Consider the following 144,179-nt stretch of genomic DNA (forward strand, 5'->3'; position numbering starts at 1 on the left):
GGCGCGCGACAGCCTTGCATCGTTCGCCGCTGCTTGTCCAAACCTTGGATATAGCAATACTCCCTAAATAAACGTTATCCCCGTAACATCTTTTGTGGAAGTGCTGAGTAAACCTGTCAACGTGCCGGCTCCGCCAACCAAGCACGGAACTTCGAAGCAGTCGCCATCTTGGTTGCTCCGCGATGACCAGTGAAGTGCCGATGGTGCAGCAGCCACCGGCTCCTGTGATTCTTTTGCACCCACAAGACCCGGGAACACCCGGGAACCTTGTCTGGCACAGATGGCTTGGATGTCGAAGACTGGATCGACATGTATGAACGCGTCAGCAACTGCAACAGGTGGGAACCCACAGTTATGTTAGCCAACGAGATATTCTATCTGAAAGGAACGGCACGCGTGTGGTACCGGGCGCATGAAGAAGATCTCACAAGTTGGGACGCTTGCAAGGCGAAGCTGCGTGAGTTGTTCGGCCGATCATTTGGCCGACAGCATGCCGCTAAAAAGGAGTTGGGATCTCGTATCCAGACGACCACTGAATCGTACATTTCCTACATACAGGACGTACTGGGCCTTTGTCGAAAAGTTGACGCACAAATGGCCGAAGATGACAAGATATCGCATATTTTGAAAGAAATAGCCGATGACGCGTCTAATCTACTGGTGTGTAAGGACTGTACGATGGTCGACGCCATATTTAAGGAATGCCAGCGCTTTGAACAAGCGAATAGTCGCTGCATCACCCGCCAGTTCCTTCGGCTACCTAGCACCGCCGCCACATCATCATACGAAGACCCACCGACGCCGGTACCGGCTACAGCGTCAGAAGATGCAACGCGTATTGTCCGCCGCGAACTCGAAGCTCTAGCTCCTACGGCCGTTCTTCCAGACGTTCAGTCAGCCAACCTGCCCACCGTGTCACTCATACAAGCCGTCGTCCGCCAGGAGTTCGCGAACATGGGTTTATCATCGGCCGTCTGTTCCATCCGTACATCGGAACGTACCCCTGCAAATGTCACCCAGAACCAGGTCTACCCTTCGCGCTACAGAAACCCGGCTGACTGGAGGACGGCAGACTACCGACCCATATGTTTCAACTGCTCTCACGTTGGACACATTGCCCGTCACTGCCGCAGTAGCTGGTCGTCGCCTTCAAACTGGAGCACTGGATCTTGGCGTCGTTCTGGAGGCAACATTCGGCGGTTTTCCCCTCGGTCTGATCCACATGCTTCCGATGCCGCTGTTCCACATTCCAGGTTTAGCCGCTTACCGTCCCCACAAGGCTGTCGATCTCGATCGCCGCGACCATACCGGTCATCGTCCCCTGCACGGCCTGGCACCTACGCTCCGGAAAACTAAGCCGTGTAGCTCCCGGAGGTGACGCTGCATCAGTGACCCGATATACAAATCCTCTGTTGACTGTACCTACGCGCCGAAACCTTCTGGACATTCAAGTGGACGACGTCACCGTTACGGCCCTCATAGACACCGGAACGCAGATTTCAATAATGAGCGCTGCTCTCCGTACTCAGCTACGCAAAGTGATTACGCCCGCAATTCAGAGCACAGTACGGGTCGCTGATGGCAGCTCGTCTGCCGTTCTTGGTATGTGACCGCCCGAGTGTGCATTGCTGGCCATCAGACCATTGGTTTGTTTGCCGTGCTTGCGCAGTGTCCCCACGACGTGATCCTCGGCCTAGACTTTCTCTCGACGCACTCAGCCCTTATCGACTGCTCCACAGGTGTCCTTCAACTGGAGCTCACTTTTGACGCCCACGTACTTTCGGACACTCCGAGCTGCTTATGTTCTGTCGAGTTCCTCCACCTGCCACCGCAAGCCTCCACGTACGTCCCATTAAGTACCTCTCCTCCTGTGTGCGATGGTGAATACGTTGTTTCCCCGATTCTCGACGTGGTCCTGATGCACTCTGTCGTTCTCCCACACACTGTGGTTACTGTACGCGACAACAAAACCTGCCTGCCGCTTTTGAACTTTGATCTTTCTACCCACGTGCTACCTGCCGGTATCGCGCTCGCCACCGTGTCGTCGTTGCAGGAATGCGCGATTTCTGCGTTAGCCGTCGACGGCCCTCGAACTCTTTGCGGCTCTCTCACAGCCACCTCGTCGCTATGTGCCAATTTCGAGAAAATGATCTCAGCCGACCTCCCGCATACGCAAGCAGAACATCTTCGCCGAGTCTTGCTGTCATATTCCTATATCTTTGATCTCGAAAATCGCCCTTTAGGCCAGACAACAGTTGTTCAGCACTCCATCCACACCAGTGATGCTCAACCGGTTCACCGGCGCCCTTATCGCGCTTCCGCTGCGGAACGCGCCATAATCCAAAAGGAAGTCGATAAAATGCTGGACAAGAACATCATCAAACCGTCCTCGAGTCGTTGGGCCGCTCCTGTTGTGCCGGCCAAGAACAAGGACAACACCTGGCGATTTTGTGTTGATTATCGACACCTCAACAAGATCACGAAAAGGGACGTCTATCCCTTGCCCCGTATCGACGACGCACTCGACTGTCTTCACGGCGCCCAATATTTCTCGTCTATTGACCTTTGCTCAGGTTATTGGCAGATTGCTGTTGACCAACTAGACCGCGAAAAAAACGAATTCGTAACTCCCGATGGCCTCTATCACTTTAAAGTGATGCCTTTCGGCCTTTGCAATTCGCCGGCCACATTCGAGCGCATGATGGATTCGCTTCTTCGTGGCTTGAAATGGTCAACCTGCTTGTGCTACCTTGACGATGTCATTGTTTTTTCGCCAACATTTGACAGCCAACTTCTGCGCCTCTCTGCCATTCTCGAGGTATTCCACAATGCCGGTCTCCAACTCAACGCCTCAAAATGCCGTTTAGGACGCCGTGAAATAACCGTACTTGGCCATCTCGTCAACGCGGCAGGTGTCCAGCCCGATCCTGAAAAAGTTCGCGCCGTCAAGCATTTTGCTGTACCTTGTTCGGCCAAAGACGTACGCAGGTTTATAGGATTGTGCTCCTATTTCCGACGTTTTATTCGTAATTTCGCCGACATTGCGCGTCCCCTTACTGCGCTCCTCAAAAAAGACATTGCTTTTACATGGGGCTCACCCCAAGCTGCTGCCTTTTCGGCGCTTATAGATTCCCTTACGACTTCCCCTATTTTAGCGCATTTTGATCCGACTGCACCGACGGAACTTTGCACAGATGCCAGCGGCCATGGAATCGGTGCTGTCCTCGCTAGCATCAGCGCGGCCACGAATGTGTTATCGCGTACGCTAGCCGCCTCCTGTCCGCACCGGAGAAGAATTACTCCATCACGGAACGAGAGTGTCTTGCTCTTGTCTGGGCTGTCGCCAAATTTCGTCCCTACCTGTTTGGCCGCACCTTTACCATCGTAACTGATCATCATGCCCTCTGTTGGCTTTCTTCGCTCAAAGACCCTACTGGCCGCCTTGGTCCTTGGGCTCTGCGCCTCCAAGAATACTCGTTTTCAGGGGTGCACAAGTCCGGTCAGCTTCATTAAGATGCCGACTGTCCCTCACGGCATTCCGTGGATTCCCCTGACGTCACCGAGCAAGACACCGACGCTTGCGTCTTGTCTATCTCGGACCTTGTTAATATATATACGGGACGAACAACGCCGCGACTCGGCTTTACGGTCTATCATCGGCAGTCTCAACTCCGCCACACCCGACCCTTCACTCCACTTGTTCTTCCTTCAGGACGGCACCTTATACCGCCATAATATGCATTCGGAGGGCCCTGAACGCCGCCTTGTCGTGCCTGCCCATCTGCAGTCAGATGTCCTTCGCCAGCTTCACGATGAGCCCACTGCTGGTCACCTTGGTGTCACCCGCACTTATGATCGCGTCAGGCGCCGTTTCTTCTGGCCTGGTCTCTATCGCTCCGTCCAACGATATGTCGCTAGCTGCGACAAATGCCAGCGCCGCAAGAGGCCAGCTATGTTACCTGCCGGTCTGCTTCATCCTATAGACATTCCCGCCGAACCGTTCTTTCGTGTTGGGCTCGACCTTCTTGGCCCCTTTCCAACCTCGACATCAGGCAACAAGTGGGTCGCCGTCGCGACCGACTACGCGACGCGATACGCCATTACACGTGCCCTCCCAACCAGCTGCGCTACGGATATCACCAACTTTCCCCTTCATGACATCATCCTGCATCATGGTGCTCCTCGACAGCTTCTGACCGATCAAGGCCGACACCTTTTTTCTCGCGTCATCGATGACAGCCTTCGTTCCTGCTCTACCCACCACAAGCTCACAACTGCTTATCACTCGCAAACGAATGGACTCACAGAGCGCCTGAACCGAACTCTGACCGATATGCTTTCAATGTACGTCTCCGCCGATCACCGCGATTGGAACGCTACTTTGCCGTACGTTACTTTCGCCTACAACTCGTCCCGACATGACACTACTGGCTACTCCCCGTTTTATCTCCTGTATGGACGCGAACCTTCTCTGCCTCACGATGCTCTACTTCCTGTCAGCTCAACCACCACGTACGTTCGCGACGCCATAGCGCGCGCCGACACAGCTCGCCAGATTGCTCGTGAACGGCTCACAGTGTCTCAGGCTTCCCAAAAAGCCCTGTATGATAGTCGCCACAGAGACGTTTCTTACTCCCCAGGCGCCCTCGTGCTACTGTGGTCTCCGTCCCGCCGCATCGGTCTCTCCGAAAAGCTATTGTCCCGCTACGATGGTCCTTACAGGGTGCTACGTCAAGTCACCGACGTTACGTATATATGACATCGAGCCAGTCACCGCGCCAGCGCCGTCTACGCCACCGCCCTCTGCTATCGTGCACGTTGCGAGACTTAAGCCGTACGTAACTGGACCCTCTAGTGCGTCGTAGCAAGCACCGGGTCGGTGCTCTCGCCCCCCCCCCCTGGGGGGGGGGGGGGTTGCGCCACAAGACAGTGAAGGGGCTGCTGCTGTTGGTCGGACGAAGACGCCTGCGACGAAGTGGCCAGAGGCGCACGACAGCCTTGCATCGGTCGCCGCTGCTTGTCCAAACCTTGGATATAGCAATACTCCCTAAATAAACGTTATCCCCGTAACAATATCATTTAGCGGTTGTTAATTGACTTGTTTTTACTTTCGCGGGGGTTTTCATTCCTTTGCCGGCGGCCGATGCGAGAACAAAGAAAGAACAAAGAAGGCTTCAAATACTTTCGGCTCAAACTGGTCGTTCATAAAATGGTGCTGAAACACGACAGTGATCTCTGAGTATACTCATGGTAAGAATTAAATTTCATCCATTTCAATTTGTTTGCACTCTTGGAAAGGGAAGACGGCACAAGAATGCGCATTTGTATTATACATGTAACTAAAAGGAAACACCACTTATCTACGTATATATTTCGGTTCATGCTTTCGCAACAAAAAAAAATGCTTGCCGTATTGAAACTTTGCAAAGATACAATAAGCATGCAATAAGAGTACAAAAGGTCCTTCGCTTCACAAGTATCAGGCGCAAGGATCACACACACACCCGCGCGCACACACATACATGCACATGCATACACGCACACACACTAACACGCACACACACACACACACGCATAACTACAAAATAGGAGTTATAGGCATTAACTCAGAAATTACATACATTTGAAAACTAACGCACGCGCGAAAACACAAAAAGCTTTGTCACGGCTCGAAGAGTCAGCGAAAATTTCATTGACTCACTTAAAAAACTATATGGACAGTTATCGGTGCTCTGTATTGAACTGAACGAAAAGTCCGGCTCTGCAAAGAGCATTAAAATCTCCATGCAACTTCACCCACAAATATGAGGTAAGCTGTAACACTCCCCTCGCAAAGAACGGCGTGCTTAGAAGAAGCGAAATCCCTTCTCCCGATGTTATGGAGTCGCTGCTTCCAGCGCACGACATTCCGTTCACCTCGGGGGATAGAAACTAAGGCTGGCCCTTTCTCTGACCTGCTGCTGCATTGAAACGCGCAGCAGCAAGGCATTTGCACGGAGAACGAAGCTCAGATTCCTACGGAAGGATGCAAAACTTGAAAAACACACGTTCGTAGCGGCAGGGCGACCACCACTTGGACAGCGCATGGCTGGCGGGAGAAACTGAAGGCGCGCGAAAGCAAGTTTCGCGCCGTATTCGGGACGTCAGGGTCACCTGACGGGGTACTATCGTGCGCCGCAGCCATTCAGCGTGGCGGAAGTGCTGCCTCCGCGAAAGAGGGGGAGAAAAAGAGGAGGTTGACCGCGCGGGCAAGGGTGTTGCGGCGTAGATCAAAGCGTGTCGCTACTTTCTAACATCAAGGGGTTTTAGGCGGAGGCTCGAGTTATCTCCTCCTGCGTGCTTGGCAGCGTTTTAAGGCATGTTTCCGCTGCCCACGCAGCGGGCGCGGGTTCGATCCCGACGGGATACGGGTACTTTTTTTCGCGTTTCCGGCGATAGCGGTTACGCGGCAGGAGGCGGCGGCATCATCCTGACCCTAAACGGTTATTAGAATGAGCCCATAACAGCTTACGCTGTAAAAATCATGGCGCAATACAGAAATGCTAGCAAAATCTAAGAGCGATGCAAATGCTGTGCGCACGCGTTATGAACAAAATATTTTCATAGCCCTCAACAACGGAGAACGACGGAGTACCTCTCGACCGCCATTGCACATGGCCGCTCATTAGCATAATTCATGGGTCTCTTCGGACCACAAAATATGGTAGAAAATCTCTGCAATCGTGGTCCTGGCGCAACGTCCCGCGACGTCAAATTGACGTTGATATAACGGCCCTTCCTCATGACCGTCATCATAGCATAATTTTTAGGGCAATCAGGAATCTGACATGGAGGCTACCTTGCACCGCCACCACATGCTGGCAAGATTGCAGGTGCATTGCATGCTACCGTTCTTTCTTTTAGGCACTAAAGTCGCAATATAGCTGCCAAGGACCAAAAATGTATTATTCGATAAAATTTGCAGCTCCATGTCAAGTTTCGTCATCTTGATTTAAACAAATAATTTCATTGTGCAAAAATTGCGCTTGCCGTCACAAATTCCAAAGCACGTGACCTTTCGGCGGCCAATCAGAGAGTCAGCATATCGGATAATGGCGGCTGCGCAGCCGCCAGTGTGTAGAGAATAGAACCCCATGGTCCGCACTACTGAAGCCACAGATGAAGACAGCTACAGTCGAAGTCACAGCCGAAGCCACAACCGATGCCATAACCGGAGCCGCAGCCACTTCAAGTGAGACAGCGCACCGCTAGCTGTGGCGTGCACAGCGTGGAATCCTGACAAATTGTGCGAAGACCGGCAAGTGGTTGGGATAATCCGGTGTCTGATGAATACCTTTCGAATGCACTTGAATAAGCAGCATATTCCGTCTGCGCGAAGTCCAGTGCAAGCTCTGGATGTTCTGAATTGAGTGCTTGCAAGTGTTGAGTGTGCACCATGGCTCACCCACAACATTCTATTCGCACTACAACGTACTGCTAACGACCAGTGGCCCCTTGGTTATCACAGGTGGCATTAACGCACATCAACAGCTATGAGAAAGCACCAAGAATAGTTACAGACAGTAGAATGACGGCAGCCCAATGTATTGGCGGGGCACTTGCCTTTACTTTGGTTTCAAGGTGCTTTGCTGCTCGCAGTAACTGGTGTAATCTCAAAAATTCAGTGTAATGTGAACACGCCTTGCGAACTCCCCACTTACAATTCAAAAATTGCAATGTGTGCCGTAAATAAATTAATTAGAAAACCTAACAGGTAAACATTTGGTAATGCCGATAATGCATTTTTTATTTCTCGTGAAAGTAATGTATGCCTGTTTGAGTAATCCTGCTGCAACACTGGAATTGTGCTATCTGAAACAGGCGATTTTTAAAACGTTCTGTATAGACCAATAAAAAAAGTAAACTGGTACTACCAGATCGACAGAAGCGCAGCTTAACATAACTCGCTTGAAGAGGTTACTCCATTGGTTCATCACTTATTAGGTACATAGGCGTTATCCAGGGTTGTCGGAGTTTCGCGTTCAATATTTTAGGGTACCGCGAGAAAAAAACTCAATACATACATCCGTAAATATATCCATAAGCAAGTTGAGTGTCCTTCAGTTGACAGCAATTTGAGTAAAAAAAAGGAGACAAATCGGTCGCAAGTAGATATTCTAGACAGCGACACAAAACGCCAACAGTAACACTCTCATGACGCGGCACTTTCCTTTACAAGGCCACTTTACTGACTGAGAACGGAGATATCACATGGAATGTTCCCAGTTCCGCCAAGTGTTGGCTCAGTATCAAAAACAAACAGGTCAGGGTTACTAGAAGAAGGTAAACTCTAGAAGGAGTCTTAAGTACATTGGTAAAACCACAGCTTGAAGCTCATAGCAAAGTGACAAAGTTTCAAAAGTGTTTATGTTGAACTCATTGCCGATAACAACGACACCGTTTTTTTAGTGTGGTATTACCGTCATAAGTAACGTGGACAAAAAAACTATTTTCCAATTTCCCATACACTAAACGTATAAAAAATCGCTTCTATATGAAAGTAATAGTTGTGATATTACCGTTTGTCAGCCTCGATGTTACGGATGTTTATTTGCCATCAATTGTTTTGTAGTATGGGCGCCTTGCCAACCATTGATATTAAAAAGAAAAATTAACCAACGGTTTCGTTTCATAGTATTTTTACGTCGAAAAAATGTAGAATAGGTTTAAAAACAAAAATATTATAACCAGGCAGTTTTCTGAAATAAAACTCATACGTCATGAATACTCCACTTAAAAACAGCACGTCAAATCTATATTGCAGGTTCTGAAGAAAAAAATCACTGCCGCCAAACTTTTTAAAGTTTGAACAACTGCATACACACACACAAAACAAAAAAGAGAAACCACTGTATTTCAAGGCAATAATTTACCTGGTGTGCAACAAGGAGACAATCAGGCTCGATCTTCGTTTGTCGCAATCATGCGAAGCAAGACAACAAAACCCAAGAAAGCGTAAGGAAAGTTCATTGCTACGTTAAACAAATTATATAGAAATAGTAAGGTAAAGGGAAATGAAAATGCTCGGAAGGATAACTGGACATGTTGCATAGTCTGGACATATTGTTAACTGAAATAACTTCTTGTCACAAATCTGATGTCCCGGTTTTAATTACTCGTGGAGCCATTGTAGGTTCGCACACCCCTTTCTTTGTTGCCGTTCTCAGTGGCTATGACGCTTTGCTGTTGAGCACTAGGTCACAGGTTAGATTCCCAGCCATAGTTGCCGGATTGCAGTTAGGGTAGAATAAAACAAAAAGGGTCGCAGCTTCGCCCGAAAAGTGAAACATCAATTGCGATAGCAAATTAGTAGAGAGCTATACGTAGTAACGATAGTAGTTTTATCGGCTGTATAAACTTGGACACATTCGCTTATAGCTCAATTAACAAGCATGGTGTCAGTGCGCACAAACATGAATAGATCACACTGGATGACTGCAGACAACCGCTGTCAAAACGCTGGCGTGAGTAAACGCAGCAGCGAGGAAGCTCGTGCGATCCATCGCTTCAACGGAAACTGAGCGGCGAAAGCACATCGCATACAGAGGTAGGAGCTGTGTGCTTATCACATTCAAGACACGGTGCGCACGACCGCTCGCAGCCGCGCAAAGTACAATTGCACAGTTTCAGGCGGAGTAGAAGCCAGACCCCTCCCTCCCACGCTGCCTTCCCACTTTCCTCCTTTCGCGCGCGAGATTGAGTTGCCAGATCCCTTTCGCCGGGTGGCTAAATGCGCAGTTGGTGACGCAGCACAACGGCGCCCCCCTCCCTCGCTTCTATCGCCCCACGGCCTTTCGAGCGACGGGTCGCGTTTGCTCTCCGCCGTGCGTTCCCTCTTCGTGAAAGCACGCGTCCCACGCGCACTGTATGTGCGTCCTTCGCACATACAGAATACGGCGCGCGGCGACGATTTTATCGCCCTGGGATTTTATGCGGAACCTCACGGCGACCGCAGAAATCCGCTTGGACTGTCCATATAATTGCTATAGCAAAAAAAAAGAACTCGTGTTCCTAGCAATGAATACGTGTAATGAGCCTCATATGATCAAAATGAAACCGGCGCCCAACACTATATTTTTTTCTTATGATCCCCAGTTACCTTGTGGATGTTAAATCCCTGAATCAACTAATTCAGCTTGTAATTAGTACTCCGTTCTTGTGGTCAGACGTGCTAGCCACTCCAGCAGCCACATGACCTGCGGTGGTGATGAAGCATGATCCTACAACGCCACACATTGTTTTAAAGGTATCCAAACATAAATAGGAACAAATTGGTATATAGGCAGCCGAAGGAAAGACATTCTTATTGAATGACTAGACATTTTTGGCATACTTTATCTACCCGCCGCGGTGGCTCAGCTAAGGCTGCTGAGCACGAGGTCGCGGGATCGAATCCAAGCCGCGACGGCCTCATTTCGATGGAGGCGAAATGCAAAAACGCCCGTGTGCTTGCGTTGTAGTGCAGCACGTTAAAGAACCCCAGGTGGTCAAAATTAATCCGGAGCCCTCCACTACAGCGTGCCTCATAATCAGAACTGGTTTTGGCACGTAAAACCACAGAAAGAAGAAAGCATGCTTTATCTGCCGCATGCGTTCGCTCAGGAAACGGTGACCCTGCGCAACAACCGAAGTTATCCCGCTCCAGGAACATTCGTAGCAGCTACTCCTTACATGCGTTCCTCTCCCGCCCTCGAAACTCTCCCTTTATATATATATATATATATATATATATATATATATATATACAGCTACTCCTTCGATGTGTTCCTCTCCCGCCCTCAAAACTCTCCCTTTATATATATATTTTGTAATGAACAGGGACACAGAGACAGCACCCGTTCCTGGGCCGGCTGTTCTATATTCTGCTTCGTCCTCCTCGTCTTCTCTCTGTGCGCGCCCGCAGTCCGAGCGCCCGAGCCTAGGTGCGTCTTTTTCTTCATTACACTCGGCCACGCTGCTGAAGACAGCTCTGGCGGTTGTGAGGGCGCGCTGATGCCGGAAAATCGCTGCATAGTCATTGTCGGCAGTAGTCGTCGTTAAGACCGTCCAGCGCGCAACCAGCTCCTCGGTGGGTCGGCACTGACTGTTGCGCTCTGGTCGCACGTCTCGTCGACGACCATCCTGTCGCAGTTGGGCACGTAGGGCTGGAGATCCTGCACGATGGGCAGCCGCTCTGCTCAGCCGTGGCGTGCGCCCTCGCAACGCTGCCGCAAACTGATCGGCGCCCGCCGTTGCGCTCGAATCAGCCGCGACCGAAGAAAAACCGCGACCAATGCGCGACTGGTCCTTCGTGCGTCTCGTCCGTGGTCCCGCGCGTCTTGTGCGTCTATCGCGTGCGGGCATGACTTTGATGATAATGCCCCCCAACTCAGCCAACGGCTGCGTAGACATGCAGAGATGTGGCTCCGACGAGTCAGGAAGCATCTCCCGGCCATGATCCGTGGACTGATCGGGCTCTCGTAGTGGTAGCGTCGGCACCTCCATGCGCCTCTGCGTTGAAGTGGGTGAGAGCCGTTGCACTGAATGCTTTGGACCGAAAGTGGTCTTGGTCTCTGAAAGCGATGGTACGGTGTCCGAAGCCGTCGCAGAGTCGAGGAGCCATGGTAGTACAAATAGCTCTCGTTCTGGGTCTACAGCGGGGCATGTGGTGAAGCAATCTGCCAAAACCTTCCCGGATGCAGCTACAGCGGCAAGATGCTGCGGATTCTGAGCTATGCACGGTTTTCGTCGCATCAGCTCAGCCGGCGTAGACTGCCGCGTGAAAGTAGCAGCGGTGACTTGCTGCGAGTTCAGAGGTTGTGGTGGAGCCAATAATGCTGGTTTGGGATATGCCGCTCGGTGGTGACTCGAAGCGGGAGCGGTAGTCGCCGTGCGCTTCCCACCGTCTGCGATGGGGCCCGCGACGACACTCGGGGAGCCGGCTTCTGCGGCGGGGCAGCCTGCGGGCCTCCCTGGCGAGGCGTTACTGGACACGACTGGTGCGTCAAAGTGGTGCTCCTGAGGAGCTCCGGCCGTAGAGCACTGCTGGCCGGGCTTGACGCAGGCATACGTGAGCGGGCCGAAAGCAGCGATCAGAGCTGCACTCCATTCAGGCCACGACCCAAGTTTAATGCCTGCGTAGTTGTCCCATGCCTTGGCGGCACCACAGAGTCATTTCGCGGCAACCAGCCATCTTGTGTGGTCTGGCCAGGCATGACGATCACCCAGGGCATTGATGTTTCGACCCAAAGGATGACGTCGTCTTGAAAGCCGAGAAACGTCGGTATGTCCACGAACGCCGGCTGCAGGGAAGCGTGGACGCCGTTCCCAGGCAGGACGCAACTGCTGACGGATGCGAAGGCGGTCGTCATACTCTGGAGCTGTTGTGTCAGCTCGGTGATGGCGTGGACGAGGGCATCGGTATATCCCTGTCCGAGAGCCGCCGAGGAGGCTTCGACGCCATCCCCGGACGGTGCAGTGGGTACTTGCGACGGTGGTAGGGTGGCGGGCTCCATACCGAAGGAAGCGTGGACGGCGTTCCTGGGAAGGAGGGACCCGGCACGCCGAGGAACCGTGCGAGGAACACTTAAGGTGGAAACGCCTTAAGGCAGCTTCATTGTAGACTGCGCCATTGTAATGAACAGAGGCACAGCGACAGTACCCGTTCCTGGGCCGGCTGTTCTATATTCTGCTTCGTCCTCCTCGTCTTCTCTTTGTGCGCGCCCGCCGTCCGAGCGCCCGAGCCTAGGTGCGTCTTTTTCTTCATTACAATGTATATATTGACACGTATACATGTTTATCTTTCACCGGTGGCCGCTTTCCACCGGCTAACAAATGTTAAACGTTATCGCTCGGCGCAGGACGCGCCTGTATCGGAAGTTTCTAGAACGTTATCGATGCTTCTTTCCATTGCCTGTTTTCACCGACGCTTCTGTTATCTGATTGCATGACTGACGCGAATTGTCTAGAACTTTCTGGAAGACACGCGGGCATCAGGGATTAATCTAGAACCTTCGATGACTCAGGTATAAAAGCCGACGCGTTTCGCCGCTGATCAGATTTTCGACGATCGCCGACTGTGTTCGCCGCTATCGTTGTGCTTTGAGTGTACCTTGCTTTTGTGGGCACAGGTTCGCCCAATAAACAACCCGTTTCGTCGTACACTGTTTTACGACTGTTTTCTTCAGCGTCACTACTACGTGACATCTGGTGGAGGTGCTTTTGTGTCCATGCAGCGGACGCCCCCGCAAAGCCGCGACCCAAGCCCGAAACCGGAGGACGAGACCAACGTCGCCAAGGACCAGCGAGCTAGCCGTAGGCAGCAAGGACTTTTGCCAGAATACGGACTTCTTCCCGAGAAGACCACAGCGATCAAGGCCAAGTCAACGACCACAATGGCAGCCCCAGCGTCCCCCATCCTGCTTCAGCAACCTCGGGAGCCACCTACCTTCCGTGGATCATCAGCTGAAGACCCTGAAACATGGCTGGAGACGTACGACAGGACCGCGACATTCAACAAATGGAGCGACGATGACAAGCTGCGCCATGTCTATTTTTCGTTGGATGACGCTGCTCGGACATGGTTTGAGAACAGAGAGACCACCCTGGTGACTTGGGACCTATTTCGCGAGAACTTCGTGAGGACCTTCACGAATGTCGTGCGAAAAGAAAGGGCCGAAGTTTTATTAGAAACCAGAGTGCAATTGCCCAACGAGAACATCGCAATCTTCACGGAGGAGATGACTCGCCTCTTCCGCCACGCCGACCCCGATATGTCCGAGGAAAAGAAAGTTCGGTTCTTGATGCGGGGTGTCAAAGAGCAACTATTCACCGGATTGATGCGCAACCCGCCCAAGACTGTCGCCGAATTTCTTTCCGAGACCACAACGATCGAGAAGACGCTTGAAATGCGCGCCAAGCAATACAACCGCCGTGCCCTGACCAATTACGCCGATGCTCAAGCGCTAGGCGCCGACGACCTGCGCGACACCATCAGAGCAGTCGTTCGCGAGGAGCTGCAGAAGCTCTTTCCCAGGTCGCAGCCTCAAGTGGCATCTATCGCCGACGTCGTCAAAGAAGAAGTTCAGCGCTCACTTGGAGTTCCTGATGTGCAGCCGCAATCGCCGCAACCCCAGCCGGAAGCGCTGACTTACGCCGCCGTTGCCCGTCGTCAAGGCCCTCCTTCACGCTCGCACCAGGGCCCCATAACGCCGCAGTTCCGTCGCTCACCGCCGCCGCCGCAGCCAGCACGCCCGCCCGTCACCCAGCGCAGCTACCCGAGAAAGACGGACATTTGGCGCGCCCCCGACCACCGCCCGCTCTGCTATCACTGCGGGGAAGCCGGCCATGTCTACCGCCGATGCCCATACCGCGAGATGGGCCTACGAGGGTTCGCCGTCAACGCGCCACGTCCACAGCTTGGCGAGCGACCACGTGACATCGCCGACTACCTTGCCGGAGCCCAGTGGCAACCACGACGACCCTCACGCTCGCCGTCACCAGGCCGCTACATCTCGCCGCATCGCCGCCTGTATGCCGGCCACACCCGGGGCCGATCTCCCAGCCCATACCCGGGAAACTAAAAGCAGCAACCGATGGAGGTGCGGTTGCTGTACGACGCAATGCCGAAGATCCGCCGCCGCCGACGACGACGACGATTCGCGAATCATCACGACGAGATATCAGCACGCCGCCTAGCAACAGCCTTGACAACACATCGCCGCCGAACGAAGACCTTCCGACGCGACGTAGCAGCAGCAGAGCAAGCCGACGCAGCCGTGATCCGACGCCACGAATCAACCGCAACGCCAGACGCCGGTCTACCGATCTAGACGTGCTCATCGATGGTCATAACGTCACCGCTCTCGTCGACACTGGCGCCGACTATTCAGTTTTCAGTGGCGCGTTCGCCGCCAAGTTAAAGAAGGTGAAGACGGCCTGGCAAGGACCCGATATACGGACAGCGGGAGGTCACCTAATAACGCCGGCTGGAATCTGCACAGCGCGAGTCACGGTAAACAACCGCACTTACCCGGCGAGCTTCGTAATCCTGCCGCACTGCTCCAGGGACGTCATCCTAGGCATGGATTTTCTAAACCAACATGGTGCAGTAATCGACTTAAGGTCCAAGTCGATAACGCTTTCAACACACAAAGCGATACCGCCGGATACAAGCATCAGTTACCATGCCTTGAATGTGCTTGAAGAACAAGTCACCGTTCCGCCTCGCTCAAGCGTAATGATTTCCGTCGGTACCGAAGTGTCTGCAGACATGGAGGGTGTCATCGAGGGCGATCATCACTTACTGCTCGACCGTGAAATTTGCGTCGCTAGAGGCATAGCTGAGCTACGCGAAGGGAAAGCAAGAGTGATGCTCACGAACTTCAGCCACGAATATAAGCACATTAACAAAGGCACCACGGTCGCCTACATCGACGAACTAGTACAAGCCAGCAGTGCTTTCGCCTTCACGGATTCCAGTGCACCTTCAACGACGACTGTAGTACCTGAACCAACTTTCGACGTCAATCAGAACCTTCCCAATCATAAGAAACAACAGCTAAAAGCTCTGCTCCTGCAATACAAGGACTGCTTCTCGTCGTCGTCAAAAGTTCGACAAACCCCTGTCGCCAAGCACCGCATTATAACCGACGAATGTGTCCGCCCACTCCGTCAGAGCCCGTACCGAGTTTCGGCGCGCGAACGCGAGGCCATAAGGCAACAAGTCGACGAAATGCTACGCGACGACATCATCCAGCCGTCCAAGAGTCCGTGGGCGTCCCCCGTGGTGTTAGTGAAGAAGAAGGATGGAACCCTACGTTTCTGCGTCGATTATCGTCGGCTCAACAAGATCACGAAGAAGGACGTATACCCCCTCCCACGGATAGACGACGCCTTGGATCGACTCTACAACGCAAAGTATTTTTCGTCGATGGACCTCAAAACCGGCTACTGGCAAATCGAAGTCGACGAGAGGGACCGGGAGAAGACTGCCTTTATAACACCAGACGGACTGTTCGAGTTCAAGGTCATGCCGTTTGGTCTTTGCTCGGCACCTGCAACTTTCCAGCGCGTGATGGATACAGTACTGGCAGGCTTGAAGTGGCAGACTTGCCTCGTCTATTTGGACGACGTCGTTGTGTTTGCCTCAAGCTTCGAAGAACACCTGCGGCGCCTTGAAACAGTTCTTCAAGCAATCAAAACCTCCGGACTCACGTTAAAGCCCGAAAAGTGCCGCTTCGCATATGAGGAGCTCTTGTTTTTGGGCCACGTCATCAACAAGTCTGGAGTGCGCCCCGACCCTCAGAAAACTGCGGCCATCTCCAACTTTCCTCCGCCCGCTGACAAGAAGGCAGTGCGTAGATTTCTTGGACTGTGCGCCTATTACAGGCGCTTCGTCAAGAATTTTTCACGGATCGCTGAGCCACTGACGTATCTCACGAAGGCCGACGTCGAGTTCAAGTGGGAGACGCCGCAAGTCGAAGCATTCGAAGAACTGAAGCGACGCCTGCAATCGCCGCCAATACTTGCCCATTTCGACGAAAACGCCGATACCGAAGTCCACACCGACGCAAGCAGCGTAGGACTCGGCGCCGTGCTTGTGCAGAGGACTGACGGACTAGAAAGGGTTGTAAGTTACGCTAGCCGGTCGCTATCGAAGGCGGAAGCAAATTATTCCACAACAGAAAAGGAGTGCCTCGCCATCATCTGGGCTACATCAAAGTTTCGCCCCTACCTCTATGGCAGGCCCTTTAAAGTTGTGAGCGACCACCACGCCTTGTGTTGGCTAGCTAACTTGAAGGATCCTTCAGGTCGCCTCGCACGCTGGAGCCTGAGACTTCAAGCATTCGACATCACCGTCGTTTACAAGTCCGGGCGAAAGCACTCTGACGCCGATTGTTTGTCTCGCGCCCCCGTCGAACCGCCGCCACAAGACGACCAGGATGACGACACTTTCTTGGGACCCATCAGTGCCGACGAATTCGCCGAACAACAACGAGCCGACCCGGAACTAAGGAGCCTTGTAGACTACCTGGAAGGCAAGACCGTCATTGTGCCGAAGGTGTTCAGGCGAGGATTGGCGTCGTTTTTCTTGCAAAACGACATTCTCCTAAAGAAGAACTTCTCGCCTCTCCGAGCCAACTACCTCCTCGTGGTACACTCAGCATTGCGTCCAGAGGTTCTGCAAGCTCTCCATGACGACCCAACGGCTGGACATCTCGGTTTTTCACGCACTCTCGCGAGGATACAAGAAAAATACTACTGGCCTCACCTCTCGGCCGACGTCGCCCATTACGTAAGGACATGCCGAGACTGTCAGCGACGCAAAACACCGCCGACAAGGCCAGCCGGACTTCTACAGCCAATCGAGCCACCTCGCCGGCCGTTCCAGCAGATCGGGATGGACTTACTGGGGCCTTTTCCGACGTCGACGTCCGGGAATAAATGGATCGTCGTCGCTACGGACTACCTCACCCGCTACGCTGAAACAAAAGCCTTGCCCAAAGGCAGTGCCGCCGAGGTAGCCCGATTCTTCGTTGAGAACATCCTCCTGCGTCACGGTGCCCCAGAAGTCCTCATCACCGACAGAGGCACGGCCTTTACGGCAGAACTAACTCAAGCCATTCTGCGGTACAGCCAGACAAGCCATCGCCGCACCACCGCCTACCACCCGCAGACGAATGGCCTTACCGAGCGCCTAAATAAGACCATCGCCGACATGCTGGCAATGTACGTCGACGTCGAACACAAGACGTGGGATGCCATCCTTCCGTACGTGACCTTCGCATACAACACGGCCGTGCAAGAAACGACGCACATGACGCCGTTCAACCTGGTCTACGGAAGGAACCCGGCAACGACGCTTGACGCTATGCTACCAGACGTCGCTGACGAAGAAAATCTCGACGTTGCCACTTATTTGCAGCGTGCCGAAGAAGGTCGACAGCTCGCCCGCCTGCGCATCAAGAACCAGCAGAGGACCGACAGCCGACATTACAATCTACGACGACGCTACGTCGAGTACCAGCCCGGCGACCGTGTTTGGGTCTGGACTCCGATTCGCCGACGAGGACTTAGCGAGAAACTGTTGCGTCGCTATTTCGGACCCTACAAGATTATCCGACGTATTGGCGCACTGGACTATGAGGTCGTGCCAGACGGCATTTCGCAATCACAGCGTCGCCGGGCACGACCTGAAGTCATCCATGTGGTGCGTCTTAAACCTTTCTACGCCCGCTGACGAACTTAGGTACTTTGTTACTTTATTTTTTTTCTTTATTACGCGTGGTTTTGTTTATATACGCTTTCACATTTGTTTGTAGCATCGGGACGATGCTTTTTAAGGGGAGGGTATTGACACGTATACATGTTTATCTTTCACCGGTGGCCGCTTTCCACCGGCTAACAAATGTTAAACGTTATCGCTCGGCGCAGGACGCGCCTGTATCGGAAGTTTCTAGAACGTTATCGATGCTTCTTTCCATTGCCTGTTTTCACCGACGCTTCTGTTATCTGATTGCATGACTGACGCGAATTGTTTAGAACTTTCTGGAAGACACGCGGGCATCAGGGATTAATCTAGAACCTTCGATGACTCAGGTATAAAAGCCGACGCGTTTCGCCGCTGATCAGATTTTCGACGATCGCCGACTGTGTTCGCCGCTATCGTTGTCCTTTGAGTGTACCTTGCTTTTGTGGGCACAGGTTCGCCCAATAAACAACCCGTTTCGTCGTACACTGTTTTACGACTGTTTTCTTCAGCGTCACTACTACGTGACAATATATATTGGAAATTGAGATGGGTATTCGTCAACTTCGAGTAGCGAATTCTTGAATCGCATACGTAGGAAATCACTGGGACTGTTAGATTCCTGTTCGAACTTTCGAACATTCCCACACCCCTAGTTTAATGGCGGTGGATGGTAGGGCGGCGCATCGGATTGAGCAGGCTCTAACCAGATTCTGCGATGCATGTGTTCGGCTAACTTGACGGTACAATTCCTCGGGATTGCTCTAACCTAACGCTTTCGGCATTTTCTAGCTGTGCTAACGGATCTGACGTTTTTGAAAAGATTGCACTACCCCCAGCTGTTCGAATGTTTTAATAAAATACTACAGTTCGAGAATGACTTTTACAAAGGAAACATGTTGTACAAGTGTCAATGCAATGTACAGACTTGCACAAAACAAACAAAACGAAGTAGTCGCTGCTATAAAGCGTGAATACCAATTTTTGTTTATTTCAAAGTGTGTGACCACTGCTACAACGCTGCATTAGGGAACGGTGCCCTGAAATGCAGTCGCGCAATAGCCGATGAGAAGCTCTCTCCACAGCCACAGTCGTGAGTCGATGACAGCGATGGAATCAGTGTAATCCAGCGTAGTCCTCTACAATCATGGCTGCTGCCTTGCTTCCGATCATCATGCTGGGTGCGTTGGTGTGGCCGCTCACAACGTCTGGCATCACGGAAGCGTCGGCCACTCGCAGACCAGTCACTTCGCCACGAACCCTGCACGATTTTAAAGCAACGATTTTAAAACATCGCTTAGAATAAAATGGCTGCGCCACACACCAACCAGTTTTCACACTCAGTATAATACTATACAAGAAACGCACGTTAGCAAACAAGGTACAGACAAAAAGCGATATAACAGAAATCACGGGGGTGATCCAAAGAACAGGCCCCCGTTTCACCAGTTTTCTTTTTTTTTACTGGGATAAGGAGTTATACGTTGCGTACTTAGCGTGCAATGGTGAAGAAACAATACAAGGAGTACGGTCATCAAAGCGTATCACTCCGTTTGGTTAGAGGTCAAGCACTTTAGACATCCAGCTCTGAATCAAAATACCATGGGTTCGACAGCGGACATTGATGTTCTTGTTTATGTTTATGACAAATTGACAATTAGCCTCACGTGAACATTGCGCGGCGTCGTTTAACGTCAAACCAGATTTGCCAGATTACATGCTACATCGCGAAGCAGATGTAGGCTTCGGCCAGTCAATGTGTGCATTGCTGTGTGCCAATAGCACACGCTCGCCCAAGTGTGCGCGTGAGGCTGCCGCGACGAACTGAAAATGAAAAATATTGAAACAACGAAACTCGAAACACTCCAAATACAACCTATTAGGAGACATGTAAACACACTGTGCTTTCATTTTTAAGGATTGTAACAATTTTATAGTGACGCTATATAGAAACAGTTACATACAATTGCTGGCAGAAACATCGGACTATTTCTTAGCGCGAAATGCAAAAAGACTTGCTTGTCTCCACTGGGTTGTATGTTATTGAGTATCCCGAAACATCAAGGCTCTTTAAAACTTCACGCTCTAAACCTCGGAAGGTAAAATGAATTTATTAGACTCAAGAATTTTTTACCGAGTCGCATTAAATGTTGCTTGAAAATATAAATTTATTTGATACTCCACGAGGACAGAGTAAATAATATACAGCGAATCTGGCCTTCTTCTATGCAATAATCCTTGGCCCATGATCGCGTCAGCGCCAGGTAAGCACAAAATAGAGGACCCTTCTCAGTATTGCTCAGTTTATTTGAAATCATTTTACATCTCTAAGCAATGCTGAAGATTCTTCTTCGCTTCTCACTTACTGTCGAGTTTCAAGCAATGAGCGCACGTTTCTGATACTGCACTACCACATTGAATTGTGATCTCGCACACCACACATACACACACCGTATGCATCCGTTCAATCCAAAGTCACAGCACAGAAATGCGGGGCCCTATGTTCCGTTGTTGAGAAGTACACCTCTGGAGAAGTTTGTTCCCGACTCATGCATCTGATAAACCAGGAACTACAGATTTCGCCACGTCACCAATAACTCGAAGCAGCACTTAATTAGGATAAATTTCACAACTTGCACAGGTATACGAAGTGACAACAGTCACTGAGCAGTGTATTGTCGCCTTCAAGTGGAAACCTATTTGTGAGCATTTTTTATGTAAACTTCCGGGAGGTTATATGACTGGGGTTGATAAGTCATGTAAAGGAATGTATTCCAATTGCATCAACCACTTATATACTTATCCGATTAGCGCTCAGCGCAATCATTGACACGTGGCTGCCGGTTCAAGAGGAAGCGCTTTGCGCTATGCCTGCCAACAACTTTTTTACCGACGATAAAGCTTCATCGTTCGTGCTTTCAGCAAACCTGAAGAAACTATTGAGGAAACCGCGTCACTATTTGCGCAGCTCCTCAAAGTAGCACTCTCGTCCATGCGTGTTCTCGCGAATGATAATGGGTAAATGTTAATTGGGTAAATTTGCATGAAACCGTTACAAAAACTAGCCCACGTCCCCAAGCGCTCATTTTCTGTACCATTCGCCGGTCGTCCGTTGAGGCACGGAGGTGTTTTCTTGGTTCCGCATGGCAATGTGCTAAGGACACAGTCAGAAAAGATTCGGAAACGAAGCTCGCGTCCTGTTTAGCTCAGCGATTATTTTGTGCGCGCACACTTCTAGCACTTCGGCAGTGCACTAAGCTTTGTATAGTATGGTTGGTCAGTAAACCCGACGAACAGATGTATAAAAAATCACGATTTCAATAGCGAATGAACGAAATGCCGAAGCACTGCACCTGAATAAGTGAGAGGAGACTCCGTCTCATGTGCTTACATAGAGATGTTCGAAGAACACAGCGCAGTGTACGTTCGGGACGCTTTTCTAGGGCAGCGAGACGTGCCTTCTTATCATCCTGCCCTCAACGCGCGGACCACGAGAGGCCGTATTTTGTAACGATGGATTTCATTTTATTCTTTTGGACCTTAGCCATTACCTCAAACGTCGCCGCAATCGCTGGGATCGGCCACGCGGAACAGTACGTAGGAAAAGGAGAATTGAACGTCCCGAAATACGCTCCAGAAGAGAAGACGGCGCTTGCCATCGGAGAAGAGGATATCATCTCATCGACGGAGAAAGGCAAGTCAGAAGTCATGCAAGAGGCAACGCGGGGCCTCGTATAGTCTGTGACGACTGGGAGATTTATGTTTCGAACTCAGGAAACCTAAGATACTTCAACCAAGCCTTCCACACTGATCGTCCACTCTCAACTCACGGTCAGCCGTGCGCAATTGAGGCAAAAAATGTCGCAGTTTCTCCCGAAAGGCGAAGCATCAATTGCGACAGCAAATTAGTAAAGAGCTACACGGAGTAGGGATAGTAGTTTTATCGGCTGCATAAACTTGGACACATTCGCTGGCTAACTGAAATAACTAGCGTGGTGTCAGCGCGCCCACAAGCAAACATGAATAGATCACACTCAATGACCGCAGACAATCACTGTCAAAATGCTAGCGTGAACAAGCGCGGCCACCACAGCAAGCCAAGGTGCATGCGGTCTATCGCGTCAACGGAAACTGAGCAGCGAAAGCACAGCGCATATAAAGGTGACAGCCGTCTGGAGATCACATTCAAGATACGATGCGCGCACTGGCGCTAAATACGCAGTTGTTAGAAGAGTAGAAGTTGCCCCCCCCTCCCTCCCGCGCTGCCTTCCCGCTTTCCTCGTATCGCGTGGGAGATTGCGTCGCCAGTTCCCCTCCCTCCCGCGCTGCCTTCCCGCTTTCCTCGTATCGCGTGGGAGATTGCGTTGCCAGTTCCCCTTGCGCCCGGTTGCAAGATATGCATTTGGTGCCGCTGCGCAGCGTCGGCAGAACGGACGGACGGACCTCCATCCGTCCATCCGTCCGTCGGCCTTTCGCGCGACGGAGGAAGTCGCGTTTGCTCTCCGCCGTGTGCTTTCACTCGCACATACGGCTCGTGGCGACAATTTTATCGCCCTTGGACTTTATGCGGAACCTCACGGAGGCGAAGGCAGCGGCGACGACGACGACGACAGAAATCTGCTTGAAGTGTCCATATAATTTCTATCGCAATAAAAAAAACGCAGTCCCGTAGTTCCTGAGAAACAAGCGGCGCTCTTGTCTGTAAGAATTCGCTTGTCTTCCACAGGTATTATTGAAGTGTCTTTTGCAGATTGTTGCTTTAGGCAACAGTGTTACTGTCTGTGCTATAAGTGAAAAGCGTTACTGCTTCAACACTCAAGTAATGGTGCCACCTTCGAGGACGTCCCTCCTTAGGGTAGTTGTACTGCGAAATAGGGGCATGAGTGCGAGTTCTGCGCCATGGCCATTTCCTATGGCTGATTTTGCAGACGCCAGGCTCGCAGTAACACGATCATATAAGCCACATTCAGCTACTGAGTAAAACAAAATTAAATAATACAGATTCAAATGGTTTGGTCACCCACCACCTTTTCTCAGTGTTTAAAGTGCTACATTCGCTGCTAATTCTCAGATGCTGCTCTGCACTCCAGGACAGGACTTATTCCATGCCTGCGCTGAGGACGCAGTGAAGGAAAAAAAGAGGACACACACTGAGCACGTACGTATTTCTTATACAGAATACTCTTGTTATAAGTGCGCTTCTGCAGTGCAAGGAACGAACCGGCACCAATGCTTAGTGCTTAATTAGTCCAATTCTTAGTCGGCTCTCACCCTTGAAATTCTTAGGAACCCCAACCAGCCCGCATAAATGCAGTACGGCAACACACATCATCTATACGCACCTCAGGCGCTCGTCTAGGACTGCCTCAGGGTGCGTGCCCATGGCAACGGTGCAACACAGGTGCCACACCGTCTGTCCGAGGTGTCGGAACACGCACTCGATGTATTCCTGACTCCACTGGGGTCCTGCCTCGGCACACGGAGGAAAGGAAACGTTCCAAGGCTTGGCGCCGATGCTCTTCATAGCCTCCGTGTTCAGCATGCGGTCGATGAACTTTCTTGTGCCTGGGAGAGAAGCGCGTGCCATCTAAAGTGCTCGCATTTGGTCTCTGCTGCACTTTGAATTCTTTAACCAGATCGTGGCGGTATAATACTTCATTGCTGTAAATACCGAACAGCTATGGTTGGCCATCGCCGTGCTTATTGTGCGAGTACATTACCGCACTCCTATTGGGAGCTTTGGAACGATTTTCTGTAATGGTGGTGACATTCATGCAGTAGGGTATTATATTGTTTTAGAAATGGGATCAGCAAATATATAGTTATGCATACAAGGGGACATTGACTAGGCGAAGGCAAATCGCGAATCGAACCTAGGGTAACTTGATTCAGGTACCAGATTCAACCCCCTGAATCCTCAGAAAGATTCTGTTGTTAGCTGCTTATGGGGATTATTCAGCCTTGACGCTGGTGACGCGTGCGCTATATGAGAAACTCGCAGCTTTCGTGATCAGCTTTGTGCACTGCGTGTGGAAGTGATCCATCAAGAAATGATATGCATATTTGAATAAGCGAACGCAGTGGCGAACTTCTGCAACGCAATAAAAATGGTAACATGAGCCTTGAAAAGCCATCTCGAGATTGGAACCCGAGAAAGGCTACCCGAACCAAGCATTCAAAAGCTCCCAGAGTAATAGCCGGAGCCAAGGGACCAGATACTACTTTGGCATCTCGGTTGTGCTCGAAAGTGAGCACGTGTCCGAGCGCACTGAACTGGAGCGCGGGGCCTATAATTACCCAGAAAATTGTTTTCCTAGTGCTTAAGGTATTTTTGGGCATGTTGGTAAGACATGAAAGAACTTTATGCGCACAAGACGAGGACAGAGAAGAGGCTAAGACACAGGAGTCCGGACTTACAACATTGTTTTCTTTCGAAAAAAAGCAGCCACATATAAAGGAAAATTTAACATATCACGTGTGCGCCGCCCGCAGAAAATTCCAATCTTTACGCAAGGAAGATAGCTCCTCTCTAGGAAGGGCGATCGATGGTTTCGACGCACAGGTATCACCAAACCTGTCAATTCCGCTTCGATGATTTCGTGGGTTAACTCATCACTTTTACTAACAATTGAAGAAGCACTATATACCAGACTACACTTGGCCTTATTTGTGGAATTTACCTAATTACGCATGCAATTACTACAATGCGCATCCAGAAACACCCCCGCCCCTCTCATTTTTAACACATTGTAACGATTCTCCCGAAGCTTGTTAAGACACCGACCGCTCTGACCAACATAGTTGGTATCACAGTTCAAAGGCAGATTGTACACGAACCCTCCCGATAAACTGCAATCTTTGTGCAGATTGACCAGGGCGTGCGCCCCCAATGAGATCGTCTGCAAAAAGAGACATCAGTCAATGATTGTTGACTGTGCGGATCACACATCGACCTTTTTCTTCGCTAATAATGAAGACATTTCCACCCAAAAAGGACAACAGGTCATTGAAACGTTACTTTCTCATTCTGTATTGAACAAATGCTTTGTTTCTCTCTTCAATAGAATGTAGCATGAGCTTTTCACGGGGACATAGCAAAAAGATGCTTGCAAGAGACCAACCGATTCATCAACATAATATTGAAGAATTTTCAGAAGAGTTATGTCTATCGACGCTGAACTATCTGTTATTAGTATTTTCTTTCTTCAGCTGGATGCAGGCGTTGTTTGTAATAAACGCTGTACTTAAAGTCAGGATCCCACGATCCATTTACTAACCTTGAGCGGCGGCCTTGACATCGTCGGGGTGCTCGAAGGTGCCTTCGTCAATGACAGGGTGATCGTTGGGGTCCATAGAGCGCAGGGAGATGGAACCGCGTGATTTGGGCCGGTTGAGGATTGTTACCACTCGAAAGCCAGGCTGGCCGTTCGTAGGCCCAATAAAGTTGTCAAAAGCCTGCCAAGAAAAATCGTTCCAGAGACAGGCCTTACGTCAAGGACATTTCAGAGGTTGGCCCCGATTCACAAACCTTTCGTCAGATACTGAGCATTGGGGCTAGGACGACTTGACTAATAACGGGGACAAAGAACGACCATCACTTGACTAAAAACCAGCTGACAGCTTAGCCGCAAGTAGAGTAATACTCGCTATTGTGATAAATTCCTCATGTACGCAACTATGTGGCTGCGCTTTAAGTGAGGTTCATAATAAAGTTGCGGGTTTGACAGGCACATTTGTTCAGGGGCAGCAGAAATTCGCTCGCTGACGTGCCAGTGTTGAATTGAGCGTTAACGAATGCGGGTGGTTGAGCTTTCTGCAGACACTCACTGTATATGGTTTTGCTCATACGTGTGCCTAGCTTTGGAATGTAGAACTCCTTCAGCCACCAGCTCAGAACATAAACTTTAGACCACCGTTAGGTTAAAATTACTGCTACAGTGCTGCGCAGGCTGCCGCACACATTCACTGTGATAACTACAAGTTTAATGGCCACAATGTGCGTCCTCTCGCTTAACTTGAATCGAATTGGCTCTTCTATGCTTAAGAAGTTTATTAATTCTGAAGGGCCAAAAATAACAAGCACGCGGTTGCTTGAGCAGAGACTTGAGTGACATCCGCTTGAGGTAATACGAACCGCCACATTATGTGCGTGAACTGTACAAGAAACGAAATTTGAGCGACCTTCTGTCAGCAGTCGGCGTATCACAGCGTTGCCTCGGGTAGCAACCGCAATTTTTTCTGCGGTTCCTCATCGACTAAAGAATGTGTAATGCGGTTTATTGACGACACAGAAACGCGACCGTCTCAGTCGAGCGTCGGACACCGAGAGCGCGAGCCCATCTTCGTCGGCGGGCAGATGATGATAGTGCGTCCATAGGGCGCGCCAGTCTTCTTCGCTACAACTGCCCCCTGGAGAAGAAGGAGCCATCCTGGCGACTCAAGGAGAGGAGAGGACAATGGGGTCGTAATAGGGTTTAAGTCTCTGGACGTGGACTGTCTCGCGTCCACGACGCCTCAATTCAGTAGATGGGATTAACGGCTCGACGACGTAGCTGGCCGGCGTCGTCTGTTGTACGACGCGGTAGGGACTGTGGTATTGAGCGAAGAGTTTAGAGGATAGACCAGAGGTGCTTGAAGGTATCCACAGCCATAATAGTGAGTCCGGCTGGTAGGTGCAGAGAGGTGGGTCATCATCGCGACGGAATTTTTGGAGTCTCTGGTCTTCCGCCGTGAACGAGCGGGCCAGCTGTCGGCATGCCTCGGCATACTTGGAGGCTTCAGACAGAGGGGTGCCCTCTGATGGGTCAGGCCGGTAAGGGAGAATGGTGTCGAGCGTACATGTAGGTTAACGGCCATATACGAGAAATATTGGCGAAAATCCCGTTGTGGCCTGTGAAGCGGTGTTATAGGCGTACGCAACATATGGCAAAACGAGGTCCCAGTTGGTATGATCCGATGCCATGTACATGGATAGCATGGTTCCCAAATTACGATTAAACCGTTCTGTTATGCCGTTCGTTTGCGGATGATAAGTTGTACTGGTGCGATGGACAGTATGGCACGCGGTCAGAAGGGCGTTAAGAACTTCGGGAAGAAACGCACGCCCTCTGTCACTCAGAAGTTCCCGCGGGGCCCCATGACGCAGTATGAAGTGATGCAGGAGGAAGGACGCAATGTCGCGGGCTGTCACTGTTTGCAGTGCCACAGTTTCTGCATAGCGGGTGAGGTGGTCGACAGCGACAATAATGCAGCGATCGCCAGCTGATGTGCAGGGAAAAGAGGGCCGTAGAGATCGATGCCGACGCGGTCGAATGATCGGGACGGACAAGGAATGGGCTGCAAAGAACCAGAAGGACGAGGAGCAGGAAGCTTGCGTCGTTGGCACGCTGTGCACGAGCGAATGTACTTTCGCACAAAATTATACATGCCACGCCAATAAAAGCGGGAGCGAAGCCTGGCGTAAGTCTTGAAGAGGCCGGCATAGGCGCATTGCGGGTCTGAATGGAGAGCGGAGCATACATCTGTGCGCAGATGGCAGGGAACGACGAACAACCATTTGCGACCCTCGGAAGCATAATTTCCGACGATAGAGAACACCATCCCGCAACTCGAAATGAGAAGCGTGGCGGCGGATAGCGCGTGAAGGGCGTGCTGTTGAAATGTCAGAAATGCAATCCATAAGTGTCGCAATCCAGGGATCTTTGCGTTGCTCAACAGCCATGTTGACGGGCACAGGCGACGAAAACGGCGATTCGATGGCTGAATTCAAGTCATGTTACTTGGTGTAGGCGACCGAGAGAGGGCATCCGCGTCGTTGTGTTTACGGCCAGATCGGTAAATGACGCGTATGTCGAAGTCTTGTAACCGTATAGCCCATCGCGCAAGGCGGCCAGACGGATCTTTTAAAGTCGATAACCAACATAGAGCATGGTGATCTGTAACAACGTCGAAGGGGCAGCCGTACAGGTAGGGTGGGAATTTTGCAAGGGCCCAGATGATAGCCAGGCACTCCTTTTCGGTGACGGAGTAGTTGGATTCCGCTTTCGTTAGTGTTCGGCTGGCGTAGGCTACTACGTATTCAGCATGCCCACTTTTTCGCTGTGCAAGCACGGCACCAATTCCTACGCCGCTGGCGTCGGTGTGGACTTCCGTGGGGTCAAAATGGCGCAGTACGGGAGGCGGAGTGAGCAAACGCCGCATAGGTTCAAAAGCATCGTCGCAAGCTGTGGTCCAAGTAGAAAGTCGTGTGTCGCCGCGAAGCAGCTGAGTCAACGGAGCAATGATGGAAGCGAAATTCCGGATAAAACGACGAAAGCAGAGGCTGATAAAGCTCCGAAGTTCTTTCAGGGACGTAAGTTTCGGGAACTCGGCGACGGCGCGAAGTTTCGAAGGATCAGGGAGTATGCCATCTTTCGATACGACGTGTCCCAGTATAGCAAGCTGCTTGGCTCCAAAGCGACATTTCTTCAAGTTGAGTTGGAGGCCTGCCGCAGTGATGCACTGCAGGACTTGTTCGAGACGGTACAGGTGTGTGGGAAAATCTGGAGAAAAGACGGCGACATCATCAAGCTAACATAGGCATGTCTTCCATTTGAGCCCACGAAGCAGATTGTCCATCATTCGTTAGAATGTAGCAGGGGCATTGCAAAGCCCAAACGGCATGATGGTAAATTCATATAGGCCATCTGGGGTCACGAAGGCTGTCTTCGGGCGATCGGCAGGATCCATAGGCACTTGACAATAGCCTGAGCGTAAATCTAGCGAAGAAAAATAGTGGTGCCTTGCAAACAATCCAGAGCATCGTCGATGCGCGGTAAAGGGTAGACGTCTTTGCGAGTTATCTTATTAATATGGCGGTAGTCAATGCAAAATCGAATTGTCATCTTTTTTCTTAACCAGGACTACAGGCGACGCCCAGGGACTATTAGAAGGTTGAACCACTCCACGCTCAAGCATTTCGCTTACTTGGTTTTCAATAACATGGTGCTCCGCGGGTGATACACGATAAGGCCTCTGGCGCAATGGTGCCGGTGTCGATCTCGTGACGTACAGTCGATGTGCGGCCTAGTGGGGCGCGTTGACAATCGAACGTAGATTGGTATTTCCGTAGAAGCTGCGAACGCTGCGTAGGGCTCACGAGGGCATCTACTGAACTATGGAAGACGTCGTGCGTAGGCTGGGAACAAGGCAAGCTATAAGTCAACGAGTTCACGCCTGAACAGGTGTCGTCAGGAGGCGCGTCAAAGATGGTTACTGAGTCGGCAGACTTTAGACGTCCAAGGTACTCGCCACGACGTAAGACGAGGGGCGTGGCCTTAGCGTTGGAAACGAGCAGTCTCGTGCAGCCACCACTGACAGTTAGGACAGCGAAGGGAAGGGAACATTGTCAGCGAACAAAAATGCGCGATGGAACAAACAGGGCAGCAGTGTCATTGGTGAAAGTAGAGCAGACATGCGCAATCACCGAAGAGTGCGGAGGGATCGTAGTGTCGTCTGTAACGACAAGTTTGTCGCCGAGATCGTCAAGGTCATGTGAGCGGGTATCGGGAAGCGGAGAAAATTCAATTTCGGCGCGAGAACAATCAATGACGGCCTGATGATCGGAAAAGTCCCACCCCAAGATGACGTCGTATGAACTCGACTGTATACGTGTATCCTTGAATGACGATGCGGGCGGTACATGCGGCAACAGGGGTAACCTGTCTCTTCCTATGTTTCGCCAGCTTCGTCCTTCTCACCGCCACGTGATTCGCACTTACCGTCTACGCGCAACGTCATTCCTTCTGCCCGTGATCATCGATTGCCATACCCTCGTCGCCGCTCACTTTCCCCCATGCGGCTGCGTCCGGCCCCACCGGAGTAGGAAAACTAGCTACCGCAGTTCAAGAGGCAAAAACTGCGTTCCAGTCGAACCACACAAGGCCTCGCTCTCTTCCGACGAACGTAATCTAAGTGTCTGTTGAAGGAGTCGTCACACTGGTATTAGTATAGACACAGGCGCCGCCGTTTCAGTAGTTACGGAAGAACTTTGCCGCAAGGTTCGAAAAGTAATGACGCCCTTATCTGCGCTGTAACTCCGGACTGCAAGTTCCCAGTGCATTACCCAGCACCTCCACCAAATATGTAATGCGGTTTATTGACGACTCAGAAACGCGACCGTCTCAGTCGAGCGTCGGACACCGAGAGCGCGAGCCCATCTTCGTCGGCGGGCCGATGATGGTAGTGCGTCCATAGGGCGCGCCAGTCTTCTTCGCTACAAATGCTTTTTTTTCGCTACAGATCATTTAGTCTGAACAGGCTTTTATCTAAGCCTTTCCAGTGGACAGAAAACGAAAGTAGGGCCCGACAAGAGACATGCTGTAGTCGACATAAGTGATTGCTGAAGGTGATATTGGATCATGTCAAAACTTCAGCGCATAAACCGAAGAAGACCTCGGGAAAAGAATACATCAGAAGTGCTACTATCGCTATTATCAAAGTTTTTTGGAAAGCCTGGATTTCGTAGTGAAATATTGCGCATGCGCTTAAATGCGAAGAAAAATTACACAAAAAAATGTGCAGAACGCATCTACAATAACTATGCGAATAGTCGAAACGCGTCACGCGTAAAGGTGCATTCACACGACCGGACGGAGGAGGAATTTTCGCAGCGGATGGCGTATCACGTGACGCGCGCGTCATCAAAAAGCGCCGCCCTCACCTAGTCCGGGCTCCTCCGCTCGCGGTCCGGATCGAAAATGCTCGCCGGTATTTCCATCCGTCCGTTTGGCGGTTGTCTGACCTCAATTTAGCGTAGTCAGCGTCAAATTAACATTGGACGGATTGGCGTGGCTACGATGGCGTGTTGTCGGCTTGAAGCCACGTGTGTTTTTGCTGTGCAGCAGTGACTGCATGTGCTTTTGTTGTGGTGCAGCGGCAAAGGCGAGTCGTGGCTGCGCGCGCATTTCTATTTACTCAGACCGCGCAGCCTGCGTGACCTCAGCATGAGTGAGGTGCACAAGAAAACGCTAAGTGACGAGGCAACCGTCACTTTTTTGGCCCTTGTTGAGGGATTCACAGCACTATGGAATATGAAACGCTTAACTGCTAAGCGTTGGAGTCAAGAGTAAGCACGCGGATTCCACAAACGGCGCTCCGGCTGTGGGAATGCGACCTGAATCGGCTGCGCCGGATTCAAGTGATCGCGTGACTGTTTCGCCCGCGGAGCAGGCGGGATTTTGCCCTCGCGTGTGTATCCACCTTAAGACGTGTACTACAGCCAAGTACTCTTGCATATGAGGCTATGAGGCCCCTGCACACGCGGCGCCATCTAGTGGTGCAGTCGTGAAGTCCGCGCATACGCAGGGAGCCAAGTTGGCGTCATATAGGTTCATCGAAGAGCGCTACATACCCAGTGGCACATGCCCGAGTTGCCCTAAAAGAGGTTCATTGAAGAACCGCACATACACAGCGACATATCTAGCGGCACATACCCGCGGGAAGGGCCCAATGTTTTAGACAGTGCTATCTTCGCGATCGGCCCATATTTGTGGTTAGGTTACATAACCAGAAATAAGCAGGTCTAACAATGCCACGAATGCTGTTCGCGTTGAACGAAGCATCCATCGTGAAAGAAGGTAAAGCGTGCAGACACGGACACAAGAGAAAATGGTTCTCTTTTCTTATGTCCGTGTCTGCACGCCTTTTCTTTCACGATGAAACCATACCAACTACCTCAACTTTCTGTTTTAGAAGAAGCATGTTCGTCAAAACAGGGCTAGATTGCAAACTAATAAATGATATAAAATGTGTCGCTATTCTCTCTCCAAAATATAAAAAGAAAGCTCTCTTTCACGAAGCGCTAGAGAGGAATGCCTGACCCATCTCGTCCCCTCTTTCAGTTCCTTGTATGCCTTGCTAATGTTCCTCGTCATCTGGTCCACGGGTCGGAAAACACCGCTCACTCCACACCCGCTATCTCGGCTCTGCGCCGCTAAGTTATAGGAAGGCACTGGCCTTTTCGTTGCATTGAGGGGGTCCATCAAGCACACATTTAGGCATTGGCCAGCCTGTCACAGTGCACGGGGTTACACTTGATGGGACTGGAGTATACAACCTTCTAGGCGCAGGACACAAACCTGGTGGCATGTTTTGTGAAGCATGCAACCTTTACCTGCGCCCCTTATTCAACGCGCTTCCGAACTACTGCTCACACCCTGTCAAATTTCTGAAAATACAACGTTAACGCCGTGTCGAGGTGCTAATTTCTTCAATCGTGGTAAGTTCATGTATGGGATTACTTATCTTATCCTGCTATTTCTCTCTCGGTGGCTGCGCGTCTACGCCTGCTATCTCTCGCTTTAATTCCCGGATCAGTTTTTCCGACGCCAGAAATAACAGACCGCGCTTTCTAAGGTCACTCAATGTGCACACACGATTTGGCCATGGCTGGCCACAATTTTCAAACCACGATTCCACAAGTGTGCCGACCGCTGACACACAAAGGCCTCAACGAAGCAAACGTAGCACCAAGGCAATGTAGTGTACAAAAAGCTAGCGCGTTGTTTTTGAGTTTGAAACTAATAACGTAAACCGTTGTTTACATTTGAACGCATTTTTATCCGAAGTAAGAATGCCGACTTGATTTCCCACAACTGTTGAGCAAATGAACCGAAGATAACAGCCAAGTCGTGTTTCTTAACCTGCTAAATACATTTGGCCCATGGAAAAATCTCATCACTACATATAAACTATAGACTAATGGAAACTGAGGGGCTCGATCTTTGTTAATCATGACCAGGAAAAGCATCGGGGAAATTTGCTATGGCTGAAATGTAGAAAATAAAAATGTAAAGCAGTTACACTCTAACGTGAAACCTGATGAAGTGCTAAGCATGCTGTGCCCTGTGCTTTGCTTGTACTCCGGGTTTTCTTGTCGGCGTGTCCGTGCCGCTGCAACTTCAGCTTTCACCACATCGGAATTTTGCTGCCTTCGTAGTCGCGCCGCTTCTGCTCGCTTCGCCTTCACCTCCGGATTACTCCATACGTCTTGCTTCTTCGGCGTCCATGGCGGGAAAGAGCTGGCTTGCTCTGGTTGGCTCCTGTTTTGGGGCGCGCCCTAGTGGTGACCTGAACGAAATCTTCCGCTTCTGGGTCAGTGGCCCCCTTCCTTGACTGATATCTGTACTAGCGCAAAGGAACAGCGTGAACACGTGAAACCTACAATGAGGCGGGGTCCTAAAGTGCTGCGCACTTAATAAAGAAAATGAAAGTGGACGAAAAGAAAACCCCGCCGGTGGGAGTCGAACCCACAACGTCGGCATTATGCTACCATATGTGCTTTATATATGTAATCAGACTTGTACATGCTAGAGAAAAGGTAACTAATGACAATTAATACATAAAAATATAATTGTTTATGATTACTAATTACTGCCCCACAAAAGTAATTGAGCAATCACTGAAACATCAGATTTTAACGTTACTTTCTTCCTTACTTTTATTAACATTGCACAAATACAGTAAATAGAACGAGCTGGCGCGGCTCTCAATGCGTCCTGCAACCCTTCACACGTTATCTTCATTAAGTATACCTTTTCGAAATTTTATTCGGTAATCTTATCTGGTTTTCTTGTGAACACACCTGGCAGGGATCCTCAAAACTTGCTCAATGTGCGCGCTGGAGAAAAGCGCTGTGTAGTGACATACGACCACCGTCCTCATATGATTGTGGCTACTCAATGTCTGAATGCTCGAGGCTAGGTTCTCTATGAAGCACAGCGCTTGATTGTTGCTGGGGCTAGGGGAAGGTGTGCGCGACAGGGCGTGTGAAAAACTGAAAAATCATAGGTGATTCGCTGGCATCAACGTGTGACGGGGCCATCGCTATCAAGCCATGGAAAACCTATTTCACTTTGTCGGCCAACATTTGGTGGACTTCTTCTGTGTTCCCTTCATTCGTTAACCATTTAAACATTGATTGTAACGGACGCCAGCAAATGGTCACGTTTCTTGAAAAGGGTCCAAATGGATAAGGTAATTTAATATAATGCTGCATAATATTCAGTCAAATACTTTTCGTGTTACAATCACAGCAATAGGTGTATATGAGTTACGTAATATCGAACGGATAGAAACTTGAGTTTACCTGCCAGAAACTTTACATCAGAGCAGTCAGACTGCACAAAGAATTATTCAGCAGCAGCTTTTATCTCCCACGAAACCCGCCTATAGATGGCTTGCACTGACGCCATCTCAGCCACCACGCTGGTGCACCGGCAGGCTGATAAGCTGTGTCCGCGATGCCCCTTGAAAGTTCAAGTTGATGTGCATTCACAAAATGGGTAGGCCCTTTTGTACTCGTTACGCATTATGACTCCGACACCACGCGGCCCGATTACATTCTCGCGCTGACGTAACTCCACCAGCATGCGTTTGCAGGTGTCCAGCATAGTAGTGTAGTGCAATGCAAGTTTTCCGTTTCGTAGGTGATCGCACACTTTTCTATTCAAAGAACGAGGCAGCGAGCATCGTCCGGTAATTTATTCAAGCAAAGTGCGAATATCCCAGCAAGTAATCGACTCTGCCTACCCACAGTAAAACGCTGATCGGCTTGCACGGAAAGGCGGTGTTTTTCATATAGAATATCCGAGTGGATCCTTCTGCTGTACAATATGCTTAACCAATCGCCGTCGCTTTTTTTTATTACGGACGCATGCATATAGCTGAGACACAGGAAATATAGCGGTGGTTAGTTAGGTCGAGAGTATTTTTCGTCTTGTGATTAGCACCTCACCTCTGGTCGTAGCCCTATGCCTACCATCCATGCCTTCAATAGCTCGCTGGCTGGCGTCGCAGACATTACTGCCACTTCGACATCCGGGATTTCTGGATCAGTCGCAAAGTCGGTGTGCAGAAACTGCAAGAATTCGCCGCCCGCTGGTATCGATATTGTTCCTGAAGCAGAGGGTTGAGCGGAGAGAAATAATGATGTCAACACCACTATGGGACATTGCTGCTCGCAAGAAAAGTACCGGGCAAGAGCCACTCGTAACGGCTGTCTGTAACAGTGTGCCATCGTCAGTACCTTCTGGTTATTTCCATGAAGCAATTTTTTTTATGATGACACTGCAAGATGTGTACAGAAGAGCGACTCATGTGTGTTTTATGCTTGAGAAAGCATGAATGAATGATAAAGCTTAAAACTTAGTCTATACACTGACGTAGCATGGCACGCTGAGTGAGCGTTACAAGATACTGATGACAGCATTTAAGCACTCCCCAAAGAGCACTAAATGCTAAACTGGAAATCGGGAACCAGAAAGCGCTCACCGATGCGTTAGATAGCTCTTAGACATTGCATCACATGACTCAACAACGAAGATAACGCAAACTACCCTAAGCCTGTTTTGGTGTCTGAAAGCACACACTGTTTCTCCTATATGACACGTGAATTTTGGATTGTTTCCTTACCACTCCTGTTGCTCGAATACTGCGCTATGTCATCCAAGCTAAAGGGAGGAATTCCGGCAACGACGTCCGTGCTTACGGGGAGGCCAACCATGAGAGCCACGTGGTCCTGCAGGTTACGTCCAACTGGAAGGTCGGCGACCACTGGAATCTGTGCAGTTACATGGAGGTGACCGCTGTTAAACAACCTGCAGCACGTGATTACCCGAAGACGCGTGTAATGTAAATGTTGCTCCAGTAGGATAGGGCACTAAATTTATCCACAGCTAAACGCATTTCTATTTCTGATTATTGTTGTGGCTTATTGGCGCAAGGGCCAGATGTGGCCAAAGAGCGCCAAGACGATGGTAATGGCTTGTTAGTGGTACATGACTAGTGAATTACATGAACATTAGATGTGGCGTGGCTGTAAAGGGGCCTAAAAACAGTCGCTGTAAAGTGCGTAAAATCTATACGTAATAAGATTATGGCAATGACTAATTATGTGTACTATGGGCATGAACAATGCATTGCGAAGGAATGAGACGACTTGCAAAATATTAAAGATGCCAGGATTGGCCAGAAGCACATGTGCCTAAATAGAGCCCTTAAGACACAAGGGCCTGGAGGCATGTGCTATAAAAAACTATCGCAGCAACATCCTCTGGAGAGAGAGGATGCGCTACGAACTTACTGGGCTATTAACATGTAGCACAACATCTTTCAAGAAAGCAAGGACTGCGTTGGTGCTAAAAAGTGGTTCTTTACCGAGAAACATAGCGGGATGGAGAGGGACAGAATAGTGATATGCTAGCGGGAAATGTTTCTTTCTTTCTCTTTCGGCTTCCCGATACTCCAGGAGGACGTGGAGGACGGTGAGCCTCTCGCCACATCTACCACAGGTTGGAGGATCATTTCCATTCAATAGAAAATTGTGAGTACCATATGTGTGTCCTATTCTGAGACGACAGAATAGGACATCAGTTCGTCGTGTTCTAGTTGTACAGGGCCAGAACCCTAACTGTGGCTTAATTAAGGGGAGCTTATTATTTGCTTCGGCGTCCCACAAGCGTTGCCAGTGGCTTCGCAGTTTGTTTCGTAGCAAAGCCTTCAGATCTGCAGCAGGGACAGCAGCGGGAAGACCAATACCTTGCGATGCTGTTGATTTGGCGATTTTTTCGGCAAGCGTATTACCCTCGATTCCTCTATGGCCGGGAACCCAGAATATTATTACATGTCTATGAGATAGGTAAATGTTACGCAAGAGTGAGTATAGCTCAATAAAAACAGGATTCTTATGCTTTTGTAAAGATTTTAGCGCTTTTACAAGACTTAACGAGTCTGTGAATGTTATTGCTTTTTCTAGTTTGAATTTCTTTATATGTTTCACCGCAGACAGTACTGCGTAGGCTTCTGCTGTGTAGATACTTGTTAGGGGTTTCAATACGTCAGATTTAGAAAAAGAGGGGCCAACAGCCGCGTAAGATACGCCAGCATGGGACTTGGATGCGTCGGTGTAGAATTCCGAACACGAGTACTTTGATTGAAGTTCGCAGAAATGCATTGCAATTTCGAGCTCGGGAGCGTGCTTTCTGACCTCTACAAAGGATAGATCACATTCTATCACCTGCCACTCCCAGGGCGGAGACAGCTTAGCTGGAGGCATTATGCGATGTTCTAGAGGTGGGACATCCATCTCTTCCCTAAGTTCTCTTACACGCAGTGAGAAAGGCCGCCTCATAGAAGGTCGATTATAGAAAAGCGTTGCACACTTCAAATCATTAAGGGTTGTAGAACAAGGATGTTCACGATCGGAGTGTACTTTGAGAAAATAAGGGAAGCTGATGCATGTTCTCTGGATATGGAGTCACCACTCATTTGATTCTACGTATAAACTTTCGACGGGGCTTGTTCTGAATGCGCCCGTGGCCAGGCGGATACCTAGATGGTGGACAGGGTCTAGCATTTTTAGCGCGCTCGGGGCGGCGGAGTGATATACTACGGCACCATAGTCCAAACGTGACCGAATGAGGCTCTTGTGAAGATTCAGTAAACACTTCCTGTCGCTGCCCCACGATGTGTGAGATAAAATTTTCAATAAGTACATTGTTTTTAGGCATTTCGCCTTGAGATGTTTTATTTGGTTAATGAAAGTAAGCTTCGAGTCAAGTATGATGCCTAAGAATTTGTGTTCTTTGTTTATAGGTATTTGTTGTCCATACATTTTGATAGTGGGATCTGCAACGAGACCTTTCTTCTGCTGAAAAGAACACAAGAACTTTTGTGGGGGTTTACTTTGAACCCGTTTTCGTCTGCCCACTTGGACACTTTGTTCAGCCCCTGCTGTACCTGCCTCTCGCACACGGCGAGGTTACAGGACTTGAAGCCTATCTGTACATCGTCCATGTAGGTGGAATAAAAAATAGCTGGTGGTAACGAAGCACGAAGCGTGTTCATTTTAACGATAAAGAGTGCACAACTGAGCACGCCTCCTTGGGGTACACCAGTTTCCTGCACAAAAGGTCGTGATAAAACAGTGCCAACTCGAACACGGAATGTGCGATTCAGCAGATAGCTCTCAATCAAATTTAACATATTACCACGTATACCAAAGTGGGAGAGGTCTCTCAGTATGCCAAACCGCCATGTAGTGTCATAGGCCTTTTCCATGTCTAAGAATACAGACAGGAAGAACTGTTTGTGAACAAAAGCTTCGCGTATCTGCGCCTCAATACGTATCAAATGGTCAGTGGTGGATCGACCCTCGCGAAAGCCGCACTGGTATGGGTCAAGCAGTTTGTTTGATTCTAGGAAATGTAATAGGCGACGGTTTATCATTTTTTCGATGACTTTGCAGAGACAGCTTGTTAGCGCTATCGGCCGATAGATCGATACAGACGATGGATTCTTGCCCTGCTTCTTATCTCGCCGGAAGTCCATATGGAGTTATACAGGCAGACAAGGGTTTTCTTCGTTTCAGAGGGCAGGTTGTTCAACATTTCATATAGTATGCGGTCAGAGCCTGGGGCAGATTGGTTGCAACAGGCGAGTGATGCATGAAGCTCTGCTAAAGAGAAAGGTAAGGTATAAGGCTCGTTCCCGGTGCTCTTTCGTTCTAGTTTTTGTTTTTCTATTGCTGCTTTGTATTTGGTAAATTCTGGAGAATGGTGTGATGAACTGGACACATGTTCAAAATGTGCACCCAGGTGGTTCCCTTGGTCTTCCAAGCTGTCGCCCTGTGTGTTTACCAAAGGGAGTGAATATGTTTGTCGTCCTCTCACTTTGTTAACCCTGTTCCATACTTTGGCCTCATCTGTATACGAGTGTACACCTGATAAAAACTTCTGCCAACTCTCTCTCCTGGCTTGTCGGCGCATTCTCCTGCCTTGTGACTTTATCTTCTTAAAATTCTTAAAATAGGAGAATCACGTAGCAACCCCCACGCTTTGTTCTGTTTCCTACCAACGTTCCTACATTCGTCGTTCCACCATGGGACACGTTGTTTGCATTCCGCACCACTTATTTCGGATATGCAATTAGAAGCGGCATCAATTATGAAGGAAGTAAAATATTCCACAGCAGCATCAATTCCTAACGAAGACATGTTGGCCCAGGAGATACTACCAGTAAGAGTTCGAAATTTCTCCCAATCGGCTGTATCAATCTTCCATCGAGGGGCTTGTGGTGAAGGCTCAGTTTTGGTTGTTCGCAGTAGTATTGGGAGGTGATCGCTCCCGTAAGGATTTTTGGTAACTTCCCATTTAAGTTCAGATAATATAAACGGGGAAGCTATGCAAAGATCAATAGAAGAAAAGGTTCTGTTTGCAAGACAGTAAAATGTAGGTTCCTTCTTGTTCAGGAGACGCGCGCCAGAGGAGAAAAGAAATTGTTCAACAAGACGACCTCGTGCATCGCTACGAGAGTCGCCCCACAGACTGCTGTGTGCATTGACATCGCCAAGAACAAGATAGGGTTCTGGCAATTCGTCTATAAAGGACTGAAATTCATATTTATGTAAGTGGTAATGTGGGGGTATGTAGAGTGAGCAGATGGTAATGAGTTTGCTTAGAAGAACAAGTCGAACTGCCACTGCTTCAAGGGGCGTTTGTAGCTGCAAACGTTGACATGCTATGCTTTTGTGGATTACAATGGCAACACCACCTGATGAATGAGTGCATCATCGCGATCTTTACGAAACGTAACATACTGTCGGAGAAAGTTTGTATGTTTCGATTTTAAGTGTGTTTCCTGTACACACAACACTTTTGAATTGTGTTGGTAAAGAAGTTCTTGGACACCGTCGAGGTTTTTAAGAAGGCCTCTGACGTTCCATTGTATGATTTGTGTATCCATAATGAAAGTAAATTGGTGCTGTGTGTACTAAAAAAAAGTTGTCGCAGTTTCACCTGAAAGGCGAAGCATCAATTGCGATAGCAAAATTGTAGAGAGCTATACGGAGTAATGATATTAGCTTTATCAGCTGTATAAACTTGGACATGCAGCAGCACCGGATGCACGCAGAACTGTTGTCGACGCCGTCGGCGTTTTGCCCGCGTTCGCTCAAAATGCGTGCGGCGTTGGTGACTGTTGCCGGAGCCTCTGATATAAATAGGCACTTGGTGCCGCAGCTAAACGTCGCCTCCTTCCCCCACGGCGTCTCGCGCGTGAGGGAGGGGGGGCGCGTTTGCTCTACATATATGGTGATTGTAAAGGAGGAAAGAGACGCCTACTTCTGCAGCCCTTAAGCGAGCACGGCGCAGAACGCACGTTTGTTCTCCGCCGTGCGTTCACTCCCCGTGAAAGCGCGCGCCCCTCGCGCCCTTTCACTCGCACATACAGCGTTCGGCGCGCGGCGACGATTTCATCTCCATTGACGTCATACGGAACCTCACGGCGACGGCGACGCCGACGGCAGAAATCTGCTTTTGAGTGTCCATATAATTGCTATCGCAATAAAAGGAAATGTTGCTTTAGATTACAGAGCCCTTTCCAGGCCCCGTAACTCCGGATTAGTCCTTTCTGAAGCGGTCGAGGGAGCCTCGCCACTCCTTAGGCGCTTGGTGCGCCGTCAGGATGGGTGTAGTGTCCATTGCCTCTTGTGAGGCGCCGGACACGCGCTCTTGCGAGCGAGAAGTTTCGCGAGAAAGTCTTGCCGCGAAGGACGAGACATTTGCGCCCACCATCCCGGAGGTCGATAGGGCTGCCTTTGGGCCTGAGCTGCGCCGGCTGTTGCCAGCGCTAGCAGGGGCCGGTGAGGGTGAGGCAGCCTTGACTGCACCCACCATGGGAGCTGCTGGCGGGCCTGCGGGTTCACTACGCGTAGCGCAGGCTTCCACCGAGGACTGTTGCGGTGCCGGAAATCTTGGGGTAGCCAGGCCAGTTTACTGGTTGGGTGGAGTGGACTTAGCTCCTTCCACCCTGGGGGCAGGAGCCACAAGCGACAGCTCGCTGCGCGCGGGCTGGGCAGGTGGCAATAGCCGCTGCGACGCTGCCCCTTGACGCGCCGCATCAGCATAAGTGGTCGTGTGGAATGGTGAGCACCTTTTGCGTGCTTCCCTGAATGATATGTTTTCACGGACTTTGAGTGCTAGAATTTCTTTTTTCTTTTTTTACAGCTTGGACAAGACCGCGAGTACGCTGGATGGCCACCATCGGAATTAACGCAGTCAGGTGTGGCCTCGCAATTGTCTGAGGCATGGCCTTGTACTCCACACTTGGCACAGGTGAGTCGACCACGGCAGCTCTGCGAGCCATGGCCGAATCTTTGGCATTTGTAGCATCGCCTAGGATTTGGGATATATGGTCTTACTGCTATCTTTGTGTTGCCTGTTTCAATGCTTTTTGGCAAGACGCTTAATTCAAAGGTAAGTATCAGGTGTTTCGTGGGAATTTCTTTGTTGTCCTGTCTCATAACGATGCGCTGCACATTCGTGACGTTTTGCTCCTTCCATCCTTCCAACAACTCGGTTTTAGATAGGTCGATGAAGTCTGCTGCAGATACTACCCCCGTACTATGCTCATGGACCGATGCGGTGAAACGGTAACTGGGACATCACCAAAAGTAACAAGCTTGCCGAGTCTGTTGTGTTGCTCCTTATCACGTAGCTCAAGCAGAAAGTACCCGCTTGGCATTTTGGTGACTTTGTAGCCAGGGCCTAGCGTGTTGGTCATGGTTTTCGCAACTACAAATGGGGATATGGTTCTCGCTTGTCTTTCAGTTCTTTCACTATGTACTACTTGATATCGTGGGAAGATGTCTTTAGGCCGGGTGAACAAATTCAAAATCTCATCGGTGCGTCCCCTCTTCTGAGGGAGACGATCAAGAAGCCGAGGAAAAGCGGGCGTTCCCATAACAATTTGGTGTGCTTCGGCAGCAATGGCAGCCACCCACCACGGAGTCCAACAAGGGGACGCTGCAGCACTTCACGTGTAAGGCTGCAGGCGCCAGCCGTACATTGCCGCTATAACCTTATATATAGACCATGGAGGAAGAATATTTAGGTGTTGACACTGCGTGCGAGCGAGCGTCCAGATTATGTTCGGCCGCGCGCGGGCGCACCGAGTAGCTCTGCGGCGAGCAGACAGATGGCGCCGTGGCCAGCGGTCCCAGCTTACCGGCGCCGGCGGCTTGGCATTCCTCTGCCTCCGCTAAATTTTCGTTTATAGTGGCGCCAGTAAAACTCAAAGCGCGAAGGAAATTCGTTATTTCAGATTAAGGTGATAAGTGTACCAGGCAGAATGCTTTGCTAACATGAACGTATATTGTGCAGTGCGTGAATGACGTGAACACGGATCGATCGGGCAGCACTCAACGCCCACTCACATTCCGCTCGCGCGCACATTTTGTTGCGGCCGATCTAGTCATGCATACAAGCATAAAAAAATGAAAGCGTAAGCCCGCGTGCTACCCCTCGATCGGAATAGTGACTGCGCCGGAAAATTCAAACTCAGAAAAGCGTTCAAGCATCGTCACGCGAATTCAGTGTGGGCGCGATATAATTTAAGAAATGAAACGGCGCAAGCTTGCGATATGCAACGCAGTAGAGCAAAGTGGGTGTTCATGGCTAGAACCTATGATGAGAAAGCACATAGCTATGTAAAGAAATCTTTCAAAAGATAATTTATCAGGCGGGACGAAGGCAGGCGTTTTATCTTGGATTACAATATCACTAATACAGTTTACCCCCCTTGTGAAAATCTTTTTTATTTCAATTCCACTTAACATAGACTGTGTATATTATACATTTGGCTTTCGTCGTTTGGGGAGCGAGTGACTCTTGCAGGATCTAAGAGGTGACTTTCTTTTTTCTTAAATTGCATATGAGAATGTGCCAATGTAAGCGTATTTGACAATGCATGCTACAGCCTGTCCACAAATACACTTACACCCACCACACAATAATCTCATAGACTTTATTTTTTATTTTGCAAAGACAGAATAATAAAAAATTGTGCATGAAGCAGCTCGATAATTTTAATAGAGGATAGCCTTCCCAGAAGCTTACGCTCTCATACACTCCCACAATGCAAAAATGATTAATAAAAACATGCAAGCGTGTAATATACACCGCACGCGCATTGTAATAAACAATCAGTATCCAGGATGGCACAAATTTGAAAATCAGGCACACATCTGCACAGAAAACAGTATTATACAGGGTGCACAAAGATTTAAAAACATGTAAATGTCACGTAGCTGAACAGAACCAAGGTAATGTTGTTTTCCGTCCCTTGGAGATACTGAGAATATTTTTTACATTCCGCCTAATTACATTATTAATCTTAATTAATTAATCAACTTCTAAAATATTATCATTATATTAAAAGTTTCAATGAGAAGATTGGAGAGCAACATGAAAGACTCCCGATACAGCTTTTTATTACTTAATACAGGCTACGTAGAAGTATTTTTCCGACCGTGAAAGAAGCCCACGAATACACGCAAAGTGCCTCGAGGCAATTTTGTGTCTATTCACGGGTTTCTTTCACGCTCGGAAAACACTTTTATGTATCACATATTGAGCAACTGAAAGCTGTATCGGGAATCTTTCATGTTGCTGTGCAATTCTCTCGTTTACACTTTTTTATCTAATTATAGCATTAGAAAAGTTGATTAATCAGTTATGAAAATAATTATGTAAAAGGCGGAATGCAAAAAATAATCTGAGTATCTCCAAGAGACGACAGACAACATTGCCTTGGTTCTGTCCAGCTATATGACATTTTCATATTTTTAAATCTTGGTGCATGATAATTAGGGCACCCAGTATATATCTTATACATGCAGCAAAATTTGCACATACTGCTGTGGCACACAGCAGTTTTTGTGGCACACAGGAGGTTCTCTCTTGCGCAGCAGCTTTCGAGGTTTATTTGACCGTGTGAGGTTCTTTGGACAGTTCGGAAATAAGGTGGCAACTGTATTGACAACAGAACAGGGCTCTTTGGCGCGTGAAGTAGCACCATTTTATCGAGCTCCGCGTAATATGCCGTCGATATCATATCCTCTGAAAAATGCTTGGCGCAACCATGGTCGGTAGGCATTAGAGTTCGGTCTGCCCTCAGATTTACACGGCGCCACTGCTCTAGACGACCGCTGTCGGACGGCACTTTGAATAGAGGCACACGCTCGGCACAAGTTCGGTATCCAGAATTGCAGTTCGTGACGAAGCACTTTCTACCCATTTAAAACTCTCAGAAGGCCGCTTCCACCTTGGTCGAGGGCCCGTGGCGACAATACACAAGCACAAGATGATGAAAGGCGCGTCAACAAAAAGTGTGCCTTCAAAACAGCACGGCCGCACATGCAAGTACAAAGCGCACAAAGACAGCGAAGCGCGCGCTTTCCCGCTGACGCTGGGACCGCATACCGCAGCGCCCTCTACGACGGCGCTGAATCAGCTGCAACCAAGCCGAACATAATCTGGACGCGAGCGAGCGGCGCTTTCGCGCGCGTTGGGGGGAGAGTGTCAGCACCTCTCCTTATTCTCACACCGTCATATAGACTCAAGAGAGGGCACCTACACAAGGTTAGCCCAAGCCGCCTATGAAAAGTGAGGAAGTAACAGAAGAGAAGAGGTTACAGGACAGTGAGGACAGAAAAATAGAGAAGAAAAAGATCGCAGAGGGGGATAGGAAAAGGCGACCAGCCGATTTCCCCTGGGTGGGTCAGCCCAGCAGTTTTTTCTGCACTTTGACAATAAACTCAAGCGATATTATAGCCCTATAGTGGACGCCCTACGAATAACGGACATCCGGAGGTCGAAACAATGTTCCGCTTCGTTACCTATAGTGTGACAGCACCGCCACCGACGGAATGGTGGCTGTTGTTTTAGTCTCAGTTATACGTCTTATGTGAACCCCTCGCCAAGACAAAAGCGCTCATTCCACTGCAGTACTCTTACTTTCTTTCGGTCAATCATTTCTATCACGGTCACGCCCAACCTCTCAGTAGTGGTCCAAATCCGGTCCAAGCGATGGCGCGTTTCATGGAGCAACCTCTCGCATCGGTTAAGAAGAAAGGTGGGCTAATTAGTGTTTTGCCATACCGATATATTTGCCGAAGAAAAAAGTAACGGACGCGGAAAAAAAAAGATGAGTTGGAGGCGACAGGGAACTACGCCTTCCACCTCTCCCTTCTCAGTATTAATGTTATGTCATAGGTCGACGTATTAGTTAATGCAGCCATCAGTTTTAACTCACTTATCAGGAGTCTTGCACAGGCGCGTGACGAGGTACTGAAGTTTTGGGGACTAGTAACTACGCTCGCTATGGCATTGGTGTATTGAGCTCCTTAATTATTTTACGGCACATCTTTCAATCTACGAATTATAGCCGCTGAGTTCGCAAGGCGTATCCACTTGGAACGAATTCTCAGGACTGAACGAGTTTCGAGATATTAATTTTCAAAGTGTCCGACGAAATGTACGGGAGTTCCAGTTAACTTTGTTCTTCAATGCAGAAAAGAGCGTTTTCCTGAAAAATTAACTGGAAGGCCCATGCATTTCGTCGGACGCTTTGAAAATAATATCTCGAAACTGGTTCAGTCCTCAGAATTCGTTCCAAGTGGATATGCCTTGCGAACTCAGCGGATATAAATCGCAGATTGAAAGATGTGCCGTAAAAATTATTAAAAGGTTAATTAGGGTAATAAGGTTATTATTCAATTAGGCGTTCTGATTTCTCATGGAAGTAATGGCTACCTGATCGAGCAGTTTAGCTCAATGATTATAATTGTGCTATCTGCCACAGGCAAATTTTTAAAATTTGGTGCAGCTAAAATGAAACACATGCCTGTATAAGTGGCACTAACAGAACAGGTGCTCTGCAACTCTACGAAAAATACTGAAGTCTGTTCAGCCGATATAAAGGCAACTGTCTGAGTATACCTATGTAGTGGTTTTTCTACGATACAATTTTGTCATATTGTCACGTTTTCGTGACAGTGAAGAACGAAACACTGCCTAGGCGTGACTTAAAAAAACAGCTAACTATTTATTGGGTGCACTTGTACCAAGAAAAACAAGTGTCACTCGGAGCACTACGAAGCGACGAGCACGATTGTCGATATCTGATTCACCGGGCAAACGTGTCAGCTCATTGTACTTTCGTGTGTTATCGGGTTGTGCTCGCGTAACTTAAGAGCGTACACCATTATTCGCGTTGCGCAGCCACTCTTATTTCAGACAAGGTTATTTTGCTACAACGGGTGTTTTTTTACAGCATGCAGAATTTTTAAAAATGACCTGTGACATACAACCTAATGGCAGTTGTTTAGCTGGATTACTGAACGAGCGGGACGTTACTTTATGAGAAATTCAATTGGATAATTGACTAATTAACAGAAATCAACTGAATAACGAATTGCAGCCGGTGAGTTTCGCAAAGCCTGTCCGTTGGAATGAACTTTAGGATCACGCCAATTTCTAGACATTCATCCCCGAAGTATGCATGGGTGTTCCCGTTGTTTTTCTGCTTGAATGCATCAGACGGGGGTTTGAGAAAAAATCAGGGGCAGCTTCACACTAAGTGGTGAGAAGACTGGGCAAACAGCGAAGCTGGTGGCCCTTCCCTATTGCTTTCTCTTTGGCTTTTTTTTTGCTTAACTTGGTTTGGCTTGTTCTCAGCCAAACTCAGCCAACCCCGAGTATCGGGACGATACTCGGGGTCGGCGCACAGTCTTCTAAAGGCCACTTTGTAGTCCGACGTGGCGTTAACGCGTGAGCGCGCTCGGCACGGGGGCGGTATGCCAGTGAAAGTGCAGCACTATGGGCACCGTTCACTGTTCAGATGGTGCTACGACATTTCATGTTTCGCCCCAGTATTGCCGACGCCCGCCGCTAGACAGGCGATGAAAATGATACGCCATTCCGAACGACAACGGCTTCCTGATCGTCGCTCGTTTGAGAGGTATGCCCTGCGCTTTGACGATATCAAGCTCACAATTGTTCCCGCTGCTCATATTGATTGCGAACGCGTGCTATCATATGCAGAGCATGCGCACTTTGATATTTTCACAACTCGGACAGTCTTCTTTCGTGATAAGCGATCGAAAGTATCACGGTGAATGTATACAGCGTCTCCCCAGTTTTGCTGGTTTTGACACTGGCCGTCCCAAAGCTTCACTTGTAGTGGCGCATAGATCGCGCGCAAACTGCAATGCACGGTGCCTATAGCAACTATAGTACAGCACGAGGCGTGGCCGACGTATCCGGCGTTCGTCAGCTTGCCCCGGCTGTCGCCGGCGTAGAAATACGACATGCTGCCTTTCACGCCGGTCTCGTCACCCAGAATGGACCGCATTCGCTTCTCGTTGAGAAAGATGGGCTAATAGATACTCATGACGGCACGTGCAGCGAGTTCACAGTTTCATATAAAATGCGCATGTGTCTAGGTGGCGCTGCGCGGCGCACACGTTGGACTTTAGAGGGGTCTGTTTTCGCGCCCTCCATAATAACGGTTATCCACCAGCCCATCTTGCTCGATGAGACGCGGATGTGGTCCATTTTAGGTGACGAGGCTGGCGCGAAATGCAGCATGACACATCTCGACGACTGCAGCCGGGGCACGCCGACGAAATCCGGATACATTAGCCGCGTCTCGCACTTTGGCGAAAGCAATGACGTCACATGCGTTGCCTAGCAACGCCTTGCACCACCTGTGCCAGACGTTGCTAGGCAACGCGCGGTGACGTCATCGTCAGGCGCATTTTTTGTTCGCACTAGGCGGCCTAACCATAAGTTTAAACAGCTCCGCTGTTAAAACGAATGTGTGGAGCAGTAGTGCATTTGTTCCGCAAGTGTCATGGCGCATATCTCGAAACCCTTGCGATTCATAGATGTCATTACACGTTGATAAGCCTTGTAAACTAGGCAGCTACATCTCGTGAATTCCAATATGGACCATTTATTGTGTAAGCTATGTCCGCCGCTTCAAATAATGTAGCTCGAGGAGTGCAAGTACGCAATCTGCCACAAGCGAGCTTTAAAAAATTCGTATGGTCTAAAGGAAGTACACCCCATTGAATCGGTGACAACAGTGCAGAAAGTTCGGATACATGAAGGCGCCTGTTGCGCCGAGTGAGAAATTTGTAAGAGCGCGAGCCGGTGAAAAGCGGTCACGCGAAAACAAGCAATGTACGTATGTACGTACGCTGCTTGCCCATGCAATGGCGTATGTACGTTGCTTGCCCACATGCTATGTACGTATGTTCTTGTATGTACGTATGTACGTACGTTCTTGGAACTCGTATACCGTCCTTGAAGGACATCGCCAATAAACCTCTTCTCAAATGGTTTGGGGAGTCGGAATATGACAAGCACCGCGCAGAACGCACGGCCAAAACATGTGTAGGGAGTCGGAATATGACAAACAGCGCGCAGAACGCACAGCCAAAACATGTGTAGGGAGTCGGAATATGACAAACAGCGCGCAGAACGCACAGCCAAAACATGTGTAGGGAGTCGGAATATGACAAACAGCGCGCAGAACGCACAGCCAAAACATGTGTAGGGAGTCGGAATATGACAAACAGCGCGCAGAACGCACAGCCAAAACATGTGTAGGGAGTCGGAATACGACAAACAGCGCGCAGAACGCACAGCCAAAACATGTGTAGGGAGTCAGAATATGACAAACACCGCGCAGAACACACGGACAAAACATGTGTAGGGAGTCGGAATATGACAACACCGCGCAGAACGCAGAGCAGAGTCAGCAATAGCATACGGTTTTACCACTATACACAGGTTCATTGTTCCGATCGAGCAGACAAATGTTTAAACGACAAATGCGACGACGTCGAAGCCGGTCGTAATAAATACTGCCCACTGACGTTTGGCCAAGGTATTGCGCGTGGGCCATGCGCAGTGCCTACCTGCAGGCGCTCCAATTCCTCTCTGGGCCCTACGCCGGAAAGCAGCAAGAGCTGAGTGGAACCCACGGTACCTGCCGAGAGTATCACCTCCCGACCTGCCGACACGTTCTGCTGCTGGCCGTACCTTGTGAACGTTACGCTCACGGCGCGCTTGCCATCGAAGTTCACCTGCGTTCCCATTGAGAAGAACAGCACGCTTTATTGGATAACGACACTTGACTCTAGTACTCTAGACACGCTCTATAACTACCACTACCCCGTCTGCACGAGCGAGAAAACCTAGGTTTACGCACAGAAATCCACCAGAGACCATGTTCAATGGAAGTACAACCAATAACTGCGCAACTGTTATACAGGAAATAAAGAAAGCGCCCAGTAAGGGGTAGGGTTGCAAACTCAATTCCACCTAATCAGAACAAGAGGGGGGCAGGCTGGCAACGACTCACCCTGTCATTGCCAGGGGCCACCAGTCTGTACGTGGAACAAAGTTACTCAATTTTAGGCTACCATTTCGCAATGTTCCACAAAGTGCAGTAGTTTCCTGGCTTCCACAGCAACTAATACAGATAACACTGGAAGGTTAGGACTCGCAACAGAAGTAGAACCACGACACAAAGGAAACCGCGCTTATGTGTATGACAATGCAACAGAAGACAAAAGAGCAATTTGCAATCAGGATGTCAGGCATTATAAGTGCAAAATCGTTTTTATAAAGGGGTTGAGACACCAAAGTTTCAAGCTATAGAAGGCCTGCTGTAGGCTTGTTCTGTATGTAACGACATTCAACACAAAGTGTTGGACACAGCAAACGTTTAAAATATATTTTAATTCGCTTCCAAAGACAGCCCAACTGCTCGTGAACGAGGCCCGTCACTAATGTGATTTACACCGACGTCACTCTGTTGGAAGCGTAAGGAATGGTTTAATGACGTCATGCCACATTAGAGTGACGTACAATGAGCGGTGACCCACAGAACAGGCAAGCGTAGAGAGCCTCGAGTCTAAAGTGCAGTGAGCCGCATCGGACGCAGACGTAGAGTCGGAATCAGAGCCGCCGCAGCTAGCCATGACAACTGTCGGCGTAGTTTTGTTTGCATGCGCTGGTACACAACATGTGTGCGAGAGCAGATGATGCAGCAGGGCGTGCGTCACTGCTTTGTGGGCCCACGTGACCAAGCTTCCTAGATGGTGAGGTCACTGTCCAACTTGGTGCCCAGAAAACGAAAATCGTTCACATAAATAATGCGATATTAAATTATTTACCGAGAATATATGAATCTTTGAGCCTGTATCATGGTTCCTGGAGCAATAAGAAACGTTTGAAACAAAGAACGCGCTGGCCACAAATTTGATGCCTTAACCCCTTTAATTGTTATTCAACTGAAAAAACTAAAGTAGGGACATTTGACTATGCCGATTGGGTCAACTTCAGACTTGGTGCATTTACTAAAAAGGCGGGACTGTACCGCTGAATTCGGAATTGTTGACAACCCTAGAACCCTAGTAAGCAGTAGAGCATACTTCCGCATTCCAAGTGGCTCCTACCTTCGTGACTTGACTGTACAGTGCGACGTGTAAGTTTTTCCGCGTACCAACGATGGGCTGGATAAAGGCCTTGCTGGCGCTGAAGCGCTCGCCGCCCGCCACGTTTGTCTGCACGCGTGAGCAGCCTGTGCTTGGAAGAAACGATGTAACATATCAGAACGCTTTACGTTTGAGACCGCAACTTTTAAATGGTACAGCAGAACGCATTGACCAGCTGGTTGGCGCGTATTAATAATAAACTTTAGCGCAAACGCGACGGTCTTCTTGTGTCGTCCTGTTTGTGCTAAGGTGATTTAAACAGAAATCAATGTTGCTGCTCGAAGTTCGACATGCCTTTAAACAGTGCAAAATCCCAACTCGTGTCTTTCACCCGTAAAAGCCTCCCTGTGAAATCAGTTTATAATTTGGATGGACTGCCTCTTTAACGGGTTGAACTTTTCAGTTCAACCCGATTTTAGTTCAGTTTAACGGGTTGAACTTTAACGAGTTGAACGGGTCTCCATTTCAGAAAATATGACCTGGAATAAACATGTTGAATATCTCACCTTAAAGTCATCAAGAATGCTAAACCTGATTAGACATAATTTTCATAAAGCTCCCAAAAGTGTAAAAAGAACAGCTTTGCAACACAAATGTTCGCACCATACTCGAGTACGCTTGCGCGGCTTGGGACCCTCAAACCAGATATCTTGTAGACAAACTTGAACGCATGCAAAACCGCCCTGCCAGGTTTGTGTCTTGAAAATGCTGCTTCCACAGCAGTATTAGATAAATTAAGAAAACATTGGCTGGCAAATACTAGCACAACCGCTGCGAAACTATTACTTTTTTTCCGAATTTGCTCTGGTCTCAGAGGATTAAACACGAACGTGTACATTTTCTGCACCATTTCAATTCTTTGCGATGGTACCATACCCATCGTGGTTGCTCAGTGGCTATGGTGCTGGGCTGCTGAGCACGAGGTCGTGGGATCGAATCCCGGCCACGGCGGCCGCATTTCTATGGGGGCGAAATGCGAAAACACCCGTGAACTTAGATTTAGGTGCCCGTTAAAGAACCCCAGGTGGTCCAAATTTCCGGAGTCCCCCACTACGGCGTGCCTCATAATCAGAACTGGTTTTGGCACGTAAAACCCCATAATTGAATTGCGATGGTATCACGAGTTTAAACTTCCTGAAACACGCGTTCGCACTGATGTTTTCCGCAAATTATTTTTCCCGCTTACTTTAACGCACTGCAGTCAGTTTCATGAGAGTCTTGTTTAATGTACGGCGTGCTCCGAGTTTCGGTTTTTATCATCTAACCTGTCGTAAGCGCATATCATTGCGCTTGATGCGATAAACCACCCTTTCATTTATATGATGTGAATGCGCCTGTCAGCCTGTTGGTACACTTTTTCTTCACTTTCTTACGTTTGTACCTTGCTGTCTGCTTTTTGAATCAGCACGTCTTTCGATTAAGTTTCTTCCGCAGCTAACAAAATTTTGCTGATGCTATTTGACAAGCAAGGCAATAAAATATATGTTATAATATTTTATGTATTTCTGTGCTTAGTACTATTACATATAGAACTGTCTTTTCTTTCTGGGGTTTTACGTGCCTAAACCACTTCTGATTATGCGCCATAGTAGAGGGCTCCGGATTACTTTTGACCACCTGGGGTTCTTTAACGTGCACTACAACGCAAGCACACGGGCGTTTTCGCATTTCGCCGTCATCGAAATGCGGCCGTCGTGGCCGGGATTCGATCCCGCGACCTTATACCTTTCTTAAATACACATCTTATAAACGTATTTGTTAAATAAGGTTCCCTATGTATGGGTACTGTGTTGATCGGGCATGTGCTCTGTCAACCGAGTGTTCGCGCAATGTTTCTTTTGGAGACTGTTGATCCTTTTCACAGCACACAGGCAGATATACTTATCACAAACCAAACTGCACCGAAACGTAAACAATGGTGCAGATCGAACACGCATCATGCAATTTACGTGAAGCGAAGCCTTCATGAAGCGGTTAATCAAATGCTATAAATATGACCATTTCATTCCTGTGTCCTTGGTGTAAAGGTAACTGGCGCGTGCGCATGTGGTCTCGCGCTCCCGTGCAACGTAACGTGACACACGTGGCGATCATGTTAAAAAAGCTAGTTGGCGGTGGCACAACAAAAGTGTGTGTAATCCTTGTGATTCCATTTTAGAGAAATTTTGACTGTGTTAACTGCACTGTGAAATCTTTATTTTGGGCTTGTTTTGGCCCCTATGTATGTACCTTAAACACTTGTGTGTAATGTATCTAATAAATACCATGAACAACAAGCGATTGTGGCCTAATGCTTAGAGCATCGGGATGCTGTGCTACGTTTCTCAAGTTCAATTCTACCATTCGGCAGTAATTCAGTTTTCTTAACCATGAGCTAATCCGCAAGACCTCAGCTCCTGCTATGTCAGAAATGTCCGGGAGAGCTTGCAAGAAAAGCACAGGCAGCGAAGCGCTGCAGAGATAACACTCTACAAACATGTTTCTTGTGCGACAACATTTTTCATTACATTAACTATAACCTTAAGACGTCACAGGGATGTTTTTAGTTACGAGGCACGCAAGCGCATCTAGTAAACAGTTATAGAGAACGCATTTCATTTACTGGAATTGGAGGAATGGAATGGCTAAGGTCAGCGACTCCGGGAGTGGGAATGGCCTGACTCGTCAGTCCGAGGAGTTAAAAGGAGTGAAATTGATGGGGGATTTTCACACCCAAAAGGAAATGGGAATAGAAAGTAGGGCCCCACTCGGCAACTCTGGTTGGCACTGACACGATATGTACCACCCGTTTCTTGTCCAATCCCCCATTGTATGTCACGGTATAAAAATTATGATCATAATCAACATGGGGACACTGTTCTTGGCGGGTTCCCTGTTGTAGGTATGTGCCATGGTATACGAATCAATCATCAGCACGCGGAAATTATCGCAAAAAGCTAGTTTGTGAAGGCACGAGAGGAGTGTACGGGCGGTTGTCACCTTATGATTGGAGCAACGGCTGCGGCACTGGGAGCTTAGGTTCGAATAGAGCCGCTAGAGGCGCTTCAAGTAAACGTGAATGTGCTCGGCGAGAACGCGACCGGCCGACAGGCCCAGACAAAACATGGAATGGCAGGGAAAGAAACCTTCGCTTCACTATTACGGCTGAACTCGTCTCACGATGAGCATGGATGGTACTCTGATTAGCATTCGAGCAATGTAGGGACCCACCATATTCCTTGAAGTCACGTTTATACAGTATCTCTACTTCCGTTGCTTCGGTTGAATGCCACTCCGGTCCTTACCACACCACTTTGTGCAGGGTTACCAATCGGACAATTATTCTGGTTAACTTGTGCCTTTCACCTCTTTTCTCTCTCCCTCCAGTATCATTCCACTTTGCTATAGCACTCACTTGCTAAGGTCGGCCATGATCCTGGCGCCATGACGACGACTGTGACGCCGACGCAGTAGTGACGAAGAAATGACGTCAATTGAACAACAAAGAGTATAACGACGACGGCACAACGACAACCGTATGGCAGCTGAAATGGCGACAATGGCATGACAATGGTGGCATATTCAGGATTGAATCATTCCCGTGCGACTGCAGTAAAATAGCGAAGAGTGTCTGACGTCAATGTAACGAGGATAGTGGTTTGACAACGATCGCATGATGACAGTGGGATGACGTTACTGAAGTGATGATGATCGTGAAATGACAGCGTGACGACGAGTGTAAGGTGGCAATGGCGTGACGATGATTATACGAGGAGTCTAACGTCGAAGCTGGAGTGACGACGATAGAAGTGCAACGACAGCCTCAAAACGGCGGCGCGACAACGAATGCGTGACGAGAGTGACAACGACGACGTGTCGATGACGACATGACGAAAGTCGGCTGGCAAAGCTCGAATGGCGATGATGCAACGACCACGGCGGCATCACGACTGCGAAGAGAGAGAGAGAGAGAGAAACGTGGTGGGAAAGGCAGGGAGGTTAACCGGAAAAGATTCTGGTTTGCTACCTTGCACTGGGGGAAGGGGAAGGGGAAATGAAAGGCGGAAAGAATAGGGAAGAGAAAAAGCAGTCACAAAAAAAAGGAAAAAGAAAAGGAGGAGGTTCTGCGAACATGTACCTAGTGGCCCAGGCTCAGTAGCTTGGCTCACGGGGTTGGAGTAGTAGGTGTGACGATTGCATGGCGAGTCAGATCGCGAAGCTGGATGAACGACGACTGAACCACCACGACGGCATAAAGATGGCGGTGTAACAAAAACAGCTTGACTGTAGGACGACGATAGTATAATGATTATGGCATGACGAGAATTGGATGACAAAGCTGGAATGTCGACGATGCAACGACCACGCGCACACACCTAGTGACCCAAGCTATTAGAAATCTTATGCGACTGGGTCGGTGTAAAAGGCGTGACGACGACGGCATGACGAGTCAGACCACGATGGAACGACCACTGCGGCATTACAATACGAGCCCAAACCTAGTGGTCGAGGCTGGTAGACAAATTGGCAGACAGGGCCGACGTGAGATGCTAGGCTGAAAACGGGTGAAGTAGGCAAATAATGCTAATCACATTAACATCCACCTCTAAAGATGAGCGAAAGGGAAACAGAGGGCTCGATTGACATAAACCATATGAGAACAGCATAGAGCCATGGAGCGTACACCGGAAATTAAAATTTAATGCGTTAGCATTGTTAGGCTACTTGAATTTTACGAGGGCTAGCTCCTTTGAATCTATCTATTTATGCATGTATTTAACCGTTTTCTCGCCTACCTTGGTGACTAAGTAGTTCATGGTTGAGTGGGTTGCGCATCGGGTTGCTGTGCCGAGGTAACAGGGTTGTAAACCAACCATGTGATCAACTTGGCTCAATAAGTGCTTTTCAACGAACCTCTTTCACGCTGACATGGGTCACTGTACGTAATTGGTAGGTACCGTTGTTGGAAGGAACTCTGACGCCGACTTGGAGCACTGGGTATGTGTCACCCGGTCTGCGCCAGTCTCCAGTGAGCCTCTTTTTTTGCCAATTTGGGTCACTGGGTTATGTGCCAGTATGTGTGTGCCAGTCTCCAATGACCGTCTTTGACGCCAACTTGGGCAACTAGGTATGGGACACTGGGAATAGGCCGCTCAACAATGACGAAAACGATCACCGAAATCTCACGGATGCTGAGCGAAACCACCTCCCAAGGGTCCTAACAAGAACAGCAACTTGACGCATTAGCAGGCTGTGCCACAAATGCAGTGGGTATATGCCATTTTTCAATGAACACTTTTCACGCCAACGCTTTAGCGAGCAGTTCCATGACTGGCCTGGGTATGTGCCGCTGTTCAGTGAACCTCTCGCCAACTTGGGTCACTGAGTATGCGCCACTGAGTTTGCGGCAAGCGAGGGAGCAATTGTCAGCGTTCGCAGGCACCCCCGGCGTGCTATTCTTCTCGTCTCCGAGACCGCGTGCTTCTCGGAGGCCACTAGATGGCGCAGCATGTCTAGAAGGAAAGGCAAGCGGAGCCCGGTTGCCGCATGACGCGTTTCCCAGCGTTCGAACGCTATGCGTGCCACAAATCTCGGAGGCCACGCGCAGACATCGCAGCGGCGGCACTAGATGGTGCCGAGTGTTCTTGGATAGCACGAACGAGGAATCCCGAAGCAGCACACGCCTCATGCATGACTCGTTTCGGCGGTTGCAATACGTTGTGTCGCTACATCGATTCAATGCTAAACGCATTAGCATGGACACTCATCGTGAGATGGGTTCGGCCGCGATTTGTTTTTTTTAACGGTATCTGTATCTGTCAATGAAAGTTAATCGTGCAATAAACTTAGTATTTTTAATATAAGAACGCACACGTGAGCATTGTAGTGGGTTCGGCTACCTCCAGCACGAAGCTGTTTGCTTCTGCTTTTTTTATTTTTTTTTTACGGCTATTATGTTCAGAAAAACAGATGAATGTTCAATTGGCGACGAACGTTTTCTTATGCCCCAGCTAACGTTAGCCAATCTCTTAAAAATTTTTAAAAAAGATATACGAGGACGCAACCATTGGTATTGTGTTAGGGGTGACGCACCGCACCAGGAGATTGCTTTTGAATGGAACTGTCAATAATTAGATAAGATTAATTAGCGAACTAATGAATTGACGACGCGATGGAAATTTTGACAGCAAATTAATAATTTAGTTTTAAAGCAACCGATTCAGTTTTCGGTGTACCATGTCTCGCGCATTTATTTAGCCGCGTTATAAAGAAAACGCGCGAAATATGAAAACAGCCGCAGGATGCGTCCGCGCGCCACGACACCAGCAGTTCCTCGCGGTGCTCGCAAGAATAACTCTGCTCAATGCCTGGCTGGGCTGCCACGTGAAAGGGGCGAGGCATAGGTATTGGGGTTGGTCAACGTGAACTGCGAGCTGCCTTTCCCGCGTAAAGCGCGAAGCCAATGCAGTGCGCAGGGGCATTGAAGAGAAGGTAGGACGACCGTAGTCGAGCGCACTCTCGCACTTGATGCAAAGCAGGTTCTCATTAGAAGCAATGATGTCGTGGTGAATTATACAGTTCTACGTACTTTCTTTCGGAGCACAAAGCATTGTAATTTGAGCAGAAGTCGTGTGCGATGACTATCCAAACCACGGTCTCCTGTACCACAAAAAGTTCCTGTGCCAAGCTCCAGTTGAAACCTGCTATACGCACGTCACACAATCAAGTTTCCTGGCATACCCGCGAGACAGCGCTACATTGCCGTTTTATCTTCTGTCTCCATTGTTGTTCACGCTTTATGTTAAGGACAGACAAAGACGACTGAAAAAAGGCAAATTAGGGTTTGATTTATCCTACATGCGTAATGGACAAATGGGGCAACAGAAGGCCCCTGCACTGATGTATATGCGGACGAGATAGTGCTACTAGCGGAAAATACAAGAAAGACTCAGGAACATGGATGAAAATAAATGGCCTATAAAATTTATATGTATATGTACCTGAAAAGCGTGGACACGGAATGGAGGAAAAGCTCAAGAAAGTTGGAAACGAAGTACAGGGTAATCGAAACTAAATAGACAACCAGGAGACCCCAGAAAGAAAGTGAGAAACAGTGAATTGGATGCAAAGAATTGAAAGAAAAAGGACCATGGAAATTTGCAACAATAAGAAGAAAGAAATTACAAGAGAAAATCTGTACGATAACACAAAGGGCAGTGCCTTGCTATTTCAGGCTCGAGCCGGTTGCATAAGGGCCAAAACATACATGAGCAAATATTCGGAACTAGATGAGGCATGTATATGCTGCAGCAAAGATCCGGCGACAACTCAGCACATCGTAATTGAATGCGAAGGGATTCGCCCAGTGAGAACCGTAGGTAACGTACACCTCCCAGAAGTGCCTGGATTTAAAGTGGACGGAAGCATCAACCGGTCAGCAGTCGACATAAGCAAGAAGCGTGTAGAGTATTGGTGGGAAAAAAGCAGGGAAGAGATTGATACTACCGGATCTGCTACAGTCATAAGTAGCGGTACAAGGTAGATGAAGGGGGAAAAAGGGTAAAGGAGATGTAAACAAAAACGCTAAATAAAAAGTATGTATAGCATACGTCAATAAATACAACAGGCTAGGCTAGGTCACTGTGCCGTTTTAAAGGGGACGTCATTAAATCATCGTCATCATCATCTTGAGGCGGTAGAAGATGAAAGGGTAAGGGGGACGTGCGGAGAAGGGTAGGATGGCATAGAGTGGGGATGTAGGGATTGCTCGCGGAAAGTTGAGGGTACGGTAGAAAATGGAGCACCCGCCCCACCAAGGTCGCTTGCTTTTCACCGCACCATCGCCTTCAGCCCACAGAGTTCACTTCACAGCCGCACTCGCCGAATGCGCGTCTGCTCCCCTTTGAACATGAGCATGTGCTTGCTATCGCCGTCACTGCTTCGCGCATCGACGGAAACTAATTAACGACTGTGCATATTTTTCTCACTGTTTCTTACAATGCACGTTTCACTTTGGTGCTACAACCATTGTCTCTGAAAGAGGGATCAACAATTTTTTCACGGGCTGAATTTTTTTAGAACATACTCCCTACTAAAAAATCCTATTTGATTTCAAACGGGTTTCATCAAATAGGATTATGGAACGGGACCCCGTTTCAACCCATTTAACCCAGACCTGTTTGTCCCGTTTGAACCCATTTACCCCAGACCTGTTTGTCCCCGTTTGAACCCATTTAGCCCAGACCTGTTTGTCCCCGTTTGAACCCATTTAGCCCAGACCTGTTTGTCCCCGTTTGAACCCATTTAGCCCAGACCTGTTTGTCCCCGTTTGAACCCATTTAGCCCAGACCTGTTTGTCCCCGTTTAGTCCACTCCCCCGTTTGACCCTGTTCGAACCTATTTATTTCCCTATTTGAGCCAGGTTTCTTTAGACTGGTCCGATGTCACTTAACATAAGTCACTCTTTAAATCTATTTGGTGCACTTATGGATTTGAGATCAGCCTTGAATGAGTTTTGTGTGACCTATGAGTGCGCTTGACATGTATGACTAGCTATCTTCGGCGCGAGCCCACAAAAATGGCCACATATAGGAGAAAGTTGACTTGGACAATATTGCTTCCCATTAATGAATGGTCGCAGGCAAAGGGTTCATTGCGCAGTGCCATTCCGCGCGACACTGCGACAATGATGCTTTACGCTACAGCCTATTCTGTTCAACGTAGCAGCCAGCACGTTTACAGCCGTTGAGTCGTATCTTTGTCCTGCAACAATAATCGTCAAGAGTCTTGGTTGCGTTTTCTTTCTTGAAACTTCTGCGCTCGCTACTTTCCTGTCGAGAATATAACGCTGATAAAGAGCATGTCGTTCGTGACCTGGAATAACCGGCCGCGTAGCGTTCACAAAGGAAAGGCGCGCAAGATACATTAGAATTATTGTGCTACAAATGCACGCTCGTAAGCGGTTAAACTGTTTTTAGAGCGTTAATAAAGGGGTTAAACATAACTCCACAGTTTGCGTGCTTGTCACTTATGCGCATGCAATGCAATGGCGACTCACCCGACTGCGTGGGACCATTCAAATCGACACGAGGAAAACCGGCTTGATTGCACGCCTCCAGAAGTAGCCGGCTCAGAAGTGTAGTGGTGTTGGAGTAGTCTACCGGCACCTCGCCCCCAGTTCTGTGATACTCTGCCGGAATAGACAAGGAAAAAGGCACCTTATGCAAGGTTAGAGCAGCATCGGTGGTATAACATTTTGGAATTCAATTCTTACAGACATTAAGATTACCTCGTATTTCTAGCCCCTTAAATGAAAATACCTTCCGATTTTTTTTCTGCGGACGCGTGTTTTGTAGTATGTAAAATGATGATGAAATATGATGATGAAATATTCAAGGAGCACAGCTTTATTTTATTATGTTATTTTGTGATATTTTATGTATATATCATTCCGTACTTTACAATAGGCTTCTTCGATGCGTCCTACTGCTGCCTACATTATTATCTTGCATGCATTGCGAAACAGGAAGCCCCCACGGACGATCTATTTTGGGACCTCCGAATGTGCTGCTGAAATGGTATGCTCGTTTTTCTTTTGCTCTACAAGTAAACTTCAAACCAAGCATCTTTTTTTTCTGCAGACAAAAGCGACAAGTCCTTCCCCGATTCATCACCAGTGACCATGTTCGTAGAAGATACTTGCAGGAGATACATCACCAATTCCCAGCATAGTATCGCACCAAGAAGCTTCTCGAGGTCAACTCGGGATGTGCATTTTGCATTGATGGCTTTCTGGCAACCCTAAAGCATAGGCTGGCAAACACTCATAAGTAGAATCGCTCACCCCCGTATCCTCAAACCATCCTCCACAGGAAGTTATTCCTCAACTCAACCAAGTTGCGCACAGCACTGCCTCTCGACTGAAAAAGACGCTACGCTTCTCAATAATTGCTGGAGAGTCAATAAAGAGCCGTGACCGCTTCTGTGTAGACGTGGCGCTGCGATTCATTTCCACACGTTGAAGGCTGAATGGAGGAACGTTCGAGAACACGGCTGTCAGACTCGGACCAACCCATGAGCCTGAGTGAGCTCGAGGAGGTCATCAGACACCAGGCTATATGTGCTGTGCACTCATGTATGGCATGTTTGAGGGCGCTGAAATCGTGGCTCGCAAGCAGCCATGTCACGTGATTAAAAAAAACGTTTTTTTCAGGCTTTTTTTAGGACACAGAAAATTGATTACGTAAAAAGCAGGAACTCAGAAGCTGCTGCATTAAATGTTTTCTTCAACGCTCGACAACAATCTCAATGGAAGAATTTCTCTAAATTTCATAGTTGGGAACTTGAATAAATAATGACTAATTATGCAAACATATTTCGGCAGTACACGAAAAATCAAGTAACATTGATCAGTGACCGCTGTGTGAAACAAAATGGAGAAATTTATTAGCTGTTAGCAGCACTCCGCCGCGCACATGCTCTTTTTCTTTTTTGACGTGGGTGTCTATGTTGTCACAGGGCTTCAGGAACAAGTACTACGGATCTCTTACCGTTTGGTGTCTCCACGTGATAATCCTCGATGTCCCTGAAGTGCGGCAGGACGTCCTCGTATGCCCATCCCTTGGCTCCGTATTCGTTGGCCCAGCGATCAAAGTCACGTGGGTGACCGCGCGTGTAGAACATGAAATTTAGGACGCTGGAACCACCGAGTACCTTGCCGCGTGAGAGGGAGAACCGCTGGACACAGATTAAGGAAACAATTAAGAAGCGATAAAAAACACGTGAGAGCAACGAGCAAGCGGTACTGAGAATACCAGGAAGAAGGAGAAATATCCGATCTGTGTTTGAAGAGGTACCCTCCTGTGCTTTCACCAATCACTTTCCGAGAGACCACAAAATCAGATACAAACGCACAAGCGGAAAATGCGTGTATTAGGCCAAGCTCTGCATAGACAATCTGACCAAAACCTCCGAGACCGCAACAGCATCACAATACGATAGGATTGGACTCCATTGCTTCCAGCACTTTCCGACGCCATCTGCTACATTAGGCCGCTTTAGCAGAACGCTTACGGTCCTCTCCACTCAGGCCAGTGTGTTCTAAGAATTTGCATGCAGTGCGCATGCGCTCAATAACCATAACAGGCACATTCACGGTTTGGCCAGAAAAGTAGAAGGCGTTTGACACGTCTTGTAATAGGACTGCTTATTTCCCTGAAATTCGAGCATAAGAAGCATCAGCGTTACTGTGCAGTGCAGGCTTGCTCTGTTGAAAACAGTCTGTAATGTTTTAATGTTAAAGGCAAATGCATACAGCACGAAGTAGGCAAGTACATTAGAGTATACTCAAAACTTTAGGGCACTGCAGAAAAGAATAGCGAGTACGTAGCAATCCGGGGAACTGAATACACATTAAAACAAAGTCGTCGATGAATCTTCGTGTGGATTACACGACATCGATTGGAGCCGTAAGAGCAGCTGGTAAAATAATTGCGGGTGCGTAGGTCCCTCTCGCAAAGTATTGTACACGTCATTCAAGACAGCGAAACTAAATTTTGGTTGAGTGTTCCGACGAGATGTTCGCGCACGACATAACAGCTGCCCGCAGTTATTCAATATTAATTGTGACGACTAATTATCAGATGCTTAGCATTTATTCGCCGGTATAGGATGTGCAGTGTGCCAGACAGTGCCCGACACTGCCATGGTTTGCATATCTTGCAATAGGGAATACGAATGCAATGTCGCTGATCTACACTACTCGTGACACTTTCTTGAGCTTTGTTTACTGTTCTACTGCGCAGCAGTCGCTGACGCACTAACTGGCTCACCGCTGTTTTTCTGTGGACCACAAGGCCGCATACTCGAAAGCTGGCCGCTGTTCCCGCTCTGAAAGGGCCGGAATGCAAAAACGCTTGTCGGCGTTGATTTACGTTCACTTGCAAGCATATTTGTAAACTTATCGAGGAGCCCAACGTTAAGGCGTCCTTCTTTGCTCATGGAGGCACTTTTACACGCTAAACCCAATGTGCTACTAGGCAACGACAGCCGAATAACCCCATTTAGTACGTGTAATAATTGTTTTAAGTATTCCTTCTTTCCAAGAACAGTAGTTGAATGGAATCATGTAACCAATAATCAAATTTTAAAATCACATTCGGCGTTTGCTTCAAGTATTGAGTAAAAATTTGTTGTCTTGCGGTGACACTGCCCTGTCCAAGCTCTGTTGACCTGGTTTGTATTGGGTTCGTTGTCTATGCTACAGTGTTCTTTGCATATGTATTGTTTCCCACCCGGCTAAAACCCCCAGTGGGGATTGCAGTATTTATAAATAAAAATAAGAAATTAAATGAATACTTTCAGTAATTAAGAATACTGGGTGTTTCTTTTAGAATATACACTTTCATTGCAAAACGGCTAGAAGCATGTCGAACCTGGCGTTTCTGCGAAAGGAGTTACTAGGCGGTGGACAGACTTTCCCACAAATAACGTAAGTTTCTGAAAACTAATAAAAGCTTAGTTTTACTGAATTTCCTAGATTGAGGCTGCAAATTTGTAAAATAAAGGACTACCTGCAATGTTCGAATAACAGTTAAATAACAATGTTTGTTCATTAGTATTTCGAAACTCAGGTTATAAGCAAGAAAATATTGTATTGTAACATTTTGCCCGGCAAGTCTTACAGCCGGATAGCGATCCATAGCTTTCGGAAAAAAGATATTCTAATCTTGCTTAAAGCCACGCCCCGCACTGGTTACTGTTATTTTTGTCCGTTTTGTACGCATTTGGGCTCACGCTGTTGCAATATACAGGCCAATCATGTGTGCTTGTTGCAGTGGCAAAAGAACGCGCCTTTTAGATTTTGAGCCGTACAGAATCGATTGCGTTATTTGCACTGCAAGTAAGCACTGACATCGCTGCTCGAGATAAGGAAACAGTGTGACTTAACTTGCATAATAAATTTGAGGGGTGGTCCAATATTCGAACTTTCGAATACAAATTGAATTTTACACACTAACTATTCCTGTGAGAAAATGGACAATTCGGTATTTTCGAATATCTTAAACCAAACAAATATTTCATAACAACCAGCATACAGTTAAAGTTTGTAACTGTTCTCCGCCTGCGAAACAAAGTATCGCAAATTAGAGAACTCAGAACGACAAAAGTGTTTGAAGAAAAACATTGCGGGGATGCTTATAACTTTCTAAGAATGTGAAGGCGAAAGCATAGTTGGACCCATAGCGATGTGGAATGAAGTTCTGAGCCCACGTGGCGAAGTATACAAGGCGCGAGCGTGCTGCCGCTGTTTTCAGAAATTCTACGGGCGCCGCCGCTGACATTTCCCTCCTCCTCCCTATGCGCCGCCACCGCGCTTGCCCTCAACACCCCTACTACAGTGTACTGTACCCCTACTGCGCTGCTGCTGACATTTGCCACCTCCCCAATGCCGCCGCTACCCATTCCATCAACGCCCTCCCGTGCCACCACAGCTGTGGAAGAAAATGAACGCACGAGAAGTGGCACGAGCGCGAGCCAAGCGTGAGACGAGCTCCCTCACTTTTTCTGTACCTCACAGCGACCTTGATAAAGATGTAGGCTTTCTCCTTAAAAACGATGGATAATGAGAGCTTTGTTTTCCGTTCCCCGGGGGAAGCGTGCATGGCTTCCTGTGAGGTTTTCGTTTGATCAGTCAGCTAGTGTAGTCATGTAGCATTTTTATCATTTACGCTGCGAGCAGCGAAGTTTTCAGGCGAAGCATGTATACGCTAGCCTGCGCCAGTGATGTAACGCTAAAAAACCAACTGCTCTCAGAGCTGCACAGGTGGTCGGCACGCGCTCGGGCCACTGCTCCCGCGTTCGTCGTCAGCTTCCACAGCTGGCTGTGTTGCCGCTAACCGTTTCAGCATAGATCTTCACTTCTCTTCTGTCGTCGTAATGGGGAGGCCATGTTCACGGGGGTGTGAATCATTGCTCAAGGGTGTATGAGCCATTCATTGTTTTACGCAATGGACAGATTTAATTTTTAACAACTTTTAAGGAAATTCATCCAGAATGAACGCGCTCGGGAAAGGGATCGTCGTCGACGTGCCGACTCTAGCGTGAGCGCTTCCGAAGCCAAGGCGAAACGTCAGCGAAGAGCCGACGACCCCGAGTTGAGTGAGAGCGATGTTGGGGCAAAGCGACAGCGTTGTGTAGCCCTCCAGGAATCCGACAAGGGTGGTACACGCCTCGGCAACGCTATCGCCAACTTCCTCGGTGCGACGGCCATGTTTCAAAGCGAGTTTCTCAACCGGAACTTCGGAGCCAGCTGCAATGCGTGTGATCGGTTGTGGTTCGAGCGTAACGTGGTACTCGTCAGTGCAATTCGTTCGGAGAAACACCGAAAAAAAAAAACACGACAAGCTACGCTTACCTCCATCTCCTCGACAGGAGAAGGGCTACTAATTTTTTTCTTGCAACATGCTCTGTTACAAGAGATTACCTCACAGATGCCCATCAGTAGCATTATTTTTTCTTTACCGCATATTCGAATCGTTTTCCCGACAGCCATCTGTTTAGCGTTTCTGTAAAGCTATATTTCATACTGCAGCCATTATTTCTTGGAAAGCTTTTTTGCAAGCAAACTCGAAAAGTGTTGAAATTCTATTCGTACGGTTTTTAGAGACACTTAGTATTTTTAAATTTAAAACTGATTCTTTGGCCCTGTAGATAGCTTTTCTTTTACTAGCCAGTATAGAGGCGTGGTACCTACTTTAGAGAAGTAAATATTGCTGCTGGATATACGTATTTGCGTCTGAGTGACTATTCGATTCAATTAGATATGTAAGGCTCATTATACGTATTTTATTCGAGAAAATTCATATTCGGTCAACTAATATTAATGCCAGGATTCAGTGTTTTCTAACTGAATTCTGAAGGACAATGAGATGCTTGTCTAGTCGCCTCCACTCGCTGCACGTGTGCCTCATGACGTCTGCACGTTCTCTTCACAGGTGGCATTAGGTTTAGATGCTTTGCGCTCACTTATTTCGCAGGGAGCGCGCAGACCTCAGCGTCAGCATACATCACCCGCCGTGACCTAGATTCTTCCGAGACTTATCACGTAGCGCTATTTCACTGGGCCATGCGCAGACATCGGGCACTCAAGGTCCTTTGAGATCACTTTAGCTTTCTCACTTGACACGACTTAATTCAGGCTCACTTCCGAAAAACGTTAGGCGAGCCCATCAACACTGAGTCGTCATAACTAGACGCTTGTGTTCTCGCGTCAAGATTCAGCTACCTGTTCTCGGAAGGAGAGGGCGGCGTTCTTCTGCGGGACGCTCCAGTAGTCCCAGTCGTCAGGACCTCTCAAGTTGAACGGTGCGACAGCCGGAATTTGACGCGAGGCGGTCTCCAGTCCTCCGGCTTCAATAAGCAGCACCGTGACATCAGGATTTGCCGACAGCCGGTTGGCGATGACGCAGCCGGCCGAGCCACCACCCACTGCGCATAAAAGAATGACGTAACCTATCGAGCAACGTGACAGGGAACAGTCAAGCTGACTTCAAGAGGCAGGAAGTGGCTTAAGAGTTATGTGCTGCATAAAAGTGCTCAACGAGATTTAATGTTGCAGGACAACGCTTTTTAACTGTTACATAAGTTATCAGGTGTGAATTCACATATCACAAACAACTTTTGCCTAATTTGAAATAAATTCTGGGGCTTAACGTGTCAAAATACAACTTAATTATGAAGAACACCACACTGCAGGACTTTCGTTTTATTTTGACCATCTGGGCTTGTTTAACGGGCTCATAAATCGAAGTGCACTAGCGCTTTGCCATTCCGCCTTCACCGCAAGGCGGCACCCGTGGCTTGGGTTGAACCAGTGACCTTGAGCTCAGTGGCGCAACGTCATAGCCCGTAAGCTACCGCAGCAGCTGTTTAGCACCTACTGCGGTAGCTCACCGGCTATGACGTTGCGCCACTGAGCTTTAAGACCTACCGCGGTAGCTTACTGACTATGACGTTGTGCCACTGACGTCAATGTCACCGTACTGCGTCTCACATCGTAAAAAAAGAAGCCCACGAACGCAGTCAACGAGCGTTAGCCCAAGTGTATTTGCGAGGTTCCTCGGTGTGCGTCGTATGCCATAATGCCCGAACAGATGACACGTTAACGATCGAGGGCAGTGTGTGGCATGAATGCGCAACGCATCTGTGGTACCATCGGCAAGAGTTAAGACGGTTACAACGCCGTATTCATTCGATGCCGAGAAATACGAGTAAATCTGTGCGGAAGAAAATAGACGACTGAGAGCACACACGGCACTTCCAAAAGAGCATTAATTGACGAAATACGTGAATACTTAGTGTGATGAGCTAAAAAAACGTCAGCATCTCCTAAACTGCTAAGCAGTGACATCTATTAGCAGGACGAACCCTGTGAGCAGAGTTCTGTGCATTATATGAGCCGCAAATATTCCTAGCGGCACGCGAGCGATCTGCGCCTCACTTTATTTCTCAAGTAGGGTTTGTCTATGCAGGCCGCCTGTAGCCGACTACGGTAATGAATCTAAGCATTCTTCTCCAAGTTAAGCCACTTTTCGTGGTGTATTGGTTTATCACGATTTACGTTGGCGTTATCGTGGGCCGATCTCGGAGATAGTGCAGTCTAACATTATGTGCCACCCATGTGACCTGCGATTAAGCGCCATAATTTTAGTGGGTCTACTTTTGTACAATCCCCGTCGCGAAGCGTACACTTGATGCTTCGGCAATGGAAAAAACAGTCGCAGTTTCACCCGAAAGGCGAAGCATCAATTGCAATAGCAAATTAGTAGACAGCTATACGAAGTAAGAATCGCAGTTTTATCGCCCGTATAAACTTGGAAACATTAGGGCCGGTATCTTGTAGCGATGCCTTTCCGGTAATAATGCCTTTTCTCGCTTATCGCGCTGTTGTCAGTGGTCAGAGCGATGGTCCGCTCGCGTTATCAACGGGATCAGCCGGCCGTGAGCGGTGGATGATAAGACTAGTATAGAATAAGTCATAAGACATTGCTACAAAATCGCGGCCTAGCTTACTAAATAATTAACAAGCATGATGTCACGCACTCACAAGCAAACATCAACACATCTCACTATGACCGCGCACACTCGCTGTCAAAACGCTTGCGTGGAGAAGCACGGCAGCCGCAGCGAGCGAAGTGACCACCGTGGTGTCTATCGCTTCAACGCAAACTGAGCGGCTAGAGCGCAGCACGAACAAATGTATGAGCCATCGGCTCATCCACCCTGTCTAGACTCTGCCACTCACTCCCGGCGATGTAGTGCATGCGCAGTGGGTCCAAAGTTCACGCCAGCGCTTTCTTTCCATAGCGCTTACAGCATGCCTGGTCGCCTCCGTTGAGCATGTCTTGCCATAGCCTCCTCGATAAACTCTGTGCCTGTCAAGACGCCGAGACAATATGGAGGCGCCGTCGGCAGAGTTGCAAACTGCCGCTCCCATTTCGCTGAGGGTGCCACCGACATAGAGTTCCACCCCGTCTCCCGTCTGCGCGGCGGGCGCGACGCCAACTGTTTTAATTGCTGCGATGGTGGAACATCGATCCATTGGGTGACCAGAGCCTTGTTTATAACGCTGTAGAGCACTATAGTATTGTCTCGTATACAGTCTGTGAAAGTGCGAGCGCGCTTGCAGCAACTGTAGCGTCAAAGCGGATTGCGAGTCGCACGTAGCAAAAGAAAAAAAAACGCATATCCACGGGGTGAATGATGATGAGTGGGCGAAGCTCCGGAGGGAATCACCGGTAAACCGTGAATCTTCCGTGTAATTCGCCCAGTCTCGCCGCACTAAATCAAACGATTGACTTCCACCAATGACACGCGCCATATGTGACGTCATTCCTATTTTATAACAGCGCCCTTCATTATAATTGCACCACCTCCCGCTTAAGGGGACGCTAGCACAAACGCGTTAGAAACCTGCAGTACTCTCTAGTAAGGGGGAGAGGCCACAGCGTCTTACGCAGCCGTTTACACATGCCGGAACGTGCACCGCGTTTGCCGACGCCATCACATGACTGCTGAGAGAGTATAACCCCCGTATTCATAAACGCTCCTCGACTTGAACTTGACTTGCCACCGCCTTCAACGGATTTCGATCGCGCTGCCCAAGGCGGTGGCAAGTCAAGTTCAAGTCGAGGAGCGTTTATGAATACGGGGGTAAGGCGGAGAGGCCACAGCGTCTTACACCAGCTTCTTACACAGGCCGTAACGCGCTAGCACAAACGCGTTAGAAACGCGGTCTTTCGTTAATGTTGGGTATTTATTGTCATCGTGGTGCGTGTGTCCATGTGCGCTTCGTGGCGTAGTGGCCAGCGCCGCGCGTTCGGAAGCGAAGGGTCCCTGGTTCGATTCCGCGCTACGGACACAACTTTCGGAATTTTTTTTTCATAAAAGTAGACGTGGCTACCTACTACGACGACGACTACTACTACTACTGCTACATACTACAGAGGAGGGACAGACCCACACCCTAAGGAGCTTCGCCCCTAAAATGAAAAAAGCGCGAGTTTGTTTATTGTGGTTAATATGCCCTTAGTTACCGTAGTAAAGTGCAGAAAATACGCACGTCGGCAAGCGTTCTTACAGCTATATCTTGTCAAAAACTGCTTGCGACGCTGCTGTATAGTGAGCCGTCCTTCGGGCCTCGGCGCACGTTAGTAGCATACTACTTTTACCTCTTTGAGGCAAGTTTTCCCCCCAAGTTATTTTGCATCAGATGAGCCTTGTGACCGACGTGAATATTTATACCAAGAAACCTTTTCACTTTCTACCACGTCCGTGCGCCTTGGCGACCAGGACAAATAAAAACAAATATTTAAGGATCTAGAAAAAACACCGCATGCCTTGAACACGGAGCAAGAAACCTTTAGGAGTGGAAACTCCACCAGTTGCGGCGACCAGAAAATGTCACAATCCCGTGGAGCCACTATCATGCTGGCGGCACCTGGCGGCCGAGAAAGAAATTGTCGCTGTCTTGGTTGCGAATGCAACCGGTCACGTGTGTTGCTCCCGTTCGCGGCCGCGCGCGTTGCTCCCGTTCGGCCGTGCCCACGGAGGAAGATTATTTAGGAGGAGAAACGCCAATATTCTAGGGACCATACCGTCAGCGCGGGCGCTCGCGTGCGACCAGATAACGACACATTAGAATGCGCCGACAGGGGCGCATGCAGTGGCGGGGGGTCTGGGGCCCGACCAGCATTCGGAACCACGCACATGCACACGCGCACACGCACGCGCGCGCGCGCACACACACACACGCACGCGCGCGCACACACACACACACGCGCGCGCACACACACACGCACGCACACGCACGCACACACACGCACGCACACGCACGCACGCACACGCACGCACACGCACGCACACGCACGCACACACTTTGCTAACAGTTGCACGTGAAAAACCTCGAAAGATTGTTCACTGAGGTGACGGTCTTGTATAAGTATTTGCAAGACCTCATAGTAGGAGAGTTCAATTTCACGGCCCGAGTCTCTTCGCGCCGCCAAGAGGTTGGCGTTTCTCGGATGAGCCATGCGACAAGCGAATTCAGTAAAACACGTTAAGCAGATATATGCATTAGTGCGTATTATGTCGCACAAATGCTTCGCCTTCCTTCCCTATGGCAAGCTGCACAATATGTGGCATATGTTGCGACATCTCAGGCGGATACATGTTGCTTAACGAAGACAGCAATGTCTCAAGTACTTCGTAGAACCTCTGGCGGTACATGTCACTCGCTGATGGCAGCACGAGAGCTGAGGAACCTTCTTCGTAGCGGCATGGAGTCTTAATTCGCCTAGCAGCTAGAACACACGGGCCCTCAACACCTACTTTTCATGCCTCTGCCATACATACGCGGGTCACGCGCTTTATTTTAGAGCTAATCTGCACCGAGTTCAAGCTTGGGCCATCCGATATGGCTGGTCCCTTCGCGTGCGCTGTCTCCCCGCGCGCCTAGTGTAATGTTTCCGCTGGTGCTAATACGGTCGAAAACACGCTTCCTTTTCAGCATCTGACGGGTCCCGGCGAAGTACCGATAAGTGACGTGCCCACTGTTGGCTTTGTCGTTGGTGCTCATGCCGTGTTTGTAGCTGGTGAACATTGTGACATCCGCATGCAGCCGTGGTAGAAGCGAGCTAGACGCATGTTTTATGTTTCCCGTTTTATTGCGACAACAATTGTTTAGACACTGCTTGAAATTTTTCGCAGTCATCGTCGCCGTGATATTCTGTATGAAGTCCAAAAGTCATGTATGGGCGACCCATACACTGCGGGTGCAAGAAAAAACATGTAACTGTGAGCCAAAAAAGATGGCGGCTTGATGGCATTATCTTCCCACGCGTGCAATATTCGGCTTATCTGGGGGGGGGGGGGGTCACGTGCTCAAACGCGCACATAAGGAGAACGCGCGTCTTCTCTAGCCCTGCCTCAGCTACGAATGACTTCGCGGTTGACGCTTACGCGGCCCTGCGCCGTATCCAATTGTTGGTAACCACTGGTGGGTGCAATGATAAAGGCGAGCAGGGATGGCTGCTAACTGCATGCGCGCTTTCCGTCTTCCCAGGCTGTCTTTCCGCGCCCCTAGTGTTGCAGATTGCTTAGTCTTTAAGAGACAGGGGTAATTGGAGCTCGCTGACAGAGGCCGTCCTGTAGTGGATATCAAAATGAGCAGTTGATGAATCTCAGTTTTGTAGTCCCTGTGAATCGCACGGCGGTACTAACCGTTGGACCCCGCTGCCGGCGTTAGTAATGCCAGCATTGCGACAGCGACTGCTCATGGCCATCCAGTCAGATATTTACAGGTTTACATGGTGCGTGCATTACACGATGCTTGTGATTTTAAGTAGCAAGTAAATGTTACTACAATTCATTAGCGCGATATAACTAACGTATATACTCTTGTAAGGGCCGCACTTTTTGTCACGATTTTGACGACATTTACATGGCACCGGGCTCTTTTATATAATTTTACCAACTACGATTATCAAGTCCGCTGTAAACCTTCGCGATCGCCTCCTCGCGCCATCTAGTAGCGACGCGCGAAAGTACACTACGCCCGAAAATTCGCTGTTGAGCGCGATCGTAATCAGCGCACCGAACGCGATTGTTTTTCGGTAAAATTTTTTTTTTAGGACTGGCTCTCAAGTTGTCGTTCCTGCCTTTAGACGGGTGCGGACTTTACATGGATTTATACGATAAGGATCTTGCATCGTGTAATTGTCTTATTCTTTGCTATCACTAATACTGCTGCGCCTTTCCGGCGAAACCGACCCCTGTGTTTTTTTTGTATTGTTTTTATTGTGAGCCCGAGTAAAAGCGCTGCTACGAATGGTTGCTATTGATTCCGATTTCTAGTGAATCCGGCTTCGCCTAATTTCGGTTACCGAGTGAATTACATGTATTTATAACCTCTGCGCATGCAAATTGCGCTGTTTCTATACCTAATAAATCTTGTAAATTACTGGAAGAGTTCTTTTTTTCCCATGAGTGGTTAGCATTGCCTATTGGAAAGAGAAGCAATGCTGAAACAAATATCATTCACGTGCATTTCGCACACCGTTGATAAAAGACTGCCGACCGATGGAGTCACTGAAGTCTGCAGGTCTTTTTCAGTGTCAAAAAAGCACGCAAAGCAAATTGAAGTGAGTTGAACATACAGCAACATATTCATTCCCTAGGCATAGGCTATTCATTCCATTAGAAATAATGGTCAGTTGGCTACCTCCGTCTCTTTAAAAAACATAATGAACTTTGTCCTGTGTACACATTGAAATATATTGTGTCTGTGCATGGAAATTATAAAAAGATGTTTAAGCGAAAAAAATACGGATGAGGTAGCCGCCGCTGGTGCTTCTGAGGCGCTTGTCTTTCCATTGTCAGGATTTGCAGAAATAAAGCGTTAGTATGAATAAAAGCCATGCACGTCCGCACCAACAGTGATGGGAGTCGTCGCCATACTCTTTCCCCCTCATTATTAGTCAAACGGGATGTAAAACAAAAAGCGCTTCAAGGCCAACACACACACATAAGCACGCGCGCATACGCTGTTCATATTTAAGCTTTACAGAATTTTTAGACATCGCCTGTGGCAGGTAGCATAATTGTTATCGTTGAGCTGGGTTATTCGATGATGCGGACATTAGTAGCACGAGAAATGGAAACACATTCAACTAATTAACAAAAATACACTAATTTAGTTAATCACTTTACGACACATACTGCAATTTACGAATTGTACCCGGTGAGCTTGTCAGGCGTATCCAATCGGAATGAGTTTCCAAAATGACACCAGCTTGGAGATATGTGCCATAGAACTCGCCGTAAAAATGCACTGTTGGTCCACTTACCTGTTAACAAAATTCTGTTTTATACATTGAAGCACAAAAGTAACTGGAACGCCCATGTAATTTGTCCCACAATTTGGGAAGTAATATCGCGAAGCCGGTGTCATCTGCCCATTCACGTCAAGTGCATGCGTTTTGCACACACACACACACACGCACACACGCACACACGCACACACGCACACACGCACACGCACGCACGCACACGCACACGCACACGCACACGCACACGCACACGCACACGACACACACACACGCACACGCACACACACACACACGCACACACGCACACACACACAACACACACCACACACACACACACACACACACACACACACACACACACACACACACACACACACACACACACACACACACACACACACACACACACACACACACACACACACACACACACACACACACACACACACACACACCACACACACACACACACACACACACACACACACACACACACACACACACACACACACACACACACACACACACCACACACACACACACACACACACACACACACACACACACACACACACACACACACACACACACACACACACACACACACACACACACACACACACACACACACACACACACACACACACACACACACACACACACACACTATATATATAGATTGCTTCTCGTTCAACGCCGAATTTGTGTGGTTCTATTTGACGGAACGCTTGAAGACTGCTTCACCTCCGCGGCGTATCTGCCCGGTATTCCACTGTCTCAGGGATCTGCCAACGCATTCTTGTCCGTGCGCCTCGATACGGACGTAAGCCGGCAAGGGGTGGCTTAGGTTCACATAGCGGCGCGTGGCCCATAATGGAGATAGGTAGAGGAGAGGGGGTAAGAGTGTGGCGACGGCGCCTGTGCACGTGACCCGCGCTTCTGTGGTAATAGCGTCCCGCGCGTCAGAGGTGCCGGCGTGGCTGCAGCAGCGGTTGCGTAAGATGCATGGAAGGTGCCGTGACCGCGGCGGTGCTTGTAAGGGCGTAGTGTGGTGCCGTATAAAAAAATGTATGATTTTATAATGTATGCAGCCCATGCATGTAGCCTAAACAGCTTCGCTGGTAGGCGAAATGCAAAAACACCCATGTACTTAGATTTGTTGCACGTTAAAGAACCCCAGGTGGCCCAAATTTTCTCGAGTCCCCCACTACAGTGTGCCTCATAATCAGATCGTGGTTTTCGCACGTAAAACGCCACATCTTCATTAATCCGTCCCCATATGTATGCTGCGGCCCTACGAATTTTGTGCCCGACGCAGTGGCTTAGAGGCTATGGCATTGCGCTGTTAAGCACGAGTTCGTGCGGCCTAACCCCGGCCGCGGCATTCGGAAATGTATGAACGCCCGTGTTCCGTGCATTTGGGGCACGTTAAAGATCCCCTGGGGGACAAAATTAATCAGGAGTCCCCCACTACGGCGTGCGTATAGTGGTTTTGGCACGTAACACCCTATAATTCATTCAAACGTTTCTTCTCCTGCAGTGGCCCGTGCACACTTCTGTGCGGAAACATACGATTGATTGAACGGCCACCCTTTCGTCCATAACGAGACACTTCTGGTGCAAGAGCATTCGTGCTTGCATTATTGGAGTATATTGGACGGCGATAGTATCGACTTAGTCTCCAGGTATACGGTTGGTCGGAACCGTGAACACATAATAAGAGCCAGTTTTCCCCAGCATACGGCAGGTAGCTGACATAGAATGGCGAAAAAAATAGGCATAGAAGGTTGCACTCAATCCCCTAAGCATACGTCGCACTATTGAGGGTTGCAAGACCAGTTACAGGGTAATGTCACGAAACCGAGTCAACACAGCTAGCACTCCAAAGCTTCAAAAGCTGACGAAGGGGCTCACTAGCTAAGGCTCACTAGCTGCTGAGAACCAGGGCTAGAGTTCGGTAATGTGAAAAGTTGGGCGATTTGGTGATTAATCATCATACCGTGTTGGTAAAGCAGCGCACTTACCAGGACAAAGCGGAGAGACAAGACTGAGTGAGTGTCGTGTATTCTTGTGTCTCGACGCTTCGTCCTGGTCAGTGAGCGCCTTCACGTGCGCGAAATGATGTCTACAGTTCGATTCGAGACTGCGGTGACCACAATACAACGGGAGATGAATGCAAAAACTCTTGTTTATTCTGTTTTAGGTGCATTCCAAAGAACGCCAGGTAATATAAATGAGTCCGACATCTCCCTTCAGTTACAACCAACTTTGCAGTTTCGGAATGATAAATTGAATTTTAAAAAGCCTTTTAAGGCGAGCGTGAGGGTTCTATTTAGACTGCACAGTTTCCTTCAAGTGCAGAATTCTTTTTTGAAGATTACACGCCATATACTTTGGTTCTTTAACGCGTCAGGAGACGGGTATTCGTTCAACGGGTAATATTGCCTCGGTAACTGATAGTTATTGGCTCTATCGCACTGCGGGAGTCAAGGCCCGTTTGCTCACCGATTACGTAGTCGTACTGTTGCCGCAACTGCCCTAGCTCGTAGTCCTGCAGCACAGGTAGGTCAGTGAAAGGAACGTGCACCAACAGGTTCACCAAGGCCACCATAAGACTCAGCTCACTCTGGGGCGCAAGGCTGCCGACACCAACGGACCACGGCGGGCCACACGTCGTCGCGTTTAGGCTGCAGCTCATGGTGCTGCTGATTCGGTATTCCCGGGGAACGAGATGCGCTCTACGCTGCGAGACGACTACTTTTTCTGGCACGCTAATCAAATAGAAGAGAGAGTGGAGGATGTACAATCGTCCTCAACTCTTTCTTTTGATTCGCGAACGACAAAAAGCAGTCGTCTCGCAGCGCGGATCGCATTTCTTTCCCCGTGCTATCTGCGCAACTTTAAAAGGTTCAGCAGCCCCTTCGTTCTGTTTATCTGCTACGCGTGCTGACAGCGTGCTGTAGCCTGTGTCATTTGAATTGGTCAGCGGCATATAATTTTACGCCCGTCAGCACGGGCGCGTACAGATGTTGCGTTCCGTAGGAAATAATATGCGCGCTCACCAGAGATAAGTAATGTGCGAGTGAAATGTTACCGGCACCCGCTCAGAGGTGCAACTGGGCAAGCCGTTTCGCGTACTATTGGCTAGGGGATAGCGTGACACGTACAAACATACAGAAGACGAACTCGCGGTACCCACGCGGCGAGTTTCTGTGGTTGGGCCCGTCCGCCTATGCATACGACTTGCGGATGTTTCGCTCGAACTGATGAGGAGAAATAAAGCAAGTCAAACACGCCGCAGAAGCCGAGGATTGTGAAAGCGCTGACTCATCCTTGCTTACCACCGCACCGGCGCTGTGGCACAGAATCCCTCTTGCGAATATAGACAAACTTCATGGTTTTACACAAGAAAGCTGTGACGTCGCTAGCACGCAGGGGCACTGGCAGAATAGAAGAGAAACACTTTTTTGTGGTTTGTCGCCGATCCACTTTAGTTCTTGGCAGCAATATTCAGTGGCTTTAGTAGTTTCACTATACGACGATAAAAAAAACTCGGGGCCACGACAATCACACGCGCCTGCCAAGACCAGCAGGTTCCCGCTAGGCAACGGTACGGCGCTATATGTATGGCGCCATGGCCTGGAGCAGGTCTGTAGGTATTCAGCAGGCTTCGTGATAATTCATATGCGTATATGCAACAAAACAGAAATATGTTCCGGCATGGGTCTCCGCGTTAAACAAAATACTGCGTGGGTGCTAGCTGTAGGAGTGTAGCACGCTGATGTTTACCTCCGGCACGTAGGGCACTCCTAGGTTGCAGATAACGAAAATCTTCTATGTACCATCCCCAAATATTGCATCAAAAAAATTTATGGGGAGTCTTCTTGGAGACTGCAGAACGCGAGTGGTCTCCTAAAGAAAGGGGGAGCTGCTACGTTTAAAACATACACTCGTCCAAAAAGAATATAAATGCAAATTTAGTATTAAAATTAATTTATTATATGGCTAATCTGTGTATTCAACTACCCGCCGTGGTTGCTCAGTGGTTAACGATACACTTAACGAGTCGTGGGAGGCGCGACTCTCCGAACTGGACTTGGGAAGCCAATTGGCGACCCTCGACCAGGCCCGGCGCGCCGCAATAGCCAGTGGGGCCCTGGAAGAGGGGCTCCACCCACAGTAACCAAGCACGATCTTTAATTAAATAAAGTTGTTTCTCACTCTCTCAGTGGTTATGGTGTTAGGCTGCTGAGCACGGGGTCGCGGGATCAAATCCAGCCCACGGCGGCACCGTTTCGATGGGGGCGAAATGCAGAAAACACCCGTTTACCTAGATTTAGGTGCACGTTGAAGAACCCCAGGTGGTCCAAGTTAATCTGGAGCCCCAACTATGGCGTGCCTCATAATCATATGGTGGTTTTATCCTGTAAAACCCCATAATTTAGTTCAATTTGTTTGTATTAAACTTTGAGAACACTCTCTTGATGATTTTAGCCATAACAAGATTGACAATTTTTTTTGCCCCTAGCTGATAGAGTGTCGCACTTATGACGTTGTAGGTACACGTGAAGCATGTGGGTTGGCTCTCAGTGAAAAATATTTTTAATCTTCTCAGTGTTCGCATCTCTCAAAGCGACTTTTCTACGCGTTCTAGACTTTTGTGATTTACAATTACAAAGTAGTGCTTTTTATGTCCAGAATCTGCGGGCTGTTAAGAAAACAATCTGAAAAGGAATGAACTAACCGGGAGCAGCGTCACGGCATTAGTATGCGTCATAGTGCGTTTAGGGTAAGGGTTTGCGACTGGCCTTTTAATGCTCGCCGCGTGGGTATTCATTCCTTACCTGCTGCCGAAGTTACTCGACTGGACTCTTGAGCACATTGCCGCTACTTTTTGAGCTTCATGCGGAAGACAAGCACTTCACAATCACCTGTAACAAAACTATTTACTACTTTGTGTACTACTTTATTGTTTGCTACTGTTGCTTTAAGATTTTACTATCATAATTGCTCTTGCACAGGAGGTCCCGATACAGTCTTTGACATGGGACCTCCTTCTGTATACTAAATACTTGTTATATGTCCCAACCATTAATATTGATACTGAAGGGCAAACTAACGTTATAAAAAGCTATGAGCGTACAATCCTTGCCTTGTTTTGACGACATTTATGGGCGTATTCTATTACACGTCTTATCACGCATCATTAAGTTTGCGCTGCATTAAGGTTAGTTAGAAACATCAGAAAATGCAGATGTACGGGCCGCGAGGAATGTGCGCCTCTGTCAGCGAAATATTCGGTCACATTGTAACTTCACGATTCCATCATATAGTGGGTAATGATCACGGCAATTCAATTATTTTTTCAGTAACCAATTACACATAACCAGATACTTCAATAATGAGACAAGCTGTTACAGGCGACGCAGCTTTGAGGACCTGAATTTCGCGATAAATACCGTAAAACTCCTGATATCGTCCTCCGCAGCAGCCTCGTAAATGCGCATGTTCTGGCAGGCATACCCGGGGGCTCAGTGTTACAAGAAATTATGGCAGAAATGTAATGATAAATCACAGGCTAGTACAGATACTGGATTGCCCAACACGGACACAGGACCTTTACCAGTCCATACTTATTTTTTTCAGATGAAACCTTCAGCCATGATGTCATTGTTGAAGATGGGATTTCAGATCATAAATCCGTGGTAGCTGACATTAGTGCGATGAACGAAAAGTAAAAAAAAAACCGAACAGCCTAAGTGAACTATTTTCAGCGATCTGATGACATGCCAATTTTGAATGCTTTGAAACTTGGATCTGACACGCTTCTACAGGAACAAGATGAGAATGAATTGTGGGACTACTCTGGTATTGCAATGCTTGTCTCGCTTCGTTCCGAGGAAAGCAAAACAAATACTCAATATTATACATTTAAAGTGCCGACTGCGACGTGCTCGGAAAAAGATTTCAAAGAAAGCTACGACAGTTTCAGGGCTTAGCACCCAGGAACAAAGAGAACTAAAAGATACCTGAACTCATTTTTTTTCACTACGCTGGCTGATTACAGGGTGCACAGTCGGAAAAATTTTTATTATATCTTGTTCAAAGCCAATGATGCATGGTGTTGTAGTCAATGAAACCGTTTGTAGCGAAAAGGTAAAAATGGCAGACGCCTGAAACCTCGAACAAAGAATATCCTGTAGAAGATGCCAGAGGAAGCAAGGCACATACTAGTGACGTGATCATTTCTAAAGAAGGAATCGAAGCAATATTTCTAAATTTAAAGGACAGGAAATGTTGTGGCCCAGATAAAATACCCAATGAATTTCTGAAACGTTACTGTGAATGTGTTTCCGAATTCTTAGTTCAAATATTTCCCGCTTCATTCGAAACGCATGCTTTACCAAATGATTAGTTAGTTGCCCGAGTCACACCAATCTTCAAAGCTGGAGATACGCTAAGAAGTAACTACCGCTCCATATCCATAACATGCACCGTATGCAAACCCCTGGAACGTGTAATTTAGGAAATATTTGATCCAGTACGTAAAAAATAATAACCTGTTGTATCCTAAACTTTCCGCAGTCGATTGTCAACTGTTACACGACCTTGTGAGACAGTTCAGTATTTCGCAGAAGCTATGAACAGAAAGAGAAAGTTCATGTTATTGTTTTGGATTTATCAAAAAGCATTTGGTAAAGACTGCCAAGTAAAACATATCAAACCATTGAAAACGTATGGTGCAGTTCCCATGGTAGTGAAGCATCTTCATCTGTCACCTCTGGAGTGCCCAAGAATCTGTGATAGGACCCATGATATTTCTGCTGTATATCAACAATATTGCTAAAGATGTGAATTCAGAGATTGAAGTTCGCCCGTTCGCGGACGACTATCTGCTTTTTTGTCGAGTGAGGAGCTTTCATGACCAATTTCTGCTAAGTGAATCATTAAATAAAATTCCTGATTGGTGTGCAGCATACGACAAAGAAATTCACTTTCATAAGCCAGTCTGCATGAGTGTTTCATCTAAAATATTACCATTTGAATGCAATTTTCTAATTCAAAACAAAGGAATTTGAGGAAGAACGAAGATAGAGTATCTGGGTGTTACTATCACACATAATTTAAGCTGGAACGAACGTGATGACAACATTTGCGGAACGGCACAGCGAAAGCTGGGAATGCTGCGACATAAATCAAAACAAGCATATCCTGACATAAAACTCAAGGCTTACACTGCAACTGATCAACCTCTCTTGGAGTACGCAAGTATAATGTGAGACCCGTACCAACTAACGTTAATCAACCAGATCGAATGAGTACAGCGTCTTGCCCTGCTCTTTCATAGTGCCCTATTTTTCATCACAGCCGCATTCCTGCTACCTCTAGTCGTTACATACTTTTCATATTCCGTTAGGTACTGATCCCCATTGTTTATCCACACGCCAAGATATTTGTACTTATCCATTATATCCAGCGTAACCTCCTCTAACCTATGCTCGCTGCCCTGATCATTAAAAATCATGACGGACGATTTTACGTTACTAAACTTCAAACCTAATCTATCTCCCTGTTTACCGCACATGTCCATCACAACCTGCAAGTGTTCCTTGTTGTCAGCCATTAGTACTATGTCATCCGCGCACATCAGTCCTGGTAATGACTGTTCAATCCATTCTCCTTGCTTGAAAAAATAAAAGTTGAAGCCAAGTTCACTCCTCTCTAATTTGGTCTCTAATCCTTGTAGGTACAACATGCTGAACAAATGTGGCAGAGGAAATCCTTGCCTAAGCCCCCGTTTTATCTCTATAGGCTCAGGTACTTTTTCCCCCATTCTATAAGCACCTTGTTAATTTGTGGCTATTTTATTTTATTTTTTGTTTATCAATACTGTAAGCCTTCAAAGGCTAATACAGGAATAGACATACAAACAGTACAGGTGTAGTGCTCTGTTGTACAGGGGTTCGCAGCAAGCTCAAAACAACAAGGCAATGTTTGCAATCAACGCGCCATGTAAGCAAAAAGTAAATAGAAGAAAAAATATGAGAGCATCTTGCACTAATAGTGCAAGGCTGGAGCAAACAGCGGAGCGTGTGATCTACCAAGCTACACCCAGGGTCGCTATTCCGACGACGCTGGATAGTCAAACGTAGACTCTCGCTTTCTCGTTCTCGAAACTCGGGATCTTCGACTCGACGACGCCTCTTCTCGGCTGCAGCTTTGGCACGGTATTCCGGATCGGCTCGACACCGACGCGCAGATTCTCGCTTGGCCGCACGACGCGCTTCAAGACGCGGCCTGGCGAATCGTTGACATGTATAGGCGAAGCGAGGCACATGTAATTGCTAGGCGACACGAAGTGACGTCACGGCTAGACGGAGCAGGTGGGCGGTCGTAGCAGCTCGGCGCGGCGGTGCGGAGCGGCGGCGAAGGGAGGCGTAGCTGTGCCAAGTGGTTGCTAGGCAACGCGCGGTGACGTCATTGCCAGGCGCAGTTTCTGGTCTACGCTATACACGCCAACCTCCGGCTTGAACAGCTCCGCTGTTAATATACAATTTGTACACCAGGTAAAGTGTAAGAAGCAGTTAACACAGAAAAAATACACATAGGGGGGGGGGGGGGGCATGTAATGTACAAACAGTATCAAGTGCATTGGATACATGTGTATCCAATGGACAAACGTGCGCAAAAACCGAGCGCAGAAAAGTAACGAAAGAACGTACGGACACCGGCACGTGTGGAAGAAGTTGCGGCATGGCAATGCGTCATTGAATAATATAATTTTTGAGGAACGCTCAGCCAAGACGACCACAATGCGTTCATCATTCCGATGATGACTCGAGGTGCCATTCGAGTGCCGACACGAACGAGTGCACAGATTGTGAAAAAACAATGTCACTTGGAAGGGAATTCTAGAGCTCTAGTGTTGAAGGAAAAAAAGGGTATTTTAATGTGCTATACAACGCGAGAAAATTGGTCTAATAGATTTAGCGTGGTTAGTTCTATTGGAGTGACGTCTGGGGGGCACCAAGTAGTCGGATTTTGTTAAGTTTATGAGGTCATGGTAAATACGATAACGGATCTTCAAACAGGCCAACTTCCTCCGACCAGCCTGCTTGGTTGCGAAGCGCAGTTACGCTGTCATACCTTGAATACATTGTGTATATGAACCGGAGTGCCCTGTTTTGGATATATTCTAAAGTCAAGTTTAAATATTTTTGATGCGGGTTCCATACTATGCTGCCGTATTCTAATATCGGCCTAACCAGAGTAATATAAGCAGTTATTTCCCCGAGATGGGTGCTGTCGCTAGTTGTCTTCGTTAAAACCCTAGTCGTTTGAACGCGTGTGCGCAAACGTTATTGATATGTGAAGCCTCCCATATTTTAGCTATATCACGCGAGAACACTATAATATGGTCGTACGCCATCCTACAGGGAACATCGCATTAGACGACTCTTGCACAGGAGAGTGCTCAGTGCACTTGAGAGTACTTCTGCCGCTCTCGCTGATTATCGCCGCTTAAATGCGCTACAATGACGCGTGATGGACGCTCGCACGATATAGCTAAAGTTGTGGGAGGCTGTACGTCCAACTTCAACAATCTTGTTATTGTGACACCTAGATATTTGTCTGAGTCAACTCGCTCCACAGAAGTATTAATTATTTATATGTGAAATTTCATGGCTCTTTTTTACGTGTTATAGTCATACCCATAGTTTTTGTGTGTTACTTTGCATGCTCAATTTTTTTGCACCAGGAGACGATGTTTTCTAGAGACTTCTTAAGCTTTGTGTTTTGATCGACTGTTTTAACAGGTGTGTCAATGACACAGTTGTCCGCAAAAAGCATTATTCTAACAACTGGTTCTATACACGTATAGACGTCCTTATTATGCACAAGAAACAGAGTTGGCCGCGCAACCTATCTCTGTTTAGAGATAGGCTTCAATCGATGAAGCGATCTTGGGATTACTACCAATTGATTTGAGTTTCAAGATTTGTAAAGTGTGTAAAATGCGGTCAAAAGTGTCTGAAAATCGATAAAAATTGCGTCAGCTTGCAATCTTGAATCGATTATTGCAGCAAAGTCATGTATAATTTCTAAAAGTTGAGTAACAGTTGAAAGCCCTTGCATGAAGCCGTGTTGTCTGAAGTATAATAGGTTATTTCCTTCCAGATACGTTACGATAGCCTTATTTATTACAACTTTCATTATTTTGCAACATGTGCCAGTTAGGGATATTAGCCTGTGTGTGTCTGAAAGCTGCTTGTTTCCACTTTTGTTAATTGGCACGAGCATTACGCACAACCAGTCCACGGGAAGCACGGCCGTTTCAAGTGATGCACTGAAAATTTTATGCAGGAAGGGGGACAACTGACCCGCGTATCACTTGAGGAAAGTGCTTAATAAATTATCAGGAACAGGCGGTTTTTTAACGTCTATTTGTAGCAGCAAATTCAAAATGCCGGGCTCTGTTATCAATATGTCAGGCATTGCTGAATAATTCTTTGACAAGGGCATATTAGTGACGTGAGCACGGAAGAAGACCGACTGCAAATATGTATTGAATGAGTTAGCAATAGTACGCGCATCCTCAACTACTTTACCGGCAATGTCCCATTTTCTTGGAGCACTTTCCGGTTTTGACCGATACCGCCAGAATTCCCGAGGGTGATACGTCCTGAATTCAATTAAAGTATTAGAAAAAAATTATCTCTCGCGCTTCTTAATCTTTCTTTCAGTTCTCCTGAAGGCTGACTAACCCTAGTGGAAATAAGTTTTTTCTTGCTCATCATTTGTGCCCTTCTTTTCAGGTGTATGATAGTTTTTGACACAATGATGTGGGGCTCCCGCACAGCGGGACAGCGCGCGCAAAGGTCGGCGCCATGAAAGACAACGAAGCGCGTAGGCTGCACGTTCTTCTTCTGGCCCGCCATTAAAGAGAAGCGTCTATTTTTCAAGCCTCCGTCTTCGATCTACCTTACATTTTTCTGGTGGAAGTGCTGGGTACATGCTACCACTCCCAGATCGAACCCCGTCTACACGCCCAGTACGAAGTCCGGTTGAGCTGACTCCTGTTCACGTACGGACAAGCAGTGGAAAGGACTGCCACCTGAGCACGAGCCTCTACCCAACCGAGTAAGAACGATGAGTACATCAGTTCAGTCTTCTTCCTCAACTGCACCGACCGAGGTCATACTTAATAAGCCGCTAATCCCCAAATCCTTCCATGGGGACACCTTCGAGGATGTTGAGGACTCGCTCGATCACTTTGAGCGTGTCGCAGAATTTAACGGATTCGTCGTCGTCTTCCATGGCGCCGACCTTCGGACGTTCCGTCCCGGTGTGCGGTAGCCCCACATCATTGTGTCATTCTTGTGATCCACGGCGTTTCCCGCTTTATTTTTTGCGCTTGGTAGGAATAAAATTACCGTCACAATGTACAATTCCACCTTTAAATTTTAACCTTAGGTCGCTGGCGTTCGACATGTTATCTTCAACATCATCTTTCATAATTTGTAAAAAAATCAATATTGTTTTCATGATTTGCCCTTGTGTAACCCTTAACCGCAATTCTGGTGTCAGTACTAGGGCGTCTTGCACCCGTGCCAAGATCGTCAACCGTCCATGAATTCATTTTATGGTCGGATATACCCGGTTCTATGCTACTAGGGGTTAAACTTGCGGACACAAAGGCAAGGCCTAGCACTGAGCACACTTGCCCTTGAACGCGTGTTGGTTGATGCACAAGTTGAGCTAGCGAGAAACTGCATGATATGGAAACAATTCACATCTTTTGGCTTCTTTATTGCCAATTAAAAAGTTATCCCAATCAATTCCCCCAAGTCTCCAGCTAGAATTAATTTGGTTCTTTGTTCGATGCGGTTATGTAGGATGTCGTACAGTTCGACAAGGTAACTGCACGGAGCGCCTGGACATCTGTAGACACCACCTATTAGTAAAGTGACGTTGTTGACCTTTATTATACACCATGCGCTCTCATCATCAGCGATGCCAGTTTCTCTGTGAAAAGGCAAATGCCGCTTAACAACTATGGCAATGCCTCCACCACGACCATCCCGATCTGTGCGTAAAAATGCATAGGAGGGAGGAAGCACCTCAGAATCGGGGATATCTTAGTTCAATCACGCCCCTGTAATTGCGATTACATCTGGGACGTACTACCGCATCAGTTCCTCAAGTTTGTCAAGTTCATTGACAATGCTTCTCGCATTAAAGCACAATAACGTCAGCCGTGCAGTACTTTGTATTTGTCATTCATTGTAAATGCTAGAGTTCGCTGTCACATGCGGCTTTGAGCGTTGTAATAGTGCCATTTTGTTCTGATCGTTATTCCAGACGTATAGGTCGTCATTAATCCTTAGTTTGCCAAAACGCAGACTGACTTTATCGTCGTTATCCCGAATATCTGCCAAGACTTTCCATAACTTTTTGCGTATTTCACGAAGGTCAGCTGAAAAATCTTCAGAAATTGAAATTTTCTTTCCTTTGAGTTTGAAACAATTGCGAAGAACTGTCATTTTTTCTGTAAAGTCATAAAAGCGTAGTATGATTGGTCGATCTCGACCTGTCTTTTTGAAGCCAATTCGGTACACACATTCCACAGTTCTGACCTGAGTCCCTAGAATATTATGCAATATAAAGTTTGTTACAAGCGATTTTAATGTTGCAGGATTTTCTTTATCGTGCTCTTTCACACCATTTATGACAAGGTGATTTTCTTATGTCCTAATTTCCAGGTAATCAATTTTTCTAGTCATTTGGGCAACTTCACTGCGCATGGCGTGGACAGTTGCTTCCCACTTATCAACTTTCTCGTGAATTTGCTTGAGTGACGAGACGGTCGTTTCAATTTGTGAAAGCCTCTGCTGCACTTTTGCCACACCAGTTCCCAAGTTCTAGTGTGAAGTTCAGATTTCAGTTACAGCGCGCAATATTTTATCGAGTTTATCGGGGCCAGTATTATTCTACGTCACCACTCAGTTGAAATGTTATGAGAATAGCGCGAAATGATTCCAAACTACAAAGCAGGGCACACTGTGGGCTCGGCAGCACTACCAGGCAGACATCATTGCTCTTAACAAAGGCACAGAAACATCATTTGTTACCAACCTGTACGAAGAACAGTACGAAGTAAGTCATAGTGCTCCGGGCGGTGTCACCAAGCCCACTGAGTCGCGCATGGCTGCACGGCTTCCTTTTATGCTGGTCCACCGATGTTCCAGAGATGGCTGGTGAGCCAAATGAGCGATCCAAGTGTGACTCAGCCGGCAGGGAATCCAAGTGACGTGAGCATATCGGTATCAATGCTGGTGATAGGCCCAGTACATTAAGAATGATTTGTCGTGTGAGCGACGCCGTTGACGCCGTCGCCTTTGCCGAGACAGAGAAGGAACCGGTGCTTCATCCACATAACGCCAGTTGGACCTGTACGAAGAACACGAAGTAAATAATAGTTATCTGGGTGGTTCCACCAAGCCCACTCATATCTTTTAAAAGATTAGTTACTCCATTTTCCACATATAGTGTGTCCAGTATATCCGACATGTCCTCTTGAATTCCACTGTCATAGGCTCCCTTCATATCTAGAAATGCCAGCCATAGGAGCCTTTGCTCATTTTCTGCTATTTCGATACACTGCGTCAATGAGAACAGATTGTGCTCTAACCTATTTTGTTTCCAGAACCCAGTTTGTAGTTCCCCCAGCACCCCTTCGCCCTCCACTCATGCCTGCAGTCTGTCCTTCATAATATGCATCACCACCCTGTAAATCACTGACGTCACTGTTATGGGACGGTAGTTACGTCAGCTTTGTCCCCCTTTCCCTTACATATCATGGTCATCTTTCTTAGTCTGCACCCATCGGGGGCTTTACCGTTGAATATCGTTTTCTCACTACCTCTTTTAATGTGCGCTTAGATTTTGGGCCCAATCTCTTTACTAACACATTTGGGATGCCATCTGGACCTGTCGACGTGATACTAGGAACCCTCTTCTCTGCCCCTTCCCACTCTCGTTGTTCAAGTGGAGCCGCTGGACTAATGGATCTATCCTCGTCTGATAAAGTACATGCAACATTTCTTTGTTCTTTAAACTTTTCTGTCATAACTGTTGCATGTTCCATTGCTTCATCTCCTTCTAGCCGAACACCTTGAGCTGTAACTATAAACCTCTGCTCCAGCTAGTATTATTATGCAAGGAGTTGAGATGCTTAGAAAATTTCTTCACTGCTTTTCTATCATTTTTGTTTACTTCTGACAACCATTGGTCCCCTTTCTTCTCATCTTCTCATTGATCAAATTGGATGCTTCCCTTCTACAGTTTAAGACGTTATCCCATTTTCTATCTATATCAGCTTCTGGTTCACCCTTCTGCTTTGAATATCTGTGTTCCCTGGATGCTTCCTGACCTGTATGACCTTCTTAACCTCCTCATCCCGCCAGCTTTTGAGTTTACGTCTTCTGTTCCCTTTGGGCCTGACTCGTACCTTAGCAATCTCTAGCTCAAATAGCCCTCTTAAATTTGCATATGTCCATTCTGTTTTTGTATCCTCTGAAATTACTTCCTCAATTTGCTGGGTTGCTATTTACAGCTTCTTTTCCGAGTAAAATATCCCATCTGGTTGTTCCTCTTGCCTCCAGCCTAATTTCATTTCTCTTTTAAAGCTTAGCTCAATACGTTTGTGATCACTACCTAGACTTCTGGAGCCATATTCATCTATGTTCATTACCTTCAGCCTATCATGCATCCTATGTGACATTAGTGCATAATCTATCGTCGACTGTAGGCTCCCTACCTCCCATGTTATGTGCCCTTCACACTTCTCAGTACTGTTACATACAACTAAGTCATGCCTTTCACACATATCTAGCAGCACGTTGCCTGTTGAGTCTGTGCGCTCACCCATATCTTCTATGTGCGCGTTCAATTATCCTAGTCTAGTTACCTCGCAACCTCCTCTTAGCTCATTAATGTCAGTTGCTATGAATTCTACAATTTTCTTGTTTTCCTTTTTGGAATTTGCTAAGGAGTGTCTGCTTCCTTGCCACTTTGCCTTTCAGCAATAAATGTTCCTTATATTGGTGTTTGAGCATTTCCCAACTTATACTGTTATGAATGAATGCCCCAATTCCACCTCATTTCTGCTGCCCCTCTTCTAATGAAATATTCCCATGCATAGTCAGGATTACAGGGTGGCTGCTCCATGTCCCTAAGATGTTTCTTCACAAACCCATATACTATCAGCGCCTCCTGCCTTAGCTGCGCGTCTATTTCCTATCACTTAGCCTATTCCAGCCACCTTGCATGTTTATATACCCTATGTCTGAATTGCCTTGGCACTGGTGCTTACGTCTATTTCTTCTGCTACAGACTCTACGTTTCTTGAACCTTGGTGCCTCTCTGGGTCCGTATTTGTCTTCACTGGTGGCCTCAGGGATCTGCCCCCACCCCCCCTGAGCGCAGCACCCGGTGCCACCTCGTGTCGCACTCTGTGAGCACGGAGACCAAAACAAAATCGGTTTCGGTTTGACATTTATACTATAGTTCCTAGAACAGTAAAATAATTGAACTCAGAAAGAGGACTGCGCTTTCTCTCCAATAAGGTAGTACATTTTGTACAAAGAGATAAAGAAAGCAAGGAGAGTAAAGGCAGGGAGGTCAAGCAGGCAACCGTTCGGTTTGCTACTAGGGATAGCAAACGCCAGTGTTGCAATGCAGTGCCCAGCAATGCGTCAATATGCTCTAGTAGAGTGATAAATTGGGCTGGTTGGTGCATGTAATGAACGATTAAATAATGAGTTGTGTCATAACTTTTTTCCAAGGCTAGAATAAAGCTTATGGAAGAAATGGTGTTGCATATTTGGTCAAAAAAGCAATAAAGGTTGAATCGTTACGCCAACTCGGCACAGGGTGTTTTTCTTTTTTTGTATTTCTTCCTTTTTTGTTTTTGACAGTACACACAGTACTAGGTCCCTCGTTTTCAATCACCTTCCCGTCTTTTGGACACATATCGGTGCACGTCTTGTAACACAACACAATACCTTCCGTTATGACCTTGATATTTTCAGCTCTTGTATTTGCTCATTATCTGGCTTGTGTCTTTGATTTGATTCATTTTTGTTGCATTTTCTACCATTCTTCTTTCAGGTTTTCTGTTTGTGTTGTTTTGTTATCTGTTCTTTGTGTACCACAAGCGCAGCAATACTAAGGCGTAGAGCGGTTCTTCGGCAATTTCCGAAATAAATAAATGAATTAAATATATGAAATGACATGTTCGCGATTTTTATTCTGCCGTACAAGAACGTGCTCTCTGGCCGATCTTGTTTCAAGATGAAGCGCCAAATGCTGGCGATTACATCTTACCGCAAGAATTGACAGAGACGAGATATTCTGCAAATATTATGGGGTGATTGCAACGAACTATTTTACAATTCAGTAAATCTCTTTCTCTCTTGGGTTAATTGTTTCTCGCCTTCGAAAATTGAATCTAGCCGTACTACTTGGATCTATAGGCCACGAGTTCTCTTCAAGACCATTTGTTGCTCAATGTAAACATAATTGCGGTCATTATACCTGTCCGTGCGTTTTGGTACCGATTTATAGTGCACACAATCTTTTGACTAGAGCAACCAATGTCATTCCCAGTGCACCACCACCTGAGCGGCGCAAGTTTGTTGACATTGGCACGTATGCCCACCGGCTCTTCGTTTACTTCAACAGATATGCTGTATTATAAACTGCAAAGTGCTGACACCAAATAATGTGAAAACATTGTAGACACAAGCATATATTTGCGCATATGATCAGTGTCACAAGGCCCGTATGTGCGGCTAGCTGCGACCAGAATAGAGGATGCGTAAATATATATATATATATATATATATATATATATATATATATCATCTGTTATTGCAGCTTTTGGTCGAAGGCTAGATCTCACACTGTGCGCCTATCATCATGATGAGTACATTTTGCGTGTTCAATGAAATATCGATAGACGAAACTTTTTGAGTGCAATTAAGCACTCATTCAGACAGCTTGTATAGTTTTCCTTGCAAAAATACAGATATTCGCGTAACAAAAATACGGAATTATTTCTGTTTCGTGCAGCACAGTGTAGCCACTGTATTATTAAGCGCGAAATGTCCGTAAAACTTAAAACGGGACGCACTTTCCGTATTTTAATCGAAGCTTTTACCTTAATTTTGAAAATAACATATTTTCCATATTTTTACATGCAGTTCCTCCGTATAGTGACGGAAACCCTCCGTATAATAACGAAAATTTTTGGCAGTGAAGCAAATACCAAACAGACCTTTTGTTGTTGGCAATGCAAGCCGCTTTCGTCTGCTAATATAAAGCTAATTAGTCTTCATTTAGCGCCGGGTACTCGCCGGTATCGTTACTGTCGCGGACTCGCCATCGAATGTTTCTTTTCTTCTCCTCATCGCCTTCTAGTTTTCCGTTATTTGACCTCCCATTTTTCTCGAATGGAGTATTCGATTTAACCTCCGAGAGAGCTGCACGCACGACACAAACTGAATGAGGCTCTGCCATTTGGCAATCTGTCCATCCGTCCTACAGTCTATAACGCGTGACACGATGTGCTTCATAAAGGTAACATGATGTCCTATGGGGGTCTATGGAAGGGAATGTGATTTGTTAGGTACTCACGAAATCTTTTGCGGTCAGTACAGGTAACGAAGTGGTCTGGGACCGTATTCTAGAGAATGATTGCATCAGGAAAGAAGGAAGTGTTCATGGCAGATGAGCAGCCGAGTAAACGTGCTATCCCTTTCACTCCTGGCATCGTCAAATGACATGATTTAGAATCGGAATTTTCAGCATGAAAAAAGAACCGAAACTGCTTGTATTTTTCCCGCATCGTACTAATGAAAGTGCTAGTGACATCGCCATGGTTAGTCACGTGACTCTACGGAGCCGTGTCGAACGAGGAAGAAGAAATGACAACAAACATGGATATTTCAGTTTTAATTTATGGCATTAGTATTATAAATTATGCAGTTATGAAAATTAATCTGTCTGTTGTTCTGATTACTAAAATGCACATTAACTGTAGTTTCAGAATGCATATCTAAAAGTTCAGATGCTCAAATCTTGGCCAATCCACCGAAGTGGGTACGAGCCGTGTGCTGAGGACATCATCATCATCATCATCATGGCAGACGCGCCGTCAGGTACGTGTACTTTTTTTCTTTTATAATTGAATAACCCCTGCGTAGTTTACGTTACGGTTTTTTTATAGTTTCTAAACAGATTTCAGAGAACGCATGTACTTGAATAAGCGTCATTGCATGGTGATATTACTTGTAAGAAGATGTTTTTTTCCGTGTGCGGTTTTGACGACAGCAGGGCTTTGTGGTTGTCGGCTTGCCATTGCGTCCGATTTCCTTCGGTGTTTTTTTTTTCTTTTTTTTCAGGCACGCCTATACCGTTGCAAGAGAGTTGTGAGGGCGATGACGTGGCTGGTATCATGGTCGTGTCGAGGACATTGTGCGCGTACTCGCACGAAAGACACCCCTGGAGAGAGCCGGAGGCCGGGGACGGGAGCGGTAGCGCATCGGGTGGTCGACGAGACGGTATCGGACAAGTCGAGGGAGGAAGGCTTGTCTGATGGTGGCTGACGGGCACAGGACGAGATGCGGGTAGCGCTGGCGGTGGGAACTCAGGCAGTGATTCGCTCACCGTGCGGTCAGCCACTGGAAGAGGGTAATAGGCAGCGCCGTAGAAGTTCAGGATGGACTGCTGCAATTCGTCGTATGGGCGATGGAATGCCGAGGTGGAGCTGGAGAGCAAGCGGCAGGACGTCGAGGAGTACCGCATGCTTGAACTCCTGGATCCAGATGTGGCTAAGCTCCAGAGCAGCCTTGAATTGGGCGAACCAGACGCCGACGCAGCGGGACGAGAACGGTGGCAGTGGCGGGTCAAACTGTGGCTCCGGCCAGGTGGCCATGGCAGCGTGTCGCTCGGTGGAAGGCGCGTTCTCCCGGTTTTCTAATGTAAGAGGGACGCGACGGCGGCTGTACGAACCGTGCCGTCGTTCCTACTCAGAAGGGCGAAGGCGGCGAGCCGAGCGGCGACTGCGACGACCAGCGTGGCAAGCTTCTGGAACGATACTGCGCGTGCCGAACTTCCGCCTCGAGCACGCGCTCCGCTTCCTTATTTTTCACTTCTTTGACAGCCGGCGCCAAGGCACCGGCTGAGAGCGCCGACCAAAACGCCCAACGTTGCGGTGTCGGTGGGCGCTACACCGTGTATACCGACAGATTCATTCTATTCTCGCCAGAACTTGCGTTCCAGGCATCTGGAAGAATGCACGGATGCAATTTTCCGTGAACTTGATAATGGAAACTTGTCTGATGTGGAGTGAGAAATCGACGGATCTTCAGACAGCGGTGATGAGTTTGAGCAGCCTGAGCCAGATATTTCACGTTATCAATGCCTCAGTTGTGAACGCACGGCTGGAGCATAGAAGTGATGCAGCTGCACGAGGACTGATGCCTGGCAAGCAACTCGACTTACTGGACTTCACCCTCAATATTACGAAGCACTTGCACGAGCCGACAGCCGGCCAAAGGTGCAAAAGCGAGGAAGGCCGTCACTCTCCCCTCTGGTGACTTCGAAAAAAGCAAGATATGCTGAAAATAGGCCTGTACAAGACGGCAGGTTTGATCAGGTGGCACACTGGCCTCTTCGTACCGACAGCAGGGAACAGCGTTGCAAGCTTGAGGGATGCATAGGACAAACCCGTATCATGTGCGAAAAATGTAACGTGCACCTGTGTCTTGCCAAGGCTCGGAACTGCTTCAGAGGCTTCCACATGAACAATAAGTGAAGTTTGTGTTTGCAATGATTGTGTTTTCCACCTCTGAATAAATTAGCTTTTCACTGTGTTTCGCAACCACTGAGCCCTGATGTGCGGTTTTGACGACATGACTGTAAATCGGCAAATAATAACACACATGACTTATTTTTTGCTCGGGCATGTTTCTGGAGTCCTTGTGGTGTAAAATATGCAAAGCAAAAACATATATGCAAGAAATAGAAAATCCAGGGCTGAAAGGGATAGCAGAGCTGTGACTTATGCTAGAGAAAGTTCGCAATGGTGGATTAAGAAGGTGGTGCCTTGAGCGTGGATTTTAAAAGAAGGATTTCAGCAAACGAAGACGGTGACATGATGCGGCGTGACTTCAGTGTTGGCAGACCAATTGCTTGCTTCAAGGAAGTGGCACTAGTGTACCGTGAATATTGTGAAGTGAGGAAGCGGGTGGCTCGTTTCTAAGAGGATTCCAACGATCTGGCTAGGTAATCTTATAATAGATGCGAGACAGCGGACGCAAATTAGAGTTGTGGATGGACAGATAAATGTCATGTATGCTAACTTGTTTACTTCTGGAGATGCCTGTTTTAAATTTATTTGTGGATGCTCGAGTGAGCGCGCAGCTTTGCGACGTCTGGTTTCGATATTTGTTACCCAAGAGAGGCGATGACGTCAAAATAAGACCCAGATATTTGTAAGATTAATTGGTGCTGATGTTGGCAGAGCTAATGCCATAAGTGGACTGGAAAGGACTGTACTTTCGGGTAAAATACATCGATTTGCATTTGGATAAGTTAAGAGGCATGTGTCATTTTTCGCACCTTGACGAGATGGCATCCAGATCAGGCTGGACGCAAAGAACGTCATCATAGGAGCTTACAGGATTGTAAACTACGCAGTCGTCTGCGAAAAGTCCTACTTTACAAAGTATGCTCGTAGGCAAGTCGTTCACATGGATTAGAAATATTAAAGAGGACAGACAGGCGCCCTGAAGGACGTCCGAAGTCACATCGGTAAGAGGTGAGCGGTGATTGTTTGTAGAAGTGTATTACGTGCGTCCGGTTAGGAATTGTTCAATCCATCGGAGTAAGGTATTGCAATTTCCAAACCTAGAGAGTTTTTGCAGTAAGAGCTTGTGAGGCACCTTGTCAAAAGCTTTTCAATAATCTAAGAAAATGGCGTCGATTTGCAGGTTCCTGTCCATGATAAGCCGAAAGTCGTGGGTGAATTCGGCGAGTTCGGAATCACACGACAAGTGCTTTCGGAAACCATGTTGAAATGGGTAAAAATATTAATTGCTTCCATCTGTTTCGTTAGCCTTGAGGCTATGATGTGTTCTAGTTATTTTGAGGGGATGATTGTTCGGGACATTGGGCGGTAATTGGCAAGGTTCGAGCGGTCACCTGATTTAAAGATAATCAAGATAATAGCTTTGTTCCAGTCACCTGTAACGGTTCGAGTTTCTGGTGATTGATTAAATGGTAAGCAAAGTATTGGGGCTGATATTTCCGAGGTGTTTTTCAAGTTTAATAAATCCAACTATCGTGAACTGCTGCGGCAGGCAAAAAATGGTTCTCGACAGCAGCTGTCATTATGCATGCATCTTCGCCATCTGTGATAGCCCTATAGGACGGGGTGCATGGAGCGCATCACGAATGCGACCTTTATGCTTATATATCTGAATTATTCGATTCACAGTCTTGAGGAGCCTATTCATCGAAGAGCCGATATATCGCTGTGAATAAACTGTAAGTGAAAGGTCAACACAGAGCTTCTTTGATCATGGGGGAACTCTAGCCACTATAGCATTAGGCGGCACATTGAACGTCTGCAAAGGATGCTCGGCTTTTTGTATTCGGCATTGCATGCGGAACAAGTCTGAAGACAAAAACAAAACGAGAAACGACCCTAATCCTTGACTTAGGTGTCTGCTATTGGCACTCGCACCTCGGCGTTGGTATACCCTGGTGTATTGTTTGGGTTAACTTCATGTTTTCCTTGTGTTACCTTTGTGTTATTAAAGTGAAGTACGACACAGACACAGAGAATAATGGTGAATCCTTGATGTAAACGATGTAAACTACACAACACTACATTAGGCCCGGCGCCCTCCTCGTTGGAAACACGATGGTACACAACCCTTGGCCTGGCGTCCTCGTCGTCTACTTTCACGACGAACGGAACGCGCAGGGAAACCGAGTTCGGAAAAGAGAGCGAACGGAACTGGCGGAAAACCGCCACGCACATGGAGCCAAACCATTACGGATGCGGTGGGTATCTAAAGTGTACGATTGTGTGCTTTGGTGTACAGCAATTTGACTTCCCTTAATTGTTTCTAAGTATTGCTCACACTTAATAGGCTCTTTACTATACTAAACCTGTGCTCTAATCTCATATCTATCATCAACCATAAGTACGAGTGGAACCATCGATTTCTGCCTGTTTTTATTTTTCTGATTTATTTTTAATTTCGTCCCACCTCTGTAACAAACCGTATGTCGGTCCCTAACCGGAAGTTGCTGCGCAATAAACAAGAGTGTCACTCGGTGCTCGTGCCACTAGTAAATGGACACGCCCCCATAGCTATGTACGTTTTTCAATGCGAAGCATTTCTTCGCGAATATTTGCCACTTTGTGAGTATCTATCTATCTGGCCGCCTACGTCTTGGTGCTATCATGGTCGTTTCGTTAACTTGGTAGGCTCCCCTCACACTGCTTCGCGTAACATAGATTCCCACGAAGCGTGGGATCTGCCGGCTTTTGTTATCTGTCCTGTTCTTTTGAAGCACCGATTTTTGAAGAAGGGGCAAACTTAAAATGCCGAAAGCATCAGCTCACAAGGCTCACGAGCCTCTCCAGTGACGTGATGCGCGCGGCAAAAAGACATACTCGCCAAACGTGTACTGCGCATGGTCAATGCTTCCAGCGATTGCCGTTACGCAGCGCTGACAGTGCCGTCGGTCATACGGTCACGCGCTCTCGTGTTCACCGTGTTCACCCTCACTGTCCTCATCACTGTACCATAGACTACCAATAGCGCTGTCGGCTCTCGTGAACGGCCTTGTTTCCGACAGAGACGGTTAGTGAAGGAATTTTTTTTTCTTGTTCCTGACGCCATCTTACAATGCTTGCTTTAAGAAGTGTTCCATTTTGTGTTGTAGTACGTCTGTTGTTGCCGTGATAGTGGCCTTGTAACACTCTAGGTAGCTCACGGCTTACGGCGTTCCGTTAAGGCGCGGTCACATTATAGGCCGACACTGATAAAAAGCCATTGACTGAGTGGTCAGCTTATCGTGGTCCTGACATAGATATCGTCATACTAGCCCGACTGCTACGTCGTCGCGACAGTCGTACTGGGAAGACATTCGTTCCAACGACGAAACTACTCTGCCGACCGTCGTCTTACCAGTCGTCGCGAGATCGGTCACTGAGCGAGAACATCGCACCAACAAAGAAATTTTCGCAGCAACTACACATGCATATATGTTTATTCGCGTTTGAGATAGGCCTGAATACGCTTCCGAAGTTGTAGTGCACGTTTGTCATCTGTTGCGTACGTCCACGCTGAGGTTGGGCCAGAGTCATCACTCGGCGCATGTTAGGCTTAGCACGTGGACGCAATAGCCGACAGACTGACCTAAACTCCCGGTCACACTAGGCCGACACGACGCCAATGTTTGGCTGCCCAATTCAGTAGAGTTCAATTATGGCCATATTGATATGAAATGAACTACTTTTCATTTCGTACGGTGCGCGCACAAGCGGGGACATGACACGAAAATCGAGAACCCCCTATCATCAGACAGCTCAGCAGCCATTGGGCTGGAATATCAATGCGAATATGTGCTTCAATTCAAACACGCGTTACAGGAACCTCATGTGGGCGCACTTGTTCCCAGCTCACCTCTACATCACTCACATCCCGTATGTTCCTCCGGTGGCGTTAAACACCACGATTTCCTTTTGGACTGGGACGCCTTGCAGTTAAAGCGGACGATTGCAAATTTATTGGAAACAAAAGCTACTCCGCCGCACAAGCAATGCTTTTAAAGGTCTCCACTCGTGCATTTCAAGCAGAGAAGATATGTGTATGCTGACAATGAAGGGACACAAAGGACAGAGCGGGAAGCACTTGTAGTACGTCAGACCCACGCGATTCGTCGTAGGGCCAGTTGGTATGGTGGCCCTTCCGACTGGGAACTAGTTATAAAGTTCTACGACGTTGTTGGTGGTACAGTTGGCCACACTTCTGTCTAGCGAACTGAATCGATGCACTGCAATGCAAAGAAGTTGATTTGTGTGCGTTCCTGGCCGGTTTGAATCGTAATGCTTGCGACCAGTAGCAGCCACAAAATACTGTCTGGCGATGCAGCATTTAGCAGGCACCTTGAACATGGCAGCTGTCTTATTACCGTGTGTTTTCTGGCAGAAAATGGTCGATGTGCTGCACGTCGTATTCAACACCGGGTGATACCTTGCGACTCGTCCTTTGGTGCACCGCTGTAACGACGCGGGAGTGTGGCCTACTTGCAGCTGCACCATTTATGATATGAAAGAGGAGAGCGCATGGCTCTTAATCAATGGTCGGCCTCACGGCGGTACGTGACGCTCCGCCGCGCATGTGCACCGCTCTCAACGCGGATGTCCTGCCCACACTTGCTGGCAGCTTTCTGTGGCAGTGAAGGGACAGCTGTAGAAGGGCGTAGCTTCTGCATATGTGTTACCACGCCAAGTTGTACCCCAGCGTTTGGCTGCTCTTTTGGTTTCTCGCAACCGTGGCTGAATCGACGCTGCTTCCACGTGGACCGTATAGCTTTTTCCCTGATGCGGAAGGAAAAAGCCGCAAAATTAGTGAACTTTGGGGCTCGTCGTGTTTGTTTTGTTTATAAGGTGTTGGTTTTCTCTTACACAGCTTAATCTAACACGGATGAAAATGTGAATCCCACTCACTTGTGCGTACTTTGCCGCCGTAGCTTTCCCTTCATTGAGACAAATTAGTACGCCAGTATATACGTATATTAACTGTCGTGAGCAAAAATAACGGACCCCTGCGAGCGCTAACCGAATTGCATCATTGCGCCGCTAACTCATCGGCGCTTGGGCTGGCCCGGGCTCAAGACCTGCTCATGTTGGTTCCATATATAGTAGACGCCGGTATATCCGTTCGTTCTGCCCGACGCGCCGCGCTATTGTGAGTTCTGCGTGAGTCACTGCTGTATGGCGAGCAAGGCTTAGCGGTAGCTCGGCCACATTACGTCGCGGCTAGCGCCATGGGTCACTGCGCGCCAACCGTGACGTTATCAGTGTTACTTCACAAGGTGCCGCTATTTCGTGATCCTGCCGAGCAGTACACGCGGCAGGCAGAGGCTCCTGGCGCGAAACTGAGACAGCTGTAGGGGAGCTAATCATCAAATGAAAACAATTAGGCAAGCCAGATAGCGCGCTGCGTGAGTCTCGACACTACGTGACCCCAGCGCCGAGGTTCTATACTCGTGGACAACTTTCTGTGGCAATGAAGTGAAAGCTACGGGCGCGTGGATGCTGCAGATCTGCTACCGCGCCAAGTAGCCCGGCAGCATTTCAGTGCTTTTGGTTGCTCGGAAGAGACGCTGAATCGACGCAGCTTCCAAGGTAGATATACCTGGTAGCGAAGCTTAATAGAAGCGCATACGTTAAAACATGGCGGTTCATCGGTGGTTCATGGGGCTTAGCGCCATCTGTGTGTGGAGGGAACACTTCCGGCGGAAGAAAAATAATGTGACGTCATATTCGTTAAAAACAGAACTGACGTCATTTTCTTCTCAAAGGTGCGAAATTTGTTTTCGGAGGCCTGCTACTATAGCTGTATATTCAAATTCCCCGCCATACGACTTGATGCGCGTTCCGAGCTTTCAGCGCAGAAAGCAATGCAGGAAAAGGTCAGCCGTACGGGTGTCGAAATCGCATCCCTGCACAGAACATACTTTCTTTGGAGGCCGACGAACGCTTTGGTCGTAGAATGCTCGTCCTTTCATCGGACGCCAAGCCCGTCGACCAGCGCTGTCGCACGAAAACAACTAAATTAAACACTTATCTGGCGGTTGCAACTTACTGCTTTTGACTGAATAAGTTGAGAAACAATGATCCTACCCGCGTCACCAAATTCAGACAAACTTCGGCAAGCAAAACAACACATGTGAGGGGGGGGGGGGCGTATTGTAACAGGTTAGCTTTACGAGCGCGCCTTTCTGCACACTTCAAGAGCTGCATTGCATTGCAAGTGATAGCGGCTACAACGCCCGCCGCTATCGGTGAGCGCTCTTATACGGTGGGTGCTGAACAAAGGTACTTATTGATAATGATCAAGTAAAACAGAACTGCCTTTTCTTTTCTCGCCATCTGTATATAAAATTGATTAGGAACTTTATATTCGTTGAATGAATCTGACTGTGTCTCTTTATTTATAAAACGCTTTTTTTCTTTCCCAATGTTTGTTCCCTCCAAACATAGTCGCGCTTCAATCGCTGCTCCCATAACCACCCTTGTTGATGTCGGTGACAATTCGTTCTGAACCGCTTTTCGCCCGAAGCTTCGCGACCTATGTGAATCGACCTTGCAGCTTCCACGTGCGGCGGTTTCGCGTTTGCCCAGGCGCGGAAGGGAAAAGCCGCAACAAGTAAACTTTTACTCTCATTGGTGTGTTCTGTCTCATTTAACTGTTGCTAATGAGTTGTTTGTTTTGTCTTGCCCTGCTTAAACCAACGTGGATTAAAACGCGGGACTCTTTTCAGAAGCGCTCTCACTTGTGCGCGCTCTGCCTCCGTAGCTTTCCCTTCATTGCCACAGAAAGTTGTCCGCGAGTATAGGCAGTGGAATGCTGCAATAGGTGACCCGTAAAACGAGCAATCGCAGGGAATTGTGGGACGCGCCGTCTACTAGCAGCTTCCGGTTCGACGGACGACGCGGCGGCATGCCCGGCGCACGTGTTTTTCTACGCGGTTTCAACTTTCAGTCGTGCGAAGCTTTCCGTCCGCTTTGTTGACCAGCAATGTCGTATCATTCTTGCAGATGATTTCTAGGTTTCATTTCACTCTGGGATAACGAGCCAAGAAAGGGAAGGATGCGCTTTTATTCATAAATGAACTCTGGTTTTCGTTTCGGCGACCTTTTTTGTTTCTGCTAGGTTTAGCTCTACGACACTTGCCGTTGCTTGGACGCACCGTCACTGACTGCTCTTCCTGCGGGTCAGTCAGGCAAGTGAAAAAGTTATCGTTATCCGATAAATTATCAAGCGCACAGAATCATTACTTAGAAAATCGGGTGCTGAGGCGATGGCTACAGCGGTGCATGCTGTTCTGTGATCGTAGCTAGAAACCGATATCGTCGGTATAACGGCGCAGCTAGCGCTGAAAATGACAACTTTGCGCGCTGTCAACGGCATTTCTCGGTCGAAACTCTAGGTTTATTTGAAGTGGTACGTAGTTAGACGTTCTCGATTTTTTTTTTCAATAATGGCCGTATCGCCGTCCTATTACGTCTGCGCATTATCTCTATCTGTGCTGCAATGGCTAAGGAGGGCTAGTTGGGTACGAGTATTATGGATGTATCTCGCTGTGTCCCGCTTAAATTCGCGCCGTAAAACCTCGTTTCATAATACCGCTATATGTGCATGTGAGTACTGACATAGTTCTGGTTGCCTGAGTCAATGTTAGAGAAAGAAATATCATGGGGAATCATTCCGTGTCGGCCCTTGCACAGCTAATCGCCTCCTGATAAGTGTCACTGTACGTTCATTTTCTTTTTGTTCACGGATGGTCTCTGCCTTGTCACAGTTTTGGAAGTGGCAACCATTCCTGTGATGTTTGTGCACAGCTAACTCAGCAAGGGTTGCTGCAAGGCAGTAGCCGACGATGGTTTTGCTAGGCACCTGCAACCGGGTAATCTTCGAGTGGGACAAAGCCGGACTGCAAGCGCAAGTGGCTCAGTCAGCTAAGGCGTTGCGCTGCTGAGCACGAGCTCGCGGGATCGAATCCCGGCCGCCGGGGCCGCATTACGATGGAGGCAAAATGCGAAAACGCCCGTGTGCTTGCGTTGTGGGGCATGTTAAAGAACCCCAGGTGGTCAAAATTAATCCGGAGCCCTCCACTACGGCGTGCATCATAACCAGAACTGGTTTTGGCACGTAAAACCCCAGAAAGAACGGACTGCAAGCGCATCAATGAAATTCAACGGCGAAACCGTTGCGGCGAATGCGCTAATTCGAACCGGAAGCAGCTAGCAGACGGCGCATCCCACAATCCCTCGCTATTTTACGGGTCACCTATTCGGCATGCGCTCTCAGAAGGTTCGTTACTGTTGCCAGACCTCTGCTCGCGCTGAATGTTTTGCTCCATCAGGCCCGCCGCGCTAATCGCTTCGCGATATCTGCCTGAGCTGCCGCTGCCTGACACGGATGGCTCGGCGGGATATAGCAGTCGCAACGCTTTCGTTGCAGCTGACGCGCTAATATCTCCCAGCGCAACCTAAGAGCGTCAAGGCTAGGAAAATGACGGCGGCTCGTGCAAAATAGTGATAACGCTGCCTATATAGGACGCTGTCATGCTAACGAAGTGTTTTAATGTCAACAATTCTGCATTGCTCCTCTCTTTTCGTGGAACCTATTTTTATTTCCTGTTACTAAAAATACTCTCGGGGTCAAATAAAAATCACGGGGGAGTGGGCTATAAACAGTGTTGGGGCCAGGTCCGACGAGGCGGCGTAGCGAAAAGCTAGAAAAGTTGTAGCCCAAATGTAGCCAAACAGAAAAAAGTGCAAAATAATTCGTAGCCAAATATAGGCATTTTTATTTGCAGTTTTATTTGTGTATAGGTTTTCACATTCGACTACGGCAATCCTTTTTTGCACAACCCGTCGTAACAAACTCTCCGTGCCGCCGTGACGGTCGGCCCTCGATATCAACAGCGACATCATGCTTGCACAGAACACTTTTGGGTTGGCCCCGGAAGCTCTTAAGTTCCAGCGAATCGCTGCAGAGGGCGAAATCAGTGCTTTTATTTTATGACAGATAGTACTAAGTTATTATTTTTACTTATTTACGGTAATATTAACTACGAACTCTGCTTTTTAGCTATCGTGAACGCAAAATAATGTTCAGCATCATCGATCTGCCTACGGCGTAGAAATTCAGCGATCTGCGACGGCGACGTGCTCACGGCTTCTTTTTTTATGAGCTATAACAAGTATTTCGTGCTATGATATCTAGCGTTGTCTCATCGTTGTATCTTGTTTTGTGGATTTTTTTTTCAATTAGCTTGGCCCGGATTATCTGGGACACACACTAGAGCACTGCATGGGCTCGGGCTTACCCGAAAGCCCGGGGCCGGCCCGCCCCGTGGGCAGGGCCGGGCAGGGTAGAGCAGATTTTTCACGTGCTCGGGCCGGGCTCGGGCATGGCGTGTGCTTTTTGACCCGGGCCCCGGCCGGGCTCGGGCTTTCTGGTGGTGTGCATGTAACGTGCAGCGAGTTATTCTCGGGCGTCTCAACTCTGAAAAACATGTATTTTTTGGTCTCGGGCCGGGTTCGGGCCAGTTTCGAGCCGGGCTCGGGCCGGGCTCGGGCCTAAGGTAGAGGGGTGGCGGGCCGGGCCGGGCGGGTAACGTAGATTATTTCCGGGCCCGGGCCGGGCCCGGGTCTCACCATAAATGTTTTGATCGGGCTCGGGCGGGCCGCCCAACGTAAAAACGGGCCCGGGCCGGGCTCGGGCTGAAAAAATCGACCCGTGCAGTGCTCTAACACACACTACCTATATAGTGTCCATTTACATCAACCTGGCCGCCATCTTAGGTCTCTAGCACGCCAAGAACATGCGTTAAGAAAAGGGACAGATAACAGATGCCACTCACTATCTTAATCGGTGTAAGCGAAGCTTTAAAAGATTACTTCGCAAAAGGGCACACCAGTCTAAGAAACGCGCAGTGGTTTTCAGCGACGAGCACGTCCCGAACTACTCGCTCGAAATAGTAAAAGCCGCGACGGCACACAAAGAGCAAAGGTAAACAACAAATTGATAACAGTGGTAATGCTGTGAAAACCGGTTAGTTTCAAAAAGCAAACCATGTTGATGGCTAATAATGTTTTAGAATAGGGGACCCTAAAGTTTGGGAACCCAAAGAGTTTTGCGGGTGTTAGCGTTGGGGCATGCAGGAGTGAAGAGTTTTGGAACAGGCGTTTTGTGTTTGCGGATAGCGTATTGAGCTTGTAGCGTCACTACGGCGTCAAAGAAAAGCTGTTATAAATAATAAAATAATTGTGTAATTTTATGACAAGAGAATTTAGACTTTCGTGTTTTCGTGTTTAATTACAATTTAGAACTTATTCTATTAGTAGCATGCAACTTGTTGCGCTTAGTTTTCAGTAACCAACTTTACGTACCTTCACCCAGCCAAGTCAATCCGTGTTAGGCCTACGAGCCATGAAATCGACAACTGAATTCGGAATCAGCGGCGTGTATGAATCAATCTTCATTACACATGTTAGTTGAGAGAAAACGATAACCGCAATCACTTCTAGCGTACGAACTCAACACGTTACCACGAATCGAGCCCAGTTTTGTGCTAGGTTAGAGCCGTCACTCGGATGGGCGCGGCCATGATTGTTGACGAAAGCTTTTGTGGCAGCTTTTGGGGCTCCCGCTAAATCGATGAAGTAGCGTGCCCGACGCAAAACCAAAACACAGTTGGCGTCTTGAGCATGTGCAGTGGCTTCGACGCTATTTCTTTGGGGCCCCAAAACGTTTGAGGCCCCTATTCTAAAACTCTCTAATAATTGCTGGGGTTTTACGTGCGAAAACCACGATATGATTGGGAGGCATGATGCAGAGGGGGACTCCGGATTAATTTTGGCCACCTCGGGTCCTTTAACGTAAACACAAATCTAAGTACGCGGATGTTCCTGCACTTCGCCTTGATTGAAATGCGTCCGCCGTGGCTGGGAATCAAACCCGCGTCCTCGAGCCAGCATCACGACACCTCACAAGCTAAGCTAACACGGTGGGTGAAGTTCATGTGACGTGGTGCACTGATGTCATCGTGGCAAACTTGTTTCGATATTAGCAGAATGAGTATCTGCATCTGTGACGTTACGGGCACACCATCTAGAAGTAAACTCGCCAGAACCCACCTTTGGCTTCGGGTCTTGCTCCTATTTTTTTTTATACGGTCTCGCATACTTGGCCCACTTTCTCATGTTTGGATTCCCCTCTCTGAGGAGGATCCAATCTTACGTCCAACCTATCGAAATGAATCTCGAATGTAAGCACGAAGAAAAATTTATCTAGCAGGAAAAGGAAAATGGCAGTAAAGATTCGCACCAGAAACGTGGAGTAGATCAAAAGCTGTGCCCGGCGCGATACTTCACCCGGAAGACATGGCCATGAACACACTGGGGCTTGTCATCCACCCGTGCTTCCCTTCTTTCATGTCGGCGCCACAATCGCCCGAAGGCCCCGACCCTATGTTATTGCTCTCCCTTCCTGAGCATAGCCATGTTAGTACAGTGTACTGTGAAAAGCCCACTACTCCCAGGTTCATCCCGATGCCAGGGGATCGGGCGCCTAACAGTCAAGCAGGGTGTATGTTTAAGTGCATCAAAGATCAAAGCCACTGGCGCAGACAACGACCCAGAGAGGGAAGGGAAGGCGGGTGGGGGGTCATTTCGCGCACGCACAGCCACGTGGCCGGCTGAGCCAGCTAAAACATAGACTTCGAGATTGGCTTCTACCCGATCAGAGACACCTCTGGAGCGTGGATTGTGGGGCCAATTATAGCCCAAACAAAGCCAAGTCACAGATTTTCAGTAGCCCAAATATAGCCACATAGCCAACTCGTCCAAGTCGACGCCAAAATGTTTTTCCCGTAGCCCAGTTGGGCTATATATAGCCAAACCTGGCAACACTGGCTATAAACAATAAAAATGTCGTATTGTACAATGACACTACAATTCGTCATAATCTTGAGTGGTGAGAATCGGGCTTGGACGGCGCTTCCAATCCTTCGCTGTACTATCGACGCCAAATGAAACGCGAACAGCACAGCACGTGCACGAAGCATAACTGAAGGTATTCGCCGCGAGATCGATCTACAGGTGGCAGCACCGCCGCCGCGTTAGTGTGAATGGACGCTCGACGGCGCTGATATAGAAATGTACACGGTGGCTTTCCGCTCGGAACGATATAGCCTTGTTTTCTGGTAATAAACGCGCTGACTGCTGAGATTTGATCTTGTTTTGCCGTCCAATGCTGCATTTTCGCGTGATATGCCCAGCATGAACGCTTCTATTTACTTGAATCAAGAACGAACTGTCATTCATTGGAAGTGGCAATCCGTCACAGTCTGTTTCAGCACTTTCTGGGGGCTTTTTGTGTAAGGTTTACTTGCGTTCCGCCTATTCGGTTTACTGCGGAAGGTAATAATATCCGCATTCTCTGGGAATTTCGTACTGGTTTAAAAAAGGTTTGTGTGTGAACTGCCGTGGTGGCTTATAGTGGCTAAGGCATTGCGCTACTAAGTTCAAGGGCGCGGTATCAAATCCCGGCTGCGGCGGCCGCATTTCGATGTGTGTGAAATACAAAAACGTCCATGTAGTGTGCATTTGGAGGATGTTATGAAACCCCAGGTTCTCAAAATTAATCGGAAAAATTATGGGGTTTTATGTGCCAAAACCACGATCTGATTATGAGGCACGCCGTAGTGGGGGACTCCGGAAATTTGGACCACCCGGGGTTCTTTAACGTGCACCTATATCTAAGTACACGGGTGTTTAAAATTAATTGGCAGTCCCTCACTACCGCGTGCCTCATAGTGAAATCGTGCTTTTGGCGCGTAAAAGCCTGTAATTTAATTTTCTAAAACGTCAGTATTTCTGTACAACGAAAGTGTAGTAGCAAGTTAACACTCTACATCACCGACTCTACGCATTCGTCTGTTTTGTTGTTTTTTTGTTGATTTTTTTATTGGCTGTAAAATGCAAACAGCCCTACTGAAAATGCCCCGTATTCCCCGTAACTCCTATGTCCAATAACATCATATGACATAAGAAAAACGGGTTTTTCTGTTTCATATAAGATTATTGGACATGAGAGTTATGGGGCATATGAATTTTTAATAGGGAGGTAATGAGTTCAATTAAGCAAGCTAGGCCACTATGAATGACAGTACGTTAGTAGGATCATCAGGTTGCTTCAGACAAGAATATTTTTATCGCCCTTGCACTGTTGCACGCACTACTGCGATGCGACAAAGCTGTAATTACTTGAGGAGCTAGAATCGTTAGGTTGTTTTATTTCGGCTAATAATTGAATGGCCACTGTCTTGCGTCAAAATAACAATGCCACAATGAAGTGCAAAAGGAAATTGTAATAGTCGCCTTTAACTAAGTTCTATGACGTACAAAGTACAAAAGCCTGGGTCTTAATTGCTAGGTAAAATGAATTAACCGTAGTGGTATCAGAACCACATTAATAGAACACCTCTGGTCGCTTACAGAAAATGTGAGCCATGCAATTGTCGCAATGATCACAATGTAGTTACCGTAAAAGACAGAGTATGACGTAATATGATATGAGTGAATGCCTACTATTTTCTTTCACTGCTGAGTGATGTTCACGCCATCCCATTCAAGTTTCGAGGTATCACAGATATTGCGACATATAGCGACATCTCACTAAGCGCAGCGCTGTCTTGCTGCTACCACTTAATTTGTTATAAAAAATGTGATGCACTCGAAAAACGAAGCGATAATAAAATTTGATTGTGGCGAGCGGAGGGCGCGACAGTGGCACATTGCGCGCTCGGCACGGGCAGGCACTGATCTTACTACGACACTAAGACGATAGCGCAGAAAAATGCAGACGAGCATTTGCGACCGTGCTACAACCACGGAAGAAACGACCTTTAAAGATATTCACGCCGTACACGTACATTCAAACACGTAGCGCATAGCAGACGACGTGCGATGCAATCGACACTATCCGTGCTCCAGCCAGTGCCTGCGAGGCGGCGATTCTGCTCGATCTCGCGGCCAAAAGTCCGCGCCGTCAGCCAACCAGTCATCATTATTTAGAGGCATACACATTAGATTTGACTGCACAGTGCGATGATGAGCGCCCTGTACTGCGATATTTTTGGGTTTCGGTTCTCCTTTAGTTTGAAAACGAAAAAAAAACAGATCACAGAAAACTGAAGCGAAATATCGCTGTGTATAGGGTGCGTATTTTCGCACAGTGCGGTCAAACGATGTGCGCGCCTCTAAATGGTGATGACTGGCCGACGGCGCGCACTGTATACCTTCAGCTATGCTCCGGGCACGCGCTCCGCGGTTCTCGTTTCATTTCATGCCGATACCACGCGGAAAGGACTGCAACGAAGTATTAGTTCAGCATAGTGAGATGACAACCTTGCGAGAATTACCTAGCCGTTGTGAAATGTAATCATAACGGCCACGGAGGCCGCAGTTCGATGGGGGGGTGAAATGCGAAAACACCCGTGTACTTATATTTAGGTAGTGTACTAGAATACGGTCGAGTGGGACGAGCGGCTGGGGGGCACATGCTTCGCCATGAGGCGCCCGATGTGGAAAAATACTGTGGCGGCGCTGCTATCAAAGTGGATTGGGCCGCATCAAGGTTGCGCCGTTGGAAACTGCTGGCGATACAGTTCGGCAGGGTCATTCGTACTAATTCGCGCGCTGATATTTGCGTTCAGACCGCTCAAATGGTGTTCATAATTGCATATAACACGTATTTATGCCTTAAGAATTCCTTGCTTTCTCTTATTTATTTTATTTATTAATGCCGCTCTGTGATGCGCGTGCATTGCAGCCGCAGTGTCGGCTTTCATTCTACTATGTTATTGTATGGTTCCTTGGAAAACGAATTTTTTTGTCGTTCTTCAAGCAGCATGTGTCTCTCATGTGTATTGTTGCGCATATAGCTTTTCCATCAGTAGGTCTTTGGAAAAACAGACGGAGAAACACATGTATCCTTTCTGCTTGCTGCTTGAAACAAGTATACAGCATATCTGCGCCATCAGGCGCCTTGTACTCAGATTTACGGGAAGCATTGTTATGGATAAAAAAAGAGTAAACTGCAGCGCAACATTCCATTCAAGTATCCGCCTTCGTCGCCCAACAGGATGCGGAGTAATTGGTACGGGTTCAATTATTACGGTAGCACCACGAGCGCCGAAAACAGTTTCAGTTAGTCATTCTATATGCTCATCTTTGGCCACATAAGCCGTGCGTGGAATTTTTTTTCCTGTCAATACTTCAAAAAAAAAAAGGAAAGAAAACGGGCGCGGTAGCCTAATTAGTGGCTATATATAGTAGATACGGCGTTGGGCTGCTAAACTCGCGGGTTCAATCCAGGTCGCGGAATTCGACGAGAGCGAAATGGAAACACACTCGTGTGCTGCTATTTAGGTGCGCGTTAAAGAAGCCCGGGTGGTGAAAACTATACCTCATAATCATATCGTGGTTTTGCCACGTAAACCCAACAGAGAAAAGCATGTGGCTGCGTTCTTCGGCTCTTTTCTAGGGGTGTAAACAAAATAGCTGTAAATTATTTTGGGGTCTGATTTCCAAGAAAAACATGTTACGCTTATCCTATATTTCATACATATATGTAATGCCATTCCCAAATATATGACCGCTGAACTCAGCAGCTTGTATATTATAAACGATGTAATACCTCACATACACGTAGAGATATGTGCAGATCTGTTGCGTTCGTTGAATATAGTTGTGTGGTACCACATGGAACACCCAATTTTAATGGGTTGCAAACATGGTGAGACTGTCAAAAAAGTATTCTTAGCCTGAATGAAGTTAGCAGGTATACAGGCTGCCCCCAAACGGGAGCGGTTATATTGAATGACAGCTGGGAACTAGTTAAGCAGAACTTATTAACACCCGTGCTTTAATTCTCTCAGGAATTGCACCTCTGCGCAACAGCCATGACTTCCCGGTAGCACAATCATTAGGAATACCAGTCCTCACAATGAAGCTTGCATCGGTCACTCACCTTTGAGGCTTCAATGGTGCTGGAATGCGTTACATTCAAACGGAAACCACTATTCGGCGTCGTACAGTATATTAATAGCACTTGCGTATATATACAGGGTGTTTCAGCGAACACTTTGAAAAGTTCTTAAAGGTTGCCTGTGGCAGATAGCAAAATTCTAGTTCATGAGCTGGTCTACTCGAAGAGGCGGACATTACTTACACAAGTATTTGAAATGCCTAATCGAATAATTAACAAACATTCACTAATTAGGTTTCTAACTAATTACCTGATGGCCCATATTGCAATTTACCAATTGTAGCCGTGGAGTTCGCAAGGCGCATCCACTTGGACCGAATTCTCGGAATGACACCAGTTTCGAGATATTAATTACCGAACTTTGCGGAGAAATGCATTGGCGTTGCAGTTAGTTTCTTAACAAAACGTCGCTTTATGCATTGAAGCCAGCACAAAATTAACTGTTGGCTGAAACACGCTGTATATATAAGACGGTTTTGCCTGCTATGAATATTATTTCTGCGAATGCGAGTTTTATGTGCAGTATTCACTGGTAAGTTTGTTTGTAACTGCATACACGTGCTCTTATTCCGGTCGGCAGTGAGTGAGTGAGTACGAACTTTATTGAGGTCCTGAGGAGAAAGAATTAAAGCGGGGCCGGAGGCCCCGCCAATCGATCCGGTGGCTCCACCCAGGTCGGGGCCAGTAGACAGTCCTTCGGCGACGGCCCGGGCCCTCTGGACAGCCTTGAGCTGAGCGATGAGCTCTGTACTTCTGAGCGCTGAGTCCCAGGAGGACTGGTCAGGAAAGTCCGTGCCCGCGTTGGCAGGGCACAGCCAGAGCATGTGTTCTAAGTTGTATTCGTGGCCGCAGTGTGGGCATGCAGTAGGAAGGTCAGGGTTGATCCTGCTTAGTGTTGTTTGTGTGATGTATGTGCTAGTCTGCAACTGTCTGTAAGTGACGGCCTGTGCTTTTTTGAGGTTTTGGTGAGGAGGAAGAAAAATTCTTCGTGCTAACCTATGATTTGAAGTGATTTCGTGGTATGATACAAGCGGGTCTTTGTTGTCTAAATCCCTCCAGGCTGGGTTGAAGCGAGGGGGCGGACCGCAGACGCGGAATGTAAGTTCTCGCGCCACTTGGTGTGCCCGCTCGTTCGGATTAGTCAGGAGGTCCGGAAATGTTGCCCATGTGGGCCGGGAACCATGTGATGTGTGGGGACGTGAGGTTATCTCCTCCCGTTTCTTGGAAGATTTTGTTGACCACCGTAGCTGCTTTCCTAGAGACGAGGGCCGCCGAGGTTCTCACGGCTGTTCTTGAGTTCGAGTAAATGATGGAGGCTTCTTTGCAGCTTCGAAGGGCCACCGCGATGGCCATTTCTTCTGCTTCGTGAGTGAAGTTGGTAACCACCGTGGCTGCGTTGACGAGTGATCCATGGGCGTCCACCACAGAGACCGCGTATGCGCCTCGATTCCAATATCTTGCCGCGTCAACGAAGAGGACTTGCGTTTCGTGACGATTAATGTTGCCAAGGATTGCCTTCGCTCTCGCTTTTCGCCACCCTTCGTTGTGGGTCGGGTGTATGTTTCTTGGGATTGCATCAACGGTTATTGACCTCTTGGTATTTGTCCATAGTTGCGACCTCCCTGGTGGCATGAAGAGGGGCTGTATGTCTGCTTCTAGTAATATCTCGATGCCCGCCTTTGTGAGTGAGAGCCGACTAATTTGGGCGTTTCGCTGTGCTTCAAAGAGTTCTGTTGCCGTGTTGTGTAGCCCCAATTGGAGGAGTCGTTCCGTGCTAGTGTTTCTAGGGAGGCTTAGGACCTTTTTCAATCCTGTTCTGATTAGTGTGTCGATTTTGTTCAGCTCCGTCTTCTTCCAGTTGAGGAAGGGAGCGGCGTAAGTTACGTGGCTGATGAGGAAGGCGTGAAATGCTTTCATGAGGTTGTCCTCTTTCAGTCCGTCCCTTTTGCTAGCGACCTGTGATATGACCCTGGTGAAGTTGTGGGTGCTCTTTGTGATGCGTCTTAGTGCCTCCGCGTTGTCATTGCTGTAAGCCCCAATGACCATGCCCAGGACCTTAATTGTGTTACACGTGGGGATGTTTCCTCCGTCCCTGGTGTGTAGGTGAACGGGGAGGAAGCTAAGGGGCTGTCTCTGCCTGGGGCCTTGTTTGCACAGGAGGAGTTCTGATTTGCTGGGGGAGAGCTTCAGTCCCGTGTTTGTAAGGAAAGCTTCCGTGGTGTCCAGCGCTTGCTGTAGGTTTTGCTCCAGAGTGCCTAGCGGGCCGCTCGTGGACCAAATGATGTCGTCCGCGTAAATCGCGTGCCCTACCCCCGGGACTTTCGAGAGTTTGTTTGCGAGATCGTGCATTTCGATGTTGAAAAGAAGCGGCGAAAGCACTGACCCTTGCGGGGTGCCGATGTTACCTAGCATGTGCTTTCTGCTTCTGATTTGTCCGACGTTTATGGTGGCCGTTCGGTTATCCAAAAACGATCTTACAAAATTGCGGAAATTTACTCCGAGATCTAAAGTGGAGATTTCGTTGAGGATGTGTTCGTGCCTGACCGTATCGAAGGCCTTTGTTAGGTCGAGTGCCAGGATGCCTTTTACATCCCTGGATTTGTTGTCTATGACGGCGCTCCTGATGAGTAGCATGGCATCTTGCGTGGATAGGGATTTTCTGAAGCCTACGAGATTGTGGCGGAATAGACCGTTTTCTTCAATGTGCTCTTTAATTCGATTGTGAATGGCATGTTCCGCGACCTTCCCGAGGCACGACGTAAGGGAGATGGGCCTCAGATTCTCTACATGGAGTGGTTTTCCGGGTTTGGGGCTGAGGAGTACATTGGCAGTTCGCCATTCGTCCGGCACCCGGCCTTCAGCCCATACCTCGTTAATTTTGCTCGTAATAATTTGTATGGCTTTGTCATCTAGATTTCTGAGTAGTTTGTTTGTTAGTCCGTCTGGGCCGGGAGCGGAGCGACCGTTTAGGTCGTGAAGGGCGTGCACAATCTCCGAAACTTCGAAAGGACGATCCAGCGAGAGTTGAGGTGTCCCCTTATACTCGCGTGTCGGGTCGTCCCACGGTACAGATTTGTGCTCTACCGGCAGGTAGATGTCTGCCAGGGTGTTAGGAAAGTCCCGCGGAATCGTGCCTTCTTTCGTATGAAGATGAATGAGCCTTTCGATCGTTAGTCGGGCATTACACTTGGTCGGTATGTTGCTGTCGGTGAAAAGGTTCTTGAGAAGGCTCCACTTGCTGCCCCTTCTCATTTTACCATCCGCCTCATTACAAACCTCGTCCAATTGCTCCGCATTCAACTTTCTAGAGTGTTCTTCGATCTCTTTGTTGATTTTCGTTAATTTAGACCTCAGCCTCATGTTTAGCTTCTGCAGTTTCCATCTTTGTCTTAGCGCGTTCTTGGCCTCCAGGAGGTGTGCGAGTCTGGAGTCCATGGCTGGTACCTCTAGGTCCACGCTTATTTCTTTAGTGGTGTTGGCCACTCTAACTTTCAGATTTTCCAGTAGCTCCTCGAAGGTTTCTATTTGTCTGCCCTCATTAGCCCTCATTCTTCTGAATAGATCCCAGTCGACGTAGGTGTACGTCTTGGGAGGAGTGGGTGTGATGCAGACGTTGATTTGCAGGATGTAATGGTCACTTCCAAGGTCCTCTTGCAGGTTGTCCCACGACCCGCCAGCGTTTCAGAGTAACGTCAGGGCCGGGGTGGTGTCCCTCTGAACCGAGTTGCCTCTGCGCGACGGGAACCTTGAGTCCGTGATGAGTTGCATGCCTAGGGTGTCCGCGCACTCGGCAAGGTTAATCCCTTTCCTGTCATTGGTGGCGTATCCCCAGACGGTGTTGTGCGCGTTGAAGTCTCCGGCAACGATCAGCGGCCTGTCCTTTTCTTGCGACGCGGCTGATGTGAGAAGTTTGTTAAAGTTCCTGAGTCTGTCAGTCGGGAAACTGTAGACGTTTAGTATGTAAAGGTTGTTCTTTAGGGCCCGACTGGGAATTATTTCTGTGAGCTTGGATTCCAGGCCTTTCTTGTATGTCGGAGTGCCCCTTTCCACAAAGCTGACGTCTTTGTTGATGAGAGTGACAATGCCCCTGGCTTGTTTGAACTCGGGGTCCAGGGTCGGCCTGGAAACCCTGTACCCCGAGAAGGACATGTTTTGAATGTTCTTTTCCGCCCCGCACTCTTGTAGGATGATGACGTGTGGCTTTTCTTTACATGATCTGACGAATTGCGTAAGGTTAGCTTTCTTTTTGTTGAATGAGTTACAGTTCCATTGCCAGATCTTGAAAAATTGTGGTGCGTTATCCATTGTAATGGTTTGGCATGGCCCCATTTATGCTCGGCTCACTCATTGGACCTGGCGGCCTGGAGGGTGCGGGCGGGGCAGGTGGGGGTCCCAGAACAGACATGGGCCCTGGGTCCGACGTGGGGATGATTTTCGTGGTTTTGGGATGAGCGATTGGTCTTTCTAGGCGGTCGAGTCTGCCGCAGATTTGCGTGAGTGCCTCCTTAATTTCAGTATTACCGATTGAAATGCGTTGTACTTGCTCTTCTTCTTGCTGCGCTCCTTAGCTTTGTTGTCACTAACGGAGGCGTTAGGAGCCTTGCTGGCATCAGACATAAGCGTGCCCACGTCGGATGTATCGTCATCGGTTTGGATGACGACGGCCCTGCATTTGTTTGTGTTGCACGGTGCGATAACGGACCCGGAAGATTGAGGGATGGGTGTCGGTGTGTTGTTTAAGATACGGCCTTCTAGCCTAGCTAGGGTTGCCCTGAGTTCAGCGAGTTCCTGTTCGAGTGCTTTGTTTTCCCGCTCTAGTGTGTGTATTCGCGGGTCTGGCACGTGCTCTGACTGTGCCTTACCTTGCTTGGAAGTTGGCGGTGCAGAGCCGTTGTTGCTGACCATGTCGGCCCAGGTCATTTTCTTGCCGGGCCACGTGGAGCTGGATCTGGACCGGGATCGGCCCCTGGAGCGGGAGCGCCTTCTAGATTGGGAGCGCCTTCTAGATTGGGAGCGCCTTCTAGATTGGGAGCGCCTTCTAGATTGGGAGCGCCTTCTAGATTGGGAGCGCCTTCTAGATTGGGAGCGCCTTCTAGATTGGGAGCGCCTTCTGGATTGGGAGCGCCCTCTGGATTGGGAGCGCCCTCTGGATTGGGAGCGCCCTCTGGATTGGGAGCGCCCTCTGGATTGGGAGCGCCCTCTGGATTGGGAGCGCCCTCTGGATTGGGAGCGCCCTCTGGATTGGGAGCGCCCTCTGGATTGGGAGCGCCCTCTGGATTGGGAGCGCCCTCTGGATTGGGAGCGCCCTCTGGATTGGGAGCGCCCTCTGGATTGGGAGCGCCCTCTGGATTGGGAACGCCCTCTGGATTGGGAACGCCCTCTGGATTGGGAACGCCCTCTGGATTGGGAACGCCCTCTGGATTTAGAGCACCCTCTGGAGTGGGAGCGCTGCTTGGGGATGGAGCCACCTGCCGGCTCCTTCTGCGCGGCCACTGGGTCGTTGACCTTGTCAGGGTTGGCTTCTCTGCCGGAGCGGTTTCGTCTTCTTCTCCTGCTTCTTCGCACGACGTATGGAATGTGAAATCTTTCACTACACGAACGGTCGCCCGTGGGGTGATTGCCCTCGCAGAGCTTGCATTTCGGGGTGCAGTTGTGTTCTTCTGCAGCGCCGTTTGGGAACGCTTCTCCGCAGTTGCGGCATTTGCTTCTCTCTTCTTTGCTACTGTGGCATACGTCAGCCCTGTGCCCGACCCGCCCGCAGGCGTGACAAACGTCGACTTGTTTGTAAAGCGAACATGGCAATAGGGCCGCTCCGCACATGACGTTGTTTGGAACTCGAAGCCCGTCGAAGACAATCACAACGACATGCGTGTTTTTGATTCTTTTAACTTCAATGGCGGTTGGGTTCGTTTGATTTACAATCATGCTTCTGAGGGCATGCTCTTCTATCGAGGGGTCAACGTTCCTGATGACCCCTTTGCACGTGTTTTGCGGCGCGGCCACGTATGCAGAGACCTCGAAAGCGCCGACTTTTGTGTGAATTTTCTGGATGCCGGCATAAGCGGCAGCGTTGGATGTGACTGGAGTCGAAATCACAATAATATTCTGTACCATGTTAGGGCAGATCGTGTCCTCCGATGCTTGTTGGTCGGTTAGCGCCGCGGCCATGGTCAGAGCCTTCGCCAGCAGCACCAAGTCCGCCTTCGAAACGTCGAGCCCTCCTCGGGGCCATACAATGACCTTAATCTCGTCTCTCGGCAGCCGGGGGAGCCGCTAAGCGGCTACGACCCTCTGAACTGTCGAGCAGGAGCGGGCGTTGAAACCGTTCTTCGTCGCCGTGCTTGCCTTCGTCGCAGCAGCAGCGGCCGCCGCGCTCTTTGCCGGATCTCGTCGTCGCCTGGCGCCTAGGGCGGTGGGCCACCCAGCTCCGTCGAAGTCTTCCGGATTGATGTCCATGCCTTCAACCGTCACCATTTCGGGCATCTTCGCCGTCTTTTCAGGGGCGACAGGGGCCTTTAGAGGCCCGGCGCCGCCGCGAGAGTGCTGTACTCGAAGCTAACCCTAGCTCCGTACTTGTAATTAAGCCTAGGCACCAATGTTCAATAACTCGCCGAAAAGTTCACTCACCCCAGCGAAAACGGTATCGTCGGAAAGCTCGCACAAAACTGGTTTCGAAAAAAACAAAATATCTGAATAACACCAAAAAGATGTCCGAAAACATTCAAAGAAGCGGGAGCCGACGCAGCCGCGTCTGCGCTCATTTGTAACTTCATCAGCCCCCGGTCGGGAGTTCTCAGTTTTTCAGTTTGGAATATTTCTTATTTTTCTCTTACGCATATATCCTGAATATATATCTATGTTCCCTTTGATTTAATTGCTTAGAAATACATTCACCATTCTTGGCGCCACGCAGTTAATAAACGTGGTTTATTTCACTCTCATATTGCTTTCTTCGATCATTGTCCCTGATCAATTGTCCTTGAACAAGAAGCGCGCGTAAAATGACACGATATCAATAATAAAATGTTCTTCCGTAGCTTAACGTTGCAGAGATACCAGTTACGTTTAGAAGACAGTGGTAAAAAGAACAGTTCACTTGGCTAAAGCTACATTTGGTACCGGCAGTCAAGTGTCATGGGCGCACCATAGCAACTAAAACAAAAAAAAATGTACTGCACAGACGTTCTTCGAGAAAAATTGGGCATCCGCCAGTGTCCGCGTGGCGAACGCGCACTCGCTAGCAGACGACGCGCTTGACAACGACAGCAAAATTGAAGACGTCGTGTTGTGTAATCCATGCCTCAAATAAATGTTTGGCAAATGGTGTAAACATAAATTTGTAGTTGAAATAAAGCACTATTTTAAGAGCGTACTATGCGCGATCAGCCTCGGCGCCCGTAGCGAAAGTACGTTGTATCGTAGCGAAAGTATATGCCGCGGAGCGCGTCCCCGCCCCAATTCCGTTCGCTCGCAGCGCCCTCGCACTATATTATTGCGATAGCAATTATATGGACACTTCAACCGGATTTCTGCCGTCGCCGTCGCCGTGAGGTTCCGTATAGATAAAATCTTCGCCGTGCGCCGTATGCCCGAGCGGAAGCGTGCGGGGACGCGCGCTATCACGGAGAGCGAACGCACTCAATCTCCCACGCGCAAGCAAGGAAGTGGGAAGCCAGCGCCGGGGGGAGCGGGAGGGGGGGGGGGGGGCACTAGTACTCTGCCAACAACCGCGCTCGTCGCTCGTCCGCGCACCGTCTCTTATCTCCACACGGCTCTGACCTCTGTGCATTCGCCGCTCAGTTTCCGTTGAAGCGATAGACCGCATGTACCTTCGCCCGCTGCGGCGTATGCGCTTGCTGCCAGCGTTTTGGCAGTCGTTGTCTGCAGTCATTCAGTGTGATCTATTCATGTTTGTTTGTGCGCGCTCACACTACGCTTATTCATTCAGTTAGTAATAGTCGGGCCACATTTTCCAACGCACGCTACACATGCAATGCTGCCCGGATCGGCAGTGCAGCGCTACAGGTGTGTCCCTTCGCACGCGCTGCCCATGGGAAGCGCTTCTCATCAACACCACCGTTTCGCACGCGCCTTCTCGTGGTCATCGAGTCTCTCTTCATGTCGGTCTACTTACGCCGCAGCACACCTGCTTACTTAATCAGCTCATGTTTACTACAATTCATATTGCTACCAAAGCCGCTCACCTTACTTCGTACGACATTGCTGTGTTGCTATCGCATTCATTGCTTCGCCCTTAGGGCGAAACTGACCTTTTTCAACACGCGGCGCCTCAACGGCAGAGCGCCGTTCGGCCCACTCGACCATTGTCTAGTACACTCTAATTTAAGTACACGTAAAAGAACCGCAGGTGGTCCAAATTTTCGGAGTCCCCCACTACGGCGTGCCTCAAAATCAGATAGTGGTTTTGGCACGTAAAACCCCATAATTTTTAAAAATGTAGTCATAAGAAGAGATTCGGTCATCGCAAAGGCACTGTTGATACATTACATGAAAAAAAATCCTAAACGAAATGTTTCGGTTGGATGACACGGGTGGTAAGTTTAGGCTGGATTGAAGTGACTTATGCTTGCATTGTGGCTGTTTTTTGAGTTAATAAAGTGAAGTTATTTTGTACCATTCCAAATCGGTGAGATTTCGATAGCATTGATGCCGTAACGATACGGAATTATTCCAGTTTGGAGCGAATTGGTGTTGTGTATAGTAATAAGTTAGTTATTGACGGTGATCTTGAAACTTTTCGCCGAAGGTGTAGCCCAGCATGCGGTTAGGATTATTATTTAGTTGTGCTATGTAGGTGGCCCAATTTAGATGGGCTGTTGCGTGCACCAAGATACTTGTACGATGAGTCTCTAATGGGACGTTGTTTGGGTGGTAAGGTGGCAAGATAGACGCAGCCATTGACACACACATTGCTCTGCATTTGTTCATATTGTTGTGGAGAAATAACGAAGGTGTGTCGAGCAGACGACGAAGACTGGCTGCTGCTTGGGAGTCATTTCTATTTTTTGTAACACACCCGTTTTCACCTGAACATATGGATTTTATTGCCATGGCAATTCTATGAACTCTCCAGGCACATTTCTGCCGTCGGCGTCGCCGTGAGGTTCCGTATAAAGTCCAAGGGTGACAAAATCGTCGCCGCGCGCCGTATGCTGCCTATGCGAGTGAAAGCGTGCGAGGGTGAGCCGGTGATGGCGGCTCAATCTCACGCACATAGGGGAGGAAAACGGGGAGGAAGCACGCCGTCTTCGGTCGTGCGCAACGCTACAGGTCGAGGGGAGAAAGGGGGCCTGTTCTACTCCGGAGGTTGCTGCGTAACGCGCTGCCACGCGCTCGCTCCCAGGCCGAACTATCTTGAAAGCCATCTGCGACGGGGGTCCGCCGTGCGTTGTTTTCGCGGTTTAGTTCGCGTTGATGCGAGATGCAGCACGAATGTGGATTCGCTCAATTCGAAGGCCGCGCTTCCTTATTCCAGCGTTTTGATGGCGAGTTGCCGCAGTCATCGAGAGAGATGCGTTCATGTTTGTATGTGCACGCGTGACACCGTGATTGTTCATTTATTTAGTATGCCTATGTTTACAAGTTTATACGGCCGTCAAGCTACCCTTACTTCGTATAAAGCTGTCTACTAATATGGTGTTTCGCCTTTCGGGCGAAAATGCAACTTTTTTTCCTGCCTCAATATGTAGTTCCATTAGCCAAGATTCACACCCATAAGTAATAGCATTAAAATAACATCTGAGTGCTGTCGCGTCGTTATCACAAGCTATACCCCTGAAAATTACGCGCTCATCAGCAATTGAATGAACCTGTGAAGTAATACGTGCAAGTAAATTGTTAATGCACTCTACATCAGGTTACACATAGGTTACACCTAGTAAGGGCAAGTTTTTGCAAGAATGTTCACCTTTACAATGTTTACAATGATGTAAGAGAAACCATGCTCCACACAACAACACCTGAAAGATTGTTCCTCTTCTGTGCAGAATGATATAAGTAAAACCATGTTCCACATGTTTTCCTGGAACGCCGTTTTGTTTAAATCGACGAGTATATTACCTGGAACAATACTCTATATATTCATATCAGAAACACTGTTTCAGCTAGCCAGGCCGCCTATGCTTAGAAATGACAGAAAGCAACTCTGTAACAATTCTGTACCTACAATAATGCCCCAAGCTGCTGCAGCAAATACCTGAAATAAATGAATGAATGAATGAATGAAACTACTGTTGCTCAGTTGAAGTCTCCATTATCTTGTGAATCATGCTGTGTCCTGATGGAAATAGCGCATCTTTTAGGCTCTGTAGGACAGCAAGACACGCACCAGCGCTGACCTGTCCTCCTGTCATACGGTCTGTGTAAAAGTTGCGCTACCCGCCGTGGTTGCTTAGTTGCTATGGTGTTGGGCTGCTAAGCACCAGGTCGCGGGATTGAATCGCGGCCGCATTTCGATGGGGGCGAAATGTGAAAACGTCCGTGTACTTAACTTTAGGTTGCCTTTAAAGAATCCCAGGTGGTCCAGATTATTCCGGAGTCCCCCACTACGGCGTGCGTCATAATCAGATTGTGGTTTGGGTCCGTAAAACACCAGAATGTAAACGTTGCGCTGTTTATTTCCACCATCGAGCTGTCTGTACCAACACGCCCAGATGTCTGCTCTTATGCTGTCTTGTTTGTATGCTAGATAAATTTTAGGCTGTTTATGAAATGTCACTGGGCAATAGATTCGACAACTGTCAACCGCGCTTGTCGCCACTGCCGCCTCCGCATTTCTTTTTTTACCTTAAAGATAAGAGAATATCCAAGAACGTTGCCATGCTGACTACTCCTTATTTGGTAAACGTAGCTTGCAGAGAACGATGTCGCGGATTCAATTTGTCATGACCTCACTCCAACAGGAACATTATGATAAAGAACTCGTGCACAAAACTGTCTTCTTGTGCGCGTTAACGAATTCCAGCTGGTCAACGTTAATCCTAGGCGACGGGTGTATTACGCAAATGTCCACCTAGTGAACATGTCCATTTCAGCAGCAACTGAAGTGGTGATTTGCTGGATTGCGCAACGCGCCAGAAAAAAACAGGCATCCTCAGCCTATTTTCACCTAGCTCACTCAGCTCCCGCCAATGAGCGGTTGTGAAAACGGACAGTCCACTTGGTGGAATACCCCTCTCCCCCCCCCCCCCCTGATGTCCTCTAACGCAGCATTTCGTGTGTTTTGCTTTGAGATGTTGAAAACCCGATCAATGAACTCACGACTGTATTTTCCATGCAGCCATGCCCTCTGCTTGCTGCACGAAACGTAAGCGCCATCTAGAAGCTTCGGTTCAGCAGCGTCTGTTCATGTCTTCAAGCTACAAGTCTGTAACTGTAAGCCCGTACTCTTGTGAAACACTCTTGTGAAAGCCTAAGCGATATTGCAAATGTCTGAATTGTACTACTCCTAATTACCTGTTCGGATTTTATTAACATTTTATTTTTTTATTTGAAAGGGACCTTTTTTGCAACTGCCGACGCAGCCGCTGAGGCTAAAGAAAGCTTGAGCCAAAAGAAAAGTTGAATGCTGTGTCAGAGGAGATGGTTCATAACTGCGCAAACAACTCAGCTATCTGTCCGCACAACCTGTCGTGCCATCGTGAAAAAGGTTGCGCGATGCTCGAATGTGAGTTTATTATTTTCCGCTATGAAAACAAGCTGAACAATGTTACCAACCTAACAGCCTTCAAACTTGTCCAGGACAGATACGAGTTGCAAAAATATGTATGGTATGTAGATAGTAGTTGGAAGAAGATTCGGCAAAATGGCTTGCATAGCTCATGTCGCCTAAATGTTAAAAGCAGTCAGCACCTGGTATATAGAGTCGTGACTTTCTTATTTTGGAGTTTTTTTTTTGGTTGATGCGCAGTTTCAAGGCACCTTCAGTTCGGACAAATCGCGTGTAGACAGACACGCTGGCTGCAGGCCTGCTGCTTCAGCCTCCCAGCGCCCCGAGTGGAATGACAGCACCAGGGTCTCAGCCCCCGTTGACAAGTTCTGCAGGAAAGAGACGTACAACAAGACACGTGCTTTTGCCAAGGCAGCTAGGAAGTGAGTGCGAAAGTGGAAGAGAATGTTTGTAGCCATCTTGTTGCGAATTTTCTATTTCACGAATTTATACTTTCGTGCGAACGGAAGAAGACTGCTCAGAGGCAAAATTAGTTTTGGCGTTGTTTTTATTTCCTGCGGGTATCCTATAAGGATGTCCGAAATTGTCTTCTTGCTTAAGTACCTAAGTTGGGTGCTGAAAGCAAGATCTGCTTCTAAGTTGACCTTGTCCTAATAATAATTATGGTAAATTGCTTTCGTTTACCTCAAGCAGCAACGAAAGTGTAAAATAGTGTTAGGTTGGCATGCTGACCCTGCATCGTACATTTTCATGCTATATTCTGATATACAAGACGTACTTCAAGGGGGCTTTTAATGAGTTAGCATTAGGAGTGCTAAAGTCGAAGAATGTGTGGGTGTGAAGTGTAGTATAGGTAGAGAAGGGGTGGGGGGGCTTAAACAGCGCACCCACGTGTGTTGTGCAACTTGCAGTGGTCTGCTCTGGACGCCACTGTCACTTGCACTTCTCTGCTCGTGAAGGTAGGTCGTATCGAGTGCACTCCTGAACAGCACTTCGCAATGTGGCGAATGCGTTTAAAATCATCAATCAGGGACTTCAAATCAGTACGACGTAATGCTCACGTCAATTTCTCTCGCATTACCGCTAGATCGCCACTGAAATTTTTATCTATGGGGACGCGTGATTCAGGCGAATTAGTGTCAATTCTCTTGAAATCTTGCTTCAAGATCATGGTAAAGGCCAATTCCATACTGTTCTGCATCCATCGGACTTCGTATCCATGATGAATACTGTACATAATTGTTACCGATTGGAACACAATGAACACATCTTTAAACTAAATTATGGATTGTCACCGAATTGAGGTGTTCACCAATGCTCAAACTACGTGACTGAGTTTGTAAGATCAGACATAAGAACAAAAAGACGGTTAAATGAAAGAACAGATCACGTTTGTATCGATATCGCCGAGCACGCTGAAGCCACTGGCCATGATTTGCGCTGGACGCAATCGTTAGAACCACCTTTATCTAGTGTTACTACACATTCCAACAACTAGGTATACGTTTAATCGCAGTGGCCGCAGCCTTCCGACTGGCCACTTGCGCGCATTGGGTTTACTTATATTTCTCAGAAACCTCAGCTGTCACTATTAAGATTGTTCCCGCGCGGGAGAAAAACTTCGTTTGTTTGTTTTTTATTAAAGCCCTGGTGTTTGTAGAGGATGCTAAAGCAAATATGGTGGCACGCAATGCCCGTAGGATTACACCATCTTGTTTGGGAGCAGGAGCTGGAGCGGGAGCAGGCGGCAAACTCAAATCGTTAGTTGTCGCCATTCAGTTAACGTTTCTTTAACCGGTTTCGCTCTGCACCACCATGCAGATACAGAAACGAGTAACACAGCAAATAATTTCTCATTACCCTAAATGTGTTGGGAGACATTTACAGGACAACATGAGTCTACCTTTTCAAGCATTTGATTGGCTCTTTGTACTCATCTTGTGACTTCCATACTTAAAAAACGCGTAACGAGGAACTGAAACACTTTTCTAAATAATCGTAGAATGACATTACTACTAAATCACACCGCTTCAAAAATCTCCCGCTGCAAACATTTTTCGAGTCCTTCAAGAACAAGCGAAGGTATGCGTAATTATCGCACCAATCAGCGGCTTTCCGTCTGTTTCATTTCCACTATCGCTCTGGAAGCTACAGAGGGCAGACGGCAAGGGGGTGCAAGAGAGCATTTCTCCGCTGGCCGCGTCCAAAGGTTGAACGCGAGACGGCTCGTGGCGGCACCCCGTATCTACGCTACGCTTTTCATCTCGGATGGCACGCGCAACACACGCAGTAACGCGGAACTGTCGTGTTAATTTCATTTCACAACATCAGGGGACCAGAGAGTATCAGGGGCTACGCACACCTTTTTCTGCGCCACCAGAGGAACCCCATTGTGGGAAGAAGCATGCGAGGTCTTAGTCACGCGCGCCGTTAGCGTAGTCTACGAAATTCCGCTTATTTGCGGAAGGGTCTAAATAGGACAGGCCGCTGTAGCAATGATCGATCTCGGGAATACGAGCTGGGAATATGAATCGCAGTTTCGCCAGAAAGGCAAAGTATCGATTGCGATAGCAAGGTGCATCTTTTTAGCGTGCACCATCAATTTAAACGACGCGTGCGTTTATTGTGCGACTTTATGCGCCTGGCGGCAGCATTCTCTCTCGGTAGATTTATTGGTCTTTTTTTTCTCGATAGACAGTTAAAACAATTCTTGGGGCATCCATATAACGTGCAATAAATTTCGAAATTGCGGCATATGCGTGCTCTGCTTCGCTGCGCGTTGACTGCAACAATATTAATGAAATGTCTTCGCGCCGCCCCGCACGGCGGCGCCACCACCTCGTTTCACATGTTACCACTGTTCTAAGTTCGGCTCCGGCGCGCTCGATGAGAGGTACTGCAGATTGGGCAAGTTGGTGCATCGTATTCGTGACTTCCTTTAGCGCAGCTCAGTTTGAGTATGAAGGGAAAAAGGGACAGGTGACAGGGTGAGCGCAATTCACGTTCCTTGCAAATTCACGTTCCTTGCATGATAAAGCTAGAGGGTGTGCTTACGCACAGCTTTTGACATTTCAAAATGGCATCAGCCTCAATAATCTCACGCGTCACTTGATTGTGGCTACGTCCTATGATGATGCATCTGTCGTAGTGGTTTGCAGCCGCAAGATTTGCAATGTATGGCAAGGAACCCGATTGATGAAATTAGCATTGTAATTATGCTCGCGCAAGCGATCGTTAATACACCTACCGGTCTGCCCAATGTAGGCACTGTTATACGACTGGGGAAACTTATACACTACTGCGCGAGTGCAATCAACTGCGCGAGTGAAAAAGACATGTTAACAAGTATGTTGATTGCATAAAACCAGTTGAAAGTTAGCGCTCACCCTGTCACCTGTCCGTTTTTCCCTTCATACTCAAACTGAGCTGCGCTAAAAGAAGTCACGAATTCGATGAGAGGCTTTACCGGATGGCGTTGGAACAAAATGCCGGGAGTATACGCAACTCCGTTCTCTTTGGGAGCATATACAGGGGCACTAAGGGCTCTGGCGCCCGTGGAGCCTGCAGTATAAGGCAGACCACACGAAGTCTTATCGTGCGCGTTGCCTCTTTGCACGCGTTGCGAAAGATTTTCTCAGGGTATATCCCATGCAATTTTTCAGCCCTGCCTCGTGCTAAGGCCCGCAATGTTTGCCATCTTCACCGTTAATCCATTTGTGCCTTCATTTTCCTTATACCCTTTATTGTGGTAGCAATTATATGGACACTCCAGGGGCACTTCTACCGTCGCCGTCGTCGCGATGTTCCTTATAAACTCCAAGGGCGATTACATCATCGCCGCACCCCGTGTGGTGTACGTGCCAGTGAAAGCGTGCGACGGTAAGCCCATGATGGTGGCTCAATCATTCTATTCAGCGCGCGGCCCTGCTGAATAAAGCGTAGATGTACAACAGCTCCTTTGCAATGTTTATTGACGAAGTTAAAAAAACAGGATCAAGTAAGCGCAAATCTGCTTTCGCATTTCGATAATAATTACGTACTTCCGTCAAAAGCCGACATTCAGCTCACACTCGGCCGCGGCCACTCGCATATGAATTAAACTTTGGCCACCCTGCTTATCGGTGTCGTAGCCATCGAGTCTCGCTAATTTCGACTAGTTTTGAAAACTGAACTAGCCTCGAAACACGCGAAAGTTAAGGTAAGACCAAACGCACGCTTGCCAGCGCGTGCTCTCTCCTGGCCGCTCCTGCTTAGACGCCTTCGCAGACTACGCTTCGTACTGAGCTATTGATAACGCTTAAAAATCCGCAAGTTGGATGTCGCTACTATCCGTCTGTCGTGCTGGAGAAAGCCGGGCTGCACCACGTAGCACGGCCATACTAGAGAATACGAACGCGAGCACGCATTCAAGCCCAGTCATGCACAAAGCAAACGCTGCGCATACGCACTACAGTTACATGTAGGTGCAGTCTGCTACATATGGTAGATAACGCCGCAGGTTGCTGCCACACATCCGCTGGCAGACCACACAGCGACTGGTTGAGGACAACCGCGTCTGGCTTACGTTTGGCGCGTCGTAGGTGCAAAAAATTGGAAGTAATGGTGTCTGTATGAACACCCAAAATCAAAGTTTAACTGCTCGCCACGGTGACGTTCAGTAGGCGGAGTGTTGTGGGCATGCCCCGCTCTGCCGTAGCCTTCGCAGTGCAAGGCATTGAAGAAGGAGCGGAAGGAGTGGCAAGGGTGTTTGATTGCCAATAACTGCGCTTCTGCGGAATGCATTGACGTACTTTGACAAGGACGTATGCAGACATGCGTACACACGCACGGAAAACACGTACACGTGCGTATTTTTGGACGCACATACGCACACGCAGTTACAGACGCGCACAGGCGTTCCTTGGCCATGCTTTGCCCTTTCGCCTCAAAACACCAAATTCATCAGACGCGCGCACAAACACACGCACGCAAGCGCGCAGACACCTGCACAAGAACTCGGACGCACACTCGCGCACTAAGCTAGCCGAAAACACGCCGAAGAAAGGCGTCCGGCAAGCAGTCAGAGTAGTACACGACCGATGCAGGGAGAGCCAATATGGCGCAGGCTCTTTCGAAAGGCGGTGCGAACTGGGTCAACGGTAGCCTCTACTCTGAACGGTGCTGCTGCTATGGAAGCGCCCTAGCAAGTTCCCTTCGTTTGGTCACTTCAATGCTCAATGCGCTCCTCGTCTCCGAGTGGAGACATAACGCATCGGTGCTCTGCTTTTTGAACCTAGACAGCCAGATACAGAAAACCGGCTTGGCGAGGGAAAGAATGTTTCGCACTATAAAGGAGCATTGCGGGCGCTCAACGACATCGGTAGAGCGCACAAAGCAGCTAGCAATAGCAAAGCAGCAGCTATAGCCAGCACTCTAAGGCTAACAGACGTGTGTTCATGAACGGCAGCAAGGAAAGCAGACGACACTGGCGCTGGTTCTTTATGGTCCAAGTCGTGCGTCACGTCCGGCGACGGGTAATGGCGGCGTTTATTGCAGTTTCGGTATGATAAACAGATTTTCGAGCGTGTTGTGACGCATCCACTCGATCTTCAAGTGTAAAATTTTCGCACAGGGACTTCTGTATTTCTAAATTACTTGAAATGGATGTTTCTAAGTGGTCGAAAATTTCATTGCTGATGGCATTGAAACAGCTCTTTCGTTTCTGTGGAAAACTTTCTAACATTATAATGCACCAAGCGTCTTCAAGGCGTAGCCCGTAGATTTTCGTGCCGTTCTGCGACAAAGCCTTCTAGTAGAAAGAGCTTACACAGTGAAGCCACTTTCTACTTCATGTCACCAATTACGTGCAGTGCAACGAATGTTATGCTTCGCGTCAGGCAACAGTAAAAGCGGACCAGCACAAAAAAAACCCTCTGTTGTCCACATTTGATGGCGCTGCGCTGATTGAATGAAATCGCCATAGAAGGTTAGTAAAGCACAATAGGCGAGCCCTCTTCCGTTCTCGGCAACACGCAGCAGGGTTTCGTCTTTGATCGGTTAACGCGAGCCTTGGCTGTACTGCACGGAGTTGATACCGTGATAAACCTTATGCGTGCAGATGTCATCATGTGTTTATAATGTGAATCACCTTTACCGTGTGTATGGTAGTTGGCATCGTGGCTTCCGTGCTTTTTTCCAGGACAGGGCAGGATGCGGACGCTCGGGTAAAGACGGACACAATGGAAGAAGGTATTTTTCACTACCTTTCTGTTAAGATTATTCAGGCTATGTTGCGTGAATAAGAAACGCATACAAGGATGCATTTTTAAAGGCACTAAATGTTTTTTTTTTCGCGCCGCCTAATGCTGAAAACATGCGGTGAACCTGTTGAACTAAAATATTAAGGCTTTTTTTTTTCAATCGCACGAAGTTTTTTCAAATTGCCTGTCGCAGTGAGCACAATTCGAACCATTGATCCAAAATAGAGGATGAAGCGGGGCCCTACGAGATAATCAATTTGTAATTGAATAATTACCATAATTACGCCAATTACCATTTTATAGCTTTAGCGCACATATTTCAGTTTACGAATTGCAGCTAGTGAGTAAGCAAAGCATGTCGTCTTAGAAAGAATCCTCAGGATACGCAAGTTTCGATATACCAATATTCAGTGTCCGACAAAATGCGGCGGCATTCCAGTTAAGTTTTTGCTTGAATGCATAAAACAGCATTTTATTTCAAAAGTAAGTTGGACAACGCTGAATTTTCACAGCAAGTTTAACGGTGCATATGTCAAAACTGACACCGTCCTCAAAATTCGTTTTACGTCAATATGCCTTGCAAACTAGCCATCTGCGATTCGTAGATTGAAATGTGTGTGATAAAGTCAATAACTAAGGTTACTTAGCGTAATTATGCTAATTCAATGAAGCATTTCGACTTCACCCAGTAATGCTGCCTTATAGAGTATTTTGGGCAAATGATTATAATTGTGCCATCTGCCCCAGGAAATTTTTACAATTTCTGGAGCCAAAAGAAGCATCTTGTGTCTCCTGCTACTAAAGGGACCCGAATCAGTAATGCTGCAGTAATTTTCCTAAAATTGCTAACTAAACACTGAATTTTAATTTATTTGGTGGAATAATTCTGCCGGAAATGAGGGCAATACCTTCTTCAATTTCGTTCCGAAACCGTAGCGCAGATGCCTCAACATCACGTCACAAATTTTCAAGTACGCTCAAATTTGGACTGATTCTTCACAGAAAATTTATTTTAAGCTGATCTAGGGAGTCGTTGTCATCTTGAACGCCGGTGAATCCTTGTTTACCAAAAAACAAAAGAAAATCAGTTACCTACGCTCGAGCAGAGTTCATCAAAAGATAACGATGTCACGATGAGCTGGAATGAAAGCTTTAGGGTGGTGTCGACCTTTTTTTTCTTCTGTAATTTCTTCGCCTCATTTCATTACGAGAATTCTGGCGTTGCTGTTATAGAAGAGTGATTTTAGGAGACCTTAACTAAATATTGTTCTTTTGTATTCCTATAACAAAAAAACAACTTTAGCTGGGTGTCTATCTAAAAACATGGGAGCGGAAAAATTTTTCCGCGGAACTGAAATTGGTTGTTCGTTGCATTTAAATGAAAAGAGCAGTCTAGTGATCATCGGAAGCTAACTTGCTTAGGCCGTGAATTGTTTTACAAGTATTTGAATTGCAACATTAAGGAACAATACGTTTTCATTTATAAATAATTCTGTTGTCACAATTCCCTAAAGAGCAACTACATAGACATCTAAAGCGGACAAGATAATGTAATATACACCGATATGAAACTTACTGCTAACTTGCGAGTTTGGTTTTTGTTAACCCTCGTAAACATTACAACAATGTTAAGTGGTTAACTCGTATGAAACTTATCCGCTTGAGTTGCTTTAAAAGGTGCAGTTCACGAAACTGCTAAATCTGGTTCGAGTGCAGAATTGTTAATTTGTAAACATCCTGCATCAATTTATACTGATTTGGGGCAACTTTTGTGAAAAGTACGTGGTTGTAAATGAAAATTTTGCATCTACTATTGCTAGATACATTGATGTATAGCCGGCGCGAAGAACGTAGACAAGGTCACCAACAAGCGCCACTACCAGTAGAAGTTTGTATTGAGAAAAAATATTTTAACAACTGCACGCTTGCACATCTGATCATGCAAAAGGCACCAACAAACATGTCACGCGACGGGGTGTGGAATGACAGATTTGACTCCGAAAGAGCAAAATCAGTGGTATACAAAGAAAGAGACGTATCGCTGACACATTTATCCCCATATTTCTTTATATAAAACGCATTCAGGGTTTCTCTTGCGGTGGAGGCTTTGCTCCTGCCAAGAATTCTAACATCCTCTCACATCCACACCCGTTAACATGCGTCGCCAAGTGCAATCAGTCCTATTGAAGTTTTACGCATGCTCCCTCATTCTGTCATTCACGCAGTTCCCAGTCTGCTCAACATAGGACTTGCCAACGAAGGATGCACTATGCACCATTCGTACACCACTGATGTGGATCATTAAGTGAATGTCGCGCAATGTCTCTTGTCGATTGCTCCTTTTTTACGCCATCATTGTAAATCAGAAAACAAAGGTTTTTTGAGGTTGGTAGGGACAGAGAACACAACAGGCACACCGAATTTCCCAACAACTTTCTTGATCTCGTGAGTAATGTGCAGAGAGGGCACCACTTCAGCCCGCACCTTTTTTTGTTGGGTCTCAGTGCTATTCCAGCTAGTTCTATATTTTACAAGCTTCTGCACTATGCGTTTAATAAATCCCACTAATGAAAAACGAGCAAAGCCAGCTGGCATGTGTCTGCACGCCTGAATTCGAAAACTTACCGAAATCATATGTGGTCAAGAGTTCTTTGTGGCAGAAAAGACAGCAGCGATAGCCCTTTTGACCGTCTTCGAACGTGCAGATCCATACAAGAGGTGCTCTATTGTCCGTGGACAATAATAAGCCTAACTGACTTGTTTCTTCAAGAACTGCAGCTTCATATTAAAAACCTAATAGAGCCGGACGGCGGGAGTTCTAGTCTAAAGGCCATGCCTTGGCCATGTTGTCTAAAACGGATAAAATCTCGCCAACCAAAAATCGCCCTTCCTAAATGATTGCTCATATATGTAAAATTCTTAAGAATACAAATTGTTAAACTTCTCCAAATAACTGTCGAATCCAGCAAGTGATTCGAGACCGGCTGACATCATGTCCTTGTTGTTGGCTTTTGTATGCCCATGCGTCTACTTTTATACGTCTCAGTTTCATGCTCAAAATAAACTTGAGTTGGGAGTGGCGTTTGCTTGTTTTTGTCCTTTCTTTGCCATGCCTATAGCATGACATCTAAGAAACAACTTGCTGAAGAACAGGCTTTGATAGGCAGTTGTTAGAATCTAACTTTATCTCTCAAATACCACAAATTTTATCCAAATCAATGCAGCGATTGTCTAACCAGAGAATTTCTGTTTTTTCGCTCAACGGCCAAGTTTGATGTATCATCTCAAGTTCGGAGTACTGCACTGGTGTGGGTGGTCACCAACCAGCTTTGTGGAAAGGCTAACCTAGTAGTTTTCCGGACGGAATGAATGTGCGGTCATCGTGATTACTTAATTCAGTACTCCAGTAGTTTGTAAAAAAAGTTTGTATGTAAAAGCACTGTTATAATACATTCTCTCCTGTTCCTCTCTGCAATAGCGACCAAATCGCCAAGGACCTCCGGGCTGCTCGCCTTCAAGCTCCCGGACTTCTCTTTCCTCTTTAAACCAGTCTGCTTCTCCCCTGACTGTTCTGACGTCGACCGTCATTTTCAGGCCTGGCCTCAAAAAAAGGCTCGCAAGTTCTAGCCATAACCTACTGGTGCAACCCTTTGAACTGACATTTTCCTATGCTTATGTGTTTCTAAATATGTACTACACGTAGTAAATTTTTGGGTCGGCGTAACTGCTGACATTTCTTATAGAAAAGCTTGTGGTTCCCACCTTGTATTCATGTCATAACTCTTCTCTGTGCAAATATTGGTAAGTGTGTATGTAGACGTTTCTGCATAACGACAGTTGCAACACAGTCGATTTTTCACAAGTCCAGGAATCCGGAACATTCACTACTGCCACGAGGCCGACCCTGGCGTAATGCGGTTGGCATAAATCTATGGAAAGCGTTTAAAAAAGAGATTGCCGAGCAATGCCTCGTGTTTCGCAAATTGCACCATATCCACTTAATCCCGCCAACTGTCTCACGCCTTATGTCGCGTCTAGTTTAACTGCGCTGGCTGGATTTTTTTCCTGGGACACTTTCGTAGACCCGTTTAAAATGGACGGGGTGATTGTTTAAATGCTGATTGCAGCGCAGCGAGAACTCATCCGATAATTGATCCCTAGTTGCATATACTCTAGTTTTCCCTCTATATGTAGGTCCCGTTTGGTTTTCTTCTTCCGCGGGCTGATTTTTTTTTTCTGGGGCGCTTTTGTTAATCTACTATGCGGAGAAGCGGCGCTACTGGGGCAAAAGATTCGTCCGTCGTTGAATTGATGGGAAAGCGCTCGTCGATCACGTTAGAACTCGAACTCGAATGTGAAACTTTGATTGACATTCGCGCCCTGACATATGAGGCAAGATGACATTGGTCAGATTCGGCAACAAGTATCGGAAAAAATGGCTTGATAGTGACATTAAAGCATTAAGCTTTGCTGCGAGCGCCATTTTTCTCAAGTTTCAGCGCATGGTAAAATGTTTGGATATTTAGAAAGGCAAGCATTACATTCCAGCTTAAGTCATGAAAACCAATCAGTAGTTACACTACATTAATGAGCAATTAAGTAATTACACAATACTGCTACCTAATAGGACTGTATTTATTAGTGATCACTAGTTACTGACATACTATGCTAAATTCTCTCGTTTACACATCACTAATGTCACGGACATCAAACGAAATTCTATAAAAACAGATTTACCAATAAGAAAGGCTGTAAAATGGCATGGAGAAGCCAGTAGTTATAATGAATTCTTTAACTGGTACAATGGTAGTGTTGATTTTTGAACGTCGTCATTGGTGTAACTCGCGCTCTAAGTTATTGAGCCCTTAAAAAACACTTGCTAATTGATAACGCCGAGTCTTACTTTGATGCATCAATGCGCCATGGATATTAATGAAGTCATTCAAACTGATTCATTTAGATGACTAGGAGTGGTAGGACGGAGTACTGGTGATCGCGAATCACTGTTTAGTATGACATTGCTAGCCTTTATTCATCTGATGATTGATATCAATTCAGAAGTCATTAAATGACTATTTCATTGGTTACCGCTGCTCACAGATAACACCCGGCTATTAGTGATCACTTGGGATACGCTCAGTGTGATGTCCTTGTGTTAAACAATGGGAGTGTAATGGATATCAAATGAAACGTCATACAAACGGCGATTCAATTATATCAACTAGGAGATGGTAGAAACGAGTCACCAGTGATCACAAATCACTGTTTAGTATGACAGTGGTAACCTTGATTCGTACAAGTCGTCATTGGTATCAAAAAGTAATTTTATGAATATTTTGGCTACAATTAAGTGATGATGCCGACTCTATAATGATCACTAGTGATAAGTTCCGTTCAATATACTCGAACTTTTAAGTAGCTTAGCATCATGGATAACAAATGAAAAATAATAAATGGCAATTAAAATCTTATAAATAGGAGATGGTTGGGTTGAGTAACTCGTGATCGCGAATCAAGTATGACAGTGGCAGTCTTAATTTATTTTATTCATTGACGTTTCTTTAAATCAGTTTCCATAAGCTTATTTTTTTCGGAATATATAGCTGACGATGTCGAAGTACTGGTGATCGCTAGGGATTATGTTCACCTTCAGTGTTCTCGACTGCACTCCTAACATTTTCAGAAAAATTTAGCTGCCTCGGTATATGAATATTCATGAAGGACGTTTCTGCTTCAATTAAAGTCAGTCGCGCTGGGAATAAATCGGCTGGCGTTTGGATTAATTTGGTTGGGAAAACTCGTCGGGGAAGGGGGGGGGGGGGTGCATAAGCGATACCAAGTGCTGCTGCAAACTCGCCATCACTAGTCCATCTGTTTACGCTTCACAGAATTAAGCCAAAGGCATGGTTGCTAGCAAAGGTCTCCCATTTCGTTTCAGGCATGGCGGTGAAGGCACTCCTAATAATACCACCTAACTATTGCTAATCACGGTGGTTAAGGGTAAAATAAAAAGGCCCTACTAGCGCACGTAGTAACTACGTAGGTTTTTTGCAAGGGGGAAAAACCACTTCGCGCCGTGACGCAGCAGCCGCTTCAAGGAATGGCAGTGCAGATTGCACCACACGGCCGGCCGACGTACGGGTACTAGGGTCGCAACTAGGGCGCGGCTTGGGATGCACGCCGTATCGTTTCTATCACCTAGGTTTTGCTTTATGCCACACGCTTTGTTTATTCCACGTGAATACGCAATTCTCAATGTAAAAGCTTTTAAAGTGAAGAGCTGTATTTGTCTCTTATCCGCGGTTTCGTGGTGGTTGGTGGTGTTTATCACGCTTGTTATTCATGCCTTTATCTGACTCAGTGAAGACACGGGGAAAATTAATGAGCCGATTGGACGTGGCATAAGTTGTAATTATGGTGTACGCTAAACAAATTTAATATTGGTGAAAATCTGTCCCTCAAACTTAAACTTTCAAAGCGATAGCTGTCGCCTTGTGCATCGTATGACTATGCTGTTGCTTCTGCGAAGGGTAGCGAAACTCAATGGGGGGTTGCCGCAACAACGCGTGGGTTATTGGATTGAATTCTTCTGCTTTACGTGCCAAAACCACGATTTCATTATGATGCCGTAGTGGGAGACTCCGGATTACTTTTGACCTCCACTTGCCCCCAATGCACGGGATACTGGCGTTCTTTCATTTTGCCCCCATCGAAATGCGGCCACCACGACCGGAATTGATCCCACGACCTCGTGCTTAGCAGCGCAACATCGTAGCGGTTAATCTACCCCGGCGGTTGGTTATTGGATATGACGGAGGTTGGTGCCGAAGATTTACAGAACGGTTGATAGCTGTGCACTATGAACGCGCCAAAACGGGTTAAAATTTTGCATTGTGAACGGTATTAGAGCGAAAGTTTACTCAAAAAATTATTATGGCGGATAGAGGCGCGGTAGGTATTAAAGTGATATCCTTCTCGGCGGCCAATACGCAATAACTGCCGTAAAGCATAACGGTCCGTCCGCGCGGCACGGAGTAAACAGCTCTCGCGCTTTCAGAACTTTCAGTGCGATTCGTGCAGCCCCGGCGCGCGGCACCCCATAATGCTCAGAGAATCCGCACGTACGGTATCACGTGGCGGCGAGGGTAAGCGTATATACTGCTGCAGTGCACTCGATAATGTGAGACCGCTGCTCCGGTCGAAGCGGTCAAAAGTGTCTAGGAAGCATGCGCGACTGTTTCTACGTTGGGGGGCGCGCCTTTGCCAATACCGACGTGTTAAGAGCTGAAACAAGCGGTATGCCGGTGCCCGGTGTTTCCACCTGGTTGGCTTCTCTGTATCCAGTAATACAACTGATATCAACGACGTGATAATGTTCGGCCATAGCCTCCTCGATAAACTCTGTGCCTGTCAAGACGCCGAGACCTCAATAGGGAGGCGCCGTCGGCAGAGTTGCAAACTGCCTCCGCTCATTTCGCTGGGGGCGCCACCGACGTAGAGTGCCACCACGTCTCCAGTATGCGCGGCGGGCGCGACGCCGACTGTTTTAATTGATGCGATGGTGGAACAGCGATCCATTGGGTGACCAGAGCCTTGTTTATAACGCTGTAGAGCACCATAGTAGTGTCTCGAATAGTCTGTGAAAGTGCGAGCGCGCTTGCAGCAACGGTAGCGTCAAAGCGGATTGCGCGTCGCACGTAGCAAAAAAAAAGAAAAGAAAAAAACGCGAGTTTGTTTATTGTGGTTAATACGCCCTTAGTTACCGTAGTAAAGTGGAGAAAATACGCAAGTCGGCAAGCGTTCTTACAACTATATCTTGTCAAAAACTGCTTGCGACGCTGCTCTATAGTGAGCTGGCCGTCCTTTTTTCTTCATTCTCGGCGCACGTTAGTAGCATACTATTTTTACGACTTTCAGACAAGTTTTCCGCAAGTTCTTTTGCATCATATGAGCGTTGTGGCCGACGTGAATATCTATAGCCAGAAACCTTTGCACTTTCTACCACGTCCGTGTGCCTTGGCGACCAGGAAAAATAGAAACAAATATTTAAGGACATATAAAAAGCGCCGTATGCCTTGAATAAACAAGATGCGAGCAAATATTTTATTGCGAACGCTTTGTTGAACGATGCATGCAGCTCAGGCATACAAAATCCTGAGGGCACTTCTGCCCCTATATGCTTTGCTCGAAGTTACATGTATCCACGTGAAGAAGTACACGGTGCTTTATCCGCACATGTCTGTGAACCAGCGTGGCCTCTCCGAATGTTTTTTTTTGCGTGATTGCACGTTAAAAACATCTAGCAATCACGGTCTGAGCGTTAAGCTCAGGTCCACGATCACCCAAGAAGGTTTAAAATGCGTGGACCGCACCAACGTTGCTAGGTCTGACCGTACTGCACGAGAAAAACCGACAAAAAAATGTCGCAGTTTCGCCGGAAAGGAGAAGCACCAATTGCGATAGCAAATTAGCACAGCTATTCGGAGTAGAGATAGTAGTTTTATCGGCTGCATAAACTTGTACACACTCGCTTACTAACTGAATTAACAAGCTTGGTGTCAGCGCGCACAAGCAAACATGAATAGATCACACTGAATGACCGCAGACCACGACTGTCAAAACGGTGGCAGCAAGCGCAGCCGCCGCTGCGGGCGATGGTTCGTGTGGTCTATCGTTTCTACGGAAACTGAGCGGCGAATTCAAAGCGCACACAAAGGTCAGAGCCGTGTGGAGATAAGAGACGGTACGGGCGACGCCCACAGCTGGGCAAAGTACGAGCGCAGTTGTTGGCAGAGTAGAAGCTGCGCCCCCTCCTGCCTCCCCCGCTGCGTTCCCGCTTTCTTGCTTTCGCGTGGAAGATTGAGGGGCAAGTTCCCCTTACGCCCGGTTGCAACATATGCCTTTGGTGCTGGAGCACAGCGTCGCCCCGCCCCGCCCGCCTCCCTCTCTCCCATACTCCCACGGCCTTTCGCGCGACGGTCGCATTCGCTTTCCGCCATGCGTTCGCTTTCCGTGATAGCGCGCGTCCCCCGCGCGCTTTCGCTCGCGCATACGGTTCGCGGCGACGATGTTATCGCCCTTGGACTTTATACAGAATCTCACGGCGACGGCGACGCCGACGGCAGAAATCTGGTTGAAGAGTCCATATAATTGCTATCGCAATAAAATGCACCCGACTTGCGATGCCGGCGGAGGTAACGGAGAGACGGAGACGCGGGCACACGCCAGGAGTCATGAGCAAGTCTACGTCGGTGGCGCCATCTCTCGGTGGAAATGACCAATAAGGAGAGGGAAAAGCAACGGCCGATCGAGCGCTGTTTGACAGGCACAGAGTTACCGAGGAGGCTATGGCTCGGCCAGCGGCGGTGCGGGTGGCACAAGAAAAAGAAAGGCCCTTCGATAGCATATACAGATACAGGCTCGCAGATCAGTGAGCTTATTCCTTTCGCAGCAGGTTTCCGAAAACACTAGGACCGCTTGTCTGGGTCGTATATTCCTTGCACACATCTTTTAACAAAGTTGAAAAATGATACGTATATCTATTTAGATCGGCGCGAAACGCTTGCTGATGTGTGGCATTAATTAATGTCCTTAGAAATGATTCGCTATTGCGGTTAGGTAGCTCGCAGTAATCGAAAATAGTGTCGGATAACTTTACATAAACAACACAATGGCGGCGAGAAAATCACGTGGGTTGTATATCTGACAGCTTAACTGACATGCGCTTGGCTGTGTTGCATCCTTTCTGTTTCTGATGGCAACATAGGTGCCTCTTCGACTCCTGGAAACAGGGCTATGTACCGAGCGATGAACAGCGTGTCTTAACTGATTGAATAACCATTTATTTAGATTTCACGTAGCCTAGACTCTCCGGCCATAAGCTCAGGTGAAATTAGCCACGCAATTTGAACAGTTTATTCTGTAATTGCCAATGCATACAGCTTGTGCTGTAATGGTTTTGTATGCATTTTATTTGAAAAAAACTAAAAGTTTTCATTCAAGAGGGTTGAGCACTTTAGCCCCGGTGCGACATGGTCAGGTAATACAGGTAATACAGCCATACCTGTATTACGTACCTAACCATGCTGTGGACTTTCCAGGCAATGAGACTAGAGGAACAGTTGCTTGACATGTATTCCTCGGCGTAAAATATCGGTAGTTTTCATTAACTGACTTTAACGACCAGAATCTGAACAGGGGGCAATGGGGAATGCCGTAGTCGAGCGTGCGGAATAAACTTAAAGAAGGATTTCCTAACGTTCATTACAACGTAAAGATACACGTGGCTGTGGTTCGGCGAAAAAAAAGCAAAAAAGGACCGCAATAGCCGGGTTTCAACCCACGACTTCATGCAAAGCAGCAGACCATTATAGCCACCAAGCCAAATAGGTGGGTTTCTCGAGTTTTAAGATGGTCGTGTACATCGGTCTATATTCGGTTTCATTGCGGTTTTACCAATCCTTAGCTAAAAGGCAAGGGCGCAGGATAACGTGTCGCGTGCCTAATTAAATAAATGACTTCAAACTTATTCCTTTAATGCGACCTTGCGAAAAGAGGAAGTATTTCAGATTGTGCAAACTAACGCGCCTTATACTTGAAGCCCTTCAGTGAAGTAGGTCTTTGAACACCGACCAGTTACAGATCATTTTATGCATTTACTTCCGTCGAAAAAAATCAGTGTCTGTGGCAGTGAAAACGCGCGCACACGCATACCATATATATGCATAATATAAACGAGAAGGGAAACAGAAGGGCCGGATTTTTATTGGTCATATTTGTTGGCTTCTTATTATATATACATACGAGTATAACGTGACAAGGCATCTGGGGCGCGATCGGAGATCTTCGTTCGAAACGCGTTCTGTCAACACCACCTAGTATATATATAGCCCAAGGCCTACGCACTCCAATTATGACGTCATGCTACCTGGCCTGAAATTTCCATTGTCAAGGCTGGCGTGGAGAAAGCGGTGACGTCAAAATCACTGTTGCTTACGTGGTATTATCCCTATTAGATTCTATGGCATCGGGCTAGGTAGGATGACGTCATGGATTGGAGTGCGTAGGCCTTGGGCTATCTACGTGTTGGCGTAGGACTGTGCTATCTAGGTGGTGACGGTTCAGTTCAGTTGCTGCAACGTCGCAAAGTGGCAGTACGCGGAATTTGTGAGAACGGGAGGGAGAGAGCATCCAATAGGCAAGCGGTGAACCATTCCGTAGCCACAGCCACCGTTTTGATCCAATTCAATCCACCCGACGTGCCATGCGATGCCGGCGTCCTAGCGAGTGGATGATCGCTCGAAGTTCACATCTCTCGGCGCGTTCTGCTTCTAGCAGACGACGTGCTTGTAATGACAATGATTGACAGGAGCGTGTCGTCATTTTGACGTCACAAGAAATGACGAACTCAGTGGACGTTTGTCGTCCGGGGAGTTCACCGATTGGCTGCTCTCTCTCCCGTTGTCACACATTTTGCATACTGCCACTTTCTTTCGTTGCAGCAGCTGAACAGAACGCGAAACGAACAAAACTCCCATCGCGTCCCTACTCGCAAATGCTCAAATGGACTCGTGAACTGAGGTCAAACGAGATTGCGGACATCAAATCTGCGTCTGCATATCCTGAAACATGCGCCATCACCACCGTTTAGCAAACTTACGTTGTTCTTTGAAAAGCAACTTTTAAGATTTCGAAAACTGCAGCGACAAAACGACGTTTTGGCTATAAGTCGCCTGGTTAGGCCGCACGACAATCCGATCTGACGAAAAAGTTGAGGAGGCAGAAAAGGGACGGGGGGGGGGGGGGGAGGGCAGGTAGCTTTTTGAGATTGTACGTCCGCTTTCTCGAATTGCGACTGAGCCTCTAAACGCCTATTAATTGCAGCAAAAACTGCTGATTAACAGTCGAGCAGCCGGCCACTTGTCGTCTTCGCGCGGCCGTTATCATATTGTCACGTAGTAGGGACGGTGAGAAAACAGTCGTAAAACTGTGTATGACGAAAGTGATTCTTTATTAGGTGGACCTGTGCCCACAAAAGCAAGCTACACTCGAAGCACAACGAAAGTGGCTGACACAGTCGGCAATCGTCGAAATTGATCAGCGGCGCAACGAGTCGGCTTTTATACATCAATCATCGAAGGTTCCAGAGTAATCCCTGGTGCCCGCGTGTCTTCCAGAAAGTACTAGACAATTCGCGTCGCTCATACATTCAGATTACGTAAGCGTTGGCGACAACAGACAACGGATAGAAGCATCGAAAACATTGGAGAAACTTCCGATATATGCTAAAATCCCTATATAAGATAAGTACCACTATCCTTTGATCAACGTCGCTTCTCTCTCCTCTATCTCCGATTGGACGATGATAGCGCGCGCTTTCATTTCTTTATATTGCTTTTTTTCCGCCTCAGAACCATGTTGAAAGTCCCTCTGTGCAGCCGCAGTCACCGGCGGTGGCGGCGGCGCAGTTCGAAGGGCAAGGCTTGCCTCGGCCGTGTGTTTTTGCTGTGTTGTTGCTGCTCGTGTGTTAAGCACGCCTGTATTTCGAGCTTTAACGTGCTTTAACGCGCTCCGCAAGCGTATTAACTCTGTACAGTGACCGTGCATTCGAATTTGTGTGGATTCCCTTAAGTGTCAGCGCGGATTCTCGACATGCCGACGTGCAACGCGCCGGGCTGTCGTTCAGGGCGTGCTTCGACAGCGGCATGTCCCGTGCCGCGACATTTTTTCCAGCCCCCAAAGGACCCTTAGGTATTGATGGCGTGGCAAAACGCGATTCCGCGGAAAAACTTTAAGGTTACGTCAAAAACATATGTTTGTGACATTCACTTTAAGCCTGCAAACATCACAAGCTGCTATGAGGACGTTGTGAACGGTCAAACCGTAACGATACCGCGAGGCAGGTGGACGCTGAGGGAGCGCGCGGTGCCCCGAATTTTCCCGAACATACCGGAACACCTATCAAAACCAAAGGCACCGAAGTCAGCAAGAAAACCACCCAAAGTGAGGACCGTGGTTCCCGCCCAAGTTGCTTCCTGCCAAAGTGATGCGGATTTGTGCGACGAAATTGACGCAAGTGACAGCATGCATGTCGGTGAACGCGCCGAAGTCAGCAGGTTAGAAACTGCGCCCTGGCTTGCTGCTATGCAGGACGGTGCAACATTTGAGTCGTCGCATGTGAAGGCTTCGACAATCGAGGTTGTTTTCTACAAGCTCGAGGAGGCCGGGGGCGTTGTTCAAATTGAAAGGGCCGTACTAATCAGGCAAGACTTAACTGCTGTAGTTAGTTCGAGAAGTGTGCTTGTCCTGCCGTGAAGCTACACCGGGAAAATAAAAGCATTCGGACTCAGCTAACAAGGCAGGAAAATGTAGCAACATTTCTTCGCCGCATCGATGCCCTCAACATTTGCACTGGATGTAAATGTGAGCTCTTTCCAGGTATTGTGTCTTCAACGACGGCCGTGAAAAGGCAGGGTGTGTGGCGAAACAAGAAATTCATGGTGCTGTCAGACCTAAACTTGTGCCCTCTGTGCGAAAAAAAATACAAAAAATTTGGGAATAGAGTGAAACGCCGTCCCCAAAAAGCACAATACGGAAGCCACAATGTGAAATCAAAAACCTAAAGAAAACATTTGTCGCCGTTTCACCCGAAAGGCGAAGCACCAATTGCGATAGAAAATTAGTAGAGAGCTATACGGAGTAAGGATAGTAGCTTTATCAGCTGTGTAAACTTGGACATGCACCAGCAACACGCAGAACTGTTCTCGACGCCGTCGGCGTTTAGCCCGCGTTCGTACCGAACGCGCGCGGCGTTTTTATATAAATACGTATTTGGTGCCGTAGCTAAACGTCGCCTCCCCTACCTCCCTCCCGTTCCCCACAGCCTTTCGCGCGACGGCAAAAGTTGCGTTTGCTCTCTATATATGGAAAGGAGGAAATAGACGCTTAATTCTGCAGCCCTTCAGGGAGCACTTCTCTTCCCTTCCTTTCAACATCTTTATCTCCTTTTTTCCCTTCCCCTGACGTTGCGCCGTGCTCCCTATTGGGCAGCAGAAATAAGCGTCACTTTCTTCTTCAATAAAATCACTACTACTACGGCGCAGAACGCGCGTTTGCTCTCCGACGTGCGTTCGCTCCCCGTTTCATGAAAGCGCGCGTCCCCATATTTGCTATCGCAATGAAAGGCCATTAGGGCCACTGTCTTTCGCGAAAGTGCTAGAAGAGAACTGGGAGCACTGCGGCGCCGTTTGTCAGAAGTTTCAGTGAGCGTAGTTGATAAAGCAATGGAAAAGATACATGCAAGAGCCTCAGCTCTTCAGAAAAGGTCGCATCTGCCAGAAAAAAAAGTAAAGCTAATGTGATGGCTTCCTGTAGAGCTCCGTCGCTGTAAGCAGCTTTCTGATTGTAAATGAATCCCTGCAAATAATTTATTTGCTGAATTCCCTTTCACAACATCAAATAAAAATGACAAGTCATTTTTTCTTGCTTCCTTTGTAGTTGTTGATTTGGTAGGCTTTGCCGCAGTTTTTGCAGGCGTCAGACGTGTTCAGGTAAGGCTGGAATATTATCACGGGGTATTCACGGTCAAGAACACAGTAGAAAAAGTGGGAATGGCGAAACTACTCGTTATTGAGCGAACCTGTGCGCAGAAAAATAGGCTACACTCAAAGCTCAACGATAGCGGCGAACGCAGTAGGCGATCGTCGAAAATGTGATCAGCGGGCAAGGGCGTCGGTTTTTATACATGAGTCATCGAAGGTTCCAGAGTAATCGGTGGTGCCCGCGTGTCTTCCAGAAAGTACTACACAATTCGCGTCGCGCATGCAATCACATTACAGAAGCTTCGGTGACAACAGACGACGGATGGCGCCATCGATAAGATTCCAGTCATGCAGGCGCGTCTTGCGCTGAGCGACAACATCAAGTTGTTAGTGGGTGAAATTCCCCCTAGAAAAAGGATAAATAAGTACACATGTCAATATGATGGAGCATTTCGGGATCGTGGGATGATTTGTGCAGTATACTGGCAAAAAATAAACGTCAGTTACAACGGGAAGCGGATGAAGGCAAGCGCACTGTGCAGTGTTCACGCCGCTTTTTTTGTCCCTTCTTACGTGCTGTTTGTTTATTGTTGTGTTGTTCAGATACAACTAAAAAGCGCTTTTCACTAAAGTCAAGTAAAATGAGAGCGAAGTTGCGTTTCTACTTCTTGAATAACAGTCAACCGAATATGGTGGACGCTCGCCGGCGCGTTTCAGGAAGGCGCAAAGCAGAGGCCGCGCCGAGACCGATCCTGACGCTACTGCAGCGCCACCTCTTAGTCGGCGATCGCGCCGACCCGGTCCGCGCCAGTTGGAGGCCGCGCTCTTTGCCAACTGAACCTAATTTAAAAACGTTGGCCCGGCCTGAAAGCTTCAACGTGGACTTTCGAGGGGCGCCACCGTCGACTTGCTTTCGCAAGCAAAAAGCAAAGAAAAAACCAAGCGTTTTAGGAGATGCGGCGACAGAGGAAAGAGTAGATGGCGGTACTTTTTCTATATAGGAACTTTAATATATTCCGGCAGGCGATAACGTTTAGCACTTTGAAGCCGGTGAAAAGCGGTCACCGGTGAAAGATAAACATGTGCACGTGTCAATATCAGCGATTTTCGATTCGCACTCACTGGTGAAAGCTGTTGGCGTTGCCGTTTTTATTATGTGTTCCCTTTCCGTCCAGTAAACTTTGTCGCCGCGCGAATTTTGAACCTTGAAGGTCCGTACGCCACGTGGTGTAAAAGCTGTGAACTAAAGGCAAAGTCTGGAATTGCTAGGGTTGACTTCAAAAAAGAGCACGACCTCTCAGTATAAAAGTTACCAAAATTGATTAAGTTATATTTGATTCTTGCGAGATCATGATTACCTGTTTATGAGCTGCATAATGCATATACGAGAGAATATAAGCGCTCTGAATTTAAAGCTGCCACTTACACCGTTTGAAACAGCAGCGTCATATATGTAGGACAATAGGCAGAACGGGTGTGGTTTCAATTGCCTATGGTACTGGGTGTGCCAGATATCCCATCAGAGATGCTAACATAAGCAAAAATTCACCTCCATTACCTAAACAGTTTTTTTTTCTTTTTGTTGGGAAACGAGAGATTCCTTTATCTGGATTTTTTGCACACAAAGCTCCACAATGGCTGACGATTATTTTCAGCCGTATTTCCACTCGTGATGAGGTGCCCTCAGCAGCCTCCAATAATCCACCTGAAGATCACTCTGCGGGAATAACTAAAAGCAGCCAGGAATAAACCACGGGCATGGACTATTTGCCGGGCAGCACTTGTGTGACTGAATCAGTAGGCAAAACATTGTAATTGAGTGATGATGATGACAAAGTTGTCGCTCAGTCAGCAGTTAAATCTCGAAAATATGGGAAACAGTGAGCGCAAGCGTGACATAAAGCTCTCCTATTTCTGGGGCACGTCAATTCGTGAAGCTACCCTGACTGAAATAGATACATTTCAATTTTTAGTAGGTGAAGTCGTCGCCTTTGCTGTACAAAACGCCAACTACTATGGTCAACAAAATAATGTATGTTTAGGCGATGCATTAGATGCGATGAAAAGCTTTCAGACACGTTCTCTCCTGCGCTTCCTTCCTTGGCTGATACAGTATTAGCGAAAGTTTGACATTTTCAAATTATGGCTTGAAGCTTTTGATTACTGAGTGGATAGTGCTTGTGATTTATTCGTCTATCAGTGCAGGCTCAACAGTGCTGTTGCAGTCGTCTAACACACAGGGTGTAAAACCCAATCAGCTGTAAATGACACATTGGATAAAAAGCTAAACAAATTTTGTAGTCAGGAGTCTAAGCCTTCTATAATTACCCAGTACAAGCTAACATGGGGAAGAGAGGGGGGGGGGGGATGTTCGAGAGACTTCACCAAACCACTGCAATGTACTGCACTGCTGTATCAGCCAGGAGCGGTGTTCTTCGCCCCGTGCACTAGATGCATGTGAATGCGTTCTAGCACTACACGTAGGAAGTGATAATGCTAACCTGCACGCATTTCAAAGGCCCATAGCCCACATCAACCATATATCAGAATGCTTATATCTGTCATTGCAAGGAAACTGGCCACAGTATACTTACTGGAAACAAAAAAAAACATTGATTTGACCGAGTGGACCACATTGTCATTCTGCAGGATAATTTTTCCCACTGCCATGAGCCAAACATCTTTACTTTGTTTCTCCAGCTACCACTTTTCACCGAATAACAAATGTTAAACGTTATCGCTCGGTGTAGG

General features: G+C 47.8%; 2 protein-coding genes across 2 annotated transcripts; one reads left to right on the forward strand and one right to left on the reverse strand.

Annotated features, from left to right (window-relative positions):
• Positions 1-19,238: 19,238 nt before the first annotated feature.
• LOC119437444 (L-sorbose 1-dehydrogenase-like) lies at positions 19,239-75,768 on the reverse strand. Its single transcript, XM_037704472.2, has 11 exons — positions 75,527-75,768; positions 65,920-66,122; positions 61,184-61,370; positions 59,692-59,823; positions 50,616-50,740; positions 49,071-49,238; positions 35,720-35,867; positions 35,043-35,203; positions 25,546-25,723; positions 23,611-23,833; positions 19,239-19,529 (listed from the first exon to the last, which is right to left on the reverse strand). Exons 1-11 carry the CDS (start codon positions 75,717-75,719, stop codon positions 19,385-19,387), a joined length of 1,863 nt encoding a protein of 620 aa, XP_037560400.1. The 5' UTR covers positions 75,720-75,768; the 3' UTR covers positions 19,239-19,384.
• A 20,026-nt stretch (positions 75,769-95,794) lies between these two features.
• On the forward strand, positions 95,795-131,047 carry LOC119454015 (uncharacterized). The gene is made up of 5 exons (XM_037716034.2): positions 95,795-95,967; positions 120,260-120,354; positions 120,890-121,071; positions 126,828-126,877; positions 130,367-131,047. Exons 2-5 carry the CDS (start codon positions 120,262-120,264, stop codon positions 130,513-130,515), a joined length of 474 nt encoding a protein of 157 aa, XP_037571962.2. The 5' UTR covers positions 95,795-95,967; positions 120,260-120,261; the 3' UTR covers positions 130,516-131,047.
• Positions 131,048-144,179: the final 13,132 nt, after the last annotated feature.

Source organism: Dermacentor silvarum, chromosome 1, assembly GCF_013339745.2.
Source record: "Dermacentor silvarum isolate Dsil-2018 chromosome 1, BIME_Dsil_1.4, whole genome shotgun sequence".
NCBI classification, from domain to species: Eukaryota; Metazoa; Arthropoda; class Arachnida; order Ixodida; family Ixodidae; genus Dermacentor; species Dermacentor silvarum.

Excerpts from the sequence above, each read along its gene's own strand:
- LOC119437444 (XM_037704472.2), bottom strand. The coding sequence starts at position 75,719 with ATGAGCTGCAGCCTAAACGCGACGACGTGTGGCCCGCCGTGGTCCGTT. Across the intron at positions 50,741-59,691 it reads GAATGGTCCCACGCAGTCGG|GCTGCTCACGCGTGCAGACA; the intron begins GTGAGTCGCCAT and ends TTCCAAGCACAG. Across the intron at positions 19,530-23,610 it reads GTCCTAGACGAGCGCCTGAG|GGTTCGTGGCGAAGTGACTG; the intron begins GTGCGTATAGAT and ends AAAATCGTGCAG.
- LOC119454015 (XM_037716034.2), top strand. The coding sequence starts at position 120,262 with ATGCCCTCTGCTTGCTGCACGAAACGTAAGCGCCATCTAGAAGCTTCG. Across the intron at positions 121,072-126,827 it reads TTTGCCAAGGCAGCTAGGAA|GACAGGGCAGGATGCGGACG; the intron begins GTGAGTGCGAAA and ends GCTTTTTTCCAG. Across the intron at positions 126,878-130,366 it reads GACGGACACAATGGAAGAAG|CGACCAAATCGCCAAGGACC; the intron begins GTATTTTTCACT and ends TCTCTGCAATAG.